The sequence below is a fragment of the Pogoniulus pusillus genome, chromosome 6, assembly GCF_015220805.1.
Source record: "Pogoniulus pusillus isolate bPogPus1 chromosome 6, bPogPus1.pri, whole genome shotgun sequence".
Lineage (NCBI taxonomy): Eukaryota > Metazoa > Chordata > Aves > Piciformes > Lybiidae > Pogoniulus > Pogoniulus pusillus.
The window spans coordinates 27,793,464-27,910,885 of record NC_087269.1 but is presented as its reverse complement, the minus strand read 5'-3'; the positions used below and the strand labels follow the sequence as shown (position 1 = coordinate 27,910,885).

The window sequence follows — 117,422 nt, the reverse complement described above, 5'->3', positions numbered from 1 at the left end:
CTCAATGATAGAGGAAAAGACTACTCATTAACTTTATCTTTAAAGAAGTGGTTTGGCTTTCTTTGGTCTTTTCCTAAAAAAAGAAGGTTTTTTTTTTTGCCAAGAGGTCTCTTGTGGCTTGACCATAAGTTTTCAATGGGAGTTTGCTAGCTTGATGTATTTAAAACAATTAACAGTTGTTTTGTGAAGTGCAGCTGTTAGCAATTCTAGTGCTGGTTGCTGCTTATTGCAGGCAGCTGGGAAGACACAAACAGAATGGCAAGAAAAAGCAATGTTACTAATACAACCATTATTAGCCTTGGATTACATTTCCCAGCCACTTCTTTGGCTTGAAAAAAAAAAAAAAGTAACCAACTGCTAATAGCAGTATTTTACAAACCTGCACTTAGAAAAAACCTTGGCAACACAGGGCTAAAGGTTGGCCTCTTTTGCCACCTTGTCCATATAAGAAGATCACAATATCTGTTCCCACTACTTGTGTCATCCCTCGCTGCTCTTGCACCAGGAAAATCTCAGGGATTCACTTCCTCTGCTGGCCCTGCCACAGCTCAAATTAGCAAGCTACAGGAAGCTGCTAGAGAAGTGTTTGTGTGGCCAGGCCTTTACTTTGCTCACAGATTGCTTCCAGCATGGAGTACGATATCTGTCTGCAGGGAACACACAGGCACAGTTTGCAGGTGCAATTCACACAGCTCAGAGCCCAGCTCAAAAATACTTACAAAGAAACAGCTCAGTGCCAAATTGGCACCTGGTATTTCAGCTCCTTAAACTAAATATTTTCAGGAGTAAATTATGAGAAGGCCTCTTTTACTTTCAAAATCATCTCCCCTGTTTGCTGCAAAACTGAGCTATGTGCAATGAGAAGCAGGTGTAGGACCTTTGGAGAAGGCACAAGGAATCTCTCATAGGCTGCATGGCTTCCCACTGGTCAGACAGGCCACAGAGCTGACTCTAACCTCATTTTCTCTGATTATCTTTGCACAGCACAGAGGCCAGGTATACAGAATTGGGCCAAATCACATTTTCTCTCAGCCTTCCATAGCAATGACAGGCTGCAGCACTGCACTGCTTTCAAAGGAAGCCTTTACTGTGCAACATAGTGTTCTGGCTTTTAATTCTTCAGATGAGTAGGGATGCATTTACCAAATGACTGGTTGCTTTGGGCTGAGGAAGGTTGAGAGTCTGTCCTAAGATTTGAAGTCCAAAGTATCTGCCCCAGCTTGCTTCCTTCTAAAGCCATCTCTTCTTGCAAGGTCCATTTCTGAAGGCAGTTAGGGTCAATAAATCTGTTGGTCTGTTTTAACAGCAGGGTGGATACTTTTCTCAGGGATTATATTTCAGTGTTTCATTTTATTAGGGGAAGATGTGTTTTGTCCCTTAATCCAGTTAGCTTTGGAGATTAATGAGACTGGGCTTGCTCTGTTTGAGGAAGCATACAAATAGCAGTCAAGCATTATTGAACCTCATCTTGTCAGTAACAGTGTTAACAAGAGTTCTACTCCCTTGCCTGTTCTAGTTATTACTTTTTACAAGCTATGCTCTCAAATTACATGACTTGAATTCCTGATTAGAATGCCTCAATTCATGACCAAAAAACAAGAGGCTGCCCTGAAAATGTTGACTTTCCTATGTTTATAAAATCCTCTCAGTGCTAAATATAGGCAGGTAGGTCCCAGCCCAGAATAATGTTTTCAGTACTGGAGAAGAAACTGTTCACTTATAAAGGCATGAAAATTACTCACTTATAAAGGCATGGATATTATTCACTTATAAAGGCATGTCATTATTCTGACTTCTGCCCTGGCAAAGAGGACTTTCTAAGCAGAGATACTCACTAACAAGCTGGGCTGTGGGGCTGCTTGAGCACTCAATAGTTCCATCCCTCTACGCAGCTCTTGGCATGGTTTCCTGTTTGAGGACATCTGGTTCTTACCTTTAAACAACGCTTTTATGTTACTGATACACAAAACAGAGAAGCTTGAGGGGTGGGGGGGGATGGGAAAAACTGGAGGAATAAACTAAGAGGAACAAACTCCTCTGCTAAGAGCAGCTCAGATTACTGCAGTAGCATTGTTCTCTTAACTGCTGCTTGGCAAAACATACCCATTTCTGATGGAATGAAGCAGGTGTGGCAGAAAACAGCGTTCACTCTCAGGCAGCCTCACCGCTCCAGAAGTTAATCCAACTGCAGCGCAGGCAGGCAGTGACGGAGCTCAGCCAAGAGCTTGCGAGCAGCCTGAGCAGAACTACATTTCCCAGCGCTCCACGTGGGGGAAGAGCGACTCAGGCCCAGTCAGACAGCGGCTGCCCCGCTTCTTGCAGGAGCTCTGCTCCTAACTGAGGTCAAGGAGCGACTCTCCAGCTGATCCCTGCTGCTGGAGATAAGCACTCCTTCGGCACAGAGCACAGTAAGTGGGGAACAGTGCGGGGAAGGACAGCTCCAGATCCATCTCTGGCCGGCTGTGCCGTTTACAGGCAGCACAGGGGACTGGGCTGGCCTCCCGAGATCAAGTTTTTACTGCTTCGGAGTTTTCAGTGATCCTACCCACACCTTGGCCGGAAAGGGTTAACCGCCTGCACACACTGCATTTCAGCCTCCCGGGTACTACTCCGCTAGTGCCCCGCCGGTGCCTTGCCGCTGCTGGCTGCAGAGCAAAGCGCAGAGCGGTTAGTGCGCTGCTGCCTGCCGCGCCGCAGCTTCTCTCACGCCGAGGCTGCCGGAGCCGCGGGGGTGGGGGAGCGAGGGACACGTCACCCTCGCACCACCAGGCTGCTTCAGACACACGGGCTGTGCGGCAAGCGACCGTCGCTGTCGCCGTCCCAGCCCCTCGGCAGCGTGCCACGCGTCGAGCACAGGCGCCGAGGCTCTCCCCCAGCAGCTTCCGCAGCAGCCTTGGCTTCCCCTGGGCTCGCCCCAGTGAAGACCACCCTCAGCTGGGATAGTGGGAAGGAGGGGATCGTGGGGCAGAGATGTCAGAAGCCACAAGGCGAAGCCTCCACGTAGGGGCAGGAGCCTCTGCTCAGGCACCGCCCAGCCTCGGGAGCCGTCGCTGACCTTCAGGAAGGGAAGGACTCCCGGGCTCGTCTCTGGCACCCTTCGTGTGTCTGTACATCGAAGCAAAGGCAGCTTCCTCTTTAAAGGGCTGCGAGCGCCAGGGCTGAGAAGTCAGACATTCACAGTAAGGGTGATGAGTAGTCACATTTTCGCTTCTGATCAGTGCTAGAGCTGGTGGCGTTCCCGGTTATTTTCTGACATCCTGAAGCTGAGCTCAAACTGCAGTCTGTGACTGCCTGAACCAAACTGTGTGGTAGGATCCTTTGGCACAGAAAACATTCATAGCTGGAGATGATCCAGCTCAGCTGCAACTGCTGTCTCTCATCTAGCTTGGGGAATTCTTTTCCACAGCTGATATTTTGTCATTCACTCTCTTCTGGCATTGGTGCCTTTCCCACAGGTCTACTGTGTGCTGTGATAGGATGTTCAGTCAGATGGTGGCCATGACAAATGTGCAGGACACAAACAGAGTAGCCACCTTCACTGCTCTTTTCCCCAGGGATACACAGAAGTTTAGGACAGGAATATGTGATCTGGTCTTAACAGCAGTTTCTGCAAGACCTGAGCACACTCACAGTGGAAGCAAACTCAAGTATTTGCTCAGGCTTGGAGAAGAGCATCTGGAAAGCTCAGCAGAGAATGACCTGGGGGTGTTGGCTGTCAGCCAGCTGAAGATGAGCCAGCAGTGTGCCCAGGTGGCCAAGAAGGCTGAGAGCAGCCTGCCTTGAATCAGCAGGAGTAGGGAAGTGACTGTCCCCTTTTTCTCAGTACTGGTGAGGCCACAGCTCACATACTGGGTTCAGTTTGGGGCCCCTCACTCAAAGAAAGACACTGAGGTGCTGAAGTGTGTCCAGAGAAGGGCAATGAAGCTGACGAAGGGTATGGACAACAGGTCTGGTAAGGAGCATCTGAGGAAACTGGAGTTGTTTAACCTGGAGAGAAGGAAGCTGAGGGGAGACCTTCTGCCTCTCTACAACTCCCTAAAAGGAGGTCATAGCAGAGTGAATGTTGGTGTCTTTCTTGACTGAGAAGCATATAGGATGATTGTAAATGGCCCTGAGTTGCACCAGGGGAGGTTTAAAGTGGGTATTAGAAGAAAATTATTCACTGAAAGGGAGAAACCATCAGAACAGCTTCCCCAGGGAGGTGGTTGAACCCCTGGAGATATTTAAAGGATGCAGAGGCTTGTGGTGAAAGAGATGGTTGAGCACCAGACTTGGTAGGGTTAGATAATGGACTCAATGATCTTAAAGGTCTCTTGCAACCAAAACAGTTCTGTGAGTCTATCTTTAAACAGTCTTAAAGACTGCCTGTCACTGGTGTGATGTGTGACTAGAGGCTAAGACCAAGGCAGTAACTGCAGAAAGCAGATGTCAGCATTCTGCAGACTGTGCAAGAGAGAGATGACTGGTAGCAGTGGGCTAGAGCACCTCCTACATCAAACAGCTCTTGCATTCTACTCCCTGCTTTTCTCTTCAGGTAGAGAAAGCTCCCCATAGGTGTTGGTTATGGCTGCCATTTCTCAAGCAGCATACAGAAGAGCTTCCTCTCTTGTCTGCAGGTTACACTCCACCTATGTTAGAAAAATGAGGTAAGACCTCACCTGTTTCTTCTGTACTATGAGAAGACCTGAGCTTGGCATGCTTTATATCCACTCACTTTCAGAAGCAGCCTTATCTAAACCTAATCTGGCATTAATCTTTTAACAGCTCAGCAACAATCTAACATAGTGCTCTGGGAGCTCTGTAAGTGGTAAGTCTCTTCACTGCTGACAAGAACTGGTTCTCTCAGCCTGGAGCTTGGTTAATGAATGCCTGTGCTTGCTTTGCTCACTAACCATCTCTTAAAGCACAAGGCAGGCTTGCAGGGGTGCTGCTCCCACTGCTTTAAATATTCCTTGAGTCTGAAAGAAGCACATCTTAGCACCCTTATCCCAGTGATTGCTTTTCCTAACTCAAGTCCTAGCCTGATGGGCCCAAACACATGAGTTTGGTCTTTACCCTGCATGGTGCCACATCCAGTTGGCAGCTGTCAGTAGTGGTGTTCCCCAAGGATCAGTGCTGGGCCCAATCCTGTTCAATATCTTTATTGATGATCTAGACGAGGGGATTGAGTCCAGCATCAGTAAATTTGCAGATGACACCAAGCTAGGAGCAGGTGTGGAGCTGTTGGAGGGTAGGAGAGCCCTGCAGGAGGACCTAGACAGGCTGGGTGGGTGGGCAGAGGCCAAAGAGATGAGATAGTAGGCTGAAGATGAGCCAGCAGTGTGCCCAGGTGGGCAGGAGAGCCAATGGCATCCTGGCCTGGCTCAGGAAGAGTGTGGCCAGTAGGACAAGGGAGGTTATTCTGCCCCTGTACTCAGCACTGCTCAGGCCACACCTTGAGTGCTGTGTCCAGTCCTGGGCTCCTCAATTCAAGAGAGATGTTGAGGTGCTGGAAGGTGTCCAGAGAAGGGCAACAAAGCTGGTGAGGGGCCTGGAACACAGCCCTGTGAGGAGAGGCTGAGGGAGCTGGGAGTTGTTTAGCCTGGAGAAGAGGAGGCTCAGGGGTGACCTCATTGCTGTCTGGTTGTAGCCAGGTGGGGTTGGTCTCTTCTCCCAGACAACCAACAATAGAACAAGGGGACACAGTCTCAAGTTGTGCCAGGGGAAGTATAGGCTGGATGTTAGGAGGAAGTTCTTCACAGAGAGAGTGATTGGCATTGGAATGGGCTGCCCAGGGCGGTGGTGGAGTCACCATCCCTGGAGGTGTTCAAGAAAAGCCTGGCTGAGGCACTTAGTGCCATGGTCTAGTTGACTGGCTAGGGCTGGGGGATAGGTTGGACTGGATGATCTTGGAGGTCTCTTCCAACCTGGTTGATTCTATGATTCTATGTCAGTTTGACAGGTAGAAGATATCCTGCAGTAATGCATGTAGCCTGATGGGAAGCATATTCAACATTCAAGATAGGAACACAAACTGGGACCCAGGAGGTTCCATCTGAAGATGAGGGAAAAAAATCTTTGCTGTGGGGGTGCTGGAGCTCTGGAGCAGGCTGCCCAGATAGGTTGTGGACCCTCCTTCTTTGGAGAGATTCCAGATCCACCTGGACATTGTGATCCTGGGCAGCCTGCTGTGGGTGACTCAGTTTTAGCAGGGGAATTAGACTGGATGATCCCCAAGAGGTCCTTTCTAACCTCTACCACAGTGGGATTCTGTGATCTGAAGTGCTCAGAGGCCTTGCCAAACAGGACTTGGAGCTGTCCAAATTGGGGAGTTAAAAGAGAAGATCAAAGTTTCCTGCACACAAATGGTCTTCTATGTCTCTAGAGTTAAAAGACTGGGTTAATGATCTTCTTAGATGTCCAAGACTTGAGACTACTTGTGTGGTAGTACAAACTGCAGTATTTTCTGCCACATGGCACCTTGACTAGAGGCTACAGCCCATGAAAGTGTAGAGGCAGCTGCTGAAAACTCTAGAAGCATGTGGAATACATAAAATCTGTACTGCCTGTTTTGCTCTGTGCAACATAACTGTGTTCAGATAAGTGTAATGCAGGTGGTCTCATCCTGATCTTGAATCCATCTTCCCAATTATTTTCTTGTTGCAGATACTTAAATGAGCTAAAGGAAAATGACAGCCTTTGTAGGCAAGCCCAAACCTCAGGAATGTTTTACCTCTTTCACAATCTCTCCCCCTTCCTGCAGGAAGTTGAGAAGAAATATTTGGTACCACAGGTCAATGCAGCAGGTAAGCAGGTGTCTGGAAGGAAACACCTCCTGCATCATAGAGCTGAAGTGATCCAGAGACATTTGCAACAAGCAACCCTTTAAATAGGGGCTGAAAAATCTATCAGGTTGTGCAAGAACAACCAGCTCTGTACAGCACACCAAAGGGTTAAAACCAGGGCATGTGAACACAAGCTCATGCTCTTCACATCAACGTTACTAATACATACCTGGTCTGCTTTTAGAGGATCAGTTTTAAATATCTGAGATCATTCCTTTGGAAAAGAGAGGGCTGACAGGAAAACAAGCAAGGTCTCACCGACAAAGGTTATTTGGAGTAATGGAGGAAAAGTTTTCTCAGAGGGAAAGGTATTGGCTGGTGTAAGATGGAAGCATAACTGACAGCTGTTCCCCAAGCATGACAGTATTTGCATCTTCAGCATGACATGGTAACAGCTTCCAGCAGCTAGGAGGAAAGCCAGACTGTTGGTCTCGGTCTAAGTGGTACCACTTGTCTGATCCTCTCTCACATAAGCACCCTGCCTTGAGCCAAGACTGGTCTGCAGAGAGCCTTGCGGTTGTATGCATTTGCTTTCATCACAGCTTTTTCTTCCCCCTTTCCCCTGCTGTTTAGAGATGAGAAGGATCCTGGAGAAACTCAAAGAGACTGAAGAGTGGATAGAGAAGTCGGTGCTGATCGGTTGTTCAGATGAGCATGTACCGCAGTTTGCCCTGGATTTAGGTTGGGATGACTTCTCTTCCATCCGTGTCAGCATCACCTTAGACGTGCTGCGATGAAGATGCTGCCCAGGCAGCATCCTGGTCCTTTCTTGGGGAACACTTACTTCTACAGAGGACTCAGCTGAGTCCCTGCAGGAGCTGTTGCAAGCATGGTGGGTCAGAGCCACAGAACCACAGTGCCTGTATCAGTAAAGGTGGGCTGCTGGCAAGTCACTTAACATTGGGGAATGTTACCACCCATGTGATGTCACTTCCATGGGGACTTCCAGAAATTGTATACCGGAACAATGCAGGGTGTTGAGAGGGGATAATAGCTGTGATTTATGAGATCAGAGATTTTGCTGTTGTTTTTTAACCAGGAGCCATGGAGAAATCAGTTATCGAGTCTGAACTCAAGGGGTCGTTTACTGACTTACGCAAGGCTCTCTTCGTAGTGGATGGGAAGGACTCTGCTTTACTGGCTTCGGTACTCCACAGGATTTTCTACTTTCAGAAGTTATGATTTCTAACATCAACCCTTCTCTTCATCTCCCATCTTGTTCTGTAGAATCATAAAGGTTGGAAGACACCTCTAAGATCATCAAATCCAACCTCCTACCCAACATCTCCACAACCACATCTCAGAGTGTCACATCTACTCATGTTTTGCACACCTCCAAGGATGGTGACTCCACCTTGGGCAACCTGTCTCAATGCTTTATCACTCTTCCAGTCAAGAAATTTTTCCTAACATCCAACCTAAACCTCCTCTGGTGCAATTTGAGGCCATTACCTCTTAGGCCAACACCAGCCTCACTCCAGCCTCCTCTCAGGTAGCTGTATGAGAGCAGTAATGCTTCCTCTCAGCCTCCTCTTCTTCAGGCTAAGTACGATTTAATACACGCTGTGGAAGTACCTGCTGTGCACTTGCAAAAGCAAGCTGCAACAGACTGGGTTAGAATCAACCTGCTGAATGTCCAGTGTGCAGCATACTGACCAGTGACAGCAGTCCTACTTTGTCCTCAGCAGCTGTCAGGCACTAGTTTTCTGTTACCTTCTAGACAAAGTGAATTTCATGATCTTCTCTTGGAGCTTCTCTTTTAAAACTGCTCACTTCTAAGCTGTTACCCTGCAGATGCTCTGTGTTTGGAAGGAAAAGTCTTTTGTGTGTGAAAATCAGCTGCCCTGACCCAAAAGTAGAAATAGCTCGGGGGATTTTTTTGTGCTCTGTAATGTCTGTGGTGCTTGAGCTCTTTCCTCAGGAAGGTATTCAGAATTGGAAACTCCTTGGAAGAGTTCAGTTCCCATTATTTTTCCCATTAACTCACAATAAAGAACAGCTCTTTGCCACCTCCCCTGAACGTGCTCAAATTTGAGTGCTAAAGCAAGAGGCATGAAACATTGATTGCAGAATCTGCCATTTTTCAAAGCAGGACTGCATGCTGAGGAGAAGACAGCAAAGTACCGTTCAGGGAAACTGCTCTGAATCATCTCTTTGCCAGGTGAAAGGTCTGGAGGAGAAAACAGCCTCAAGTTGTGCCAGGGGAAGTTTAGGTTTGACATCAGGAAGGGGTTGTCAAGCTCTGGAAGAGGCTCCCCAGGGTAGCAATTGAGTCTCTATCCCCAGAGAGATTTCAAAGGTGTGTTGATGTGGTGCTGAGGGGAGCTGTGCTTGATGATTTTGAAGGTCTCTTTCCACCACAACGGTTCTATGATTCTATAACAAAGATTTGTGTTCTTCTCCTGGTGTTGCAGGCCCAGTCCCTTCTCCGGTGGCATGATTCCCACCAGTACTGTAGCAAAACTGGGCAGCCCACTCAGAAGAACGTAGCTGGCAGCAAGCGTGTGTGCCGTGGCAGCAGAGTAGTCTACTACCCACAGGTGAGCACCTCACCAGCAAAGGTTTGCCACACAGGGTCTCTGAGGTGACAAGGCAGTGCTGTGGGGAACCTGTGACAGGCAGCAGGAGTGCTTTGCCTGGAGCTGGGTACTTCAGTGTCCAGCCAGTGACCCTCAACCAGCTAGCAGAGGCAACAGTTTGCACTTACTTGTTTGGTCTGAACTTGCTGTGCTTTTTGATGCATGTAGACATCTCCAGTGGTTATCACCCTGGTGTCTGATGGGAGCCGGTGCCTCCTTGCACGCCAGCCCTCCTTTCCCCAGGGGATGTACAGTGCCCTCTCAGGCTTCTGTGACATAGGTAAGGTGATCTTGCACCCGGAGTGCTGGCCTTGGGCATGCAAGCTGTGGGAGCAGAATGATGGGACATCAAAGAAAAGCTTGTCAACAGAGGAGGATAGAAACATCAGCTGTGAAAACCACACTGGATCTAAATAGTCTGGTGTGGCAGTGCAAGCTGTGTGTACCTGCAGAGAGTAGGAATTGGGGGATGTATCAGTTCATAAAATCATAGAATTAACCACGGTTGGAAGAGACCTCCAAGCTCAGCCAGTCCAACCTAGCACCCAGCCCTAGCCAGTCAACTAGAGCATGGCACTAGGTGCCTCAGCCAGGCTTTGCTTCAACACCTCTAGGCACAACCACTCCACCACCTCCCTGGGCAGCCCATTCCAATGCCAATCACTCTCTCTGCCAACAACTTCCTCCTAACATCCAGCCTAGACCTCCCCTGGCACAACTTGAGACTGTGTCCCCTTGTTCTGTTGCTGCTTGCCTGGCAGAAGAGACCAACCCCACCTGGCTACAGCCTCCCTTCAGGTAGTTGTAGACAGCAATGAGGTCAGCCCTGAGCCTCCTCTTCTCCAGGCTAAGCAACCCCAGCTCCCTCAGCTCTGGTTGCTCTGGTCGAGCTCCCAGTTACTCTAGTCCCTGGTGGCAAAATACAGGGATAAGACTCCCCAGGTTAGAACCCTCCTCCAGGCTTTTTCAATCCATTTTGCAACTCAGAAGGCGACCTACAGATCTCCCATTACAGGAGAGAAAATGGCTTTAAAAGGGAGTTGATGAAGAGGCAGCATTGTTCTGTCCAGCAGCTGTATATAGACAAAGCCAAAAGTGTCTCTGATGCCTCTGTTTAAGCACTGCTGATGAATTTAGGTGAGCATCCTGCTGACAGGTGTGTCAGCACAGTTGGAGCTGCTGTGTGTGTGTGAGCACTCAGGGCTGGAACCCTTCACAAAATGAGTGTGCCTACGTTTTCTTTGCCACGGCTTGCTGCCCTGAGGCCAGGCTGCCCTGAGGCCAGGCTGTCCTTGCCTAACTTTGGTTGCTTCTAGGTGAAAACCTGGAGGAGACAGTCCGGCGAGAGGTGGCAGAAGAGGTGGGCCTGGAGGTGGAGTCGCTGTGGTACTCAGCTTCTCAGCACTGGCCGTTCCCCAGCAGCAGCTTAATGATAGCTTGCCATGCCTTGGTGAGAGCACAGCAGGCTGAGGTGAGCAGGCTCAGGTTCTCCTGAGGCTTTTCACTGCCCGCCTTACCTAGCAAAATCTCTTGCAGTGCACACTTTAGTTTGGAAGGCATCAGAGCCTCTCTAAATGCAGTGAAGAATGACCTCCAAAACTATCCTATCTTTTGTTGCAATGAGCCACATTTTGCACAGGGCACTGCATATATAGAAGCCCAGAGCCCTGCACCACTGTGTTCTTCCCTCTGAGCTTTGCAGCAGAGGCATTCTGAGTATCAATGGTGTATTTGCCAGAGAAGAAGCAGATTCTACCATGTTAGTCGCTCTGCTCAGCCACTGGTGCGTCACAGGCCAGTGCCTGATTTGTGGTGTTCCAAGGGGAACCAAACCAGCAAAGTACTGGTGGAGAGTAACATCCTCTCCTGGCCTAGCATCAGCACTTGAGACAGCACTCTGGGCATTCTAGCATAGGATCTTTGTGAGTGCAACTGGAAGCCAGGTACTGCTGGCCACATTTCAATCTGATTTCAGGAGCTGCTACCCTCTCAATTCTTTCCAGATCAGTGTGGACAGCCTGGAACTAGAGGAAGCCCGTTGGTTTGGCCTGGAAGAAATCGTTGAGGGTCTCAAGAGACAGCCCAGATCTTCAAAGGAAGATGATGGTAGTGTTTTACCCTGGTTCCCTCCGAAGCAGGCCATTGCTCACCAGCTGATTCTGGAGTGGGTAAAGCAGCAGACTTCTCAGCCAGCTTAGGCATGACTTCATCAAGTCTGTGATCCTGCCAGAACTATAAAAGCTTGAGACAAAAGCTTCCAAAGTTACTGAAGGCAAAGGTTGTATTGCAGAGGGGACAGTGCCAGACTGTGGCAGTCTTAGGTACACAGACCCATAAAGCCACTTCTAAACTGATTGTCCCCAGACAATTCCATGTACAGTGGATCATCTTTGAGATCCCGAGACTTGCAGTGAATGCTTAGTTCCAGAGCATCAAACTCAGTGTTACCAGCTGCTGCTGCTGCCCAACAAGCCACAGAATAGTGAGTCCCTGGTACCTATGTCCCACTCTCCTCCACTGTATCCATCTGGAATGGACATCAAGCACATGTTTTTTTCCAGGAACAAAAATATTGCAGGTACAGTCAGTGGTACCTTTCAGTGTTCATATGGATCTAGAAGAACTATCAAAACCCACCAAAACCCTGAAACCCCTCCCACTGCCTGTCTGCTCTGCTCTTCTTCTGTTGCCCTTCCCATTAAATTTCCCAGTTTCATACGAAACATCCTTTCAGTTTTGCTTTTTTTTTTGCAAATGTTTAATGGGCTCTTATTTTGTTGATGTATCTGGGCAACTAAAAATCTGTCTGGAGAGGCAGCGTTTTACTCACCCAGTAAGGTGATATTTCCATCCCAGGGAAGAGAGAACAGAGCTATCTGGTGGTAGAAAGTGGAAGAGGAAAACCTATAGAGCTACAAAGATGGTTAAGGGCATGGAACATCTCTCTTAGAAGGAGAGCCTGAGGGAGCTGGGGCTCTGCTGCTTGGAGAAGAGGAGACTGAGAGGTGACCTCATCAGTGTTTATAAAGATGTAAAGGTGAGTGCCAGGAGGCTGGAGCCAGGCTCTGCTGGGTGATGCCTGATGGCAGGACAAAGGCCAAGGGGTGGAAGCTGAGGCATAGGAAGTTTCATTTAAACATGAGGAGGACTTTTTTCACTGTGAGTGTGACAGAACACTGGAACAGGCTGCCCAAAGGAGTTGTGCAGTCTCCTTCTCTGGAGATATTCAAAACCTGCCTGAATGTGTTCCTATGTGATCTGGTCTAGGTGATCTGTCTCTGGCAGGGGGATTGGACTGAACAAGCTTTTGAGGTCCCTTCCAGTCCCTGACATTCTGTAATATATATTAGAAGAAACCAGGTAGTGCAAAGGTGAAGAGGAACCGCTGCAAGGAAGGACTGCACTTCTAACTGAGAAAATCCTGAAAGGCTCAGTGCCTTCTGCCCTGTGCCAAAGCCTGTGGCTTGCCTGGAGAGCTGGTCTCCTTTTGAGTGATGAAATGGTATCACTTCTCTGGAGGGAGAGCAACAAAGAGACAATCTGGACAATGAAAGCTTAGTAAAAGACACAGCTGAAAGGCTGTTTGATTTGCTGCTGATTTCAGGCAGACAGTCCCTTTGGCCTCCTTGGGCAAAGTTCAAATGCCAGGATTGCAAAGCAGTCAGCACAGATACTTGGAGGGGGGACAGGGGTACATTGCCGGTTGCCACCATTAGGATTCATTGCAGGTGAAAGTCATTTCGGGCAGTTAAAAAGCTGGAGTGAGAACACCTGAGCAGCAAGTAAAAAAGGCAGCTTTCTCACACCAGAGAGACAGGCTTTGTTTCTTCAGATAATTATACTTCAGAAGGCTGGGAGGGGATTATTTCAGGTCATGGTGACATGTGCAAAGTACCTTTCCTACCCTGGCTAACCTTCAAAAAAGCCTGTGTGCCAGAGCATGCCTTTCCTGTCTGCTGACTTGATCTGTCAGTTATGCTGATAAGAATGCTCTCTGGTACAGCCACGGGCATGGCCTCCTTCCCTGCAGCCCACCCAGACACACCACAGGAGCCCACACAGCACTGACCTTCACTACAATGCTCCAGCATCCAGTTCCCTTTGGAACATGTCTCACTGCCTCCCCTCACAGTAGTTCTCCCTGCTTTCTCTTTCTTCACACCAGTGTAGTTTCCCAGCATTGACCTCTTCTCTCAGCTCTGGTATCTGTGATTTTCGTGTTCAGCCTCATTCCTTTCTTCCCCTTCTCTTCAGTAGAAGATAGTGAACAGTTAGATATCCAGTAGCAAGATATTCTTACCCTCTTTCCCACTTCTCTTTAATGTCTTCCCAGCTCACTTCTGTGTGGATCATTACTGTGCCCCAGCTGTCTTCCCAGCAATGTACAGCATCCTGTTCGATGTACTTAGTGTCCACACATGATCTGTTCTCCCAGTGGCTGAGAAAAGGCTCAAGAAGTAAAAAAGCAGCAAAAAGTAGCATCTGTGACTGAAAGTTGGAATGGCTGTGTGACTTCTGCAGCCACCTGAGCTTTGTGGTTTGGTACTTTGACAGTACATATTTGTAGTGCATGCCTTTGCCAAACCATCTGCAGTGAGATCCGATTCAACATTAGGGTAAGTCCATCTGTGTTTGGGCAACACTGGGTTACCCTGCTTACCAAATTGTAGTTTTTAAGGTCAACATGCAGGCTACCAGTGAGCTTTGACTGAAGGAGAGCAAGGACTGACACCAGCTCCTTGAACTGTCCTTCCTGAACTGCTGACACAGACCTGTCTTGGTGGAGCATCCCTTTGGGATGATGCAGGGGCACCTACAGCAGAAGGCAGGCTGGTCACAGGTGTGGTCATTACTGCTGCTCCTTGGCTCCATGCTGGTGGGCCAGGTAATGCCTCAGCTGAAGCTGTGAGATACTGACTTCAGGACAACTCTTAAGAATTGCAGTCTGTCTGATACTCTGAGCAGAGCAGGCTTTTCAGATTTCATCAGTTACTGCCTGCTTTCTAGAAGAAACTGAGAGCAAAAGCCATTTGTTTCCTTCTGTGACCCACAGTTTAAAACATGCATATTTTAATTACTTTATATACAGTATTTTCAATCTACTCAAAGCCTTCTTTTTGGTAGAGCAAGAGCAACTATGTGCAATATTCTATTTACATCTTTTGAAGGGCCTTGAATTGTAATCTGACTTACAAATTCCTTAATCCATGCTCCTTTGACTTTGGAGGTCTTCAAGAAAAGACTGGATGAGGCTCTTGGTGCCATGGTCTGGTTGACTGGATAGGGCTGGGGGATAGGTTGGACTGGATGATCTTGGAGGTCTCTTCCAACCTGGTTGATTCTATGATTCTATGGTACAAAAACACTAATAGTGGCCTCTGTTCCTGTGTAGGGCACTACACAAGAGAAAAATAAGATGAGAGATTGTTCTCACTGCATTTGCCTCAGAAACCTGGCTGAAGTCTGAAAAATATTCACTGCAGTCAAGACAGGACATGCTCCACAGAGGCAGGTGACCTGGAAAAAGAAGCAGGCCATTCCTGACAGATGTTTCTTGTGCAAAACACAGCAGAGCTTTCCCATGTGAAAGATTATCAGGCAGGCATTAGGGACATAGCAACATATTTCTCTCAAAACCACATCCATTACATGAACCCTCTTTGGGGACATTTGGCTTGGTTACATTACAAAGACTTCACTGCCTTCAGAGGCTGCAAGGGTTTGGGACTTCCAGGAATACTTAAAAGCAGTCAACCTGTGGCACTCCAACCCAGCTGTTTACAAGTACTGCCAGTCAGCAGGACACAAGGGCAGCTATCAAGTGATAACATTCATTTGCTTCATTTGAAATAGCTTTTTAGGCAGCTATAAGACAGTAACACTGCTCACACTAATTTCAGATAGCTTTCTGGAGAGCACTGCAGGCAGGTCCAGAGCAGCATTCCACCTACCTACAAAAGTAGCAGGTCATAAAAGGTATGCAAAGGCAGCTCCATTCCTCTGGAAATGTTGCTAAGGGAGCCAAAAGGTTTGCTGGTGTATTAACAGAGGCACAAGAAAATGAAAGGTGAGGTTTGGGATAGGGACAGAAACAAATCCACATGTAATTTTTATTAATAAGCCTAAGAATCTCAACAAGATCTTCTATGAAAATTCATAGATATTAAGGTAGTCAGGGTACTTGAAAGGTATGTGCTGGCCTATGCCAGCTATGTTCCTTAACAGGAACACAGCAAAAGCAAACAGATACTGGACAAAAATCAGTCAGAGTGAGCTGCCTGAACTACAACAACCTGGGAAATAGTTATTAGTGAAAGAAAAATCTGTCTGCAGCCACAAAGGGTATGAAGTCATGATCTGAGGAACAAAGATGGTTAAACAAGGCTGCTGTCAGTATGCAGCATGGAGAATGCCTGGATTCACACAGATTGCATTGGGTTGGAAGGGACTCTCAAAGGTCATCTTGTCCAACATCCCTGCAGTCAGCAGGGACACCTCCAATTAGATCAGGCTGCCCAGGGCCACAGTGAGCCTGACCTTGAATGCCTCCTGGGCAGCCTGTTTCAGTATTTTATCACTCTTATTGTGAAAAGCTTCCTCATGGTGTCCAACCTAAATCTGCCCTGCTCCAGTTTCAAACCATTGCCCCCTGTCCTATAACTCCAAGCCCTTCTAAACAGTCCCTCTCCAGCCTTCCTATAGCTGTAGCTTCCTGTAGCTGAAATGCAGCTATATAGTCTCCTTAGAGCCTTCTCTTCTTCAGGCTCTTTCAGCCTATCTCCACAGGAGAAATGCTCCAGTGCTGTGATCATCTTCATGGCCTGCCCCATGTCTCTCTTCTGTTGGGGGCCCCAAGAGATGGATACAGCACTCCAGGTGAGGTCTCACCTCACCAGATCAGAGGGGCAGAATCACTTCATTAAACTAGATTATATCCAAACACTGCAACTGATAGCTGTAGAAACATAGAATCAGGGTTGGAAAGGACCACAAGCATCGTCTAGTTCCAACCCCACTGCCATTGGCAGGGACACCTCACACTAGATCAGGCTGTATAGAGCCTCATCTAGCCTGGCCTTAAGCACCTCCAGGGATGGAGGTTCCACCACCTCCTTGGGCAACCTGTTCCTGGGTCTCACTACCCTCACGGTGAAGAGCTTCTTCCTAATATCAAGTCTGAATCTACCCATTTCTAGCTTTGTTCCATTCCCCCTAGTCCCATCACTACCTGACATCCTAAAAGTCCCTCCCTAGCTTTCTTGTAGGCCCCTTTAAGATACTGAAAGGCCACAATAAGGTCACCTCAGAGCCCTCTCCTCACCAGACTGAACAGCCCTAACCATTTCAGTCTGTCCTCATAGGAGAGGTGCTCCAGCCCTCTGTTCCTCAGGGGCCTTCTCTGGACACATTCCAGCACATCCATCTCTCTCTTGTAATAGGGGCTCCAGAACTGGATACAGTACTCCAGAAGGGGTCTCAGCAGGTGGGGTCTCTTCTCCAGTGCAGAGTGGAGGGGGAAGATCACTTCCCTTAACCTGATGGCCACATTTCTCTTGATGCAGCCCAGGATCTGGTTAGGTCTCTGGGCTGCAAGAGCACACTGACAGCTCATACTGAGCTTCTTGTCCACCAGCACCCCCAAGGCTGCTCTGCAGCCACTCCCTGCCCAGCCTGCATTTGTCCTTGGCATTGCCTCCACCCAGCTGCAGGACCTTGCCCTTGGTCTTGTTGAAGCTCCTGAGGTTGGCTTGTGCCCACCTCTGCAGCCTGTCCAGGTCCCTCTGGATGGATCCCTGCCCTCCAGCCTGGCTGCTGCACCACACAACTTGGTGTGGGCAGCAAACTTGCTGAGGCTGCACTCAGTGCCTCTGTCCATGGCACCCACAAAGATGTCTGTTGTGGTAGGCCTGATAGGCCAAAAATAGGCTTACACATGTCCTGCCTTGCCTAGGCATGTTTTTCTGCTCCACCAGAGAGGCAAGCGTGGGAAATGGACACAAAACCTGAAGCCATTGAGTCTGGCCTGCCCAGGGTCCTGTGGTGTAAGGTGCACACACTTAGCTTGTGCCTGCGTGGTGCAAGGCCTGTGCTTTTCCCAAATCAGGGAAAAGTGAGCCTGTGGCTTTGCCTAATAGGGTAAGGTTTGGCTAACTGCCATCCTGATTGGCTGTTCTGTGTCCAAAAGGCAATTAATCTCAGCCCACTTTGATAAAAGGAGATGTGCTGATGAACAACCTGCTTTTGCTTGGCTGCTTTGCTCCCCTGCTCTGTGCCTGCTCTCTGCTGTGCCCAGCCCTGCAGCTCTTGCACGCTGCCTTATTGCTGCCTGCTAAACTCCACTGCAGCCAGTTACCAGGAGCAGACCCTGGATGCCTGCACGTGATCAGCCTGTGTGGCCAGTGTGACATGGTGCTGAGACTGCACCACATCTGCCTGCTGCTCCTGAAGGTCCTGCCTAGAATTCCTGGACATAAACACAGATCATCCATAAGAAGCCAGGAGAACAAGGTCAGAGATTGTCTGCATCCTTTCCCCAGAAGCTGGGAAGATTCAAGCCTCATAGACTCATAGAATCATAGAATCAACCAGGTTGGAAGAGACCTCCAAGATCATCCAGTCCAACCCAGCACCCAGCCCTATCCAATCAACTAGACCATGGCACTAAGTGCCTCATCCAGGCTTTTCTTAAAGGCCCCCAGGGACGGTGCCTCCACCACCTCCCTGGGCAGCCCATTCCAATGCCAATCACTCTCTCTGTGAAGAACTTCTTCCTAATATCCAGCCTATACCTACCCTGGCACAACTTGAGACTGTGTCCCCTTGTTCTATTGCTGGTTGCCTGGGAGAAGAGACTAACCCCCACCTGGCTACAATGCCCCTTCAGGTAGTTGTAGACAGTAATAAGGTCACCCCTGAGCCTCCTCTTCTCCAGGCTAAACACCCCCAGCTCCCTCAACCTCTCCTCATAGGATTTGTGCTCCAGGCCCCTCACCTGCTTAGTTGCCCTTCTCTGGACATGTTCCAGCACCTCAACATCTCTCTTGAATTGAGGGGCCCAGAACTGGACACAGCACTCAAGGTGTGGCCTGAGCAGTGCTGAGCACAGGGGCAGAATAACCTCCCTTGTCCTGCTGGCCACACTGTTCCTGATGCAGGCCAGGATGCCATTGGAAGCTAGCTAGGATGTTTTGGTGAGAAGAACTAGATCACAGGCTGTGAAAGCAAAACAATGGTGGTGTCCACTTCCCTCAGAAGTCTCGCTGAGGAGTTTGGGAAGAAGAAATGAAAACATTAGATAACACTCTTGCCATTTTTCACTCACTCTCTGCCTTGGGCTGCTGACTGAGCTGCATCTCCCTAAGCTCACCTTCCATTTGGCCTAACCCACCTTTGCTTCTTAACCTCTTGGCCAAACCTCTACTCTTCCTTAGGACTGGGGTAAGGTTGAGAGGGGCAGGGGGAAGGTGCAGGGGTGGTTGAGAGCCCCTCCTGGGGACTCATATTTCTGGGAGGGGAGTTGTGTTTCTGTATTACCTTTTACCTTGTATATTTCTGTCTATAACTGCATGTACTGTAAATATCTGCTTGTACATTGTGCTAGCTGGAAATAAATAGCTTCATTCATATTTCCAGAGCTGGCTGAGACTAGTCTGGGTATTTCTAAAGTGGGGGGGGGGGGGGGGGGGGGGGGCGGGGAACACCCAAACCATCACACCTCAACATCCCCTGAAAGCATCTGGGCACTGTCTGGACTGTGGCTAGCCCCAGTGAAGGTAATAATAATGATCTGTGAGTAAATGCTTAAATGCCTCTTTGTAATTCTCTACTGCCTTCTGCCAGAGAGCAGAAAGAGCTCCTTGAGCCCAACTGTGTCCAGTTCTGGGCCCCTCAATTCAAGAAGGATGTTGAGGTGCTGGAACATGTCCAGAGAAGGGCAACAAAGCTGGTGAGGGGCCTGGAGCACAAATCCTATGAGGAGAGGTTGAGGGAGCTGGGCCTGTTTAGCCTGGAGAAGAGGAGGCTCAGGGTGATCTTGTTGCTGTCTACAACTACCTGAAGGGGCATTGTAGCCAAGTGGGGGGTGGCCTCTTCTCCCAGGCAACCAGCAATAGAACAAGGGGACACAGTCTCAAGTTGTGCCAGGGGAGGTATAGGCTGGATGTTAGGAAGAAGTTCTTCACAGAGAGAGTGATTGGCATTGGAATGGGCTGCCCAGGGAGGTGGTGGAGGCACCGTCCCTGGGGGTCTTCAAGAAAAGCCTGGCTGAGGCACTTAGTGCCGTGATCTAGTTGACTGGCTAGGGCTGGGTGCTAGGTTGGACTGGATGATCTTGGAGGTCTCTTCCAACCTGGTGGATTCTATGATTCTGTGATCTACTGGGCCAGCAGCGTACTGGCCACAAGCGGTGTTTGACTGGGAGTAGTCTCTTCCAGTTCAAGTCATGGTTATATATTTTTGTCTGTTATGTTAGGTGTAAATTGTATCCATAGAATGTTTCTGTAACTGTGTAAGAACCAAAGTATTATTGAGTGGTGGGGGGTGGCAGAGTTCTGAATAGCAACATTAAGAAACAACATTAATTTTGGAAAATACCATCTGGCATCAATTAATTTCCCCTCCCCAACAGTATTAAACAAGACTGGTCTCAGGACTGATCCCTGAAGGACTCTGCTTGACACTGGCCTCCACTTGGCCATGGAGCCATTGACAGCCACTCTTTGGGTGCAGCCATCAAGCCAGTTCTTTATCCATCTTGTGGTCCACCCATCAGACCCATGTGTCACCAGCTTGGAGACCAGGATGTGGTGCAGGACAGTGTCAAAGGCTGACTGTACACAATCACCTCTTCACTATTCTTCTGTCTCGGTAGAGCCTCCAGAAGGATCTGCTCCATGATCTTAGTGGGCACAGAGGTGAGACTGACTGGCCTGGAGTTCCCTAGTTCTTCCTTCTTACTCTTTCTGTAAATGGGAGTTTTGTTTCCCCTTTTACAGTCAGTGGGGACTGCACCAGACTGCCATGACTTTTGGAATAGAGTAGAGAGGGGTTTAGCAACCTCATCTGTCAGTTCCCTCAGCACCCATGAGTCCTATGGACTTGAACACTTTCAGGTTCTTAGGTGGTCACAAACCTGATCTTCATTTACGATGGGCAACTCTTCCTGTAGATGAAGTCAGTAACCTTCACTAATTAAAAGATTATCACAGTATCACAGTATCATCAGGGTTGGAAGAGACCTCACAGATCATCAAGTCCAACCCTTTACCACAGAGCTCAAGGCTAGACCATGGCACCAAGTGCCACGTCCAACCTTGCCTTGAACAGCCCCAGGGACGGCGACTCCACCACCTCCCCGGGCAGCCCATTCCAGTGTCCAATGACTCTCTCAGTGAAGAACTTTTTAGTCTGAATTAATTTAGATGACTCTGACTGCAGGACTGGATATCCTTTTTCTCATCAATTATGAAGTCTTCTCTGGGAATGTTTTCTGCCTCCTACCTGCAGGAGTGGTCAAGTCACCTATATATATTTTTCTGAATTAATTTACCTTCACATTTTCTTTGCTCTTCACTTCTCATCCCTGTATGCTTGCAAAAATGTGGCTGTCCCTCTGGGACTGCTGACCTACTTAAGTATAGGCTCTGTTGCAATCCCCACTTCACACAGGAGTGAGGCGCAGCCTAATACTCTTCTGCCTCCATTAATTGCTTTGTGTCTTTGCTACCGTTTCACACCAGAGGCTGTCAAGTTGTTCATGACACTCTTGCACTCCACAAGGCCTAGCCTGGAAGCACAGCCAGCAGGTATCCCTACATCTGCCTGTTGTTTCTGTCCTGTTTCAGCAGGCCAGGCTGTCACTGTAGGGATGAGCCAGCAGTGTGCCCAGGTGGCCAAGAGAGCCAATGGCATCCTGGCCTGCATCAGGAACAGTGTGGCCAATAGGTCAAGGGAGGTTATTCTTCCCCTGTACTCAGCACTGGTCAGACCACACCTTGAGTACTGTGTCCAGTTCTGGGCCCCTCAATTCAAGAAAGATGTTGAGGTGCTGGAACATGTCCAGAGAAGGGCAGCAAAGCTGGTGAGGGGCCTGGAACACAAACCCTATGAGGAGAGGCTGAGGGAGCTGGGCCTGTTTAGCCTGGAGAAGAGGAGGCTCAGGGGTGATCTTATTACTGTCTACAACTACCTGAAGGGGCATTGTAGCCAGGTGGGGGGTGGCCTCTTCTCCCAGGCAACCAGCAATAGAACAAGGGGACACAGTCTCAAGTTGTGCCAGGGTAGGTCTAGGCTGGGTATTAGGAAGAAGTTCTTCACAGAGAGAGTGATTTCCCATTGGAATGGGCTGCCCAGGGAGGTGGTGGAGGCACCATCCCTGGGGGTCTTCAGGAAAAGCCTGGATGAGGCACTTAGTGCCATGGTCTAGTTGATTGGATAGGGCTGGGTGCTAGGTTGGACTGGATGATCTTGGAGGTCTCTTCCAACCTGGTTGATTCTATGATTCTATGATTCTAAAGCATTCAAACACAAGATACACTGAATGACAGCCACACATTCCTGAGCAATCCCTCTTCCTCAAGAGCTCTGTTCTGCTGTTTGAGCTGAGAACCCCAACTGCCCTCCACAGCGATGTTTACTTAGAGGAATAAACAAAGCTGGAAACAGAAATGCATTTTGACCTCTGACCTGCCAGAACAGAGGCTCTTCTGTTCTGTTCCAAAGACGTAAATGGCAAGAGGGAGGGCAGCTGTTGCTGCAGCTTTTGCAGCGTCCTGAGAGACCCTGAGGTGGTACTAAGAGCCTGCCACAACTCCTGCTGCTACTAAAACCAAGATCTAGTTTCTCATACGAGCAGGAGCTGTGCAAACATTCATACAAAATGCTTCTCCACCACTGCAGCCAAAACATGCCCTGGAGATATCCACTGTTTCTGTGCTGCAGAGTTAGAAAGGCAAGGCAGGAGGCCAGTGTGCTACAGGGAGGTGGCATGTCGTGGACACCAGTGAGGCTGGCACCCACTCACATGGCAAGGATGCTGAAAACAGTTCATTTCCAGATTGATGTAAGCACAGGGACTTCATAGACTCATCGACTGGTTTGGGTTGGAAGGGACCTAGTTCAACCCCCTACAGAGACCCTTGCAACTAAAGCAGGTAGTTAAGAGCCCCAGACAACCTAGCCTGGAATGGTTGTATGGATGGGGCTTCTACCACTTCTCTGGGCAGCCTGACCCAGGGTCTCATCATCCTCAACATAAAAAATATCTTCCTTGTATCTAGTCTCAATTTCCCCTCTTTCAGTCACAACAGGCTCTCCTGAAAAGTTTGTCTCCAGCTTTCTGATCAGCTCCTTCAATTATTGAAAGGCTACCAGAAGGTCTGTCTGGAACCTTCTCCAGTCAAAACAATCCCATCTCTCTCAGCCTGGCCTCACAGTAGGGATCTTCAAGTCCTTCAAGCATTCCTGTGGCTTCCTCTGGCCCTGCTCCAACAGGTCCATGTTTCTACTATGCTAAGGACTCCAGAGCTGACCCCAGCACTGCAACTGGGGTCTTGGCAGAGCAGAGCAGAGGGGCAGAATCCTCTCCCTTCTCTTGTTGGCCTATTTCAAGTAACCAGTTAGTGTCACTGACACCAAACTGCAGCTGAACAGAGCTAAGGTGTAGTTTAAACCCCATTCCTTCCAAGCTATACCAAGTCACTCTGGAAACCTTACTAGTCTGTGGGCTGCTGACTTCCGAGGTGAGCTGCACACCTTCCATTAACACAAAGAAAAGCATATCCCTCCTTCCCGGGCTCCTCAATATTCCATAAAGCCAGCTGGTGGGAAGAGTGGCAGCAGCCACACTGCCCAGGTGTGCAGAACAGTTCTGACAAACTGTCCCCTGGGATTAGTCCTGAGCTCCTATGTGGAAGATAGAAGATCCCTGATTTGTTTTCTTGTTTGAAATGCACCAGTCAACACCACTACCATTCAGAACAGGGACTTCAGAGGTGAAACCACAACCAACCACGTTTCTGAGATGAGGCAGAAATTCTAGGAGGAACAAGGCTGCACGGAAGGCAGATGCTCAAGTGAGCAAAGTGACTAAATTGTGTTGGAATGCAGATCTAGTTAAACTCATTCAGAATAGAAGGGAAACTTTGATAGCAACCCATTGAAAGGCAACCACGCTTCACTTGTCTTCCCTAATTAATTCCAGCAGGCTTGATTCAATAGAAATTCTCTTTCAAAACTGAAAGAAGAAAGGTCTCAGGTGCTACTTGAAAGCAGTGGAAGAGGCAGCAGGGAAATGCTTATTCTTCGATGGCAAGAGTTCTCTTGTGACCAGTTCCAGAGTCTTGAAGGCCTCCACTGTGAAGCTGCTAAACAAATGTAAATAGTTGGACTAAGTACAGCCCCACAGCGGCCTGATTGAGGGAGAAGATTAGCCAAGGAGCCAGATCAGCTGAAGAGCTTCCAAAAGAGCAGCTTTGTTCTCAGCAATAGCTTAGGAAGCTTTCCTCACATGCTACCTCAGGAGAGTCCTTTGATCTCTTTTCATCTTTTGTATAGTAACAGGCCACAAGAGTTAAAATATGATCACATTCTTTACATGGAACTATTTCTTACAGGGTCTACACTTGATCTCACTACTCATCAGTAGAGCATTTTATGTAGCCTCAGTGTCAATTACCTCTCTTGTTAAAACATAAAACCATTTTAAGGTTCAAGTACAGCTGGTTTCCACCACTGTTAGTAATTCTTGTCTGCTAAATTTAGTAACTCCTGTTACCCCAGTTTTTCCTGGGTAGATTTGGCTAACTCAGTCTCATTCCAATTCATCTCTCTGCAGTCTGAACAACTTGAAATTTAGTAGCATTTTTATACCTCCTAATTCTTGTCACCCATCAATCCCTGCACAACTTGCAAGTACTGTTCCTAAACTGTTGACAAAGAAACTTACGCAGCATCAATGAAGGACAGACGTGGAAGTAGCATGGCCATCACACCCTCCAGCAATCACATTCAGCCCATGCATTCACATGAATGAGCTGGCAGCTCATGGCTTGGACAGGTTCATTCTGATATGGGTCAAGAACTGGCCGAAGGGCTGGGCTCAGAGAGTGGTGGTGAATGGTGCCACATCCAGTTGGCAGCTGTCATTAGTGGTGTTCCCCAAGGATCTGTGCTGGGCCCAGTCCTGTTCAGTATTGGTCAGGCCACACCTTGAGTACTGTGTCCAGTTCTGGGCTCCTCAATTCAAGAGAGATGTTGAGGTACTGGAAGGTGTCCAGAGAAGGGCAAAGAAGCTGGTGAGGGGCCTGGAACACAAACCCTATGAAGAGAGGCTGAGGGAGCTGAGGGTGTGCAGCCTGGAGGAGGCTCAGGGCTGACCTCATTACTGCCTACATCTACCTGAAGGGAGGCTGTAGCCAGGTGGGGCTTGGTCACTTCTGCCAAGCAACCAGCAACAGAACAAGGGGACACAGTCTCAAGTTGTGCCAGGGGAGGTCTAGGCTGGATGTTAGGAGGATGTTCTTCACAGAGAGTGATTGGCATTGGAATGGGCTGCCCAGGGAGGCGGTGGAGACTCCGTGCCTGGAGGTGTTCAAGAAAAGCCTGGCTGAGGCACTTAGTGCCATGGTCTGGTTGACTGGATAGATCTGGGTGCTAGATTGGACTGGATGATCTTGGAGGTCTCTTCCAAGCTGGTTCATCTATGTTTCTATGAAGAATCTCCAATAATTATGATATTGTACTGGATTATTTTACCAGGTATCTGTCATTTGGTCAGACTTGATTGGCAAGGCAGTCAGGTACTGAAATTGATCATTCAGCAAGTGTGCAAGTCCTGCATGGAAACAACTTCTGCCACCTCCTGTTTTGTCAGTTGCAATAGCAACACTTAACGTGCAAAAGAATTAAAGACATCGACTAAATGGATTCCAAACTTTAAGAGTAATAGTAACAATGTCAGTAATAATGACAATAATTATTATAATAAGTCTTTTTTAAATTAATTGGAAATGCCTTGGGGATCTATCAGGTTTTTGTATCCTTGAATACTATTTTTTCCAAGTATATTGAAAAAAATACACAAAGGAAAATGAACAACTCAGTCACTGAGCTTCTATCAGTTAAGACACTTGACTGCTCTGTGCAAGAAAAAGTAAAGACTTGTAGAAACCAATTTTGGCAGGACTAAGTTTTTGCTGTTTGTAAATCAGTAAATCACAAATTTCTACATACTTTATTTCAAGTTTATCTTGTTAAAACTAAACCTTTCACGTTTTTCATTCCCTGTGAAAGCAACACACTGAATGCCTTCTAGCTACATCTGCACTGAAAAAAAACAACCCCAAACTGTTCAGCCTGGGCTCATATACAGCTACTGCTGGCACAATATCAACATTCATCAATAATGGAATGAAAAACATACCCACTGATGAAAAATGCTTTAACTCCAAGAACTTTCAATCCTGCACTGAGGAAGTTACGCATACCTTCAAAGCAAAGAAAACATCTCCAGGAATCAAGCTGCATTTCTGCTTTTTATTTAAACACATTAAAAAAAATACTTAAGAGCCAATATTTACATATTCAGTCCAATTTCTCTTCAATTTCTTCTGCTTAATAAAGAACAGATTCTTACAGGAATTATCAGAAGTTTTTACAATGAAGCACTGTACTTTTGGAAAAGCCATTAAGTGTCTGCAGAGCATTTAACCTGCTTTCCCAGATCCACAGGAGGACACTGTTCCTCCAACTCCCCCTGAAGACAGAGCATTTTCAGATCATGAACTGCCTTCCAAATACTGAAACCACCAAGTCATGGCTAAAGAACTCTTTAGAAACATGTATTTTGCAGGTAAATTCACTCAGCACCTTTAAAGTCACAGAGAACTAATATATAAAAATGCTTTAAAGCCAAACTTTTTGTCTCTTCTTCCAAATACTGCCAAGTCTTTCTGTGCTTCCTTTCTCAAGCAGCCACTGTGTTCTCAGCTAGGACAGTCTCTCATTCTTTTGCTGTCTTATTAGAGCCAATGTGATCTGCATTTTCAGGTAAATACAATCCCATGCTCTGCAAAATGTTAGAGGTGGGTCCTGCCAGACCAGACTGAGCACTGTAGGATTCGAGCAGGTTAGCTACTAGGTTCATATCCACATCAACTGGAGTCAACTCAGGATTTTCAGCTCCAGAATCAGGGCCAGCACTTTGAGATGTAGTTGCTTTAACAGAACCTGTCTGTGGTATACAGAGAAAGTTTTATTGTAATGTATAAATAGGGTTAAACAAACAAACCAACCCACCCAAAACATAAACCATAAAGGAAGCAAGGAAACATTTCTGCAGCCAACGAAGTTCAGCATGTTCCACAATGTCTTGACAGGCAGGAATTTAGTCACCAAATGCTGATGCCAGTTAAAAATCATCACTTTCCATTCTACAGATTAAGTTCCAAGAGAAGAACAGAGAGGGTTACCAAGCCCTGGCTCAGTTTCCTATTAATCTAGTACGGGACTCAAGCTGCAGCTGCCTGCCTTCCTACTGAAATTGCTTTACTTACATTTTGGAAACTAACTGCAAGTCAAAGCTCAGGTACATTCCCGCTTCAAGAAAATCTATTGAGGTGCCACTGCAGCACATTTTGTTTCCACTTGGGATTCGGGGTTTTTAAATAACTAGTTAGTATATGAACAGAAGATAGAATTCAGGGCTGGGTGATAGGTTGGACTAGATGATCTTGGAGGTCTCTTCCAACCTGGTTGACTCTATGAATTTTTTATCTCATTACTCAGAATGACCATTTCTGGCATCTTTTCTCTGTCCTACTCCCTATCATGCTCCAAACTACAACTGAAAGGCTACTTACCCCTTGTTTTTGGGTGGTGAAACTTTTACCAACATTGGTATGTGCCAGTTCACGATCCATCTCTTTCATATATGACTTGAGGCTGCCTATAAGCTCATTCGGTGATACCTTCTGGTCCTGCCCTTGATTTTCTGCATCTAAGTCTTCATCATTCTCATCAGAGAAGTCAAACTCCTGCTCTTCATCCAGATCATCAGAATCCAGCTCTTCTGAGTCTGTCCCTGTGTATCATTTTGTGTCAGTTCAGAGATCAAACAAATCAGCACAGAACCCTTGAGATGAGCAGAAAACCCCAGGAAGCCAACCAACCGTGAGATATTCTGACAAAAGAAACGAACAAGCAATCTCACCTAAAATTCTGTCTAGGGCTTTTGTGAAGGAATCTACATCAAACGTAACCTGGGATTCATCAGAGGACCTGAAATATAAAAGTATTGTTAAATAAGCAAAGCTTTTATGTTTGCATAAGCCTGAAACAGGCACAGAATGATTTCTCTCAAGCTTGAGGCTGGGACATGTGAACTGATGGTCTTGGAGGTGTTCAGAAGTCTGAGGCCTGTAAGAATTAGGAATGAAACATCAAGTGGAGAAATTCCTGGCATGAAAAAGAAAGCCAGACCAACAATTTTAATTGTTTGTCATGGTCAAATAAAAACTGAAGACAACCAAAATAAGCACGCCTGAATCCTTCTGCAACAAAGTGGTGGTGTTATACCCTGGACAAAGACTTAAAAAGCTGAAAATCTGTGAGGTGCCCTGCCTAGAAAGAACAAAAGGGGCTTTGTTCCCCTCTCTTTTAAGGCTCAGTGGCTTTATCTTTTTGTTGTTGTCTTTTGTTTTTTAAATAACTGAAAATACATACAGTGCAAGTCTGACATTGAGACTAAAAGCTAATTAAAAAGGATCAAAACATTACAAGCATAAATTGATTAGACATGACAATTCACACAGCATTATTTTCTCAATATTATAGCTATAAAAAAGAACCTGGATCATATGCTACTACCTCACTATTTGTTAGTTTTGGTTTGTTGTTTTTTTTTTTTTAATTAAAAGCCTGTCCACACAACATTTCCACACTTTCTTAACTCTCATAATTGATCTAGTGGCATTCTGCTGTTGTCTACGTAGCCATCTCCAGCTAGATCTTTTCTTCCACTGCTGGGAGCAATGAGAGTGACCCACAGTGATTCTTTTCTGCTGCCTCTAGGTGTACAGCAAGTACTTCAGTACTGTAAAAACCACTAATCTACAGGAAATCTAAATACAGCTGTACCACAAAGATCAACAGCCTTATCTCATGAAGACAGCTTCCCTTAACTTCAGCTGCAGTTTTATTTCTGCGCAGCCTCATCAGACAAACCTTGGCAGTCTGCATAGTTAGTCTTTCATGGCAGAAACATTTCAGCATAGATGAACTTGATTTGGAACAAGAAGAAGCCTTCAACTTTAAAAGGATTAAAACAATGTTAAAATCCACAAAGTCAAACTATGTAAGGGTGCTGGAAAATAGCACGGCTCTCAGCATTTTTACCTGCACCAGTGACAATGGTCCCTACACAGTCACTAATAACAGATTTGTTTCAGGCCTCTGCTAAACATAACACTTCCATATTTCAATTCTCTGCATTACAGAACGAACTAAAGGGCTGCAACAGGAGGAAAAAACATTTTACACCAAAATTAAAAGGACTATTACCATGGCATTTCTGCTCCTTCATGTGTGGAGACTTTGGATACAAAAGCCTTCATGCTTTCAGCAACTGCTTCCAGGTCGTATATCTGATCTTCCTCATTTGAGGAAGGAAGAGACTCATTTCTTGCCTCCTTCAGCAGCTGATCTAGGTCATCTGGTGTAATGTTCAGCCAACTGTCATCTGAAAGAACATTGGACACGTTTGGTGTTCTGCACAAGTCTGCCAGCTTACAAGGCCAAGTGCAGAGGGTTCACAGCACTGCTATCATTTTGTAGCTTATTACTGCACTACTAAGTTTTCATCCTGCTACTGAATAACACAGGCAGTGAGAAGCTGAAAAGAGTTCCAATTTCATTTTACTACTTTAGAACTCTGCTTTATAGGCAGCTTAAAACTACCAGATACTGTTCTAGTCACAGGCAATCCTTATAAGGCTGGAAGAAAAGGCTTATACTATGAAGGGGTAACTAACCCAACTTTTGACTACAATCAGCAACACCAAATGTTTGATTTGTGCACTACTGCATCATTCAGAGATACAGGTGTGACCTGTACAACACACTGGTAACAACCAACAACAGAGGAGTGGAAGAAACCAATAGCATAAAGTTTATGTTGGTCTTATACTGGCCATCAGAGTAGAGTGATTAATTAACTCTGTATTGTCAGTACTAGAACTGGTTTAGTATTTTGAAAAGTTTAAATACTTTTTGTCTGGTAGAATTTTGACACAAAGTAATTGGTCTGGTGTAAGTGTGCAGACTGTTACTGATCTAGTGGTATCAAATCAGAGACTGAACCGTGCCAATTCACAGCCCCAACCTTGCTGGCTTACACAAATGAACTACCTTAAGTGAGAGCCCATGAGTAACACCCTTGGTAGTCACAGGAGAGAAACAAGCAGACACAAACTGGTAGAGAGCTGGGAATGTTAACCCACTGCCCTGCCAAATAATAGTTTGTGAGAGTAATAATCTGCCCTCCCATCCAGCTCACCATCCTCTGGAGGAAGACAGGCTGCATCTCTCTCCAGTTCCTTCAAATCAATAGTTGTTGTCTCTAGTAATGTCAAGATTTCATCACCTGGGCTCACTTCAGCAGAGCTAGAAGGAAAAAAAAACCAATCAGGCTACTGAAGTGGATTTTTATTACCATTACAATGTCAATGGCATCACACTCTCCTTATGAAGCTTTTCTCTCAAATTCCTCATTATTCCGTCTACGCAAATAGGTCAAAAAGGTATGTGAATGTAGGGGAAGCACCAAAATACCACTGTGAGTATTAGCCAAAGGAAGTCACAGACAATGACTGCAATTCCTTTTTGATGGCTCCAAAGTCCATTTCTCATGGGCTTTTTTCTTCACATTTATTTTGTCTTGGTAAACATTGGGATTGCCAGGCTGGAAATGTGAGCAACTAACAGTCAAGATATGAGCTGGCAAATTATCAGATATTTTTGTAATGATTCAATGTTTTGGATTTGATTTTGAATAGAACTCTACAGCCAGCTGCCTGGCTTGAGCAAAGGAGACAGATTACTCCATATTTACTATTCACTGGGACTGCTTTTCAATGAAACTTTTAAACACTTTGTTTTTCAGTCACCTCTTAACCCTCTTGGAATAGCTTAGTGTTTTATAGAACCAAGATAAATAGTTAGCCAAGCAATAAATTCTACCAGAAGAGAGTATCCTAGAGAAATTAGTAACTCTGTGTTCCAGCCATAGGACCAATGTCAAGTGTACAATGGAGAAAAGAGGTCTGTTGTTGGTTAACAAGTGTTAAAACAGGCAAGTTAGAGTCCTTGTAGGTAGCGTATGAATTTCAAGTAGCTCTTACCTTTCTGCCTTGGTAACAGACTGCTGGAAGTAATCTTCTGCCATATGCAACAGTTCCAGGTACTTAGCAGATCCTTCCAGCTGGCCCTGTTGAATGTAAAGCACATAGTAGTAGGAATTTAAACAGCTCTTCCTTCCCTTCCTTCTCATAGTCAGGCTTCCTAACTGCCTCTTTGCCACAGGTCACCTTGGAGCCTCCTCTTCTCAAGACTGCACAGCCCCAACTCTTTCAGTCTGTCGTCACAGCAGAGCTGCTCCAGCCCTCTGAGCATCCTTGTGGCCCTTCTCTGGACATGCTTCACTTACATGGGCCCGAGTGGGTCCAAGGTGTTACATATAGATCTTTAAGAAGATTTAATTCTAGAGACACACAAATTAAAGGTGTCCTTAATTTGCATAAAAAGCAGTCATACTTACACACCACATTATGGTTTCCTTCTTTAACTGTATTTTCCCTTTCCTTAGATAAAATAATTCATCCCCAAATCCTGCTTTTTTCCTTTCTAATGTCTAAAAGAAATTAATTCATTTCAAAGGGAAACAAACTCCACTTACCTCCTTCAACACAGCAATTTATTTTCATAGACAGAAGCATTAGATTTCTTGCCCTGCTGTGGCTATTTACCTGAGTTCAAGAACTTAAACTGAAATGTTTACAAAACACACACATAACTTCACCTTAAAATATTCTTTTTCCTTCAAGCTGTTGAGGAATCTCTCCCACAGGGGACCATGAGGCACATTTGTCTTGGAATCAGGAGATACTTTACTGCATTTGGAGCACAAAATTTCAAAGCCATGAGCCTGTATGAGAGATGCAAGAACAAGCATTCAAGCTGTGACAAATTTAAGTGCACTTTTAAATAACTCTGTCTAGAACAGACTATCATTAGATAGCAAACCCAGTTACATGCCAGGTAGCAGTATCTTGCTTTGGAAGTTGCAATCTATCCTTCTCCAGCAATGGAGCACTTTGCCTACGTAGAGGAGCTTTGCAAAGTTAGTCTAGAAGACAGATCTGTAGTGCACCAGCTGCTCCTCACATAAGCATGAAGGCTTTATCTGTTTCTATAGCCTGGGAGGTGCAAGACTGCTCTGTTCTACAGAAGAAAACTCCTGTGGCACCGTGTTCCCAGAAAAACGGATTTGCTGACATTTTTCTGTGCAAGCAGACAATTCAGAAGCAGAGTCATTACTCAGACAGACATTGGCAAGCAAATTAAAGACTAAGTACAAAATGCATTAAAAATAATTACCAGTTTCATGCCCAGCTCATAGGCTTTGTATTGAGGGTGAGATGGGGCGGGCAGTGTGTATCCACTGCGTCTATCCGGAACAAACTTCTGCTGCATCAGCTGTGCATACAAACATTTGGTGAAAGTCACCTGGAAAAGCCAGGACAAAAGAACACTCACTGTAGTGTGACTGTGTTGTGTACAGACATTAACTTCCCACCAGTCCCACCTAAATTTTGCTTTGAAGTACCCATATAGCAGACAGTACCTGAGATGGTTTCTTAGATATATTTGCCTAAGATATTTTGCTTTACTGATCTTACAAAGCATATTCCACGTTGACCTCTTTAAATAAACATGAATTTAATTCAGTCTAAAGATGTTAGAGAAAACTCTCAGTATTCACATCACCAAGGTTATTTTGAAAAATGTGAGACCACTTTTCCATTAATAAAAAACAAGTTGAGATCTCAGGAACAGTCTAGAAGTCCAAAACATGACTCCAAATCTTATTGTGCGGAGTCTAGGGGTATAACTGTGATATAAAGATGTATCAGGTACAACACGGCTTGGGCAGTGCTCATAAAATACTTCATAACATCACTTTCACAAAGCTGTGTAAGGACCTATTAGCTGTAGCTCCTGATTTCAGAAATGCTTACCCTAGTGTCAGCCACTTGAAAGTCTAGCCATGTCAATCTGAAGGCAGAAAAGCAACTACCCTAAGGAATTTTTAATCCTTGTCTAGTGACAAAGGGAAAAAATAATCACAAAGCATGCTGTTTTAAGAACTAAATCCACATACTTATATATATAGGGAACTGCTGGAGTCCAGCAGAGGCTACAAAGATGCTGAAGGGACTGGAACGCCTCTGTGAAAAGGAAAGGCTGAGAGACCTCGGGCTGTTTGGTCTGGAGAAGAGCAGACTGACTGGGGACCCAATCAATGCTGAGCAACAGGTAAAGGGTGGAGGGCAAGAGCATGGAGCCAGTGGTGCCCAGTGCCAGGATGAGGGACAACCGGCACAAACTGGAACCCAGATGGTTCCATCTGAATAGGAGGAAAAACTTCCCTGCTATGAGGGTGCTGAAGCCCTGAAGCAGGCTGCCCAGAGAGGCTGTGGAGTCTCCTTTTCTGGAGATTCCAAACCTACCTGGACACTGTGACCCTGGACAATCTGCTCTGGGTGACCCTGCTTTTGCAGTGGGCGATCAACTGGATGATCTCCAGGGGTCTCTTCCTACTCTCACCACGCTAGAATTCTGTGACACCACTTATCATGGAACATCCACCAGTTACAAGTGCCATCAGGAGGCTCACTTACTGTGGTCATCACACGCTGCTCCGGGGAGAAGGTTCGGAAACAACGGCAGGCGCGCAGATCGACGGGATCGCGTAGGTAAAAGGCCTGGACTGCGGCAGCCACCAGGGACGGGCGCTGCCTCAGCACTGCCACAATGCCTGCTGGAAGGTAGCAGTGGGCTCGGTGAAACGAGGCTTGGATCTTCTCAGGATACCTGTATCACGTTAACATAGGGTGTTAAGTGCATTGAGAGCCCCAACTGCTCCTTTCTAATTGCATATTAAGCTGTTTAGGAGGCCAAGTGCCTTAAGATTATTCTAGACTAAAGTAAAAACTCAGCTAATCTAACACCTGAAATGTCTCCTTTTCTCTGTGTTTATGCATGTGTATATATATATATAGGTATAAAAATTACACATTGCTAATAAAAAATTAATCTCTACTTTGGTAAACTGAATCACTTGTGAACTCAATCAACATGTGCAGCTCTACAGCATCCTTCACCACACCCCATGTACAAGTCATGAGGCTGAAGCTGCCAGATCCTTGAAAAAAGTAACGTACAATGCTGACCAAATCAGTTCTGTTCTACATTTCAGCCTGCAGTCCCCTTTCTCCCTGCACAAAGGGCTTACAAAGCCTCAAAGAACTTTGGGATTTTTCAGCAGAAGAAGGATGACTCTTGACATGGTCAGGTGTGGCATCATAGAACTGAACCACTTTCAGAGTGCTCAGATAACACTACAACCTTGAGGACATGAACATCTTTCTTTAGAAGAATGCCACAGAATGATTTGTAGCTGGTGGTTTCTGAAAAGCAAGCAATTTTATCACATCTAACAGGAAAGTGATTGGTTACAGGAAAGCATCCTAGACAGCCCAGACTCCAGTAACAAAATGCCCACATACCCACTGATGCGTCCCACATACCCACTGATGTGTCCCACATACCCACTGATGCGTCTATAGACTGCTGCTCTGATGGGTTCTGCAGCCAGGCACTCCTCAGACCGTGTGGTTAACAGCGTTAACGCCTGCGAGACTGTCGGGCCGGCAGAAGAGAGGTCACATTCCTGTTCATCTATCTCTGACAGCGGGATGATGTGCAGCTCTCCTTTGTAAAAGAACACCTGGCACACAGTTACATGCTCATCAGGCAGGATAAGAACAGTCCCATACCAAGCAATGCACAGTTTAATACACAAATGCATGTATTTAAACACAGAGAATACTGAAATACAAACAGAGAAATATAGGAAACAGAAATTGTATTTTTTAAATAGATGATGAGGTAAGTGCAGATGTCGAGGACTTGAGCATCTCCTCTATGAAGAAAGACTGAGAAACCTAAGGGTGTTTAATCTTGAGAAGACTGAGAGGGGATCTGATCAAGGTCTATAAATATCTGAGGGGTGGGTGTCAAGTGGATGGGGCCAATCTCTTGTCGCTGGTGCAATAAGACAAGTAATAAGACGAGGAACAATGGATACAAACTTGAACACAGGTTCCACTTCAACAAGAGGAGAAACTTCTTTACAGTGCGGGTGATGGAACATGGGAACAGGCTGCCCAACGAGGTTGTGAAGTCTCATTCTCTGGAGACTTTCAAGACCCTCCTGGACGTGTTCCTGTGCAAACTACCCTAGGTAGTCTGCTGGCTTTTAGCAGGGTGGTTGGACTTGATGATCCCTGAAGGTCCCTTCCAACCTCTAACATTCTGTGATTATCCAATCAGTGAATAAACCCCTCTGTTTAATAAACCCCAAATTGCAGCAAGTTTGGTCAAATACATCTCACTTCCTCAGTAACAGTAATACCCAAAGTTTCTCTTCAGCCAGAGATTTGCTTCAGCAGAATCACACACCGTAACTGAAATGCTGCAGAATAAGATAGGGACTAAAAACATTCAGGTGCTACACGATATTTGTTAGTTTCTGATCATAAGAAAAGAACTGGATGTAACATTATCAACACCCTCACTCCACCTGTTCTTTCAAAAAGAAGGAAAATAACTACAAGCAATCATTCCCAGTGAGGTCTTCTGACTGCAAACTCCAGGTGAAGGAATCTGCTCAATGAATTCACCTATGACAAGATCCAGTCTGTCTCCTTGTAGAGTCACCAAAATACATTATGTAGTTCCCATGTCATTCAAGCTTTCTGTGCACTCCAATAGCCTAGAAACTTGGAAGCCTGGCCAAATTTACTGATTTTACAGATCAAACAATAATCCAAAAGCTTCACTGCCTTCACATCTACTGCCACGAGCATCAAGTTTTAAAAAGTTTCATCAGCTCTGCAGTATGGAACAACTCACAAAGAATGGTTTGTGTGCAAGAGTCAGGTCTAGCTGAATGAGTCCCATGACTTTTGCTAAAGGTTCTGTATTTTTGCCACTAGTATAAGAATGCCTAACAACGTTCTCTCTCTTCCTTCTACCAACCACTTGATGTACCACTTCATGTCTGTAATCATTTCCAGATATCCTTACAGAACACACTAACTCAACACTGCATTCTGCAAGGGCACACAGAGTGGAATCGAGTATCAGAGGTGTCCACTCTCACTCAGCATCCACGGCAAGCATGAAGCAGCTCATTAAACCACTATGAAAACTAACTCTGATGAACAAACCATGCAGTTAAACAAGTCTAATTTCTTCGCTACAAAGGACTCTGGATTTTCGGTGACACTCAAAGAGACTTTGGCTACATAGAAGTGCAAGAGGAAAACTCCAGCTGGTAAGTAAAAGGCCGTGGGGAGCCACCTGCTAGTTGGCACAGAAGTTTCACTCACCCTGTTGTTGCTATTCTCAGGATTCAGCCACTTCGGGAGAAAATCAGCTGCCTCTATTAGGAGAAATTCCCCATCGTTGTCATCGATCCTGGACAAGGGGAAATCGGTTTCTTACCAGGGAAAAGGCACACACAGCACAACACCACCTCGTTACTAATAGCAAGCTCCATATCTGTAAGATTTTTAAGACACGACATTCCCTCAGCCCTTCCTCAGAGAAGGCGCTGCCCTTTCAGCCCCTACCCCAAACGACCACCTCAGCGAGGTGGCACTCGCTACCTGGCAGCCAGCCCCGGGAACTCCCTGGTGATCTCCCGGATAAGGTAGACGATGAACCACTCGTCCTCCACATTATCGCCGAACAGCGTGCTGCCGCCGATGTGCGCCGGAGCTTCGCCTGCCCAGGAGCAGAGAAAGGAGAGGAGGCTGAGCGCCCCGCCGCCCCCTCCCTCACACGCCGCCGCCCCCCACTCGCCGGGCGCCTCCCTCCCACGCCGCCGCTTCCAGCCCGCCGCGCCGCGCCTCACAGCCGAGTCCCCGGGGCTCACCCCGCGGCGGCACGTAGCGCAGGCCGAAGGGCTGCCGCTGCCAGATGTAGGAGGCCAGGAGCGGCGCGAACCGCACTATGATCGCTTCAGCGCAGCGGCGCAGCAACGCCTCGCCGCCCGGCCCCGCCGCCGCCGCGGCAAACAGGCGGTAGTACACAGTATCCTCCGCCGCCGCGGGCCGCCGCAGCCCCTCCATAGCGCCAGGGCGAGCGGGGCCGAGCGGCGCGGCCTGAGCCCGCCCCCGGGGGCGGAGCGGCGTCATGGCGGCGGCGGCGGCGCTGCGGCGAGCGGCGGCGGCGCGGCGGGGCTGAGGATGCTCTCGCGATACGCTCGGGTGCCGGTGTCCCTGGGCGCTCCGGAGATGTGAGTCGCAGCTGCCGCCTACCCCTTAGGCTCTCTGTCGCGGTCCCCGCCGCCCCCGTGCCTGCCCCCCCGCGCTGCGCTTTAGAGCGAACACCAGGCCCCTTGCCTGGACGTGGGGGATGGCGGGGCCGAGCTGAGGCCCGCGTTACCGAGTGTCCCCAGGCGGGGCGGGGGCCTGGAATGGACCGAGTCTAACGGAGAGGTGTATGCGCCCGGTGCCGTGAAGGCGGGGCGGGGCTGCGCCCAGGCTGCGGCGGGAATGGGGGCGTGCTGTGCCAAGGTGTTTGCAGCGGTCCTGGCCGAGGGTGCCCCCCTGGCCTGAAGAGCAGCGGGGCGGGAGAGGTCATGATTAAACCCTGGTCCTGCCCTGTTTTCACCCGGGATTGGCGCTTTCGACTGCCGGGCACGCACAGTACGGGGGAGGGCGCAAGAAGTTCAGGCAAATGCGGCGGGTTAGGTAGTTGCCTGCTGTTCATTACTCCCTTGGCACCGCTCTGTCTCCAGCTACACTGAGTTTTCTTGTCCCTCCTTCCCGCATAACTAAACGCCGACAGAAACCTTAGCAAATGATGTTGCTCCAAACTTGCCACCGATTCGTTTGGCCGCTCCTATGTGGTCGGATTATAGCCCTCATACAGGGACAAGGACATTGTCTCTGCTTTGAGGGAGTCCCAGCGTTAAAGGGAGACACTGATTTCTAAGCAAAGGCTTTCAACTCCCTGTTTAGCCTGGGGTTAGTTTCTAGACCTTGATTCTAAAGCTTTGGTAACAAGAACGAATAATAACGGGCAAATGGAAATAAGTGCATTCCTTGGAAGGCATGAAAACCCCTCTGCAAACCTTGGGAATTCTGTAGTGTTTATGTTTGGAAGTAATGTCCAGTTCCACCTCTTGTTTCAGACACGGACTTCCCAGGCATGCCTTGAAGCACCATCCGCTGCCAGAACCACGGGATGAGGTGTGCACAGGCACACCCGGAGCTGAAAACTCTGCCCAGACCTCAAGGTACTTATAAACTCAGTCTTTGGAGACAGTGGTAAAATCAGGCACTTTTGTGTCAAGTTGCTTTACAGAAGTAAAACTTGTGGAGAATCTGTGTTTTGCTTGAGCTCTACTTTGTTAGGAGTTGCCATTACAATTAATTGTCTATTATAGCTTCTGATTAAATGCCTCAGAAGTCAATAGTGGCCCCATGAACATAGTGTCATTGCTAAGACTTCTTCTTTTCCATCTACAGAAAGAAAAATTTGCTTACCTGCTCTCACTGTGCATTGTTGTGTTTTTTTCCTGCCTTTTTGTCCTTGACATGTGCGTTCCAGGGAGTCTGAAATCTGCAAGGAATCACATACTTCAGTTACTCCAGCTGCTCATGGGAACGCATTGTCTGCTAGCCCCACTTATGCTGACATCTCCACTGAAGACAGCTCAGTCTTCTCTTGGGGCTATGATGTGAGTAGAACGTGATCCTCCCAGCCAAATGTAGCACAGTGAGCAGAAAGACACTAGAAATACTATTGCAAATACATCTCAGGATAAAAATGAGGCTTGGATCTGTCAAGAAGTCATGACAGTGTTTCAGAGGGGGCAAAGTACACTGTGCACAAACTGGAACCCAGAGGAGGAAAAACTTCATTGCTTTGAGGGTGCTGGAGCTCTGGAGCAGGCTGCCCGGTAAGGTTGTGGAGTCTCCTTCTCTGGAGAGATCCCAGACCCACCTAGCTGTTGTGACACTGGGCAGCCTGCTCTGGGTGACCTTGCTTTAGTGAGAGGATTGAACTGGTTGATCTTCAAAGGTCTCTTCTCCCACCATGCTGGGATTCTCTGAACATTTTTTGTTACCTTTTCCCCATCTTTCAGATCAAAACGTATTCGGCTCATATTATTCAATTAATATCCTGCATTTTCACCTAAAGCTTTGAAATGCAAAGCATTTAATGTATAAATCTGTCTATTCAACTTAATAAATGCTGTTAGTCTGGAATCTCTGAGAGGAGAAGATGACTTCCAGACACTTGCTGTGACTTTATCTTTTGCATACTTAGGTATTTCTCCAAACATACTAAGCCTCTAAAACATTATTATCATGCAGAAATACTTGGGGTTTCCCTGTCTACCAAAACAAAGTGTGCTGTTGCTTTCTGTAAGGTGAGATGGAACTGTTTAGATTTAAATTACACAAGAACTGACCCTATATTCTAGCTACACAAGAACACTTAACAAAGGTGCTGAATGTCCTTTGCTCCCACAGCTTTTTGTTTTGCTGTTGTCTGTGGACATTGTGAGCAACAGTTCTGCTGCATTCCAGTTACAGGATCACAGAATTATTTTGTTTGGAAAAGACCTTTAAGATTGAGTCCAACCATCATTTAACTCTACCAACTCTGATACTAAACCACTTCCCTCAGCACCACATCTCTGTATCTCTGAAATGCCACCAGGGAAAGGGATTCAACCCACTGCTCTGGGAAGCCTATTCCAGTGTTTAATGGCCCTGTTATCCTTCATGTTGATTTCTTTTATGTGCATTATCATGTCTTTAACTTCAGATATTCAGGTATTTCAAAATGGTTTAATTGTTTTGCTCTTATGTCACTGTGAGATTTTTATCTAACTATCATCAGCCTGTGTCATCCTTGGGGAAAATTATTTAATGTCTTTCAGTGGAGAAGTCCTGCTAAGCTTTAAGCAAATAGTTGCCTTGTTCAATTCTACAATTCATACAAATTGTATGAAATAGGATTTTAAATCCTCTCTGGATGCTATTAACTAGGTATTTATTGGATAACTTTCCTGTCTAGGAGTTTGATAAAGCTGCCACACAGCAAGTTGAGCAAATGTTCAGACAAATTGACGAGCTTCTCTATGAGCAGAAGGAAAATGTATTTGTGGAGGCACTGCGGGAAGAATGCCACCAGTGGACAAGTACCTTTCCTCATCTCAGGTATTTTATTAATAGACTAATGCTAGAGCTAGCCCAGAGTTTAAAAGGGCAGGGATGGAAACAGGAGCTTTCAAAACAATGTAAGCAGCAGGGTTGTTTTATGCGATTATATGGGAGAGATAAAGAAGCTCACTTTGGTAGTCTACCTGCCATTGTCATCAATAAACATTCTGCGCACACTGGGTTCCTTGCCAGAGGGTTATTGCTGTTTGACTTGGCCTTAACAAAGCAAAATTCCCTTAGGAAGGATGTATGGTACAGCTAAGGGTGCTTACAATGACTTCAGAATCCTCCTACTCTAACAAAACAGTTTGTATGGCTACCTGCAAACTTTAGTTTTCAGTCTTTATTATGTTCATAAGCAAGCTTTAAAATTTGAAGAGTATGAACAACAAGGAAGTTATATATATATATAATAAAACTCAAGGAATTTATACATATATTTACCTCACTCAAAACAATTTGATAGGGATTTGAAGGCTGGAACCCTTGTGCTGTGAGGCCAGACTGAGAGAGTTGGGGTTTGACCATCCTGGAGAAGGCTCTGGGGAGATCTTACCGTAGCCTTTCAGTACTTAAAAGGGGTCTATAAGAAAGCTGGAGACAGACTTTGGAACAGGGCCTGTTATAACAGGACAAAGGGTGATAATTTAAACGAGGGAGATTCAGGCTCAGATAGAAGGAAGACATTTTTTAACGTGGAGAGTGATGACACTCTGGCCCAGGTTTGCCCAGGAGATGATAGGTGCCCCATGCCTGGAACCATTCCAGGTCAGGTTGTTTTGGGCTCTGAGCAACCTGCTCTAGTTGTAGATTTCCCTGCTGACTTCAAGGGAGTTGGACTAGATGACCTTTAGAAGCCCCTTCCAACCCAAACCATTCTGCTGGGGAACACAAGTGAAATCATGTTTAACTTTCATCAAGGAAACCACATGGCTTCTCCATGGACTTTTATGATTTGCTGATTTATGTTCTTATACATGTCTATAATCTTAGTTCCAATGTGTTCTGATTCATTGACCCATCGCTTTCGCCACGGCAGGGTTGTGGGGAAGCAGATCATGATCCCCACTGATGAAGGGTATGGATGGTATTCAAGTTCACCTTCTGGCAGCTTAGTTTCCTCAGATGTAGCTTCACCACGAGAAAAAGATTCTAATGAGTAAGTACCAGCAACTGAGCTAGACTGTAGCAAGGTGTCGCGGAGGGGTATTCTGCTGCCTACGCCGATTTTGGCGGAGGGGAGAAATTAATTGGTGTGAGATAATATTCTATGAAAGTATATATTTATTAAACTCAATATTCTGAACTCTTGCCACCCCCAACTACTGTATGTTTAATATTAAAAGAATTCTACATGGTTATGAAAACATTCTAGGATTAATATCTACAGTAACTTATTAATAACTAGCAAACATTCAAAGTATAAACAGAGAGAGGAGTTTTCCCTGTGGCAAATACCGTTTGGGGTCTATATACTATTTGCCCAGCAGAATGGGCTGAAAACTCTTTCTGCTTTATGGCAGAGACAACAGATATTACAGAGGCATTAAAGCATTCACTTACAATTCTTATTAATTATCACTCACCCTCTGGGGCTACGTCACAGCCTACGCCTAGTGTCCAAACTTCAAGGGAGCTTTGCCTGTGGACTTCAAGGCTGGAATCCTCTGGCTTCTGGGGAAAGGAGATTTCTTCCTGGTTTGTGGGGAAATGACAGTCTCTGACCTTGTGCTGCTGGCTTCTTCTGGATGCTCTGTCCAGGGATTCTTAGGCAGGCAGGACCTCAGGTGCAGAAGTAGGATGCTGTGCAGTCTGAGCATGGTTCTCACGCGGCTAGCAGGCCGATTGTGTGCAGACAATCCAGAGTCTGCTTCCTGGTAACTCAGCAGCAGTGGCGCTTACCAGGCAATGATAGGCAGTGGGCATGCAAGGTGTGCACGGCTGCTGGGCGACTATGAGCTCCACATCTATATAGGCAGGCTTAAGTGAGCTCTGCAACTAAGTACGCAGGCAGGCAATCAATGTATGGAGTCCGGGCTATGCAGGTCTGAGCTAGCAAGGTAGCGTGAGCAGGGGTGTCTGAGCACGTTGTTTACCTGTGCCCCCCTATTTATTGAACGTGGGCCGAGATTAATGGCCCTTTGGCCACTAGAATGACCAATCAGGTTGGCAGTTAGCCAAACCTTACCATAATAGGCGAATGCCACAGGCTTGGACTTTCCCCATGTATGGGGATCACATGGGCTTACACCAGAGAAGCACGATCTGGGTGTGTGGGGGCTTACACAACATGTTTACAAACACCTTATACAACATAGACCCTGAGCAGGCCAGACTCCGTGGCACCAGGTCTGTTGTGCCCCTTTTATCCATTTAACGTGTTTACCTCTGGTTTGGGCAGAAAAGCATGTCCAGGCAAGGCATAAATAAGCCTATTTTGGGCCTACAGGCCCTCCACGACGCAAAGCAGTGAAGTGGTTTTATCTTCTGCAAGCTGCAGTGACAGGCTGCTTAAAATGAGAAGCTTGACTCCTTTCTGTTAAGCTGAACTTTGAACATAGCACACATTGTTTTTCTTTTTAACTAGAAGTAATGCAGTCAGAATAGCAAGGGTATGTAGCTGTGCTTATTGGTAACTACAGTGAACTGGTCAGTAAATAGAAATACCTTTGCTGCTGCCAACTTCTTAAGGGTATGTTTGTTTTGTAGCTGGTTTTAGTGTTGATCATCTATTAAATCTGTGCAGACCTTCAAAAATAAAAAGCACTACTTTTATTATTTAATGCTTTAGAATGTGTTTTAATTTGCTTTCATTTTTTCCCTGAAGTTTCACCTTCCTTAGAATTAAGAATATCCAAACTACGAGAGTTTTTCACGTAATGTGTAATTTGTCAGCCTCCCCACTGCTTGGCTTTGACAGTCATGCTGTCTCTCCACCAAATGCTGCTATTAGTAGATCTCATTTTCATTTCTGCTTCCTGAAAACTCTCACCTGTTCAGATTTAGTGTTTTTGGCAAGAAGGTCCCTCTCTGCGTTACTCCTGTTCGCAAAAAGGCTGACCGCTCCAAGTCTCCGACCTTGTGTTCTCCAGAGAGTGAAGAAGGTGAAGATGGAGTGATTGTCTCTGAAGGTGTAATGGAGGAATATTTAGCATTCGACTGCAGAGATGTGTAGGTATTGAATACTAATATAGCAACTAGTCCCAGAGTTCTGGAATTCCTGCTCTTAAGTTATATATATATATAGTATTTGATGGATTTGTATATGTAATTTATCTGCCTATTTTGTATCTTTTACCTACAGAACTTTCAAAGGCCTGATGTTGCTAGGGCCCCTGGGAATTCTCCAGATCCTTTGCCAGTTTAAACATAGAACCACAGAATCATTTAGGTTGCAAAAGACCCATTTTTGTTTCTAATTAAATGATTAATTCTGTTGTAGCTAAGAGCCTGCTGTGTACTGGCATATCTAATAAAACCTGTTTAAGTACCATTTGTTTTTCACCCTAAGTCAAACTCATTGTTTTCTATGCACAAGCAGCATGCTTTTGTATTAGCATTTTTGGGTGGAATTGTACTGTTCCAGAGTTTCAGTAGTAACTTAAAAATTCAAGTGGATTTGACACTGGGCAAGAAATAATAACCACTATTTTTATCTTAAGAAGAAAGGATTAAGAGTGGAATAAAGAGGATTCTTTCTGCCCCCTTACTTGATTGAACACAGCAGTATGAACATGTGGCCTGGGAAAGGACTCTGGATGATACTGTCAATTGCCAGATACTTACTTTGGTTTAATTAATAAAGCCACTTAGCTGCATTGACTGTGAGTCTCAAACGAGTAGGTGGCTTGCTTTGACCAGGCCAGAGAGATGTTGCTGTAGCAAACAGTTTTACTGTCTCTATAAAATAATAGTGGAAGTATTGGAGCTTTTTTGCACTTCTATCTCCTTTTCTTTCCTAAGGTTTGTAGCTTTGTGGTGTTAAGTACTAATTTAGGGAGCAGATGTGAAAGCCATAATAAATGTACTTGTTTGAGTATTACTTTCTCCCTTCTATAAAGTGTTCACTGGAGTTATTACTTGTTTTTAAATGGAACTTTGATCTCCTTTGTAAATGACTTGTTATTCCTGAAGTGTTCATTTATAGTCATTCTGTATGGAGAAAGCAAGGAGTGCAGTAGTAAGGTGATTGTTCAGTCATTTTTCATTTAGTTTAGGTTCTGGAAGAGACAAAAATTCAGGTGTGTACAAAAGCTTGCTCCATTCAGTACTAGATTGTTATTTGATGTTGCTGTTTATTAAACTATCAGCTCACAGAAAATAATATTATGTGATAAATACTTCTCCTGAAGTATTGTTTTCAAACTATCTGGCCAGTTGCCTTGGCCTTCTTCAGTTGAAGAGAATATAGAACAGAAATACAGCCTTAGCTGATGTTTTAATCTTATTAAGTAAATACAACAAAATATAAGAGGCAAACAAAATGAGTTTATAGCACAGATAATTCTTACCTTTTTACAGGGAAGAGGAGTTGCATGAGAGAAAAATGGGATTGTCTTCCGGTAGATGGAAACTAGGGTTTCCTCCTATCTCTCCTTATTCCTGCATGAAGGATTCTGTGCTCACATTTGTGTTTGATGATGTGTGGAGCGAAGTCCTAGGCTGCATGGAAGAATTAATCTGCAGACACTGGGAAGGGTCAGCTTCTGGTAAGGATCACTGGTAAAGTGAAAATTCAAAAGGGGATTTCAGTCACTTAGTTTTGCAAGGTATTATGAGAGATTTGGGAATAATCGGGGGGGGGAAAAAGTTGTTTTGCTAACAATATGAGACATACCTTCAAAAGTTTTAATAGAGCTTGTCACCTAAGAGGATTCTTTACAAAATCTGGATTCCAGCAATGCCAATATTTACAGGAATTCTGTCTTTGCACAGATGATGAGAAAAATATCATAACAGTAGAAACCATCAAAGGAGATGCTGGAAGCCCTTTGCTGGTTGATCCTCTGCCAGCATTGTTACCTCGTGTGCCACAGACTAAAATGCCCTCGGTGACATCCAATCTGGTAAGTATTTTTAGCCAGCTGATTTGTGTAGGGACAAATCAATACAGCCCTACCTAAGCAAACAGTCTGGAGTATGTCAGTGAGCTATTTAGGTACAGAATTCCCTTGGGTTTTGTATGGCCACTGACCTAAGTGCTGTTTTTCCTCAGTTGCATGTTTCATTCCTACTTTTCCTCTTTCAGACTTGATGTTTTATGCATTTATGAGACAGTTGTGTAGGGACTGTTCATTAGTGATGCAGTTTTTTCTACATTGCAATGATGTTTGAACTAAATTTGAGATGGAGGACTGCACGTGTGAGATCCTGGTCTCACTAGCACTGACTCATCAGGCAGTAGAGGACACATCTCAGTGCAGTTGTAAAGCAGAGTTGTTTTTCTCAAACTCTGAACTGGACTGTGTAAGCTGCTTTAGATGACCTGCTCCTAGAGTGGTGCACACCACAGTGTTATCTGTATATTCTATTTTAATCCAACTCTTCTTTCTTCTTTCCTTCTCCTTTGTTTCTACCCCTGCCTCTTCCTCGTGTTCCCCTTACCATGTGTGTAGTGCTCAAAACCCAGATGTGGCCACAAAAGCAAAAAGAGGAGAAAACCACCTCAAGTATGTATGCTGGAGAGATGAGAGCTCTGCTGTTTTCTCTTTGTTGTCGTTCTGGTGGGTGCAATGTGATGCTTTTCCAGATCAGTCTGCATTCCAGGAAAGGAGTTTGCAGTTATATTCTTGACATGAAATGCCATTGCACAGTGAAAATTACTTCTGTAAAGCTGCTGATTGTAGCCACTGTTGGAAGATCATGTAAATGGCAAGCTGAGGTGGAATGGCTTAGCGTGGTAGGATGTATTTTCTAAGCACTACCATTTGCAAGAAAAATGGAATGCTGTGATGGTTTGGGTGTTACCCACCCCACTCACACTTAAGAAAATCACCCAGACTAGACTCAGTGGCTGGAAATTAAAGAATGAAGCTATATTTACAGCTTAGCTCAATATACAAGCAGATATCTACAATATATCCAGCTATAGACAGAAATACACAAGTCAAAAAGCAATACAGAAACACAACAGCCCTCCCAGAAACCAGAGTCCCCAGGAGGGGCTCCCAGCGACCCTTCCACCTTCTTCCCACCCCTCTACCTTGTTCCAGACTTTGCCTTATGGTCAAGGTGACTTTCAAGAATCAGCCAGGGGGGTTAGGGAGCAGTCAGATTAGTCACACAGACAGCAGACTGGAGAGAGAGAGAAGGGAGGCAGCTAAAAAGCCATAGAGCAACTGTGTTATCTATATTTGTGTTCTTGTTCTTATACATCTCAGCAAGCCTATGAGTGCAGTAAACATCACCATTGTTTCCTTTTCACAGCCTATCATCTAATTCCTCTCACTAAAGTATCCCAGCTAGGCTCAAACTAGCACAAATGCTAAGATGCCTAGCTTAGGTGGGGAGATAATTAACTGTTTGGATGGCATGGAAGAATCTAACTTTTTCCCTCCAAAACTGTTTACAGGGACAAAATCTCTAAACATGTTCATGTGTGTCTCTGCAAAACAGTAATTTCCTTACCTGTTTTTCAAATTTTCAGGTAAATCTCTCTCAAGGGTCAAGCAGTGGCTCTCAGCATAACCTAAATGGCTTGATGGTGATACATGGGATGCAGTTACAGCAAAGGAATCTGCCTGCACTAGAGAAAACACTGTAAGAACTATAGATCACCTCTTACCAAGTAGAGCACTGGAGAAAGCAATTCTTGTTTGTCTTCCTGATTGCTTGGTTATTTGTTCTCTGTCAAATAGTTTACTTAGTGCACTGGTTTTCTGGTTGATTCCTGCTGGCTTACCACTTAGTGAACAGCTGTTGGCCCTAACTGACACCCTGGAAAGAGATACAAGCTCCAAATGGGACAGAGAAAGCCATTTGCCTAGTTCCTAGAACTAGATCTAGGCTATGGGTGTGAAGACTGATGTTTACATTGTGGGATTTTTTAATCTGTTCTGTGACTAATTTTTACTTTCATACTGGAATCTTCAATCAGAAAGCTCATAGTTCAGTAAACAAAATAAAAAAGGTTTGGGTTTTTTTTCCATCCCCTGTTCTTTTTTATTTTGGCTGTAAATTATGTTACATAAAAATAGGAAGACACATAATTGTCCACACATGAAAATATTCTTGGGGGCACTGATTGATGAGAAGCTCACCATGAGCTGGCAGTGTGCTCGTGTAGCCTAGAAGGCAAACCGTATTCTGGGCTGCATCAAGAGGAGACTCTGCCCTGTACTCTGCTTTTGTGAGACCACACCATGAATACTGAGTCCAGTACTAGTGTCCCCATCATAAGAAGAACATAGAACTGTTGGAATGAGTTCAGAAGAGGGCCAGAAGGATGATCCAAGGGATGAAGCATCTCTTCTATAAGGACAGGGAGCTGGGGTTATTCAGCCTGGGGAAGACTCCAGGTGTGACCTTAAGAGTTCCCTTCCGATACCTGAAGGGAACCTACAGGGAAGCTGGAAAGAAACTTCATAAGGGTGTCTGTTGACAGGACAAGTGGGAATGGTTTGAAGTTGAGGCCTCAAGAGTAGGTGTAGACTGGATCTTAGGAAGAAGTTCTTCAGTACAACAGTGGTGAGACCCTGGAATGGGTTGCCCAGGGAGGTCATGAATGTGCCCTTCCTGGAGGTGTTTAAGACCAGGCTGGATGGGGCCTTGGCGAACCAAGTCCAGCTGAGACACATCCTTGCCCATGGCAGAGGTGTTGAGGTAGATGATCTCTAAGGTGCCTTCCAAGCTAAGCCATTCCATGATTTTATTCATCTTATGTGTAGAGGAGGACTGTGGTAAGAGTGCAGTTAGCAATCATGCTGACCGTAGCTCCTTTGGTTTTGGAATTCTTTTGTCAGGGACCTGGATGACAAACGGCCAGGCTCCAGTTCCATCCTCTCTGGTAACAGATTGTGGCCAGATCGTCCTCTAGAGCTCAGCACATCATCCCTGTCACGTGCTACCAGAAGGCGAAACCCACCTCCACGTACCCTGCATCCCATCAGCACCAGCCACTCTCGAACTGGGACCCCAGGCTCTGTGGATGATGTTTTCAGGGGAGCTCGATTGTACGTTTCAAAATCAGCTTCTCACTACCAGTTACCCTATTTAGAGAGCCCAGCTTGTACAGAAGGCATTCAGTTGGACAGAAAGAACATGAATTATTTGATTAACTGCCCATTAAAGTGGTGTACCCTAAGAAAGCAGAGTTCCACAAGATGATGCTTCCTGTGCTACAAGCTGTGATTCAGTGAATTACATACACATGTAGGTAGTTTTGCACATGACCTATAGACCTCATTCTCTCCAATATGAGCAAAGCAAATACCACCATCTCTTTATGGATAACCAACTTGCTTTTTCTGTCTTCAGGATGAACTTAAAACTATAGATTTCTGAGGTCAAACTGCCTGTTGCTATCCTAGCCCAAACTGGGCTGTAAGATGCTGACCTTAAATAGGTTGTCTGACTGACCAAGGGACTCTTCATGAGCTCAGTGATCCTTCAATCACATGTAGAGTACCTTGGGTTCATTTGGCACAATCATCTGGCTCAGTGTAGTCATTTACAGGCACTACAAGGTTAAACAATTAAGGATTTAATGTATTTCTATATTCTAGCTGTTGTAAATTGACATACTTTACTTTTAGTTTGGCAGTTTACCTATAAAGTCATCCATCCTGTTACTTGGTCCTATGTTCCTAGTCCCTGATATTTCTAATACCACAATTTCATGCTTCTGTTCCCTTTCCTCAGCCTTTAATCACTCTTAACAATTGTCAGCATCTCCCCTTTATTACTATAAACATTCAAATGGATGTAAAGTAGGAAAGTATTTTTTTAAATGCTCATTACAGTGTGAAGCTTTTCTAATGTGTTCTTACAGAATACAGGCCTCATGTTTTACCAAGGGAGTTTTTAGTTTGGACATTAGGAAATACATCTTCCCTGAAAAGCTTGCCAAGCCCTGGCCTAGCCTGCTCAGGGAAGTGGTTAAAGCATATCCGTAATGGGATTTAAAAGCCATCTAACTGTGGTGCTGAGGGACATGGTTTGTAGTGGACTTGGGAGTGTCACACCACAAGGTCTTAAAAGTCTTTTCCAGGCTAAATGGTTCTGTGAACACCCTTCTCCAGTCAACTTTGGAACATATATCAAGAGCTAAGGCTTCTTGATCATTTCCAATAGGTTTCAAGCACATAATAATGTACAGATACCTCTCCTGTGAAAAGGCTTTCATATGAAAAGGCTGTCTCTTGAAAACAGAATACTTACTCTTTTATATGCATCCTGTGACTAAAGCTTGACTTGTGTTGTATTTTGTGCAGTTAGATTGGTGTAGCTCCCTTTAGAAGGCATCTAAAAGCTTCCCTTCAATGCTCAGACAGAATATGGAGAAGCTAGAAGCCTTGTTTCTCCTCCAGATGTTTTATTGGACACTTGTAGTAAGTGAAAGAGTTACAATACATGTTTGCATTATGCAGCTTTTTCACTTGCTGTGCTTAAAATATGTCCCACTGCTGTTCCACTTCTGTTGCTCCACTGATGTACTTCCTCCTAAGGGATATAAACAAAGAGCAGGAAATAATGGTATGGCTGGGAACAGGCCAGTTCCATTCTTGTGGCACAACTCTGCAGCCTTTGCTCTCAACTTTAACATAACACCAGTCACTATAGTTCATTTACACAACACCAAACATCTCAACCCTGTATTTTTTCTGTTCTGTGCTGCGTTTCAGTCTGACTGCACATGAACAGCTGACCTCACCCTCCCCACTGCTGCTGAACCGCAACAACCTCCTACCACCCATCGCCACCACCAGCAGGACAGAGCACAGCAACACTGCAGGATCCCTGAAGCAAACGGTAAGAGGCACAGCAGTTGCACTGCTGGATACGAGTACAAGGTTGGACTTGGTGATTCACATATTCATAGAATAGTTTGGGTTGGAAGGCACCTTAAAAATCATCTAGTTCCAACCCCACCTGCCAATAGGCAGGGACACCTTCCACTAGCCCAGGTTGCTCAGTGTCCCATCCAACCTGGCTTTGAACACCTCCAGGGAAGGGGCATCCACAACCTCCCTGGGCAACTTATTCCAGTATCTTACCACTTTCACTGTAATTTCTTCCTAGTCTCCAGTCTAAATCTCCCCTCCTCAATCTTAAATCCATTCCCTTCATCCTAATACAACAACCCCTTGTTAAAAGTCCTTCCCAGCTTTCTTGTAGGTCCCCTTCAGTACTGGAAGGCTGCTGCAAGATCTCCCTTGAGCCTGGTCCGGGCTGAACAGCCCCAACTCTCTCCTAGCCCGTACCCATAGGGGAAGTTCTCCAGCCCTCTGGCCCTGATCTGAACCCGCCTCAGCAGTTTGATGTCCTTTTTATGACTCAGAACTGGGCACAGTGTTCCAGGTGGAGTCTCACAAGAGTAGAATAGAGGGGGAGAATTGCATTTGTTGTGGTCACACTTCTGTTGATGCAGCCTGGGATGCAGTTGGCTTTCTGGGTTGCATGACCTTAGAGGTCTTTTCCAGCCTTCATGATTTTACGATTCTGTAAATTGTCATCACTGCTGATCAAATTACTTAAACCCATGAGTTCTAATTCATTTGTTACCTTGTAAATGATGACTGAAATGGAGGCACAAAAAAATGTCCTATCAATTTCAACTGTAACAGCATCACCCACAGTTGAATATTTTAATTAATACCAGATGTTTTCTTCCTGATAGCTAGGTGTAGAATGAATGTTTTGGCAAAAATAGCTTTAATTTTTAGGCTAATTATTTTAAATGTACTTCTGCAATTAAAGAAAGTCCTAAGTGTGTTATTCTTCAATGCAGAAGTCTCGTGGGAAATCAAGCCGAGCACACGGTGTGACAACACATGAAGATACCTACCAGCAGCTACAGGAGAAGCTTTTCTTACCTGATCATCTCTCCAGGCCTAATGCAACCAACACACTCTTGGTAAAGCTAAGAAAGTTATTCCAAACAGTTGTTAGTTACTAAATAGGGTGCTTTGGCAGTTAAACGTTACTGCAGAACCAAATTTCACAGGTTATCAGTGCCAGGGAGCTAAAGAATCACAGAATCCTAGTGTGGTAGGGATTCAAAGGGACCTCTCGAGACCATCTAGTCCAACCCCCCTAGTAAAGCAGGGTCACCCAGAGCAGACTGCCCAGGATCACAATGTCCAGATAGGTTTGGAATCTCTCCAGAAAAGGAGACTCCACAACCTTTCTAGGCAGTCTGCTCCATGGCTCCAGCACCCTTACAGAAAAGTTGGTTACATTTAGGTGGAATTTCCTGTTCCACTTTTGTGCTCATTGCCCCTTGTCCTGTCACTGGGCACCACTGAAAAGAGTCTGATCCCATCTCCTTGCCCCCTACCTTTCAGCTATTGATCATCAGTGAGAAAACTCCATCTCAGTCTGCATTTGTCCAGCTAAACAGCCCCAGGTCTCTCAGTCTTCCCTTCTCAAGAGACACTCCAGTCCCCTCAGCATCTCTGTAGCCTCTGCTGGAGTTCTTGTCTTGAACTGGGTAGCCTAGAACTGCACCTGGTACTCCAGGTATGGCCTCACTGGGGCTGAGGGAGAACAGAACCTCTCTCAACCTGCTTATCACTGTGGTTCATCAAGTTCACCACTTGAATAGAAACATCATTGCTGGGCAGTTCCAAAACAAGTAGGACAAGTCACTTGTTCATGAACTACTATCTCCCTATGCTCCCCACAGCCAGCTCCTAACTACACCTACAAGCAGCTGGTGGTGCCACACCTTTCTTGAAGAACCCAAGTTTGAGATGCTTGTGGAAAGCATCTCAAAAAAAGCTAAACATTACTTGAGGTGTAACATTCAATCTAGAATGTCTTAAAGTCTATTTTAAAACGGAACTATTTCCAGAAGTGGCTAGAATGCCTTTAACTGTCCAAGTAATCATTCAGAGTGTTATAAAAGTGTATTTCCTGCTCCTAAAGTTGATATAGCCCTCCTTAACCTTACAAAAGCTATACTTAGACCTTTACGACACCTTGCAGATTAGGAAATACATCTCTTTGAACAGCTTGTAGCTGTACTAAAATCTTGATGTCTAAATGTTTTTTCATGCAAAGATAACTTGAGTTGCCTTTTCAGCCAGAGCCGCAGCGCCGCCGCTCTTGCACTGTTATTGATTACAGTAATCAGCCTCGGACGAGGAAAGGATCAACAGGTTCAGGTATGCTTATTGGTCAGTCTACTAAGATCAAGCAAGAGGTAGGCTTTGGGGACAGGGATGTATATCCTACATAGGTATTCACCTTAAGGAGGTTTATCCAAGTTCTGTTTCCTGTTGTCAAAAGTCCACCGTACAAGCTTTATACTTGCACATAGAATCTGGGGCTGGCTTTTTATTATCACTTAGTACTTTACGTCACTTTGGAAAGCTTCATGCCTCTTGCAACAAAGTTAAGAGCACGAGTTGCCAATTTAAACAGAAATTAGCAACAATACTTCCTGTCCACGGGTCTTTCCATCTGCTCAACTACAACTAAAAGATACTGCATTTTGTCCAAAAACAACCCTTATGTGCACTGCATCTGGAAGGGGTTCTGCTAGGGCTGCACTAGGTCTTAGAATTGCCTTAAATCAACTTGAAGTTTCTTTTCAAGCTGATGACTGTGCCAGTACAATTCACAGCCATAGCCTGTAAATGCGAGTTGCTTGTACTATTTGTATGAATTAGATGAATTTTGTGGAGATACTTAGCACAACCTAAGAATCAGTTTCATCTGAAATGATTTATTTTTGACTGATTGAAGTATCAAGGCAGTAGGAAGGCAAGAATTCTGCATTACATTGTGAATGTTATGCAGAACTCCTCTTGCTCATTTTTCTTCCTTCACTGCAAAGTCATCTCCTTAAAACTGTTTATGGTTAATATGAAAGTAGTCTTCACATACGCTTTGCAATAGTTAAGACAGTCACAACCAGCACTGCTCTGTGGTTGGTTTTGTTTTTAATAGTAGGAAGCCACAACACTAAGTTGCATGGTAGACCAGTGTGCCTTCCCTTCAGAGGTTTCAATTTTGTCTTTTGCTGCACACACAAGGGCTAGTCAGCTGAAAGAGTTTGTTCAGAGATTATGGTAGAGCAAAAGTGAACTTCTGCGCCCTGAAACACATTTTTGAATGCCACCTTTCACCTTGAGCACTCCCTTTTAGCTTCAATACAAAGCCAAGTATTGCCTGCACCTGGAAAAACTGTGACAGAGCAGGACACTTGCTGAATACCAAGTCTGTCAAGGCAAGTCAGGCTTGATTCCATTCATCACAGTGTTCTGTTATTCCTTATGGAGTTGTTGGAACTTCCCAAATAAAAATACAGCAAGAGGGTAAGATCAAAGCTGCAAAAGTTGATGTCAGCTGCAGTGGTTAAGGTAGTGAGCACATGAATGATTAATTATTAGAGGGCAGGAGCTGTCTTTTATACCTTAATGGACAACTATCACTAATGTAAGTGGTACACGAGGCAGCTGGAGTTTAACAAAGATACTAAACTGAAGTAACTTGGTTCTAAAGAAGCAAGGAATGGGTCCTACTAAAATTAAAACATATGCTCTCCTTCCCTCTCAAAAACTCCTCCAGTGTCTTTACATGCAAGATGAGTTTTATGACTGCTGTTTTAACATAGCAAAAGGTGAAATTGGCACAAGAACTCTGTAGACTTGAATGCTTCAGGAAGGATCAAGGAATAAAAAAGTCCCTGCAATGCAGCAACTATAAAAGCACAAACTGCCCCTTTTGGAAGGCCAAACACTTGTCTCAAACGTGCTGCAGTTATGTATAATGCAGCTGATAGTGACCTATTAGAATAAAAAGCAGAAAAAAGGGATTTTAGTCTGAAGCTGAAGTAGATGTATGTGGTAGATAGCTTCAGTGCCTTCCAGAAGTCTTAAAGTTGTACATGCTTTCTGTTTATTAGGTCTTCAGCTGCATGGTTCTGTGAAAACCCACAGTCGGAGTGGATCAGTCTCAAAAAGCAAGCAGGGCTTCTGACATGCCATGAAGAGGTATCCATCCATCCATCTGCAGAGGGTCACAATTTGCCTCTCATTCTCAGCAGCATCAAATTTGTTTACAGAGTTTTCAAACACCCTTCCTTAGGAATAGTTATTTTTATATAACTCTAAACAGCAGCTGCCAAAGATTAGAAGGGGTATGCTTAAACATTCCATTTTCTACCAGTAGAAGTTATACTCCTGTGGAAGGGTGAATATTCTCCAGTGGACAGTAAAGCCTAACTCCTAGAGTATCTAGCAGATACTCTTGTTGCTGTTCTCCCATTGCTGGCTTGTGACTGGTTCCTGTTGTTACAGGCAGGTGCTGCAGAAGCTGCTAATTCTTCCTTTAGCTCTACAAAAGATTAACCAAGTCTTCCACAGTTGTAGTAATTTCTATTTTTAAAGCTCTATTTATATATTTAAAGCAATACTGTACTATCAAAAAACAAGCACTGCAGATGATACTGCCTCTACAACTCAACTGAGGCAAGTTATAAACCCTATGTAGTAATTGCAACAGATGTTAACAGAGTTGTGTAGAACTAAGGTAGTAAATGCGAACTTGAGTGACAGCTTTAAGCTGACATGTCCTGTGAAACACACCTCTTTCTCAGTCACTTAAGAAGGTTTAAGAGGCAAATAGGAGCCTCCTACTGCAAGTGGTTCCAGACAATATTCAAACATAATCTCCTGATGAGATACTGGTCATTTCACAGAGTAGGTCAGTTTCCCAGTCTAAAAATGCCTGCAATTATGTAAGATTCCTGCATTTCATCCCAAAGTTCTACCACCCATAGATGCAATGCAGCTTTTAGTAGATGTGTTCTGAACTGTGTGGCAGACCTATGAGAGGAATAAGCCTTTGTTGCCCTTGTGCCTCCAGAGGAGACAAAAACAAGAAACAAAAGCTTATCAATGAACGATTAGTTCAAGGTCTCACTCCCTAGCAGTATATGTGGCAGACTAACAGTCTAAGGACAAGGTAAAGATAACTACTTACTGTATTTTAAGACTTAGGACACCACAGGAAAATGGTTGTCCCATTATAACCCAAGTAAAGAGCACCTTTTTTTTCACCCTAAATTTCCTTATTTTCTAAATCACAATTCATAATGGAAAAAACTTGTCAGGTTTCTTCATAAAGTGGTTCTCCTATTTCCCTACTCTAAGCTATGCAACCTGTCAAATATTAATGGCACCTATACAGCAGCTAATGATTTTAAACTAGTACTGAAGTACTTGAGCTCAGCTGATCAAAGCATGCTCTTGATCAAGACGGGAGAAGAAAACAACACAGAACTGTGCAAATATAACTGGGTTAACTTTCCTTTAGATTGCTAGAAGCAAAGAAACTCAAACTAAAGTTTGCCTGGAAATAAACTGATGCTGAAGAGAGGCTGCTATTCACAAAACCTTTTCAAGATACACTTTCTCCTAACAGCTAACACAACTAAATGACACACTGTATATGTTGCAGTAATCTCACACTAACTGGTGGTAGGCATCCTGTTTATCAGTGCCATTCCTCAGGGCTCAAGTTAGTTTTCACTACCCCTACTGCATAGTCACAAAAATACAGAAGAGTTTTCTAGTAATAACCTGATGGGATTGGTACTTTATACCTTAGAGGAGTTGGTGTACTAAAAATTTAAAGCAGCCTCATAATTTTTGTTTTCTATACAAATAATTGACACCAGACTACTCCTGGACTGCTGATCTGTTTTGTATAGTCTAAGTAACATTCAAGGCGTGTGTTAAGCAATGTGATGGTATGCAGTACTCTCTTGCAAACAGGATTGTTTTTGAAAGCCAAGTGAAAAGAAGCAGGGTTTCCATCTACCTCTAGCTTCCCCGTGGAAGTTCCCAAATGCTGTTACTGAAGCAGTGGGGACCTTCCACTCAGATGTATGCGCTCACCTATTGAAAAATGACCCACAAAATAAAGCCAGCCTCATTCCTCTGAGCTACACCAAGCTGAGAACTGCTCTTCAAACTCACAAGTCTCTTCCAACCTTGGTGATACTGTGAAAACAGCTGAAACAAAAACGTTCAAAGTACTTGGAGATCTTAGAGAAGTAATTGCCTTCTGAAGTAACAGAAGTGATGACACAAGCTCCTTGTCACACAGGACATCACAAAGCCTAAAAACATACAGAGCCACCTCTGTTCAGGGTATTTTTATGTTTACTACCTCACCTCAGCACGTTAGAGAATTTCTGTTTAGTCACACACATTCTGCAGTGTGATGCTTCTCAGGCATTTGCCACAAGCAAAGACCAAACTGTAGATGGCTCTTAGTCACCTAAGTAGCATCACCAGCTGTGAGGGCAAAATTAATATAGCCATGTTTTCAGCTGCTCTAGCGATGCAGTATTTAGTTGACTTGGTCAGAAAGAAGTTGCAATATTGAGGTGGGTTTGGAATCCCTACAGAGAAGACTCTACCACCTCTCTGGGCAGTCTGCTCCAGCACTCTCAAAATCACTCTGCAGTCCATCCTGAAATCCCACTGGACTGTAAATACACTATATAAAAATTACTTTTATGGTGAGCACATTTAAATCACTTCTATCTTTTTAACTCTGAATAACTCCAGTACAACAGCAGCTGTACAGAAGGTTTTTAGTATATCTGCTGTAATACTTAGGTAGACTCCAGATCATATATATGTACACACATGTACATGCATGTGCATGATCAGTTTGTTCTGAATAACTACTTAGAATCTGTGGAGAGAGATGGGGAAGCAATACAGAAGAGAACTCTGCAAAAATTTAATTTATTAAGTTTACAGTTTTCTGAAGTAACTTCATAAAAAGCATGGCACTATCTGAACACCACCTTTTGAGCCGAAGTGCAAAGACCTTTAAAAACAGCAGGCTTGGTACAAAAGAAACGTGTGAATAGGGAAAAAGAGGTTTCCAATTGAGAACTCAAAGGAATTGGCATTGAAGACTCTCAGAGGTATGGGAATACATTGGTTTACCACCAGCTGCCACAATACCCACTGAGTGCTGGGAAGTGCTTCAACACAAGTTTAGTAAACACATGTCCGTCCCAAACATCCCACCCTTCCGTTCTGCTATGGAACATTTAGCCAAGAATCTCTCTGATCTTAATTGAAGAGCAGCCAAATGGTTTAGAACAGCAGCACCAAGATGCGTTGTCTTTCTTGTTCAGGATGTGTTCTGGATGGTCCATCCTGGTCAAGCAAGTTGATCCATACACACTCGAAAACAGCTGCCTATGGAAACTCTGAAATGCTCCCAAATCCACATGTTGCCATACCAAATGATACCTGATATTTCAGCCTGCACTCCTTATTTCTTTCTTTTCTTGGCCGCAGGCTTCCTTCCTCCCTTTTTAGCATTACTCCCGTATTTTGCTTCCAGTTGGGCCAAGAAATCATCCATTGCCTTTTCCCGATCTTTATTTCTGCTCTAAAGAAAGGAAAAGCAAAACCAAACAAGTTTTACTATTTCCTAGTATGGATTATTCTACTGGAATAAGATAGTTACATAAAATCTGGGAACAAATTACACAGGCAATACAAGCTACAGGAAACAATGTACCATCAAGCAAAAGCCTACTTGTGTACTCTAGGCTCTAGAATTTCCTGAAGTATCAAAGTGGAGGAAAAGAACACTATAAAAACTGATTACTTAAGGCAATGGAAATGAAGCAATTTCTAGTTTAGACCCCAAAATCTTGTTACAATCTGAGGAATGACTAAGCACAAACATTTCAGTGTAAGAAGGAAAAACATTCCAAAACCCAGAATGTGAACAGTATATTTCTTTCCTCAGTCTCCCAAGATATAAAAGCAAAATAGTAAGACTTGCTAGCTTCTACATTCTCATGGAACGCGTCAGAAAGAATCACTAACACTCCTTAACTGCCTAAAACTAGAAGCTAAATGTTTTGATTGTGTCTGCAAAAAAGGCATTAGGATAACTTTGAAGATGCAGGTAATAAAATCCATACCATGCTCTCACTATTAAAGTACATCTGTAGCTAATGTTTGCATCAGGTTTTAACCTCAGGAATTCAGAAGAGTTACAAGGATCCAAAATACAAAGACACTCAGGGAAAACACAGTTATAAGCCAGGATCATAATTATCACCAACAGACACAAAAAAGCCTTACCTGAATCAGTGCTTTCAAGTCATCTTCTCCACCGAGGCCCAATTCATCTTTAGACTTTTCTGCTTCTTCAGCTTCTTTTTCTGCCTAAACCAGGAAACTAGTTTCATGAAAAGTATTTTGCACATTATTTCACCAAATAGTTACCAAGCACTTTTTTCTCCCCTTCATTTGTATATAAATAGCTGCAGGGAAGCACCAAATGCTAAGTTTGGCCACAGGTAAGAAATCAGTCAAGGAAAGCCCACTCTGGTTCCATAGCTTAGTAGAAGGGGACAGGTTTTTTGCTGTTTCATAATGCTGAACATGGTGTTATCCCCACCCCTGTTCCCTGTTGTCTTAGCAGCTATAACATTAACTTAGAGAAAGGTTACTGTGATGTGTGTATAATATATTCTACAAGGTGACCAACCTCCCCCCAGGTTTAAGAAAAACTGTTTAGTCTAGTATGTTATTTTGCACTTAGCAAAAGACAAGCATTATACATTTCTACCACATAATCTTAACTCCTGCAACTGATAGCTTCGTAAATAAATACGAAGTGCAAAGTGCTAAACTGTAATAAGCCATTGTGTATAATAATGAAATAAAAGAAGGAATAAGCAACAGCCTATTACAACTCAAAAGCCTTTCACAATGATTTGGGGGGGTGGGGGTGTAAAACACAAGTGATCAAATGTGGAAGAGATGCTGAGCAAGATCTGTAACCCCAAAATCTTGTGGCAAACATTTGTCTAAAGAGTTTAATTTATTTCTACTTAGGGAGATTAAAAACTTTTTATGAACAATGTTCTCTGAGCTCCCTCATGGATATAACCTACCCTCCTTTTCCTTGCGGTCATTTTCTGCTTAGACTCTTTGACAAAAGCTTTGTAGGATGGGACTTCTCCAGCGTCAATGGCTTTCTCTATGATCCTCCGTACCCTTGGTTCATCTGTATAGTCCACACACAACACAGACTCCATTATTCTGTCCATGTCACCCTCAAAATCCATGTACGCCGCTTTAATGTCAGCTAGCTCTTCTTCTGAATCTTTGTAGCTCTTTTCAAAGTCTTCAATGTCTTTTACTGTGATCTGAAGCAGAAGTGACATTTTTTAAGTTACAAAATTTATTAACCACAAGGATTTAAGACCGTAAAATGAACCCCTGGGTGGCTCATAAGAGAGATACATATGCAAATCTGAAGCGGTAGGCTTCCCCTTCCAGGCGACCTGCCATCCCGCTGAGCGGAGCCATGCGGCCGGCGCCCAGACGCCGGTTACCGGAGCCAGACTCCAGGCTCACTTTCCAGATCCAGGGCCCAGTTCCCCGATGCCCGTTAGCACAGCCCGTCAGTTAGCAGAGCCCGTCCCTGGTTCCCAGCCCCCAGTCCCAGACTCCGGTTCCCAGCCCCCAGTCTCATTTCCCTGAACCACACTCTAATCCCTACAGCCCGGTCGCGGTTCCCAGCCCCAGGTTCGAGCCAGAGTGCAGCTCCCATACCCCAGTCCCCAAAGGCGAAGCCTGCTTCCCTGATCCTGGTCTCCAGACCCCAGCCACGGTTTCCAGATGCCGGCTCTTACCTTCTTGAAGAGCAGCCGCCAGTACTCCTGCCAGTCCCGCTCGCCCCTAAGCGCCTCGCCTTCCTCGTCCACCGTGCCCTGCTCATCGTACACTGCGCGCTGCTCCGCGTCGCTCAGCACCGCATATGCCTTGCCCAGGATCTGTGGGGACGGCGGACAGGTCAGGCTATCGATCAGTCAGGGGCCGGGGACACCACCGTCCCGCCCGCGCTTACTTGGAATCGCCTTGTCGCCTCTTCCTTGTCCTGGAGCTCGGCGCGGTCCGGGTGTACGCGGAGAGATGCGCGGTGGTAGCCGCGGCGGATCTCCGCGGGCGAGGCCTGCCGGCGGACGCCCAGTACGCGGTAGAGGTCGGGGGAGCCGAAGGCGGCGGCGCACTCCTCCAGCAGCCCCATCCCGCCACACAGAGCAGCGCAGCGCAGCGCCCGCCGCCGCGCGCCGCCTCTCGCGAGAGCTGGGCGGGGACGCGCATGCGCAGGGCGGGCGGCAGCGGAGGGGCGGCAGCGGGAGCGCGCTCGGCGCGGGCGGGAGGACGGCTGGAGGCGTTCGCTCGAACCGCGCCGCTGGCAGGGCAACTGCGCCAGTATGGAGCTAGCTAGAATGTTCTGGTGAGAAGGAACAGATTACCGGCTGTGGAAGGAAAACAGTGGTGATGTCTACTTCACTCACAGGCTTGCTGAGATGTGTAAGAACAGGAACCCAAACAGCGATAAGGGAGTCGTTCTGCCTGGGAGCTCTGAGCTGCATCTCTCTCCAGCCTCCCTGCCGCTTCTCTCATTAATCCACTTTGCTTCCTAACACCCCTGGCCGAACCTCCGTTCTTCCTTGGGACTGGGGTAAGGTTGAGATGGGTGGGAGAAGCTGAAAGGGCGGTTGGGAGCCCCTCCTGGGGACTCAGGTTTCTGGTAGGGCTGTTGTGTTTCTGCATTACCTTTCACCTTGTATATTTCTGCATGTATATGCTGTAAATATCTGCTTGTATATTGCGCTAAGCTGTAAATATAAGCTTCATTCAAAAATTTCCAGAGCCAGCTGAGTCTAGTCTGGGTGATTTCCAAAGTGTGTGTGGGGGGAACGCAACGCCCAAACCATCACAGCAGCTCTCCCGCGCAAGTCATTTGAGCGCACCAGGAGCTGGGGACATTGCCGCAGCAGGGCTCTACCCGGCCTGCTTTCGCCATCACTCCCATAGGCATGGGGAGCAAGGTCCCAGAATCCCAGCATGGTAGAGATTAGAAAGGACCTCTGGAGATAAGCCAGTCCAACCCCCCTTGCTAAAGCACAGTAACATACAGCAGCTTGGCCACTGTCACAATGGTCAGGCAGCTTTGGAATCTCTCCAGAAGAGACTCCACAACCTCCCTGGAGAGCCTGCTCCAGGGCTTCAACATCCTCAGAGGAAAGAAGTTTCTCCTCATGTTCGGATCGAACATTGTGAGTTCGTTTGTGCCCGTCACGGCTTGTCCTGTATCACTGGGCACCACTGAATAGTCATACCCCAGCCTCTCATTCCCCACCCTTCAGCCTTTGATCAGCACTGAGGAGAACTCCTCTCAATCTGCTTTTGTTCAGGCTAAACAGCTCCAGATCCCTCAGCCTTTCCTCCTCACACAGATGCTCCAAGCCCCTAAACACCTTTCTAGTCTCTGCTGGGTTTTCTACAGTAGTTCCCTGTCTTTCTGGAACTGGGGAGCACAGAACTGGACACAGCACTCCAGATGTGGCTCCGCTAGGGACGAGAGACAAGAGAACCTCCCTCGACTTGCTGGCCACACTTCTGAATGCATGCAATTGCTCTCTCTCAGGGACATGCTGAGCAGTCTACTCATGAGCTAAAGCCTCCTGCAAAGGAAAAAAGCCAGGTGCACTCAGAGACAGTAACTATTAGTAAATTAAACATAAAGGAAAAGGCAATGTAATCCTGTTTGGCTTTCCACTTCCTACTGGCTAACAAGCAGCTTTGCTGGCTTTTGTGTGTCACTCAGGACAGATGAAAGCCACCAACTACTGAAAAAGTTTCCCTTCCTTCTAACAAGATACTTCAAAATCTGTGAGATTTTTCATTCAGACACACAGACCCCAGGAAAAAACCAAAACCCAAGTACCTCTTCAAAACACCTATTTATTGCATCAGAACTCAAAGTTCTAACAGTTCACATATTTTCTTCTCTTTCCAGGCTGTCTCCTAAATGTGACAACAGGACTGCCAAAGTGTTTGCACGTATCCAAACAAACCCAAGGAAATAAAGGTCCACTAAAGATACATTCATACAAAACTTATATAGTCTTTAATGAAATGTGGCATCAGTGGTATACACGGATTGGCAGGTACAAAAAGACAGATGCATAAAAGTTCCTATTTTACATTTCTTTTGTTGAACTGCAGAACATTTCACTACTGGTATCATGGAGGGAATAAAACACAACAGCAGTGCCTCAGTTTTCAGCTTATTTACAGAATTTAGGTGGTAACATAGAATATTCTGGCTCCTGTAAAAAATACTTTATAAAAGCTGGCTGTTATCTACCATTATTGGAGAGCTCTGCTGATGTCAGTATCACTTGTTCACAGCTTGATTAACCGGTTATTGTGGAATAGCTCAGGTTACACCTGCAGTAATTATTTCAATCATTTCCAAGAGACACCAAATCCTCTCTTACTTCATCATGCTCCAGTGAGCTAATGCTCACCACAGCACTAACACAGCAGGAGAAAAGACATGACAACCAAAGGACATTAAATATAAAATACGTAACCACTTTATTCTTCTGATTTTTTTAACTTGGCTTTGGTGTCCTGTGGGGAAGCTTTGGCTCTTTGAGCTGTCTTTGCAGTCTCAGCAGTTTTGGGTTTTTGTTTTTGCTTTCCAGAACGTACCAGGTCTTCACGTCCAATTTCGACCATTTTTGCTTCCCATGACTTCATTTCATTTACATACCGAACCTTATCGTCTTCAGCAAGCTGCAGGTATGGCTGGAAGAAAATTTGGTACCAACAGCTAGGGAAGGGCCTTTGATCAGGGTAACTGCCATGTTGCATCCTCCTCTCCAACACAAATAATCATAGAATCAACCAGGTTGAAAGAGACCTCCAAAATCATCCACACCAACCTAGCACCCAGACCTATCCAGTCCACTAGACCATGGCACTAAGTGCCTCATCCAGGCTTTGCTTCAACACCTCCAGGGATGGCAACTCCACCAACTCCCTGGGCAGCCCATTCCAATGCCAATCACTCTCTCTGCCAACAACTTCCTCCTAACATCCAGCCTAGACCTCCCCTGGCACAACTTGAGACTGTGTTCCTTTGTTCTGTTGCTGGTTGCGTGGGAGAAGAGACCAACCCCACCTGGCTACAGCCTCCCTTCAGGCAGTTGTAGACAGCAATGAGGTCTGCCCTGAGCCTCCTCTTCTGCAGGCTGCACACACCCAGCTCCCTCAGCCTCTCCTCATAGGGAATGTGTTCCAAGCGTTTCACCAGCTTCGTTGCCCTTCTCTGGACACCTTCCAGCACCTCAACATCTCTCTTCAATTGAGGAGCTCAAAACTGGACAAAGCACTCAAGGTGTGGCCTCAGCAGTGCTGAGCACAGGGGAAGAATAACCTCCCTCGTCCTACTGGCCACACTCTTCCTGATCCAGGCCAGGATGCCATTGGCTCTCTTGGCCACCTGGGCACACTGCTGGCTCACGTTTAGCCTACTATCTTAGAACAGGCCCTGTGACTCCAGGCACACTTGCACCTCTAGAAATGAAAAAAAAATAATAATCCCACAGAAATAAAAAACCTTAGCATTACATTATGATTACAGGTTATCATTCCTGAATAAGAAACCTATTCACAGAATCACAGAATGCTTTGGGTTAGAAGGGACCTTAAAGGTCAGCTAGTTCCAACCCCCCCTGCCATGGGGCAGGGACATCTCTCACTAAACCAGGTTGCTCAAGGCTCAAGGCCCTGTCCAACCTGGCCTTGAACATCTCCAGGGAGGGGAAATCCAGACTCCCTGGGCAATCTGTTTCAGTGTCTCACCAGCCTCACTGTAAAGTATTTCTTGCTAATATCCAGTCCCTCAAGCTTCAATCCATTCCCTCTCTTCACTACAAGTCCTTTTAAAATGTCCCTCCCCAGTTTTCGATACTGCTACTAACAACTAAAGCTTTTTATTTGAGTATTAGCTTGAGAGAGCTGCCTTGTATGGCACTGGAATAAGTATTTCTGCAGACTTACTTCAAATTATTTTTCTGAAGAACAGGTAGAAACCCACATGTTCATAACAACCTGGAGATAGGCACTCAGGAGGAAGCACAGTGAGACACAGAACATTTGTGAACCCAGAAGGTCAGGCTAGGTTTCAGCATAGGGGTCCTCCAAATATCATTTACCCATCTGCTGGTTCATACTCCAGCACAGTGAGAATGGTGACAGGAAACTACCCCTCAAGACGGGCAAAATTAACAGATGAAATGTACAAATCATGTGCACACAGTCTCTTGCTTTACCTCTCCAAAGCCTTTATACGAGCAGCAAATTACTATGCTGGCAATTAAAAATATGATTTATATTACTAGGAAGAAGAAAAATCTAATTGTTGCCATTTATTCCTCCTTCCTCCCTAGATGCTGCTCAACAATCATTTCCAGGCATAGAGAATTCCCATCCTTTCCTATTGATCCACATCTCATCAGTACAGTAGAAGGAATTGCCACTGCTGGAAAAAAAGTCATGACTACTTCCTCAAGACACATAAACACCACCTCAGAGCATTTTCTTTGGTGTTGCATTTTGAGCAACCAAGTTCAAGATTTTGGATTAATTTAGTAATGTCTGACTCAAGCTGTTCTTTTTCTGATTAGGTCAGAGCCTCACACAAATCATGGGACATACCTGCTTTTGAGAAGTGGACAGTTTAAGCCAGGTGTCATATACGTGCTTCAGTTTTGCCTACAGGACACAGAACACATGAATACATTAGGCCTGATTTAACATCAGCCTGACCACAGAAGGTTACCCATGAAATCACAGAACCACAGAATCAACCAGGTTGGAAGACACCTCCAAGCTCATCCAGTCCAACCTTACACCCAGCCCTAGCCAGTCAACTAGACCATGGCACTAAGTGCCTTACCCAGGCTTTGCTTCAACACCTTCACAGATGGCAACTCCACCACCTCCCTGGGCAGCCCATTCCAATGCCAATCACTCTCTCTGCCAACAACTTCCTCCTAACATTCAGCCTAGACCTCCCCCAGCACAACTTGAGGCTGTGTCCCCTTCTTCTGTTGCTGCTTGCCTGGCAGAAGAGACCAACCCCACCTGGCTAGAGCCTTCCTTCAGGTAGTTGTAGACAGCAATGAGGTGACCATGCTAATGAAAGCGAAGTATAAGCCAACGTGAAACCCACCACAACCACATGAAAAATGAATGTGTGTCTGCACTACAGCAAAGTAGAAAGAAGAGATGAAGTATGTAACAATGATATGCAAAAAACAGCACAAATGCTTTAAGTTTATATAGCCAAAGAGCTGTTTGTTTAGGACAAGCCACCAGCAGTCCAGCCAGGTCACCATATCCTAAGAAGGTAAAACCAAGACAAAAATCTAGAACTGAACTTTGAGCAGCTTCTTTGGAAATGACAGAATCTGGAACAGATTTTCTGTAAGCTTTCCAGACTTACCACAGGTGAAATTCCCTGGCTTTCTTGAAATTTTTCTGACAGAAAGATGTTGAAAGCATTACGAGGTCTTTTAGGTTTTCCAAGTATAGACAATTCCTTTAAAACACAGAAGAAAAAGTAACTCAATTGATGAAGTATGCGTTTTCACAAAACTAAATTTACCATTTCTCTTTATGCAAACCTCATTTTTGGGTGTTCTGTTCTGTAAACTGGGCTGTACATGTCCAGGTGCTCTCACTAAGCACTAAGTTAAGAAAACCTGGCAAATTCAATTTTTATGGACACACAAAAAAACCCACTTTAAAGTGATTCTTAGTTCAGCTAAGTCCTCCAGAAACCAAAGACTGTAGTAAATGGCACTCGGTAAGAAAGTCACGATGACAGGATTTCTACAATCTTCGTATGGCTTTGGTTTCTGGTGTGAAATACACCAGGGCAGCCACCCAGCTTTGAGGGAGGTGAGAAGGTGCAGCAGAGTCATATTTCCAGAGAAACAGAACTAGGTTCCTGCTGTCAGAACACTTTGCGTACAGGGATGATGGTGAGAGAGGGAAAATACAGCAAACTACAGATGTGATCACATCTGATAGAACCCTAAAATCAACCAGGTTGGAAGAGACCTCCAAGATCATCCAGTCCAACCTAGCACCCAGCCCTATCCAGTCAACTAGACCATGGCACTAAGTGCCTCATCCAGGCTTTGCTTCAACACCTTCAGGGACAGCAACTTCACCACCTCCCTGGGCAGCCCATTTCAAGGCCAATCACTCTCTCTGACAACAACTTCCTCCTAACATCCAGCCTAGACCTCCCCCAGCACAACTTGAGACTGTGTCTCCTTGTTCTGTTGCTGCTTACCTGGCAGAAGAGACCAACTCCCACCTTGCTACAACTTCCCTTCAGGGAGTTGTAGACAGCAATGAGGTCAGCCCTGAGCCTCCTCTTCTGCAGGCTGCACACCCCCAGCTCCCTCAGCCTCCCCTCATAGGGATTGTGCTCCAGGCGTTTCACCAGCTTCGCTGCCCTTCTCTGGACATGTTCCAGTATCTCAATATCTCTCTCAAACTGAGTAGCCCAGAACTGGACACAGTACTCAAGGTGTGGCCTGACCAGTGTTGAGTACAAGGGAAGAATAACCTCCCTTGTCCTATCTGCCACACTGTAAAAAGGATCAGCAGAATTGTTTGGATTAAAAGCTTCCTGTAAGGGGTGGTGACATGGTTTGGGAGTTTCCCTCTCCCCACTTGGAATCACCAGGCTAACTCAGACGTCTGGAAGTTAATATGAAGCTATATTTACAGCAGGGCACCTATTTTCAAGCATATATACACAACAGATACAGGTATTTACAATTATATACAAGTTAAAAGCAATACAGAAATTCAAAACCCCTCCCGATCAGCAAGACTGCCCAGGAGGGCTCTTAACTAACCCTTTCTTCCCACCCCTGCCTTATCTCAGAAAGCTTACGTGATGAACCTTTGCAGAGAAAGCAGAGGTGAGATGCAAAAAGTGACAAGAGATTAGAAGGAGAATGATTAGATCTGGTTACACAGATTGAGGCAGAGATAGTTACCCAGCAAACAGCAAGCCACAGGATGAGACACTTGGTTATTATTTTGTGGTTTTCTCTCTCAGCAATCCAATGGGTAGTATAGACAGCACTATTATTTTTCTCTTTCACAGCCAGTGATCTAATTTCACTTATATGCTAGTTTGAAGCTACTGGGATATTTTGGTGAGAAGAATTAGATGATAGGCTGTGAAAAGGAAAACAATGGTGATGTCTGCTGCACTCATAGGCTTGCTGGGATGGATAAGAACAAGAACATAAGCATAGATAAGGCAGTTGAGTCTCTGTCTCTGGAGCTGCATGCACTTCTCTCTAACCTAACCTGCTGTCTGTGTGACTAATCCTTCTGCTCCATAATCCCCCTAGCCGACCCTTCAAACTCACCTTGAGCGTAAAGCAAAGGCTGGGGTAAGGTAGAGGGGTGAGGAGAAGGCGGAAGGGTGGTTGGGAGCCCCTCCTGGGGACTCTGGTTTCTGGGAGGGGAGTTGTGTTTCTGTATTACCTTTTTAACTTGTCTATTTCTGTCTATAGCTGTATATATCGTAAATATCTGCTTGTATATTGTGCTAAGCTGTAAATATAAAGCTTCATTCAATTTCCAGATCGATTGAGCCTAGTCTGGGTGATTTTACTTAAGTGGGGGGGGGCAGGGAACACCCAAACCATCACAACTCATTAAAATATTCCAAGTAGCCTCAAATCAGCACAGGTGGTGGTGGGGTGTCTTTTAAACCAAGTTAATTTCACTTCTGCCAGTAAGTGCAACATCACATCAGCAATTTAATGAACAAGCTCTAAGTAACCACTTCAACTGATGTTGTCACTGGACCTTTACAGGTGGTTCTGTCTCTCAGGATTTATAAACCAGTTAAAAGGGAACAGGGACGGTGATCTGTATAAGTTGATAAAGGATACCAACAGGACGTGCCTCTATACAGCCCTAATTCAACATGTCAGCAGCTGCACAGTCAACAAAGTAGCAGAATCCAAAGAAAGGCAGGAAAAAACCCACTACTTCAAACAGCTACTACCTCACAGGGGCCACTGAAGTGAGAGATACTTACTGAAAAGCCATTTCTGTGTGGCCTTGCAAACAAATACAGTATCACTGGTTCAAATGTCTTTTATTACCTACTGCTCCTAAGGATAAGAAGACAAAAACCATAGAGAAGCACAAAAGTATGTTCCAGTTTTGGTCTTCCATCACAGAAAAGCCACTAAACCCACTGCTGACACCAGGAATTAGTTTAATTCGGGGTGGCTTCTGCATTTTGAGTTTGTGGTGTGTTAGTTCTTATTCTGAGAGCTGCTTCTATATTTCTAAACATGTGTTGCCTCTGCTGGGTATACTAGACAAATAAGACTTCAGATTCCTTGAGACACAGACACCTGGAACTTCAAAACACTTACTCTTTTTACTCTGACTGATCTTCTTTTTGCCAGTCGTCGTCTTCTTTCTTCTTTCAAAGCTGCAGTCTGGGCTGGAGTTAGTTGTGCCTGATAGACAGCCATCTGCTCTTTGTATTTTTGCCAGTCTGTCTTTTGAGCTTCCTCATAAACCTGCATGACAATCACCAGCCTTAGACCTGACAGTTAAGCAAGCTAAAGCACCAAAAAGATGATCAGAGAACTTCCCTGGACTAGATTTTTGAAGCAAAGTAGCAATTCCATGAGCCAAATGGACATCCAGGAACCCAGATTCCAAAACTGGGCTCTTCCATGAATTGTCTCTGTTAATTTTGATATGAGCAGATGAATCACAGAATTGTTTCAGTTGAAAAAGACCTCCAAGATCACTAAGTCCAACTGTCAACCTAAGACCACCATGGCCATAAAGCTATGTCCCAAAGTGCCATGTCCACACATTTTTTGAACATCTCCAGGGATTGCAATTCCACCACTTCCCCTGCTGCCTGTTCCAATGCCTGACCACTCCTTCAGGAAACAAATTGTTCCTAATATCCAACCTAAATAAACCTCCCCTGGTACAATTTCAGGCCAATTCCTCTCTTACATCACCTGACGGTAGGGAGACCAGCCCCCACAGATCTTGAGATGCAGCTCAAAACAATAATAACTTTTCCACAGAAGAAGGAAAAGCTGAAACTTGAAGTGTGTATAGCCACTATATATGCAATCACCAAATGCATTCCTACCCTGGCCAATACCAGTTACAGAAGCATCATAAGATCATGGCCATGGTATGAGGGCACCAAGAAGAGCTGATCCAAGCTACCAAGCACCCAGGTAGATCTAAATAATCACCATCCATCTCTCCATTTCAGACATGCAAATGAAAAGGCCTGGTTTATGCTAAGGCACACAGAGTCAGACATCCATAGGGAATATAAGAACACTTCTGTTCTACTGAACAGAGATATCACAGAAGACTCCTGTTAGTTCTTAACTGGGTTTAATTGCTACTGCAATCAAGGAATAATAATCATTACTTGATTGCAAATGGCACTTATATTCAGCAATGATTGGCACCTCTGGTATGAGGATAGGCTGAGGTAGGTTGTTCAGCCTGGAAAAAAGATTCTGGGGGGGGACCTTAGAGGTGCTTTGCAGTACCTGAAGAGAACCTACTGAAAGGCTGCAGAGGGATTTTTCATAAGGGTGTCTAGAGATAGGACTAGGGGGATTGGTTTTAAGCTGAGGGAGAGTAGGTTTAAGACTGGATCTTAGGAAGAAGTTCCTCAGAACAAGGGTGGTGGGATTCTGGAGTAGGCTGCCTAGAGAAGCTGTGAATGCCCATTCCCTGGAGGTGTTCAAGGCCAGGTTAGATGAGGCCTTGAGCAATCTGGCAGCTGAGAGGCATCTCTGCCCCTGGCAGGATGGTTGGAATAGATGATTTCTGAAGTCTTTTCCAACCTAGGCCATTCTGTGATTCTATAAGTTACTGAGCTGTTTTACACTATTTCTCAAAACTGTCACTTTTAAAGAAACTTCATGAGCTGTAAGTAAATAAACTAGGTGGAACTTTAAAACAGCCACACAGAACCACAGAATACTGGGGGTTGGAAGGGACCTCGAAAGATCATCCAGTCCAAGCCTCCTGCCATAGCATTATCACCTAGCGCAGGTCACACAGGAACACATCCAGGCACATTTTGAATGCCTACAGAAAAGGAGACTCCACAACTTCTCTGGGCAGCCTGTTCCAGTGCTCCAGCACCCTCAAAGGAAAAAAGCTTTTCTTTGTGTTCATGTGGAACCCCTGACACTCCAGCTTGCACTCACTGCCACTTTCCTATCATTGACATCACTGAGCAGAGCCTGGCTCCATCCTCCCAACACTGCCCTTCCCATCTTTATAAATTAATAAGGTCACTCTTCAGTCTCCTCCAGGCTAAGGAGACCCAACTCCTTCAGCCTTTCCTCACAAGGGACATGCTCCACTCCCTTAAAAGGAGGTTACCTGTAATTTAGGTCTCTGACTACTCAAATCACCAGAGCAAAAAGATGGTCCTTGCATCAAAATGAACTGGGATTTCACCTAATATACGCCTATGAAAGCAGAAGAGCTTCACAATACTTATCCTTACATACTAGGCACATTGCTTAAAAACAACTGGAAGCACATTGTCTAAAAACAGAACAGCAGACAAAAAAGCCACAGAGGACATCAGCCCAAGTAAACAACCAGTAAGATTGTAGAGTTCAAAGTGCACCAAGCAAAGGCACAAACTCACTTGTTTCTGTGATGCTGGCAACTCCCTCCAAGCACCTCCTAGTTTTTTCATCAGCTCCAAGTTGCTAATTTCTGTACATTAAAACGAGAAAGCAAGACAAGAAAGATCAATATTGCATCTTTAGTAAGCTTCTTCCATTTTTCCCAAGAAAAGCAGTCTCTAGTATCTTTTTCCTGCACAAATGGACATCCTCCTCTTTCATAAAAATAAGTTACTGTGGTGGCTGAAGGGAACTGTACCACTTGAGGGAAAAATAATCACTGCTCATAGTTCAAACAGATTGTTATGAGCTTCAGCACCATTTCAAGACAAACAGCTATTACCACTCCAGAACAGTTTCTTCTTTTATTTTGAGGTAGAACCTTTTCTGCTACACAATGGAGGAAGCTAAGAAGGAAGGGGGTAGTTAAAAAAAAAAGGGTACTATTTCCAGTTGTCAGTTTTGTGAAAAGATTCTTCAAAGCAAGTGTAATGTGACCTTGCCCATCTGACAAAGTAGATATGCTTAGTCTTTATTAAAGTTACTTACAATATTATTCAACAGAATGAAGGTTGAAAGTAATTTCTTTCTTCCATAAACAAAACTACAACCAAAACTTTCTTTGGGTTTCAGCTAATTGCCTTTTGACTCTGGCCCTTGCACTAGGGGCATTTAATAAGGTTTCCAGACAGACATGAATTTGTAAAGGGAAAAAAAGTCCCCTCCAAAATCTGAGGGTGGTGGAGAAGTGTATGATGTAGGCTTTTCTTTTCTTGGAAAAGACTTCCCAGGCTTTCTCTCTGCTCCATATGAAAATAAAAAAAAATAGAACTTCCTCTCTCCCACCTCAAATGCAAAGTTCAGCCAACTCAACAGTGAAAAAGCAGAACTAAGCTCTTCTCAGTAACCTGACTTCCAAAACTCTGGAAAATACAAGACAGATGTGACATTTTTAGCTCAACTACCCAGCTTAAAACCTCTGAAAACATGATACTTTGACAACAATACAAGAAACAAATCGTTACCTTGTTTTGATTTTGAGCATGAACTCTACTGGAACAAGAAACCCCCAAATCCTCAAGGTACATGTGAGACACAGCGTAACTCCTTTGCAAATGGTTCAACTTTTGGAAATGTGATAACAGTGGTGTGGCACCTAAGGCGAGCTCTACAAGTTCAGTGTCTCAGCCTTTCACTATTGAACTTCTCAACTACCAACCAAAACAGGTTACCAAATGGTTTTCCTTACTTAAATTTACCCTGTGGCTTGACCACTATGACTGTAGATACTCAACGTTAGCATCCAGTAGTATTTTCAAAATCAGCTACTCTCTGACAAGAGGAATGACTGCACTGCCTGTAAATTAATTTCCTGATAATCAATTAAATTTATCCACAGAAAAACAGTTCCTTATAAACACGTTTATGGTTAGACTTGATGATCTTAAAAGTTCTTTTCCAATCTAAACGATTCTATGCTTCACTCCTCCTCCCATGTATACTGGGACGATACAACAGATGTAGTCTTTAAATTACCAGGAATCAAAATAAAATTGTACACAGTTTGTTCCATCATAGAATCAGTCAGGGCTAGAAAGGACCACAAGGACCATCTAGTTCAAACCCCGCCCTGCCATGAGCAGGGACACCCTACCCTAGATCAGGCTGCACACAGCCTCATCCAGTCTGGCCTTAAATAACTCCAGGGACAGGGCCTCAACCACCTCCCTGGGAAACTCATTCCAGCCTCTCACCACTCTCATGCTCAACAACTTCCTCCTCATGGCCAGCCTCAATCTCCCTACCTCCAGCTTTGCCCCATTCCCCCTAGTCCTTGCACTACCTAACAGCCTAAAAAGTCCCTCCCCAGCTTTTTTGGAGGCCCCTTCAGATACTGGAAGGCCACAAGGTCACCTGGGAGCCTCCTCTTCTGCAGACTGAACAGCCCTAACTCTTTCAGTCTGTCCTCACAGCAGAGCTGCTCCAGCCCTTTGATCATCCCTGAGGCCCTTCTCTGAACACGCTCCAGCATCTCCACATCCCTTTTGTCCCAGGGGCTCCAGAACTGAAGTACTCCAGGTGGGATCTCAGCAGAGTGCAGTAGAGGAGGAGAATCACCTCCCTCCACCTGCTGGCCACACTTCTCCTGCTGCAGCACAAGATCTGGTTGGCCTCCTGGGCTGCAAGTGCACACTGCTGGCTCCTGTTGAGCTTCTCCTCCAGCAGCACCCACAAGTCCCTCTCCTCAGGGCTGCCTTCCAGCCACTCACTTCCCAGCCTGGATTTGTGCTTGGCATTGCCTCGACCCAGCTGCAGGACCTTGCACTTAGTCTTGTTGAAGCTCCTGAGGTTGGCTTGTGCCCACCTCTGCAGCCTGTCCAAGTCCCTCTGGATGGCATCCCTGCCCTCCAGCACGTCTGCTGCACCACACAGCTTGGTGTGGTCAGCAAATCAACAATAGTTGTATTTCAAGTATAGAGAGATTTAAAAATAACTAGAAAACACTTAACTGTTAACATATCTTTCCCAGGTGAGCTTTCTTCAAACATGTTTAATGTTATACAGAAATGTTCACTTCTTTCTCAGTGTAGAAGGCTAAACTAATAGATATAGAGCAAGCACGATAATATTGCATTTACCTTTGGCATGCTATGCACAGAATCACAGAGTATTAGTGGTTGGAAGAGACCTCCAGAGATAACTGAGTGCAGTCCCCCTGCCAAAAGCACAATCACGTAGGGTAGTCTGCACAGGAATGCATCCAGGTGGGTTTTCAAAGTCCACAATCATAGAATCGTTTCACTTGGGAGAGATCTTTAAGATCACAGAGTCCAACCCTTAACCATGTTCTTCAGCACCACATCTACACAGTTTTGAAATGCCTCCGTGGATGGGGGCTTCACCACAGCCCAGGACAGCCTGGTCCAGGACTTGACAACTCTTTTGGGGAAAAAATGGTTCCCCATGTCCAACCTAAACCCCCTGGCACAACGTGAGGCTGTTTACTCTTGTCCTATCATTTCTTACTGGGGAGGAAAGACCCTTCTCCCACCTGGCTTAAACTTCCTTTCCGGGGAGTTGACGAGCGCAAGGAGGTCTCCCCTCAGTATCCTCTTCTCCAGGGTAAACAAGCACAGTTCCCTCTGTTGCTCCTCACCAGACCTATTCTCCAAATCCTTCACCAGCTTTGTCGCCTTTCTCTCTGAACCTGCTGCAGCACCTCAATGTCCTTCACTTGCAATGAGTGCAACATTTGGGATGCAATTAACATGAGACACTTTTCATTTCATGAAATGAGGGTAATGCACTTCATAGTGTTTAGCCAGACGAGGCAAAATCTAGTTCTAAACACACTCTTAAACCCCACATTCTGGCAGAAGAACACTATGTGCACCCGAGGTGCCAGCCCGTTCGCTACAAAAGCCCTGTCACCGCCGGGACGCCAGGACTCTGCTCTTCTGAACGCAAAGCCATGCCACACCAACCGGAGCCAACCGCCCGTCCTGCCGCACCCAGCACCCCCCAGACCTCATACCTGGGCTTTTCTGCTTAAAAGCTAAATGATTGTCTTTCACGAAACGAAAGTAGGCGGTGAGAGGTCGCTTCGGGCGCTCATGGGAGCTGATCCCCCTGGAAAGGCACTTCTCCGCTGAGCCGCCAACCCTGCAGACAACAAGCGCGGCCCGTTACCGCCACAGCGCCCGCAACGCTCCACGGGAAGGTCAGCGCAGGCGCCCAGAAGGCCGGCCCAGGGCTCCCGGGACGGCGGAAGAGAGGCACCCCCCAGTCCCGGCGCCCCCGTCCCGCCGCCGCGCCCCCGTGCCGCGCGGCCTTGCTGACCTGAGGACCCGCTGCGCGCCCGCCAGCAAGGCCGCGGCTCTGCCCAGCTGCGCCAGCGCCGCCGCCATGCCTCCGCCCGCCACGCCTGCGCCAGCGCCAGCGCCGCGGGAGCGTGCCCGCCCCCCCGCCGCGGGGCCAGCCCATTGGCTGCCGCCCCCGTGACGCCAGCAAGGCGGGACTTCCGCCCCGCCAAACAGGAAGGCCCCGGCCAAGGTGACCCCAGCGCTGCCCCTCAGCGCAGCCGCACCCGCAGCGCCCCGAGAATGACTCCCTCCGGAGGATGAAGGCCCCGGCCTCCCGCCTCGCCCACCGGGCACCTGCCTACACGGCCCGGAGCCGGGAGAGGCGCCTGTAAAAGAGGGACACAAGATACTTTTACCAGTATTCGTCCGTGTTTATTGTATGAGGCCGCAGGCCGAAACCAACACAGATCAGAAAGAAAGTAAGCAGCAGGTGACAAGTTGTGGCCAAAAATTCACAGTCCGGGGTTACTGGTTTCCTCTTTAAAACAAGCTTCTGGCTGCGGCTGTCTTAGGCAGAGCACAATGGGGTGGTTGCAGCTGTGGAACGGGAGACACCGCAGCAAAAACAGGAACAAAGGGGGAAAGGTGCAGAGACTCTGCCAGGGCTTTTTCCACCAGAGTAAACAAGAGAGGATGAAGTAACCTTAACTGTCATTTCCTCCCTAGAGCTACGCTGCATGCATTAACCGAGGAACTCTGAGGAGGGCTAGAGCTGGTTACCTTAACAGATCAAATCCACCCCAGACCTTGAAAGACTGAAAGCTTACGTAAGGATGTGTTATCTCAAGCAGCCTTCCAGAGGCAAGAAAAGGTGAACAGCTGAGAACAATACGAATCAGATTCATCTTCATGCCTCCAACCAGCATGTTTGTAAGATAGAAATCTGGGGGGGTATGTTTAATCATTGTTGCTGGTCTTCGGTTTCTGATCATCCTGCTGCTCTTGCACTGTGATGGAAAACGACTCTCACGTGTATGGCACACAGCAGAAAAAGCAACAGTTAGTAAATGTCTCAAATACAAACGTTTTCAAGCCATCTCTAATACAAACTGGTAAACCAAAAGAATATGATTATTCTGAGATGCAAATCAAAGTTCCAATTTCACAGTACAGATATTGCAAACATTTAAGTAACTTCAGTACAAACATATTACTACCCAGCTAGAAAAAATAAAAGCTCTGGGAACACATTCTGATGGTCAGAGTTTTCTACCACCGTTTTAGCATTAAGTATAAACAATGGCTTTGCCTTCCTAGCTACATTGTCCTAGTTCAAGTATAATTAAGCACTCATTTTAATAATAAAACACCCCACATTGATTCAGCTTACAATCCAAAGTGAACAAGGATATTTAAAAGATTAATAGAGCCACTCTCCACTGAGCTTTTGGTTTGAAACTCAATCGCATCACAGATAAAACCGTAGCACAGAAGTGACGTTTGCCCATCTGTCACCAACAAAATGCCATTTGGGTGAGGAAGTCAGCAAGCATGAAGACAGCAGTAACCCAAGGGCAGAGATAAAAGTTCCTGTCACACATGCTTTCTGTCCACACCTCAAATTCCAGCTGGCATTTCTTACAGTAAGAAAACCACCCCACAAATATTTTTGTGATCTAAAAACTGTTTACTTATGACAAGTTTCCCAACTCCAAGTCACTATTATTTCATGTGCAAGGTACAGAGAAAAATATTAGTCACATTTTTGTTGTCAGATACCCAAGAACAACAAATGGTAGGAAATCATAGTTTCTTCTGCTTTTTATCTACTTGATCAGAAGTGATTGCCCCTCACCAACACAACTGGCTTTCCACATGCTTAGTCTGCAGCAACTGAAGTGCCAGTGAATGGACCAATTTGGTTTTAAGCACGAGAAGCTAACATTTAACATTCTGATACTGCAAACACACTATCTCAACTGAAGAGTTTGATGCTTAAACACTTGCATTATTTCCACCCTGAAGGAATATAGAAGTAGCATGTTATTAAACTAGTTAAAATCCTTCATAAAACAATGGGCACAACATGCTAAATGAATCAGGCTAAAGCTAGCATCAAAATTAATTGCAACATTAAATAGTATGCGATGCATGGCTTTACCTTCCTTTTTCTCTACAAGACACATGCATGCTGAATATTCTGATTCTCTAATGTTAGAGCAAGCACTTTTAGGATATGCATGATTCAAAAATAAGATAGCCAAGACAAGTAGTAGAAAACACATTTTATTTATATGGAAAAGGCTACATTTAAACTTGTAAAAGGTCTGGGATAGTGTTATGTTGCCCATGTGTCAAAAATCAGTTGTGAACGGTAACATAAACGGTTACACAACTTCCTACATAGCAGTGCAATTAGTTCACATTGCAATAAAATTAAGTCAAGTATGCAACAGAATCAAAACCAAGTGTTTCTCCATAGTCAGCATACAAAGAATTACAGTGCAAAGAGTATTTCATGTTTTAAGGAGTCTGCAGTCAGTCTTCAGACTATCCCAATGGGTGAGATACTCCAATTATTTTCAATACTAGCAGTTGTATCTTGCCAATACTGTGCATGAGCAAGTCAGTCTAAACTGAAATGACTTACATGGTAAATAAAATAGTCTATACAGTAAATAAAATTTTAAAAACCCAACCAAATTATATAAGTGAACTAAAAAAAAAAATTAAACTCAAACACACTTAAGAAACAGACCATGTACTTTAAAGGACACACATACAGTATTCATCACAAAAACAGCTACTTTTTCCAGCAAAAATAATTTGGTTGCTTTACAACTGCATAATGGATCTCGTAGGCTGAAGATGCAGATATCCAACTCTTAAAAACCATAAATGTCTTCTGCAAAGCATACAAAAAGGATAAATATTCTTTCTCACAGTCAGAAGGTTTATTTTTGGAAGTTTGCTCTCATTTGCTCCAGAAACACAAATGGGTGGAAAAAAAAAATTTGAGGGGCATCATGACACACCAAAACAGTAAGCTGTGCTCCACTTCCTTCTAACTTTGAAAAAATCCTAGAATTTACAGTACTCTGTGGTTTATGAAAAAGTCTTCACAAGCTTACATTGCATATTTCTGAGTCCATTCTCTTGCACGTCTGTTGTATCTGTATGTGCAGAAAGAGAGCATTACAGTGAAAAGCTGTTAGTGATACACTGACAATGGCCACATGCTTACTTAACACAGATGTAACTGAGCTTTTCACTTCACAGCATTGATTCTTATAATAGTAAAATAGTCTAAAAGCCCAGAAATGCAACCAGTGCATGTTCAGTTTCTAAGGTTACCCGCCAAAGCTCTTTAGACTCAAAGCCAATCTCACAGGTTTGTCTTAAATGCCTATCACATGCATATTTACTTTGCATTTCCCAACTGACTCCCTTATTTATACTCTAACAGCAATTTGCTTGCAATTATTTCTAAGCATGTATCGATCCTAACAATCTGGAAGTTGATGCATTTTAGCTGCATAAAATTCAGTGCAATTAACTGGTTTTGAAAAGGGAGGGGATAGAAGACACAAGGGATGTTTCTTTTTACCTCCCTTCTACATTGCTATCTGCATTTCAGAATTTGAAAGGAAAACAATTTCTGAAAAGTGCTTTTGAGTGAATTTTAAGTCTTGGCCCCTTTTGTTCTGGTGGAAAGCTGATGAACACTCCCAGAAGATACATGTCCATAGAGAGGCAATAACTTCCCCTCTCATCCTTACATGCTACATTCTAGTCTTCAAACTAGATGTACTTTCTTCTGGGACCTCCAGAGACAGTGCTGACAAGATTTCATATATTTTCTTAAAGTCAGTATAGCAACTCATATAGTAATTGTTTTTTTTTTAAGAATGTACTACAAGTCTTCATTTTCTTCTAAAGAAATACCCAAATGCTTAACCTGCCATATCTTTCATTTCCTAAATCCAAGGTGAGTCTAAAAATACTTTAATAGGTGAACATCATAACAAGATAAAGCTAGAATCAAAACTAAGTGTTCTTTTTCTAGTAATGATTAAATTTTGAGTTTTGGAGATACATATATTCCTTGTTCACTTCTTTCACAGAGAGGCAGCACAATAGCTGAAATCACTATTAAATAAGTGGGTGGACAAGAACTGAGACACAAACAGGGAGAAGCCGAGGCATAACATCCTCAATATTAAGACTACCTGCTATTGTTCAAGCACTTCAGAAGTGGGCACTTGACTGTATCAGACATCAAACTGACATTTTAATAATTCTTACTCTAGGGAGAGAAATACTTCCATAGACTTTGACAAAACATCTACATCACTCCTCTATTCAATTCTCAAGGTAAAACTAATAGTCAAGTTTTCCTGAACCTGTGTTATGTGATAGGCCACAAGCATTAAGTCTTCAGTACTAAAAAAAAAGAAAGAAAAAAAAACGGTAGCCATTTCTCAGTCAAATGATCAGAAAGTCAAAAATCCTTTTGGATGTCACAAACATTCCACAGAATTTGAAGCAGACAGTCTAACAACTGAAATACTTCACAAAAATATTACCAAAAATAAGTCTGCCCCAAACTAAATCCATAACCATTTCCAAGCTTGAAAAAGTCAAAAATAGAGTGATGGTAAGGCAACCTATCAAGATGCTGCATGACTACAACAACATCATCATCTATTGTTAAAGACAGCAGAAATTGTGTCACAGATCAGTCTTGGGGAAAGTTATTCCATTCCTGGCAATTCATGACTTGATGCATTTGGAAAACCTTAGAGATTCCTACTCCTTGTTACTAACCCAAATTGATCTTGTGTTTAAGTCTTAGTACCACACAAACCTAGAAAAATTCACAGGTGCTGAAATGCTCTGAAAGAAGACAGCACAGGCAACACTGACAGGCTGCAGATGACATCCTGGATTCAGCTTTAAGTACATACAGAAGCACAGTTCAACAAATCTCCCAGCAAAAAGCTAAATAGTATTTCCTTCCTGGAGACACACATTCTGTAACCTTTTCCATGCACGACATTCCTAAGCCCAGGAGGACCAGATAGCTGATATTAGCAGTAAGCACCAAAGACAGGGAAAAAAAAAAAAACACAGAGGTAGTAGTTCCTCTATGAAACAATCTGAAAATCAAAGTGGAAGAAAGGGCCCAACCTTCCTGCCATCTACAACTGCAACAAACTCTTAGGAATCTGATGCACCACTTGGCTTGAATATCCACAGATGCCAGTATTCAAAGTCTGAGTGCTCTAAAGAATCACTCTAGAGAGGTGCAAGAGCACCAGGCTTGCTCATGATCTCTGAATCTCATGTGATATCATGAGGGTTCAGTCACCCATGTAGTTGAAAACAGTGTTTCAAAACTGTCCTTAGGAGTGATGCACAAATAAAATTAAGTTCTGGAAATATAGGGGCTTCTGCATTGTAAGTAAAAGATGCCAGAATGAAGTTCTAGTTAGTAAAGTACTATTAAGTTTAGCATAGAAGTAATACTTCAGTTATGTGCTGTCCATGTTACCTTTCCAACATCAGAAACTTCCTGCAAGTTCCACAGCTGTTCCAGAAAGCAAAAAAGTTGTTTTTTCTCTGTAAGATGATGTAAACTGCAACATGACAATGGTTCTTAGTACTAAGAAAAACTGAATGCTGGGCTATCCTACGTTTAACCAAATAGTGTCAAAATCACACATTTGTCTCTCAGACCTAACATCCTAAAGGCTCAATTGGAAGATCACAGTAGAAACAAATCACTCATATTTGGGAAATCATTCTTCATTAACATGAAGATGAAACACAGAAGTGTTAAGGTTTTATGCAGCTAAGTGAGGAGAAAAGGCAAGCACCCATCAGCTGTGTATGCCTACAGTTTTCTACTTCCCAATCCACTGAATGATATCCTCAAGATTTACAAAGCTAATGCTGTGAAAATCTACATGAGTCTTTTTAAAAGTTAAAACAGAAGATGTGTAGCAGAAGTGTCAGCAAGTACCAGAGACATACTTAGACATATGTTATACTCACTTTTCCTTGTCTGACTTGTAGATCTGTGCAATATCCGGTACTAGTGGGTCATCTGGATTAGGATCACAAAGCAAGGAGCATATGGACAATAAAACTAAATGAAAGAGATACTTGATTAAACAAGTTAGTTTGCTTTATTTCTGCAATCCTTTAATATATCCCTAACCTCTGAGGGAGGGTGGTAGAAGGGAGATTAGAAAGCCTACATATTAGTAATATGCTTTCACATCACAGTTCTGCTTAGATATGTTTATACAGCATCATTTTTCTAGGTGCTAAGTACACAACACCTGATACTAGCCTAGAGAACCTGAAACCCATGGACATGTGCCTTTGTAATGATTGCTCTCCCATGTTTTAACCCATGAACATTAAACCAACTGCAGACTACATAGTTACCAATAAATATCTGACCGAACTAAGCTCTTGCATCTACAATTACTTAAGATTATTAAAACTGTTACTACTAGACAGCCATGCAATACTCTATTTCTGCATATCCCTCCTCACTTCTGTGCCAACAGTTTTTCTCTCCTTTGTATCAGCATTTCACTTAATTTGGTATTTCCATTTTCAGAAAATACTTCAGCAGCATTCAGCATTATGTGCAGGTATTCTCTTAGAGTACCACATTCATTTTGAGTTCCATATTCATTTCCTGGTGTTGGACCAAGAATGTTTGATTTTTCTAATGTTTTCAGTCCATATTTTTCAGAAAGTTGCTGGGTTTATACTTGGAGCTACTATAAATACATGACACGAGCACAAACTTAAATGACTCGAAATGTGTTGTGCAAGGGAACTGGATGCTGCCATAAGAATATGCTTTGACTTGCTACCAGAGAGCCTGGACTAATGCCTATGTTCAGCTGTAGCAAGACAGATCACTTCATAAAATTAAACATGTGAGTATGACGTGCCAGAAACACCTGGAACGTTAGACAATTGGCTTAGAATACCTGGTAACTACCTGGTGCTAGCAGTATTTTGTAATCATTGGATTCAGTAAAACAAAACCTTCAAAGGAGAAACTCCCATGAACCACCCAGCTGATTTCCAGCTTATGAAGTATATAATGTGCAAGCACATCAAATCAGAACATAAGGACAGCAGACTATAACTGCAAGATGCTTCAACAACTGAACAGTGGGTAGTGCTGAGAAGCTAAAACCCTTGAGTCTTCAGTTGTAAATGCAGACTCTTAAACACCATATAAATGCCACCTTCTAAATAACTAGATACAAGACAATTTTTTGCTCAGTAATAAACAATCTGGTTCTGTGGAAAGTTGATGCCAACTACACACAAGACTAACTCTTGTCTTCATCAATTATTTGAGGACATGGTGTTAAAATAGATTTTATTCAGCAAGTTCCTCTGACAAAGACTAACACATTATTTTCCTTGCTCATCGGCCAAATACAAGGACTCTGTTCTAAAAAAAGCATGGCGTTGAGAAAGCTGTAGGGCACAGGAGCAAGATTTGATACTGTTTAACCTTTTGAGCCATAAGACCTTTCTGTAATATGACTGAAAGCATGCCTAAGCATTTTGAAGATGGAAGAGAGAAAACGATAACACCCACATTTTCAGCAGCTTTTGAAGCAACAAAATGCCTACAACACAAAGAACTGCTTAATTCTAACCTCAATGTTCCAAAAATCTGCAGTGTTCCATTTGAGATAGTTCAACTTCGGGGCTAGAATATTTTAGTAAGTCTTTTACTGATGTCTTTGAAAGCAGCTAAATGTTAAAAATATTCTTCTGACAGAGAAAAGCAAACCAGAACAATTTATCTCATTTTAAAATAAAGTGTAATTAAGACCTTAGCCCACACAAGGATGCTCAGGAAACCCAAAGAACCTTCAATAAGCAATCAGGTAAAGCCCACGCACATCAGCATCAAGGTTTTCTATTTATATTCTTATTACTTCATTACTTCAATTCTGAAGATCTGCTCATGAGTTTCTCCTCAGTTTTGCATGCAGAGTCAGCTATAATACAGAAGCTGCATTGCAGGCTTATTGGCCATTTATTATCCCACCCATCTTGGTTTAGAACTTTTCACTGCAACACACATTTTATATAATGTGACATCTGTACAAGAATTCCAATGGAATTTGCCACTTCCGTCACATGCAGGGTGAGAGAGTTCCTTCTGCCATCCTTAGTGCACCAAAACACAAAGTAGCACCAAGGAATATCATGAAGACATAAGCAAACCTGTGAGGTTACCTTTAGATACTGTCAGAGCTGGTGACCACTGCGATCTCAGGATGTCAAGGCAAATACTTCCATTGCTGTTTATGTTTGGGTGGTATATTTTTGTTGTAAAAGCAATCTGAAATTAAAAAAAAACAAAACAAACAAGTAACATCCAGTTCTGTTTATTACATGTGGAATCCCTAACTTTGTCCCTTCAGTTCCAGTCATACTAATCTGCCAACACAATTTATTGTAGAGACATACTTGCTCATCCACTATGGACATGCATCCTCTTACTGGTCTTTTCGGTTTTAACTTCTAAAGTTAAGCCTCAGAGAGCTAAAACAGAGATACAAAGCTTTGACCAAAAAAAAACCCCAAAAACAACAGTGTGAGTTTTGAGAGGAAGGACTTACTTTTGGTGGTTTGAAAGGGTAGTCTGTTGGAAAGTGTACTGTGAGAAAAAAAACTCCCCCTTGATATGCACTGTCAGGCTGGGGAAAAAACAAAATAAACGGAACGCATTAATATATTTCAGTTATTTTGCAGCTTCCCTTCTGAATACAGATAACTTCCCAAGGCTGGGAAGTGTCTTAGAAAATCCACTTTTTCCCCAGTACACAGCCCATTACAGGCTGTGTATTGGGAAGGCAGAGAGGGAAGTGAACCCTCCCACTGGCCTGCAGAGCTGCAGTAGAGACAACTGTAACAACTACTGCAGTAGCCCAACAAGGCTATTAAGGTGCTGCCCTTCTTGGGCAGAGCAAAGGAAGGAGCAGTGTTTGAACCGACGATCCATCAGCTCCACCACACCAGAAGGAATACAAAACCCAGAGCAAGTGTTCTGAATCCTGTCTCCGTGCAACACCACAGCTGCTCTGATCCTTCTCCATCCTTAAGCTACAAACGTACTTACCTTAAGAAGTGGTTTCTCTTTGCAGATGCAAAGAGTAGGAATTTCCAACATAACTCAGTTGCTCATGATGACATCAGGGGAGTTTTAAAACACACAACATCTTTGTGACCTGTACAAATCTGTGAACATGCATTTTGTTAGAGAACATGTGCACAGGTTTATGTCCAGGTTGCACATAGTTAATAGATAGAAATCACTTTGTTGTAGTCATCTGTTGAGGAAATCTTTCAGCTTTATTGGCTTAAAAAGTGAGGGTAAAAGTCTCAATGCTAAATGACAAAGAGCAACACTGCCGTTTCTGATTAAAGGCAGAGAAAAAACCCTCACTCATTACTCAGTCTCAACACAGATGAATTTTTTTGGGTTTTCTTATGGAAGAAAAGGCAGACTTCAGAAAGTACATTTACTTCAGAAATGAGCAAAAAATTACAGTTTTAGAGGGGAATGTAAGAGGTAAAGTCATAAACAGTCTACTATGACATGTCATCTTACACATTCAAAATGCAGCGTTGCAACATAAGGCAGGTTATATAAAGTATTGCCAAGAAGTCAGCATTGACATCAGAAGAGATTGCCACTGTATCTCCTACTAGGTTTGAAAGGACTGTTTGCACGTGTATTAAATGGACATGTCAAAGTTAAAACAAGCTGAAGGTGAGACAACTTCAGTGCCAGAGAGAAGGCAAAGTAAGATCACATTACACTTTGAGTGAGGTATATGAAAGACTTTGATGATGCCCATGGACAGAAGAGCTTAGCCTGCATTTTCACGTGGGAAGTGAATTATGAAGGTAAGCTTTATGCCTCTGCTTCTTTCAGGACACCAGGAAACATACAGAACATGCATCCCTATTTCCTGATATTACCAAGATGAAGGGTCACTATCTTGACAGTGGGTTTTTTTGTGTCTCAGCATCTACAGCTGAGAAAGATTGGCAATGGATGTTCTTTCTTATCCTTGACTAGAGAAAATATACAGAATCTGAAGCAAAAATAATGTTTTCCTCTACAGTATACAAAAGTTAAAAGCAAGCTGGAAGGAAAAACCCACGAACTTCAGATGGGATTTATGTGCTAGTATTTCCCCGTCTCAGGTGACAGGGTCATTCAAGAGAGAGACATTATCCGTGGCAATCAGCAAGTAAGCTTTTGTTAACTCTTCTTTGCCGTTTTGTCATTCACCTTTAAGCAGAGCAGGAGGGCAAGGGTCAGAATGACATTGTATGTGAAAGAACGGTTGTTAAAGGAAAAATGGAGAAAGCATTAGTATTCTACAGCAAAACTTGCCACCATCACTTCAGCTGCTGCTGGGCCATTGACAAGTTGGACAACAGACTCCAAATTAGTAACTGATCTTTCATTGCTTCAGAGCAGCTGTGCTAAAAATGCAGAAAGTCTTACTGCAGACAATTTCAGTTTTCATCACCATGTGATGTTGCATCTTAATGGATAAAGGATTTTCTCAAAATTTCAACTCAGTGATTCAGCTCACCATCTGAACCAGGCATTCTTCTTTCCAAAATATTAAGTCCAAAGTGAAAACACCAGGAAAACAAACTCTGTACCGTGATACTAATAAGCACCCCTTCCCTCATGTCATGTTGTTCTTTATTTTTTGTGCTAAAAACACAACCCTTTCCAGATATCCCTTAGAATTCTGTGTGTTTAAGATTTATTGCTTTTTCTTATGTCAATTCCTTGATAAGAGTCAAAAATGGGGTCTTTATAGAGATCTCCCTCATACAGAAGCCAGAAGTACCCACACTTGCTGGTTTACAGTTCACAATAGACAGTGGATTTTGCCAGACCCACATGACAGCTAAATGAGCTCTACCTAAAAGCCCCAAGGCATGGTATACAACTCTTCTCTTGTTTAGAGCTACCAGCTTGAACATTTGATTACAGCCAACCTTTCTCCTTTCAGATCAATGTTCTTCCAGAATTGATCATCTTTGACAGGCAAGATTTTCCCTTTGCAGCCCCCATTATCAGCGATGACATTTCAGTTGACTGACTAAGCACCTCTAACTTCACGAAGAGGACGAATTTTGAAGAGTTACACAGAGGAGCTGGTTTCAGACTACTAAAACCCACAATCCCACCCTAACGCTTTCATCTGTACAGAGTGCAGCTGAATGTGACTGCCGTGTCTACAGAACCCCAAACTAATCCTTCTGTAACAAAACGGGAAACAAGGTCTGTCTTCTAATGGGCAAGAATTATATACTTACAGGTCCCATAATTGTGGCTTGCCAGTGGAACACTGAAAGTCAAAAAGACACAATTAGAAATTTCCCAAGATTTTTGGAAAGAAAAAAAAAACAGTCAGCTGTGGAAATGAACTATGAGGAACTTACAATCATCTCCAACAGGGCCGGCAGAACAGTGGGCTGGTGGGTCTCGTTGCAGGTCACTCAGTTCCTGTAAGAAATACATAAACATCTAAAAGACTATGTAGGTGATGTGGTGAAATACAGACCACTCAGCAGCATCACTTCAAGACTGAAAACACAAACAAGATGTATTAAACTGACTGGTGGTATTTTAATAGATATTAACACTTTAAATGCCCACTTATACTAGAAGGGATTCTTTTTTTGCCAGATGAGTCTGCAGGTAAAAATAGCTCTGTGCTATAAATTGATGTGTCCAAGTATTTAACTTTAGACAAGTTCATTAAATCAAATTCATGCTATACATACTGATGCAGATGCAGGGAAAAAAAAGAACATGAGGAATTTCTGTAAATTCACTGCTTAATTTATAAATTCACATGCTAATCTGACTGATGCTTTACCTTTTGATTTTACAGAAGCTTCCTTCACTGGCTAATCTATGGACACTTGTTGAGTCTACTTAGATGATCTATGAACATAGCAAAAAAGTTCCTAAATAAATTATAAAATGAAGGAAATACAGTAGCTCTATGGCTTTTTTACCATACCACAATTTAATCCTCTGCTAGTTTGAGCCTAGCTAGAATATTTTAGTGAGAAGAATTAGATTACAAACTGTGAAAAGGAAACAATGGTGATGTCTACTGCACTCACAGGCTTGCTGAGATATATAAGAACAAAAATATAGATAACACAGTCGCTGTCTGGGCTTTTGGAGTGAACTTCTCTCTAACCTAACCTGCCATCTGTGTGACTAAATCTATCTGCTTCCTAACCCCTTGGCTGACCCTGCAATCTTCCTTGTGCATAAGGCAAAGTCTTGAGTAAGATGGAGAGGTAGGAGGGAGGTGGAAGGGTGGTTGAGAAACCCTCCTGAGGACTCAAGTTTCTGGGAGGGCTGCTGTGTTTCTGTATTACCTTTTAACTCGCATATTTCTGTACATAACTGTATATATTGTAAATATATGTCCATATATTGTGCTAAGCTGTAAATACAAAGCTTCATTCAATTTCCAGAGCCACTGAGTCCAGTCTGGGTGATTTTCCAAAAGTGGGGGGATAAGGGGGAGGTGGGTAACACCCAAACCATCACAAATCCCCTGCATGGCTTTTCTTCAAAATGATTAATTAAAAAACCCCAAACCCTAAGTTGAAATTTAAAAGAATCACTCAAAGAAGCTTTTCCAAGTGAACTGATTTCTCTTACAGAATTCCACACAATAATTTAAATTTATTATTATTACACAAAACCAGCTCAGCTTTTGACATGAATTGTCACAGCTATAACAAATGCAAAACAAGTCAGTCATTAGTGTTGGTTTATTTTACTTCTCTCATTCAATAAACTACTTTTAGTGTCTGCCTTTTCCAAGTCTAAACTGATAAAAACTGTGCTGCAGCCAGATTCACAATGATTTGCAAATGCTCCTATCAAAATAAGCTAAAAAAGCCTGTGTCACTCTAGTCGTTACTCAAAACATACAAATTTAAATTAAAAGTAGACATAATGAAGTCTGCAAATACCTCTTTGCATTTAGCTTAACAAGTAACAGTGGAAATATTTCTATTTAGAAATCATCAGTCAAGAAAACTACTTCTAAAAATCAAGGTTTAGACTGAAGGTGAATTCAAGTGCACAGTTTGTGTATCTAAACAGACCTTATGTACAATTTGAAGGGTAAAACTCCATACTCCTCAACTGCTGTGATGTATTTATCCATTTATGACATGCAGTAAATATTTCAACTCATTCACAGGTCTGAGGGACCAGATTTACTGTGGTCCTAACACCTAAGTTCAGGTACACCTCTTACAGGGCCAGTCTCTTCCCTGACCTCAAAGAAAGGCATTGCAAATTATCTGCTGCTCTATTAACTGTCTGAAACGTTACTACTGGCTCTGAAGTCGCACTTCACAATCACTGATTTAGAATAGAAGAGACAGTTCTTTCAAATAATGAAATAGCTCAGGTTGCCAGCTAGAGTTACTCATCTGCCCTTGATTCAGTTGGCAAAATTGCACACAGGTCCAGGAACAACGCTCTAGACTAGACTTAGACTATGAAAGGCAACAGCAAAACCCTTTAAAAGTGCAGTTCCTTTTTTAATCAGAGGATTCAGATTTCACTAAGGGAGCAACAGAGAACCAGCAATCTATGTAGAGCCAAGATCACCAGTACATGAAAGGAGTCAACAAGTCTCAAGTTTCCAGGAGTCACAAGAGAGTTGCAAAAGCATTAGCAGCAGCAGAGCTGTTACAGCCACTGTCTACTCTAATTTGCAACTCAAGATCTAGCCCAACATGAGAAGATTAAGTCTCGTACACACACTAAAAAAAGGCCAGCGACGCCAGACCATTAGCCAAAATGGAGAACTCAAAGCCTAAGCATCATGTGGTTGAGGGCAGTCATGGCTGACTACACAACTGAAGGCAATGATGGGAAAAATATGTTGCTTGAACTCTTCAAAAGGTCTCTAAATTATATGCGAACATTTCCTTATGCATGTGCAAACCGCTAGGCAGGCACTTCACTTTAGAGTCACCACTCTATTATAGTACTCTCATTTGCTAGATTCTTTCATCCAGGTCTGTATGTACACACTAACTGGTTTTCTTCTGCGTATACACATGTACTTCAGAATTGGCAAGGACTGGGGATGACTCCTCTTTCTTTTTTTCCAGACTAAAAGCACTGAAGTTTGCCTACTAGGAAACCCCCCCATGTTTTTAGAAACACTTTGATGAGACCCAGAACTATCAACTCCTGTTACCAAGATTTCCTTTAAAAAGATGAAGAAAAAGCTTCCTTCAGCTGATTTCAGTAACAGCAGTGTTACAGATATAGTCAGAGAGCTTCTACTGCTAGGAAACAAAGGCAGACCAAACTTCCTAACAGAGCAAATTCAAGGCATATTTTCCAATCGTAAGAAATAACATACTGAGACTAATGTTACCATTTGTATATTTAAACATCAAACTTTGTAGGAGAGCATGAAAAGTCTGAGCCTTCACATACAGCAGTTTGTATTAAGCTATGAAAAATAACTACGAACTGTTAAACTTTATATTGTTAATTATGCTGTTTAAGTGTCAAAGCAAAATTATCTGGAGATCTTAAGATTGAGATTTAAAGCCTTCCATCATCTTTTGAAATGGTGCAAGGAGATAGTCAGAATGACTTTGATTCACACTGAACTGACACCATCCGGAATCAAACACTGCAGAACAGTTGTGATGATTCTTTGGATTAAGTAGATGTAGAAAAAAATGCCTCATGACTTCACATATTCAGAAAAGAATGGTAAGATGAACACAAGAATTCACTATACAAAGCAATAAAGATGCTCACCACAAGAGGTCCCAAAACTTGTTCAGTCAAAAGTTACAAAGTGTAAGGGCAAGAGAACAGTATGTAAGGCACTCACAGTCAACACTAAAGATTCCCCTGTAATTCTAAGTGGTAATTGGTTCCAGCAGCTTTGTTCATGTTTTATGGATTATCACCATGTAGCTGCATGATGCAGCTCTGTTTACTTCAAGGACTTGTCTTTACCAGTATTTTCAGTCACTGGAATGGAAAGTGCTGGTTCAAAAGCTTGATGTAGATAGGCTAACAAACAGGATCTAGAACTCAAAGCAGTGTAGATTTGGTTTCAAAACAGTAAACTCAACACTACAAATGACAACATACAGTGGTAAGACATCTTTTATGGGAATACATAAAGCCAAGATTTTGTCTGCAAGAGGCAGATGTATGAGTTATTTCAAACACTGGTGAATGTCACAGCATAAAAGCTTATGAAGAGCTTAAACATGTGCCATGCTATCCCAGTACAGCCAGGGTAAACTAGTACAGAGAAAACAGCTAAGATGAGGACAGTGGTAGGAATAAATCTTCTAATCCATTCAAACATGGAAAATACCACAGAATAGGAGAGAATATTGTTAATTCTGTCACTGCTTGCAACAGATAGGTGCTGCAGCAAACTATTTCTCCTGTTTGCAACTACAGACCAGCAGCAGAGCACAAAGGCAAGAAGGAGCCATGACCAGTGAGGACAGCTGATAGAGGAATAAGGAGCATAAGGCTACAACAGCTCATCAGCAATTACTGGAAGTCAGCACAAGCCTCCAAGTCATCACTTCATTTTCACTGAAATATCTGTAGGCAGCCTGAGGCAAAACTGTAAAAATTAAGAGATGTAAAACATCTATGCTATAGGAAACCATAAGTGCTGACAATGGTTCTGCATGTGCAGACTAGTACTCACTGTCGAAGAATACAGGATGTATTCCATACAGGCATGAAGTTAGTAAAGACTGGAAGGCAAATTTAATATTTACATGCTCCATTCCCAGTCAAGATTCTCTCCTAAAAAGCTACTAAAACGGGACTGTAAACGATACATTGACAAGGAAATATTCTCAGCACAGTAATCACAGACCCTCAATAGCTATGAGTTGTAACAAAAACAAACAAAGCATTAAAAACATCCCTTTTTAGTTTGTCAGGAAGAAAAGACTGAAGACTATCAGAAGACCAAAATAAACTGCACAAAGCATCACAGAAAGCTATTTTAATTCCCTAATTGACAGAAACCCCCAGCTAGAGTCCTTTTCCACATGTATTTAAAATACAGAGGTTTATACTTGCAAGCAAGGTTCTTAATTTCTTGAATAAAAGATACTGTAGACCACAGACTCATTTCCCACCAACTCCACACTCATACTGCTATTACATTAATGCTGTTGGAAAACATCTGTCAAAAAAAGCCCCGGTGATTAAACTTACATTAAGGGAGTCTCTGTTCTTTGTAAACTTGGGAAATGTAAAGCAAACACTTATCACAAGAGTTCTTAATAGTCTTAGTAATAAAGGATGTATTTGCATACATTGCTCTAATGAAAAAAAAACAACAGACCAAATTGTTGTGATATCACAGTTGGTATTTTAAGGCTAATTAAAACATTTTACACCAGGGATCCCCAAAATAACTTTACTCATTATGTTTATTACCATCCAAAGACAGCATGTGACTCAATAGTTGAAAGTCAAAACCACAGATACCAGTAACATTTACTTCAATTTACAATAACAGATTTTTTTCAATGCAAATATTTAAGTCCTATGTCCCATTGTCCCATGCATACATGAAAACCATACTGAAAGAGACACAGTTCACTGATATATCTAAATGTCTGAATGCTTCTGTTCTTACTGAGCTGTCAGTGAAAAACAATCAAGCACTATGCATCAACAGAAGCTGTTTTTAACCAGTGGTCAAATGTGTCTCTTCTAACTGGTTTCAAAATTTCTTCTAATTTTTTTTCTAAATCAATTAAAAAAAATTCCTCTAACAAAAGTAAATACCAGGTTTGGATATACTTCAAAACAAGCACAATATTAACACATGTTAGCACTAAAGAAACAACCACAAATGCAGGATTTCTGAACTGCCAGGACAGCAATCTCACAATTAGGTATGTACACAAAGAATTCTGAACAGGTGTGATGGTTTGGGTGTTACCCACCCACCCCCCACCCCACTTAAAAAAAAAAAAAATCACCCAGATTAGACTCAGTGTCTGGAAATAAAAGAATAAAGCTTTATATTTACAGGTTAGCACAATATACAAGCAGGTATTTACTATATATATATATATAAAAATATACAAGTTAAAAAGTAATACAAAAGCACAGCAGTCCTCCCAGAAACCAGAGTCCCCAGGAGGTGCTCCCAACCATCCTTTCACCTCCTTTCCACCCCTCTACTTTATCCCAGACTTTGCCTTATGTTCAGGGTGAATCTGGAGAATCAGCCGGGGAGGTTAGGAAGCAGAGGGATTAGTTACACAGACAGCAAGTTAGGGAGAGAATGGAGGCAGCCAGAAGCCAGAGAGCAACTTTGTTATCTATGTTTGTGGTCTGCTTTTATACATCTCAGCAAGCCTATAAGTAGACATCACTATTGTTTCCTCTTCACAGCCTATATCTAATTCCTCTCACTAAAATATCCCACCTAGGCTCAAACTAGCACAACAGGATCTTAGAAAACTAGTTCCACATAAGGATAGATGGATAGAACCAACCTCTGCACTAACTTTCATAACCTGCCATCCTGAATTATCTTCTGCCTTGCACAGAAGTCAGAGTCTCTGTTTCCGGAAGTGGCAACAACAAAAGCTTTTTGGCTTAATGGCCCTCTCCAACTAAGACCTTCGGTGTTTGTTTTGCTTTCATCATTTGCAACATCTGGAACTGACAACACCCACAAAAACAACTGTTCCTCTTCCACTGGTGCTTCAGATGAGAGAAGCAACTCCTGCCCCAAGGAACACCTATTCCACACCACTCACAAAGTACAGCCAAATTTTGGACAGCACATAAACACAGTACCTCTCTTTCATGCAATGGCAAAGCAAAGCAGTGACAAGGTCAAATAACACAGGCCACTCAGCTTACGAGCAAGAATCCCCTGTGCTTGTGAGATCTGCTGAGAAACTCCGAGATGAATTTGTCATGAGTGCAGCACCCATGGCTGTGTTTGCACATTCAGGGCTTTGTTGCCTCACTGCTCCTCCACCTCACGTTCACCGGTTATTCAGTTGCTCATTTAAAAAGAAAGCTCTCAAGTGCTACAAATCTTTCCATTACCAGTGTGTAGTCTTGAAGTCCACATATTGTCCTCCTTTGAGGATCAGTCCTCAAGGCTCATCAACAAAAGACAGGATGCAGCTACACAGGTCACAACGGCAATGCTATTGTAAATTGGCAAAACTATTTACAAATATTCACAACATAATTGCGAATACTTGAGCTTGCCACCATAATTCCTGAGCTGAGTTAAAGTTCAATTCTCAGCCACCCCCAAACCACCCAAGATTAATTTCAGACAGTATGTCTAGACTGACAAGCTCCCAAGTAATACCATTGTGTTTTCTAACAGTGCTTTGTTCTCCAAAAAGTTCCTCTAGGCACTTTCTGAAATTCCAAAGTCCTTCATTTCCTCTACTCTTCTATTCCTTCTGATACAACACAGCTATTGAACGTCATAGCTAGTCAGAAACATCAAGGAGTTAGATGAGATAAACAAATCATCATGCAAACATTTTTCATGCACATTAAACTTCTGGTTCCATAATTTTCAGGAAAGATCTACATATTACAGTGACATCCACATAGTTTGTCTCTTTGAACTTCTCCACTACATGTCAACTTTCCATTTGAAACTTCCATATCTACTTTTCACCTTCCTCTTCTACTGCTCAGTAGGCAGACTGCTGACCAAATCCCCCTAATAGCTATTTTTCTTACTTTGCAAAAAGCAGTAGATAGTGATGAAGGTAGTTAATTAAGAAAAACAGCAATAACCACCCCTGCAACAAACTAAAAGCAAGATGTGACTACTTCTGAAACTCATCTCAGGCATCGTGACATTTCTTCATGTCTCTTAATAGACAGAAGGTAGTGTGTAATCAGAAAATCTTGTACTACCTCCAAGTCAGCATCCCAGTAAGCACTTCTGAGTGTTCAAAGAGTAGAAATAGAATCTAAGGAGTCTAAAGGGAAGGAATCCGCTCTCTCTCTTAAGTAATCTACCCATAATTTCACATCTACCAAGCACAAACCTTTAAAATACCACATTAAAGACAATCGTGGGTTCCCAATACATATGGAAGTTTGTAAAGCAAAAAGGTACACAAAAAATGTGATAAGAAAAAAATGCAGAGAACAATCCTATCCTAACAGAACCTAATTTGGAAAGCCACAAACTACCACTCCATCTCAAGTGGCAGAAGACTACCACTTTGTTCATGTTAGCAGAATAAAACTGAACAAAAACAAAGAAAGGGTATTCAGAACAATCCTTTTCATAATAATACAAGAATAAAGAGATGTTCAAGAACAGGTGTGAAATAAAAAAGGCAACAAAAGGCAAAACATTCTCACAACATGGAGAAGCAAGGCAGTTATTGCTAGAGGAATATCTCTGTGGTTATTTAGAATCACAGAATCAACCAGGTTGGAAGAGACCTCCAAGATCATCCAGTCCAACCCATCACTCAGCCCTATCTAATCAACTAGACCGTGGCACTAAGTGCCTCATCCAGGCTTTTCTCTAACACCTAATTCACTAGTATTTGATCTAATGTTCAAATCCAGCATTAGGAACAAACATGTGATAATAAGTAACAAAAATCTCCCCTTATCACACTGCCTGTAAAGCATAATATCAATGAGAGAAATAACTTTGCATCTATTGTAGGATATCCCGAATTTGCCTGCTACAATGTTAACTGGCGTTACAGGATGAGAATTCTGTACTGCCCAACGTTCTCCAACAGCACAAGGGAATCCAGAACAAGAAATTACAGCACGGTCACAGAACCAGGATAGCATAAACATCAACTAAACATGGTACGTCAATAGCAACAAAATACCATGGAGTCTGTAACATACCCAAAGCACCAACATGGACTCAACTTTTGTGTTTACCATCCCTAGTGCCTTTGTTGTCTGTACGGTACAATGACCAATACGGTCTTGCCAAACAAAAGAAATCTAAACACTGATTTGTCGCTTAAAATCTACCCTTTTACACATATTACCCCCCCAAAAAATGACATTTGTGATATATTCGAAGGTCATATGAAGCCCTGGGCTGACAGCATTTCCTAACGTGGAAAAAAAAACAACTTCGGCACATAGCTAACCAAGCCGTGCACAACAGGAACAAGGTGTTTTGGCAACAGATCTCTTACTTACACCTCTGCTAAAGATAACCCGTTATCACAACATCGCCTTTCACCCACCACCTCACAGCCACAGCGCCGTGCCCCTGGGAAAGCTCTCCGACGGTTCATAAAGGAAAGTTTAAAGGACTGACACAGGGTGGGGGCCTTTAAGACGGCGAAGAGTCCCGACACCGTGAGGAAACCCACACAAGCTCCTCTCTCTCCACCTCACACCCGCTAAGATCGGGACAGCCGCGCCCCGCGTCGGGCTGGGCCTCTCCGCCCTCAGGAGGCCCCGCGAGGCTCCGACGGGCTCTGGCGGCTGGGGGAGAGCAGCGAAGGAACGACCCAGGAGTACGGAAGGACGAGCCCTAGGCAAGACAACGCGGGGCAAGAGCTCCCGCGACGCCTCCCGCTGAGCCGCGGCCCTGCCCACGATCACCCGCGGGTGGGCGAAGGCCCTTCCAGCCCCGCTCCCGCCGCGGAAGCCCCACTCACCTTTTGTATCCGCTTCAGCGCCATGGGAGCGCGGAGCAGGCGGCGGCACGGACACGACTCGGCGGGGGTCGGTGCAGGCGGTTAACGGCATCGGCGCGCGCCGCGGGAGCGAGCAGGCGGGGCCGGGCTCGCGCTCCGCCGGGCCCTTTGTGACCGCTTGCGCACGCGCAACCTCCGTCACTCTCTGCCCCGGAGCCCTCCCTGGGGCACGCCGGGAAGTGCAGTCCGTGGGGAGAGCGGAGGCGCTGCTGCCCCCTCGCGGCGGGAGGGGGCACTGCTGTGACTCTGAAACGTGTCCTTCCCATTCGGCATTCACCGCACCCGTGCGGCGAGTTGCTTTCAGAGCAGCACAGAACGACCTGGGTTCAGAGGGGATCCAAAGTTCATCCAGTCCAACCCCCTGCAGTCAGCAGGGATATATGCAGTTAGAGTGGGTTGCTCATGCCTCAAACAACCCGACCTGGAATGGTTCCAGGGATGGGGCTTCTACCACCTCCGGGCCACCTAAGCCGGGGTCGTACTACCCTCAATGTGAAATATTTCTTCTGTCTAGTTCCAGCTTCCCTTCTTTCAGTTTAAGCCATGGCTTATTGTGCCACAACAGGGACTGCTCAAACATCTGTCCCTAACTTTTTTCCAATCGCAACGCCGCCGCAACTATTTGCTCGGGAAGAAAGCCTTTAAGAGGCGCGGCTCCGCCGCCATTTCGCGGGCGGGCGGGCGGGCGGGCTGGGAAGGAGGGAGGGAGGGAGGGAGTACAGCGCCTGCGCGGTGCAGCGCGGAGCTGCGCGTGCTCTGTGCGGCGGCAGGAGCGGGAGCCATGGGGCTGGGACAGAACTCCGCCGTGCGGGGTAGGAGCAGCGGCGGGCTCGCGGAGGGGTGCGGGGGGGTGCACCCGAGGTCGTGTCGGGGAGAGGCAGCAGCGATGTCTGGGCTGGGGCCGCGTTTAACCGCCACTGTGGCGGGACCCCCGGGGACAAAATGGCGGCGTGGGCGCCGGTGCCTTCCGAGCGGCCGTCGGGCCTTGTAGCTATGGAAATAAACCGTCCCGCTGCGGCTCATGAAGCGAGGATGAGAATGGGTGGCTCAGCCCGGCAGGCTTTCCCGGGTCGTCGTCGTGAGGACGTCTTGTTTCGCGCCAGGCTCTTGCCTGCGCTTGGGCCCTCGCAGCCGACCCCAGCAACCCGCCAGGTTTTGTGATGGGGGGTGGGAGCCTGCGGTAGGCGTCGCCGTTTCATTTCTGCCTTTCTCTCTGTTATTCCAGCGCCAAGGCTTCGCCTTTGTGCGGCCCCTCCGCTCAAGTGAAGCCTCCGGGCGTGAAGCTAATGAGAAGTTGTAAATTTGTGAGATTGTTGTTTGGCCTCAAATCCCAGTACTGTAGTCCAACAGTGGTATTTGTGTGGTGGGTAGAATCATAGAATCAGCCAGGTTGGAAGAGACCCCCGGGCTCATCCAGCCTTATCCAATCAACTAGACCATAGCACTAAGTGCCTCATCCAGGCTTGGCTTTGACACTTCCAGGGACGGCGACTCCATCACCTCCCTGGCTGACCTAAATCACGCCTATGCTAGCACAGCGCCACTTAAGGCGTGAGTGGGTTGGGATGGAGGAGGGACAGCGAAGAGCTGAATTACCTGATTTCCTTTAAACAAACCAGCCTCACCAGCGTGGCTCTGGTTTCCAGTTGCAAGGCTGCTCACGGTTTATGCCCTTAAATCAGGGTGTATGTTTTTGGGGGGATACCCAGGGAATGTGGGAAAGGCACCATTATAATCTAAAATAGGTTGTAGTAATGGAAGGCTGTTCTTGTTAAAATAATCAAACCCAACCCTGAAGATTACTTGGCAATAACTTGCAGCCAGCTTGGAATTCTCGAAGGTTGCTTAGTGTAGTTTATAAGCTTGTGGGAAATAGAACAATTCCTAGACGCTTGGAATTGAGAAGAGGACCTGGGGGAGGGGGCAGGCAGGGAAAAGATCATTCTCCTAATGAAACTGAAAATATTCTCCTTGTGCAGGAGAGCAGGGGAAGAGCCGATCAGGGCAGTCTGGAGAGTTCTTTGTTTAGGAGCAGGTGGCATATGGTTAATGTGATTTCTGTCAAGATTAAACTGGGATCAGTGCCTGGCAGGTCACAGCTCTTTGTTTGCTGTGTGTGCGTCTCAGGGCAATGAATTTTGGACGTAAATAAAACTCATTTATCTCAACAAAACTAGACATCAGAAACTTTCACTATTTCAGTGGCATCTAACTTCTGGTAGTAACTGGAGGGTGAATTGCTTCTGTATATATTGTTGCTTGTTATGTGCTGAAATACTGCTTTGCAAGGCAGTGACTAGCATAGCTACTACTTCTTGTGGTGCAGGTGTGACCCAACACTGACCACAGATCAGATCATGGTGATTTTTGCTGCATAAGGTTCAGACCCAACTGTCTTCTACCCACAGGTGGCTGTTTTATCATAAGGTTTCAATTATGTATGTCAATAATAATTCTATTTCTTGTGGATGCTGTGAAGTGGTAGAAGTGACTTTATCAACATGACTGGTGAGCTTTCTCTGCACCTAGTTAGATATCCTGGATGACTCCTCAGTAAGTGTTTCTCCAAGTGTGGCCTGCAAAACGATGGCTTTCTGTTGTGGACAGTTACACTGCTGGGCTGTCATGAACAACTCTTGGACAAGAACAGCTTCACTGGCAAAAAAAGGAGGAGAAAAATGCTTAAAGGTTACAAGCACTTCTGAAGAGAGAAAATAAGAGTTTCCATTTGTCACTTGCTCTGTAGCTGCCTTTCAGATAGTGTGGATGTTTTTTAAGCAGCTGTGGTAACCTGAAAATTGCCTCTTAGGGACTGTCTTGGACTACCGTTTGTAGGGGTGCAGCTATCCTCCATGTTGTGCCAATTCCAGGAAAATAAATTGATACAGCTTCTGAGGAGGATTGTGTACTCTTGGTGGAGCCAAGTCCATCTCAGTTTCTTCATGTGCTTGTCAGTGCAGATGGTAAACATGTGCTCTTCCTGCAGATTAGATAAGGTAGATGCTAAAAGTACCTCTGTAGCCTAGAAACATCCAGAGAAATATTCTGTATTTTCAGAGAAGAGAGGAGAAATTTTATGATACAAATCTCTTGTTCATTAGGATATACTCAAAGAGTATAAAAGAAAGCAAATCCCCACAATTGGTTTGTTGCTTTTTTCATCTTCTGGGGTTTTGGTTTTTTTTTAGTATTTACTTCTGTGTATTACCTGCTTTCCTGGGATTGCATTCTTTGGACTTCTGTTTCCAGCTTTCCTTCTCTCTGCCCTCCTCTTCTTTCCTTACTGTGTTAAGTTTTCTGGAGTTTTAGCCAAACCTTTTCCCTTGTTTTTAAGGTGTGAAAACAGTATTTCTGCCCTGTTACACAGCCCTGTAGTGTCTTGTCCTGTAGTGTCTTGTAACATTGTGGTTTGGCATTATACCAGGGTTGAGATTTGTTAAGTAATCATTCAAAAGTTGCTCTTAGTGTTGTTTTTATTGAGAAATAAAGAACCTTGACATTACGCATCAATGTCACTCTGTTGACAGATGCCTCTACATGACCTTAAAAGTTTGGCAGCAAACTATTGAGTTGGCACCTGACGCCTCTTGAAAGGGAGTTTAAAAGTATTATTAAAAACTTCTGAAAAATGTTTCCTCTCCAAGTGCAGTCTTAAGTTAACTTAGTTTGGAAGGTGAAATAGACATTCCAACTCTTACAAACCGCTTTGTGAAATGAAACAGAACAACATTTGACAACAAAACTTACTGCCTGTAAAACCTTGCAGGATGATATCATCTTAAGGGACAAAGGCTGTTTGTTAAATTCAGATGGCTTTCATAACTTTACCTGATGTTCATTAAGGCAGTGCTGGAACTTAAAGAATATACTGCTTTAAATGCTTGGGGCTTGTGCATTACTGGTTAATAGATTTTTTCCATCCTGGCAGAGCTCCAGAGAAGTAATGGGAGAAAAAAGCTAATCGAGTAAAGAAGGCACTATGATGGATTAAAAGGAATGTGTGTCGAACAGATTAATGTGGCCCTCAAAGGAAGTAGACACTCAACTGAAGTACAAGATTCCCTTCCCTAGAAGTGGTCACGGCCAGGTTGCTTTTTCCCAAACCTCCAGTAGAGGCAGTCCCTCTGTTGTGACTGCTGCTGTTGTGGCTGCACTTGATGTATCATCAGGAATCACTTTAACTTGTCAGATCCAGCTTGTCCCAACACTGGCTGAGTGCCTCCTCCCTGCTGCAGCCCTGTTCTGTTGGGAAAAGGTGCTCAAGAATGAAGGGGAAAGGGAGCTGCAGACTTCCCCCATAGTGACTTTGCTTGGAGGAGCCTGCTGCCTTTGATTTTAGCTGTAACTGTTTTGCTAAGTTAAAGCAGGTTTTCACAGAATTCATTTTTTAATTTCACCTCCTCACTTCTTTACCCTGTTAAAATTAATGCATTACTTTGGCTAGTTGGTAATGGAGAGATTAAGGAGGTGCAAATTCGGTACATTTATATGAAACACTATATCCACAATATGCTCTATGGGGCTTTTATTGTCTGTAGGAGTTTGGGAGCAGGAAAACATATCCTAAATTCTTTGATTTTAAAGATTTTGTATCTTAGTATCACCCTGTTGTTACAGGGAGGGATTGTTACTCATGGAGATCTTATCAGTATCTGAAGGGTAGGGGTCAAGAGGATGAGGCCAGACTCCTTCTGAGTGTTGTTCAGCAGTAGGACAAGGGGCAACAGGCACAAACAGGCATACAGGAAGTTCCACCTGAACATAAGGAAAAGCTTCTTTACTGTGAGAGTTTTGGAGCGCTGGAGCAGGCTGCCCAGAGCGGTCATGGAGTCTCCTTCTCTGGAGAGATTCCAAACCTACCCAGACATTGTGATCCGGGGCAACCTGCTGTGGGTGACCCTGCTTCATTGGGAGGGTTGGCCCAGATGATCTCCAGAAGCCCTTTCCAGCCCATACCGTTCTGTGGTTTGCAGGGGAAGTCTCGCTGTATGTTGGCATATTCTGCTTCATTTACTAAGAAAATAAACTCTGAAGGACTGTTGCATCTTTTGCTTCTTTATTAAGACTCTTAACAGCCTTCTCTGATCTTATAGGGCCACAGGCATCATACAAGTATTTGTCCAGTTCTGTGTACTGCTTTATCCAGACCCTTTGGATTAGCATGGTGCATGTGAGCTAACACAGTGTTTTAACTGAGGAAAAGCTTTGGTATGGATTTTAGAAAAGGCTGGAAGAGAAGCAGAACCCCTTCTTGATCCATTTAGTGCAAGCTCACAGTGGCAGTACAGCAAGTGCGTTGGCCATGGGGAGTAGGAAGAACTAACAGAGGCTTTTTGTTTCATCTTAGCCTTTAATGTGGTAATGTTTCTTGTTCCAAAGATGCCATCTGGCTTGGCATCTTTCAAATCTAATGCAGACATGGAAGGGCAAAATAGAAATTCCCAACTGGAGGCTGTTCTAGTTTCAAGTTGTATAAATGTGCTCAAACTACTACAGAACAAAAAAGTTAAGGTGTTGCCACAAGCATAAAAACATCTACTACTGAGTATTTTTTTTTTAATGGAATGTTTTGTTAAAAACTTGAACTCTTCCTGTTTTTCCTTCTCTTTTATGCTAGGTGAATGGATTGCTGCAGTCTCCTTAGCTGCGGGAGCAGCTGCTGTTGGGTATCTAGCTTACAAAAAATTCCTCTCTAAAGACAAGTGCTGCAAAGCAATGGTGAATCCCCACATCCAGAAGGATAACCCCAAGGTAGTCCATGCATTTGATATGGAAGATCTGGGAGATAAGGCTGTGTACTGTCGTTGTTGGAGATCCAAGAAGGTAAGAGAAGAATAAATGGTCCAGTTTCTTTCATGTGCAGACATGTCTCAACAAAATTATTTCAGACTGCTTCATTTAGAGGAAACTAACTTCTCACCTAAACTGTTCTGCAGGAATATGTAGCTGTATTTTAATCCATAAAACTGTGTAGGTTTCTGTTGTTACTCGGAGGAAAGACTGCAGATGAGAGCTAATAATGAACACTGTGTTTCTGGAGCTATGAAGGAGCAGATCCCTTGAAAGGAGAGTTGCTGTATGGAGCAGTCAGTCATGAATGACAGATGCTATTTTGTGTGCTGCCTGTGCTGATACTGAGGCTTGTACAAAACTACTGTCCCGATGGCAGTGGGAGCTCAGGAACCACAGTCCTAGAGGACCTTGAATGCCTTTTACTGGAGGAAGTTTGAAGTTTACTTGGTGAGAAAGTACCCTGCTATTAGTTCATGGTGTTGATAAGTGAAATGGATTAAGAGGTCTCTTGGTATACTAAAGCTGGTGACAAACGGCTGCTTGCACGGTCTGAACCCATTGTTAAATCTTGTAGACAGTGAGAGCAGAATTGTTTCATGGGGAGCCTGACTTGTACAGATGGTGTTGCAGTGGTACTGCTGTTCTGTCCTGAATTTGTTGTTGTAGCACTGCTGTGCTCTCTAGGTAGCTGCATTTTGCCATGTGAGTGAGCACAGTGGTGATTTGTTCCCAGTGGTGATGGAATCTAAAAAGAAGTCATGGTGGTTAAAAGCTTTTGAAGGAGTTTGATAAAGGGACTTCAATGCATTTGTGACTTGGCAATTCAAAATAGGATGTAGGTAATTCTGAAGTGAAGCCAGTGAAATTGGGAAGGCACGCTTTAAGACTATTTTTGAGCAATCACAAGTCTGGCCTAGACACTAGTTCAAAATACTCAGATATGAAATTAGGGTACCTTAATTGCCTAAAGTTAGTGGGACACACAACACCTAAGCCGTTCAACAACACTAAGATCAGAAGTAAACCTGAAGTACAGATGCAGGGGAGATGTGTAGAGTTTATCTGTAGTGATAGTTCTGGGATCTGTAATCGGAGTGAATTGCCTGAGTAGTACTGTCCATTTACCAGTGGCACACACATAAAAGCTGTTTTTGAAGTGCTAATGTATCAAGAGGGAAATAATACAAGAAAATGGTCAAAAATAGATAATTGAGGCCAGCAGCCTCAAAATCTAGCTCCACATTAGTGAACTGAATACTGGACTTCTTAAGCACTGCTCTAATTGGGCCACACTGCAGTTTTTCTGGGTGCTGTAGCTTTCAGCTCTCACTTTTGTCAGATCTGATTTCATTAAGTAGATGGTGAAAATAGCTTAGTAAGTTACACATTTGTAGCTGTATTTGTTCTAACAATAAGTACTACTGAGGATTAAATGGCATCATGACTTCACTCTGTGAGGATGAGGCTGTCGTCTTTGACTTCAGTCTGAGCTGAAAAACAGAATTCTTCACCCTACCCAGGGGGCCACAGTGTGGACTTGGTTACATATGATAGGATTACACAGTGGGGAATTAGGTACATTTACATACAGTGTGGATGGCTCCATAGCATGCAGGTGTCATGTACGTGTGCAGCAGCAGCATTGCCACCTAATCTAAGGCAAATGTCACCTGACAGCCAGAATTCAGCATTGGAAGCTGCTACAGCTTCATGAAGGAAAAACCGGGTCAGGAAAGATTGCTGTAAGTATCTGTACTTGCTTTTAGTGTCTGGATTTTGGTTAGCTTGGGTTGAAATAGTGTAGGTGCCTTCTTCAGTGCTTCTGAAAAAAAAATAACCCTGTCTTGGTGTTTGTACTTTCTGCTTCCTCATTTGTTTTCTAAATAGACATGGAAGATAGCGTCTGGTTTTTACTGGTTGCGTTCCAGTCTCTACTAATATTTTAGCTATTGTTTGATGTTATCTTTTTTGTGTGAAAAAAGAATCTTACAAAGTACGTTTTGGCTTGCTGGAGGGGTGTTGTCACTTCAGGAATGTACTGTCCTATTGGGTTAAGGCCCCGCAGTCACACTGAGAGGAAGTAGATGGGGCTGCCTTTACAATAAATCAGTTCTTGGAACTGTGATCTGAAAGGTCTTGTAAAGGCATTAAAGAGGTCAGTGGAAAATTTTGAAGGCATTTGTTTTCTTTTCCTGATGCTTAATAATGAGTATTTTAATGAGCATCATGTGCCTCCCACAGTACAGTTTGCAGTTTTGCTGCTGCCTTCTTGCCCTGATAAGTTGACCTTGTATGGTGGGGTATAATGATCTTTAAGACGGTGTGTGTGCTGCTTCTTGTGTTCAGTTATTGCCAAGCAGTAATAAAATACAGAGACATCCTTCAGCATTCTTACATGCTTGTCATCTTTGGATACAGCTAGCTGGTATCATCTATGTGTGCTTTCAGAGCAGGCAGTTACAAGTAAGATTTAAGTACCTTTTTGTTAAGTGTACAAGGTATGAACATCTCTATTCCATATGCAGGTTAGAAGAAATGTCCTTTTGTATGATTTTGGGAACACTTCTCATCATGTTTAGCTTTATCTGAGACATGAGGCTGTTGATAGAACCAGAAGCATAGGGACCATGGGGTACTTCTGTGTGCACTGACAGCATGCATGCTACAGCTGGTTTCAAGTGGGGTTCTCCTGTATGAGGAATAACAAAACAGCTGGAGTGTACAAGAGGGTTTTGGAGTGACTGAAAAAAAGGAGCAGCATTATTTGCAGTTGGGTTTTGTTGCTGGGTGTTGTTTTTTGTTTTCCTGAAATAGTTACTTCGAAGGCTTTGTTTGTTTATGTTGGCCAAAGTCTTGTGGAGTGCTTGTCTTTAAAAGAAACACACATGGGATCTTTAGATAAGTCTGTCTTGGGATGTAATTATCTGTTCAATAGGTGGTAGGTAGTTCTTTGGCTCTTGTTCAGTGGTGTGCTCTGCACTTCACAGCCCTGCTGATCAGGGTTTGGGTTTTCAACAAAAAATGGTGTTCAGAATCACCAGGGCAGAGCTTGTCTTGCAACCAAACTACTTAGCCTGAAGATAAATACTCATTTTCTCACTTGTCTACGCTTTCAAGTGTGTAAGCCAGGGGATGGATAGATTTGCTTTCTTTTGTAAAAACTTGCAACCTCTGTGTCTTCTAGAAAGGTATTAGTCCCCAGGCTGAGGGTCAAGGAATACTGCTGCCAAACATCAGAAGAAAGTGATTTGGTATCTAAAACTGTTCAGTGTCAAGGGAAATAAGTTGAGCTGTCCAGACCACTGCACAATTCCCTTGGAGTTTGAGCTTTGGCTGCTTCATCTTAATCAAGGATGAACATGCTGTGTAAGGCCCAGAATCCACTTGTTGAGTATCTGGTCTTCAAGGTGACCAAGCTCTGGAGAGTGGTGAGGTTTTTTTTCCTTCTTTCTGAGAAGCTCAAGTCTGATTCCCCATACTCTGGGAGGCAGTAATTCTGAGACCAGACCCAGAGGATGAGTTCAGAGCAGTTGGAGTTGGTAGCTCTTAGAGCTGTCTCAGTGCTCTCTGAAGTCTACGATTCCTACCATTTTTGTCATTTGCAAACTGGAAATGATGGTGTTGCTGTAGCAGGACCTTGGGCCATGTGTGATTTTTTTTTTTTTTTTTTTAATGTCTGATGGAGGCTGGGTTGATGCTCCTGTGAAGAGCAGGCAACTGTAGTGTTTCATGGAAGAACAACTGACCCAACAACATCTGAGTTGGAAGCTGGTCAGTGTCCCATGAACATAACATTCTTCTTTGCTCAGATCTTTTCCAAGTATCTGTCACTGCCTGCTTACTGAGTCACAAGTGACTGATGTGATGATAAAGTTCCTGCATGAATCAGCTGAGATGAGCATTCACTGAGTTCAGGGTTTCTTTATTCAGAAACATCACCCCCCATTTATAGCACAGCATTTGACATTTTGTAACTTAGAACAGAAAAAAACCACCTCACCTCTTCCCTGTCCCCCAGCACTACCCTACAGAACATCTGGGTTTATTTTTAGAGCTCTGGGGGAAAAAAAGATGTAAGTATATTGTCTTCATTTTACTGTTTTCATGCATTACTTTGCAGCCTTTTATTCTAATTAAGCATGGGTGATAGAGTGTTAATTTTTTCGAGAGCTATGACTGAGGCCTGAACACTGAAGTGTGGAAGACTGTGATGGTACTGCAAGGGAATATTGCATCCTTTAGAAGTGGTGGGATCAAACCTTACTCCTTGTTGCTTCACAGAGTGTCATTTTACTCTTGCATGTGAAAGAGCTGCCCAGGAGCACAGTGGTTGTCACTGGTTTGGGACCTGGGCAGTTAGAGCTGGCTAAAGGAGTCCCCATGGGTCTTGCTCTCCCCAGGCCTTTGATGAATAGCAGTGTCAGCTGGAGGTGCAGTTTATTTCCATTTGTAGGTCAGAACCCTCATGTGGAAGCCAATTTGCACAGAGACATTCGGATGACATAAGCTAGCTGAGTCAGGATGGAGCAAAAGTGGTTTGTTGCTCTGTCTGGAGCCAGGACTGACATGTAGGTATCTCTCTTGAAGAGTTGAGCTAGGGAAGCTCCTTGTTCTCATCATATGTTTTAGAAAATCAGGAAAAAGGTGTAGTTAAGGCTCTCCACTTTCTCTTTCTCACCCCACCTCTGTAACTGCATGCAACTCTGGCTGTTGCCCAGGAGGACAGAGTCAGAGGGACAAGGTTGAGAGCAAGATACTCCAGTTACAGGTCAGCTTGGGCTGCGTTTTCCTCCTACTGGTCTGAGACAGGAACACCAAAAAGAGTGGAGCTGAGTTGCTGTTTTTTCGTAACATGCTTTTCAAGTCTGCAGTCGTGTGGACAGAACTAGAATTCAGCCAAAACTTGGGTAGATCTGGGATGCTGGCAGAGAAGTTGTGTGGCCTGTGGTCACAGTGAGTTTGCTGAGAAGATGTTCTAATGAACTTCCACCCTAGGTTATTAATTCTAACTGGATGTGCTTGAGACGTGTGTTTTCTCTCTTCATTTCAGTTCCCGCTGTGTGATGGGTCTCACACAAAGCACAACGAGGAAACTGGCGACAACGTTGGGCCTCTGATCATCAAGAGGAAGGAGGCATAGAGTGGACAGTAGAAGCTACAAAATGAATGTCTGACAAATCCTCTGCTCACTTGTAACTGGGGGGAAAACCCACAAATTCTCTGTCTTGTCACTGAAGACTTTCCAGTGTAGTATCTATACAACAGGCTTTAGCATGTGTATTTTCTCTGGTGCTTGTCTTCTTGTTTTAATCACTACAATGCATAATTTACTAAGTAGTCATGGTTTCAATTTTTGTCCCCTAAAGTGTGTGTACTCTCTTATTGAGTATGAAACTGAAATGACACACAGAATGTACTTCATTAGAAAATGGATATTAAATTATTTTCAAATATGTGTGTACTACTCTGAGGCTATTCAGTAGAAAATGTGTTCAGAAGGTAGATCCAGAAACTCTCCAGCATTTTTGAAGTCACAGGTCTGGACAGATATTTATATAAAAGGCAGCAGCCTGGAAGAAATCATGGTGCCAAAAAGCAGTTTAACCTCTGATGATGCTACATGTTCTATAGGTGCCATGTGTGACCTACTACAGCAGTGGCCTATGCTACTGTCTGCCTTCTGTAAAAGAACAAATTCAAAGCTGCTATGAACAGACAAGAATAAAGGCTTACAGCAAGATGGGGCTAGAGAGCAACTTTACCTTTGCTTTTACATCGGTGTTGAAACTCGACCCTACTACCCTGTGCTATCACGAACACACTACCAGACTGCAGCCCCGTATTTAGAATAGGATTAGGAAGGTGGTCTCTCTCAGAGCTTTCTTAATGGACAAGTGAAATGACAGGAAGCACTCAAAGCGTGATGGGCAGGAGGTGGCAGGATTGTCTGCTGCTAGAAAGCCTTAGTGTCCCTTGCAGTCTAGCGATGAAGCTCAGTTCCCCAGACCACAGGACACTGCTGTGGAAGAGGCAATGGCAGCAGATTCCAGTAGCTGAAACAAAACCTGAACCACTCCCATCATTGCTGCCTGCTTCATCATTGCTCTGGCTGGTTCCGGAGGACTTTTCCCACTGTGGAGGGAGGAGGCACGCCTTTTTTACTAAGTGGCCTTAGGCTCTATGTGTCTTAAGTAACTCCTGCCTCCCTGGGCTAACTGCTAGCATGGTTCAGCTAATTTTACCAAAAGAAATTATGTGGATGAGGAAAGGCTTTGGTGACAGAAAAAAGGGGAAGGGAAGGAGGAGACAAGGATAGCTCTTAACTCTTCATTCCTATTGCACTTTGACACAGTTGCAAACATAGCTGTCGTGTTGATTTCCTTAAATTAAATAGCTTTGACTTTTTCAGATGCAAGTGTCTACAAAGCAAAACCCAGAGTGGGGTGACAGAGGGCAGTTTGGGATACCCAGTCCTAGCACAGCTGCCATCTGTAAGCTCTCAAGGTCCTAGCTCAGAGAGCGCTTCCAAGTTAGGAGAAAGGCCTTTCAAGAAACTGACATTTTAACTTGGACCCTTAAGGGTTCTGCCAGATTATAGGGGCCATTGAAGTTTTACTTAATTTTTCTTTAAGAGTGTGATTGGTCTGAGTGGTTAAGAGTGAAGACATTTTTTTGTATGTTCTCTGTGTGAGACATGCAGAGGCTGAGTTCTTAGCTGACTGCTCTGAACTTTGGCAGAAGGCATAAAAAGTGGCAGAGAGATAGAGTTTGCAGGTGGAGTATTAGAGTAGGGGCAACTGCTGCATGTGAGAGACTTCTGCTTATAGAAAGTCACATTCAGATACATTTCTTACTAATTGACTGTAAAGGTATTTGACTTTTTTGTTGTTTTTTATGTTGCTGATGCATATAGGAAGTTGTTTTAACTTGACATTATCAAACAAATGGCTTTTATCCAGAACAACTGTTTGTTTGTTACTAGGCCATGACACTGGATATTTCTGTATTACTGTTAAATACACATTTGAGCTCATCTTTAATCTCGAGGGTGTAATGTCTGTGTTATCTCATGGGTGTGCCATTTCTGTTAGAGGAGTGTTATACCATGAGTAGCTCTCTGCTATGCCAGTGCTGTTGTAATCATCAACCTGCATCTGTGCTAGGTTGTCTTGAGACTTCTTTTTCTGCTAGCAGCAGAGCCTGGCTGCTTTGAAGGAATGAAACTTCACTGAAAGCTGTAGTAATGTTCTGAAAGATGAAGTCATGAAGTTTCATATGAGTCTCCAGAGTCATAATTGATTTCCTGGAGTTTGCCGATAAAACATTTCCTGGAGTTTGGGCATCAGAGTTCCATGAGAAGTTTTTCTTCCTGGTAAGCAAAGATGCAGGAGCAGACTCTTGTTGAATTATATCTTTGGCAAGTTATGTTTTGGACAAGTGTCACATGTAAATGTTGACCCAAAATAGTTATACCTTATGTTGTTGTATGTACAATTTACTGTACCTGAAAGTTCCTGTTACTTGAGTTTTTAGAACAGGCTAATGAGAGACTGGGATTTGAGTAAACAAACTCCCCATCAGTCTTCATGAGCATCATGGAGAACACTTAATTTGTTTTCTGTAGTATCACAATAGGTTATCATGTTCTGATGGTTTGAGTGTTTGCCTGCTCCAGTGTTTTCTGAAGTCTCCATTCTTTAGCGCTTTCCCTCAGTCTTTACAATATGAAATTAATTGGTTACATCTTAGCCATGTTCCTAACCATAAAGAAATTCTTTTGCAAATGTGCAATTTTTTTTACCTCACGTTGAAATTCACCTGTGAAACTGTGGTACAGATCCTTCCTGTTAAAGCAGTGAAGGATTCCTATCCCAAAGTAAAAAAATATTTTTGTTCTGCATTGTTAATTTTCAACTTGTGTTCGTGAGAGGAAGGTGAATAAATTAAAGTTCTGATTCTCCAGCAATTGAGTGTGACTCATCAAATTAGTCTGAATGTCAAATATTCCAGTGCTTCTGGAATCAGCATTACTGAAGAGGCGATGGCTGCAAAGTACAGGTATTTTCTCTACTTTTAATTCCAGCATTGTTCACCTGCTGACTAATTGGAGCCACCTCTGCATTCACATGTGGTTCCACTAAGAGGAAACAAATGCTGGGTGCTTGATGCTCATTGATGTGGGCAGTGCAGGTTTTAAGGACGTTTTACATACATGCATGTATTTATGTTTAGGTGTTTTTCAGCAGCATTGCTGTCTGAGGCCAGGCACTCAGAGGTGCTGCACGGACACGCTTGGGACTAAGCAGCTTTCCATGCTGTTCCCCCAACGGCCACCTGCTGAGCTGACCACAGGCCCTACTGAAGTTTTCACCGTAACAGTGCGGTTCAGGCCTTGTTCTGGCACTGCTGAGGTCTGTAAAATGTTGTTTTGCTCAAGAGCTGGAGCGGGATTTTCCTTTCAGTGTCCTACAGCTAGATAAAGGCATGGAAACTTGAGTCACTGCTGTATCACAGTTGCTCGCTCCAGTAGCGGAAGAACATTTTATAATGGCAGGAAGGATAAGAACGTAAGCCTGAAGCTAAACAATGGTGTTCCAAAGAAACCTTGTCAGCTGGCTTCTCTGTAGCCAGCCTGAGTGTGGAACCTCATACTAAATTTGGCTTTTGTTTCATCTCCTGAAGCTCCCAAGACTGACAAACCCCCTGGCTGGGTTAGGCAGGAGATCATGATGTCCGCACAGCATGCAGCCAGAGGAAATGCCCCAACGCTGCTGCCAACAGGCTGAGTTTGTCAGAGCTCAGCGTCTATTTCAGCTTGGTCAGAACATTTCACATGGACCTGCTGAGAAGGCCAAATGCTTTTTCCATTGTCACTGGTAAACATTAAGCCTAGCAGTGTCAGATACCCATTCCCCCAGTTGCTTTCTGCACCTAGGCTTGTTCTGTCCTGGTTCTCTTGCACTGATGAGTGGTTTCTCTCTACTGGCAGGAAAATGATTATTTTTCAAGTGGCGTCATTAATTTAGGATAGGTACTAGGGGCTGCCGCCTGAAGCTCTCTGCTGCTTCTTCTGTAGCAGTGGTGTAGCTGTGCTGTCTGCAGTGTATTGTGTGTTTTTCAGACAGGATGATTTTCAGGCCGTGTAATCATGAGGCTAATGCAGAGAGATGCTGAATAAAACCTAAAATATCATACAAATAAAGAGGTGTGTGTGTAAAAACAAAAAGGGGGGGAAAAGAAAAAATGAAGTGGCAGATGGGAGAAAGCATAAGCTAGAAGAGAAGACTGCTAGGTGGTAACATTGCTAGGTGGTAGCAAGAAGGGATAAATTGAATTACAGCGAATGACGTGTGGCATTTCATTGTGCCTCTTTAACAGAGCGAAGCAGAGGATGTATAAAGTGGCTGTTCATTAGCTTCTGGGACTGAGTGCTTCTGTTAGCCAAAAACTCACTCCTTTGAGCCAAAGGGGTTATGTGCCTCTAGTAGACATCTGTTCCTGTGTTTTTCCTTCCTCAGCTGTGAAATCCTGCAGTACTGGACAGAAAGCCTTGTACACACTCATGCTGTGGGTACCCTGTTAGCAGTGGAGTGTTCCTCCACACCCACCTTTGTGAAGTGTTTAATTAAACGTGCGATTATAATAGATGGAGCAGTTGCTGGTATTATCCCTGAAGTCAGTAAAATCACAGTGGGTTTAGGTGCCTTCAGCAAAGCAGAATTCAGTCCACCTTTTTCTTGTCCAGCTTGGACTGCTAAGGAAGGATTTATTTGGGTTCTCAAGCAACTTCTGATTGCTTTGATACACAGAAGTTGGATACGTCTCACTTAAGCACAAAGAGATCATTTCTCTTGTAGCTTTGTTTTCCTGGCTGAAGACTGAACCACTCCATCTCTCCTATTTGACATTGCACTGCCCTTAATCTGCTCTGCATCCTTTTTGTCATGCAGACTGCAGTTTGCCTTTGGTGTTTTTGAATGCATGGCACATTTATACAAAGAAAGTGCCTTCTGCTCTCCCAGAGAAGCCTGTGCAGAAAAGAGGAGCTTCCTGAGCCTGCCAGAAATTACAGCTTTAATGTGTGAAGCATTCAAACTAGAGCACGCTGTAAGGATCTGCTCAGTAGCTGTAATGTCTGTGCTGTTCACTCAAGTCAGCTGACAACAGAAACACAGCAAAATGAATGATAAGGTCAATGAGTGCATAACTTTTCTCAAATACTTCTCTGCAGTTGGCAAATATAGCCTTAAATGGCTAAGATATGGTCAAGAGGCACTGTCTGTTCACTGCTGGGACTCTTGCTCAAGACTCTGGTACCAAAACAACAGCCAGGAGAGACTTTTACTTCAGCAATTATTAAATGGGTTGCTCTTCCCAAACAGTGTCATCTTGCACTTTCAATCTCATTGTTGCTTCCAACATCTGCATGCAATAAATTATTTTGTAAGGGTTGAAATTCTGTGGCTTTGCAGAGAGCGTTTTGGAGTAGAGCACTGCTTAATAGGAGAGACTTAATGCCAGTTGGCAGTGGGGTTAGTCACAAATAGCTGTTGGATTCTACTGCAGGTGGAGGCAATGCAAGTAGCCTCTAGGGAAATAGACATTTTAAGTAAGCTTCCTGGCATGTTAATAAGTACTGAGGTTCTCCTAAAGCATTAGGATGTGACTGGTAAACCGCTGTCATGCATTTGTAAACCCTGAGCAACCCCCCGACAGAGATACAAAGCCACAACTTGAAAAGTTTTATTTAGGAAGACCAAAGGAATACTGTTTACCTGTAAGCTGAAGGTACCTGTACTCTGCAGCTGCCAGGAGATGGTACTAAAGACTTTGCTCTAATGTCTCAGCCGTAGAAAGCACAATTTTTCACCTAAGGTTGCCAAAGCATACACATCTCATTGCCATTTTCTAAGGATAATAAATGTTCCATCAATGTAGACCCTTCACAAATTATGGTTTAATTCCACCTTCCACCAGTTGATTAATGGTGTATTCCTATTCTCAATGAGAGACCAGGAGTGGAAGTTGGACCCGGTCTGTGGCAGGCTTAGGCTACATAGCAGGAAAATGATGCCTTTTGTCTTTCAATGCTCTTACTGATGTTGCCCAATATTTTGTTGGCTTTTTTGGGGTACAGATGTATTACCAGGCTGATGATCTCAGTCAACTGTCAACAGTGACTTCAGGATCTCCTTCCTGGGCAGTGAAAAAGCTGGTTCCAGGATCGGAATTACAGTATCACAGTATCACAGTATCACCAAGGTTGGAAGAGACCTCACAGATCATCAAGTCCAACCCTTTACCACAGTGCCCAAGGCTAGACCATGGCACCAAGTGCCACATCCAACCTTGCCTTGAACTGCCCCAGGGACGACGACTCCACCACCTCCCCAGGCAGCCCATTCCAGTGCCCAATGACTCTCTCAGTGAAGAACTTTCTCCTCACCTCGAGCCGAAATTTCCCCTGGCGCAGCCTGAGGCTGTGTCCTCTCGTTCTGGAGCTGGCCACCTGAGAGAAGAGAGCAACCTCCCCCTGGTCACAACCACCCTTCAGGTAGTTGTAGACAGCAATAAGGTCACCCCTGAGCCTCCTCTTCTCCAGGCTAAACAACCCCAGCTCCCTCAGCCTCTCCTCATAGGGCTTGTGCTCGAGGCCTCTCACCAGCCTTGTTGCCCTTCTCTGGACACGCTCGAGCATCTCAGTGTCCTTCCTAAACTGGGGGGCCCAGAACTGGACGCAGTACTCGAGATGTGGTCTGACCAGTGCAGAGTACAGGGGCAGAATGACCTCCCTGCTCCTGCTGACCACACCATTCCTGATGCAGGCCAGAATGCCACTGGCTCTCTTGGCCACCTGGGCACACTGCTGGCTCAGTGGAATTGAATAGCTTTGGTTTGGATTACTTTCATCTACATGCATTACTCTATGGTTATCCACACTGAAGCTCCTGTGTCAACATAGTGGCTTTTGTTCAGTTGTGTGAGAACCTGCAGGACTTCTCTGCCATCAGTGTGGCATTTGACTGCCTTAAGGAGATAAGAAGTATCCACAGACTTAGAGATTTCATGCACAATCTCTTCTATGGGTCACAAATAAAAATGTTTAATAAGAGCAGTCTCAGCAAACACCCACTGCTGCCTCTTCACCATGAAAGCCCTTCTATTTGCTTCCTACCCCTTCTTCTCTGAGGCAAAAAAAATGAACCTTACCTTCAAATTCTGTGCTTACTTGCTTTAATGATCACCATCACCAACAAAATAAGTCCATCTCTGGAGTCACTCAGAGCCTTTCTGGGCACTGCTATGTGCAATCTGCTCTAGGTAAACCTGCTCTGGTGGGGAGGGTTGGACTAGACGATCTTCATAAGTCCTTCCCAACCTCTATCATTCCATGATTCTGTGACTCTACGACAGAAAGGAACTGCTGAAATGAGCTTCTGATCTTTATAGTCCTTTTAGCTTTCTAATACAAAAGAAACCTCTCTAAATTCACATCTGCATTTGTTTGTAGAAAAGGTGATCCAGAAAATACATAACTGCAGTATGTACCAAAAGGTACTGTATCACCTCCGAAGAGTATAGGTTGCCTTTTGGCACTCTTTTATTTTCACCCTGGAAAACCCTAGAGGTGCCAAATTGCCAGGGAGGAGAGTAGTGTCAAAGAGTTTGCAACAGTCAGAGCCAAGTAAAATATGAATCATTGTAGGACCTGATATCTAAGGGAGACAAGAGAATAGCCAAGAAAGTGGGGTGGCAGCACTGTTGAATTTTACAGCTACATCAGAAAATAGTTTAGATTTTCCATCACTTGACAAGAGCACAGTTTTGGTGACTTTCACAAACGATTAAAAACCCTGAGCTATTTTAACAGGGCATGATACAGTGGCCCTTCTGCTGGAACAGGGTGTCAACAAAAGAACTGAAACACAGCGAAGGCTTCCACACCACTGCAGTCACATCTGCTCTGCACCCAAGGAGGAGGACAGTCCTTCCTGCCCACAGAAACACTGCTGCAGATGCTCTCACCCCTCTAGCAAATTCTTTTCCCCGATTGGTGTTTCTCATCAGGACCACAAGTACGGCCCAGGTCGGGTCTGTTGCAATCTGTCCATCTGGCAGGAGCTACGCAAGTGCAGCTGCCTGCAGCAGGAAGTGGCTCTGTGGGCAGAAGGATCCACATCTTTTGCACAGACCTCATGCAGAAAACACAGCGATGGCAGTGGAGCAATGGTTTTGGTGAGATGGGGAAGAGGTGGCTCTGAAAAATCCAGTGGTGCTAGTTGTCAGCATAGCTCTAGAGTGCCAATACTGGCCAGATCTCAGCCCCACTAATGTGTTTATCTAATACTCTCCTCCACTTCCACTGAAGTACAAGCCTATTTCCTGTACTGAACTACCATGCATCTTGCAGTTAGCTATTAACTAGCTGTTGCATTTGGGAAAGGGCTTTATTTCAGCAGCACACAATTCTTTATAATCCTTGCTTAGTTCAGGGGAGCTTTGCAATCTGCTGATGAGACAACCTCTTGCAGCGCAAAGCACTTCGGGGAAAACTACATGCCTGTTAGTCTTTACATTTTCACCAGATGGAGTGAGGTAAGACTGATTTCCAGCAACAGAGAGAAAGAATAATTCAGAATTAAGCATAATTTCACCAAATGCATTTTGCTGAGGGAACAAGGGGGATTCCCAACTACCTGTCCTTTCTTTAAGAGCTGTCTGCAGCAGCCTCCTTTGCTGTCTCTTTGAGTGCTATTCCACAGCCTGGAGACAAGAAGTCTCCTTGAGGATCTTTCTGGTAGGCTCAGCTTTCAGCACAAACTGTTAGAGTATCACACTCCATGGAGGAATCAATTATTTGTCATTCTTGGTATTTTGTCAGTTCTGCTTGTTTTAATTTAGGAGATAAGACGAGTGAACTCCATGTGCTGAAGCGTGAGTGTGGAATGAGTGAGCGGAAGATGGAGTCTGGCGTCACTTGATTTCTATATGCATAAATCTGACTAAAGCAAATAGCAGGGAAAAGAAAACAGTCAGTGTTTATTTATTCCAATTACTCATGCTGTCGTGTTTCTTTTCATCCCCTCTAGGCCCACTTCTGCTCACTCTAAGCATATCTAGAAGCTATTTGTTCAGGACTAGGTGCTTGGATAGTCTTTAAATTCCATGTTTTTGCCTTTTCATTTCATTTTTCCATTGAGACTTCAAGCTCAGGTAGATCAGCTTTATGTGCATTCATGTGCACTCATGCAAAGCTGAAATGCCATCTATGGTTTTCGCTCTGCATTTAGATCCAGATCAGCCAAAGTGCCTCTCTTCTCTGCAGGGGGAAATATCGGCAAGGCTCAGGTTGGCATCCAAACCTTGCAGCAGCTGCTGCTGCTGAGACTCGGAGCCTTCTCTCTGCCAGATACATACCACTTGTGAATTTTTTTCACTCCTCAGTACTTTTTTTGTGTGCAAGGGTTGGCCAATCTGTGGTATTTCTCTCCAGCCTGAGCACCCCTCTGGGAAAATTCAGTGCTGGGGAACTGAAGAGAGGAGCTTCTGCTTGCAACCATCTGACTCCTAATCTTTAGGGCTGGATGATAGTGACTGATGAGAAGGGGATATTCGTAAAGGAGGAACCTTGGTTTTCTCACTACTTCACAAAGGATCTTGCCGAGTTGTTACCACAGTCTTTCCTGTCTCACCCAATTGAGAAGGAAACAAATTGTTCCATGAACAATGATTTAAAGAAGCTCAGCTTTGATAGATCTGTATGTGATATTCCTCCCTCTCACTTTTCAATACTCTTCGTTTTCCCTGTGTCCTTCCTGTTCCTTTGATACTTCAATTTCCCATGTAAATCCCCCAAACTGTCATCCAGTTCTTCCAGCTATGGGATGGGGAAGACTCAGCAAGTAATAGCTGAGTTTACTACATTGTTGTTTCTCTAATGTCAATGCTGATTCCTTACAGACATACCCCCTTTTTTTGTAAAATCCAGGGGAATGTCATATATCTGCTAAAGCTTATATTCCTGTTTCTGGCCTTGTTTTCCTGCTCCTCTGTCTTACTAATGCTAAACACAACGATACTAGTTCATACTGTGGCAAAAGTGCAGTTCGACTATTCAGAGCTGAACCGATTCTATAAAAGAAATGGTGAAAAGTACAGTAATGACAGACCCATACATAGAATCATAGGATCGTTTTGATTGGTAAAGACCTTTAAGATCATCAAGTCCAATCCAGCATTGCTGGGTCACCACTAAAGCATGTCCTTCAGCACCACATCTAGACAGTTTTGAAACCACTCTGAGGTTAGGCAATACATCACTGCCCTGGGCAGTCTCTCCCAGGGCTTGACAACACTTTCAGGAATGAAATTTCTTCTGATGTCCAACCTTACCCACCTGGTGCAGCTTGGAAGTTGCTACAACAGAGCCTATAAATGCCCTAGTGAAAAAATTAAGTCTCTGAGGCAGGCAGTGGGCTCTGGGGTCCGGTATCATAGAATCATAGAATGAACCAGGTTGGAAGAGACCTCCAAGATCATCCAGTCCAACCTAGCACCCAGCCCTATCCAGTCAACTAGACCATGGCACCGAGTGCCTCATCCAGGCTTTTCTTGAACACCTCCAGGGACGGTGCCTCCACCACCTCCCTGGGCAGCCCATTCCGATAACAATCACTCTCTCTGCCAACAACTTCCTCCTAACATCCAGCCTAGACCTCCCCTGGCATAACTTGAGACTGTGTTCCCTTGTTCTATTGCTGTTTGCCTGGGAGAAGAGACCAACCCCACCTGGCTACGGTCTCCCTTCAGGTAGTTGTAGAGAGCAATGAGGTCTGCCCTGAGCCTCCTCTTCTGCAGGCTAAACAACCCCACCTCCCTCAGCCTCTCCTCATAGCGTTTGTGTTCCAGGCCTCTCACCAGCTTTGTTGCCCTTCTCTGGACGTGTTCCAGCACCTCAACATCTCTCTTGAATTGAGTGGCTCAGAACTGGACACAGCACTCAAGGTGTGGCCTGAGCAGTGCTGAGTACAGGGGCAGAAGAACCTCCCTCGCCCTAATGACCATGCTGTTCCTGATCCAGGGCAGGATGCCATTGGCTCTCTTGGCCACCTGGGCACACTTCTGACTATTCCCTGGTGCGGGAATGCAGGGGTTGTGCACACCTTCCTCTATTCACAGAGAGTTAAAAATTCACAGTACTCAGTTTG

General features: G+C 44.3%; 7 protein-coding genes across 15 annotated transcripts; 3 read left to right on the top strand and 4 right to left on the bottom strand.

The window, feature by feature from the left end:
- The first annotated feature begins 2,147 nt into the window (after positions 1 to 2,147).
- On the top strand, positions 2,148 to 12,126 carry NUDT13 (nudix hydrolase 13). Of its 6 annotated transcripts, none has more exons than XM_064145651.1 (9): positions 2,148 to 2,408; positions 4,535 to 4,646; positions 6,646 to 6,785; positions 7,398 to 7,505; positions 7,864 to 7,970; positions 9,239 to 9,364; positions 9,572 to 9,683; positions 10,720 to 10,874; positions 11,407 to 12,126. In XM_064145651.1, exons 2-9 carry the CDS (start codon positions 4,564 to 4,566, stop codon positions 11,599 to 11,601), a joined length of 1,026 nt encoding a protein of 341 aa, XP_064001721.1. In that variant the 5' UTR covers positions 2,148 to 2,408; positions 4,535 to 4,563; the 3' UTR covers positions 11,602 to 12,126. The 6 variants fall into 6 exon arrangements, with proteins under 6 accessions (XP_064001721.1, XP_064001724.1, XP_064001722.1 ...); XM_064145652.1 differs by having other exon boundaries at positions 2,149 to 2,408; positions 4,617 to 4,646; XM_064145654.1 differs by lacking the exon at positions 7,398 to 7,505.
- Positions 12,127 to 25,916: 13,790 nt separating this feature from the next.
- ECD (ecdysoneless cell cycle regulator) lies at positions 25,917 to 36,917 on the bottom strand. Its single transcript, XM_064145024.1, has 13 exons — positions 36,681 to 36,917; positions 36,412 to 36,529; positions 36,133 to 36,220; positions 34,288 to 34,466; positions 33,358 to 33,550; positions 32,054 to 32,182; positions 31,476 to 31,601; positions 30,799 to 30,884; positions 29,955 to 30,061; positions 28,961 to 29,138; positions 27,612 to 27,679; positions 27,262 to 27,482; positions 25,917 to 26,633 (listed from the first exon to the last, which is right to left on the bottom strand). Exons 1-13 carry the CDS (start codon positions 36,874 to 36,876, stop codon positions 26,403 to 26,405), a joined length of 1,920 nt encoding a protein of 639 aa, XP_064001094.1. The 5' UTR covers positions 36,877 to 36,917; the 3' UTR covers positions 25,917 to 26,402.
- Positions 36,918 to 36,963: 46 nt separating this feature from the next.
- Positions 36,964 to 55,549, top strand: FAM149B1 (family with sequence similarity 149 member B1). Of its 2 annotated transcripts, XM_064145020.1 has the most exons (15): positions 36,964 to 37,043; positions 37,944 to 38,048; positions 38,363 to 38,492; positions 39,842 to 39,984; positions 41,027 to 41,146; positions 42,988 to 43,158; positions 44,509 to 44,696; positions 44,923 to 45,053; positions 45,603 to 45,656; positions 46,634 to 46,746; positions 47,949 to 48,158; positions 49,830 to 49,956; positions 50,936 to 51,061; positions 52,232 to 52,313; positions 54,059 to 55,549. In XM_064145020.1, the coding sequence occupies exons 1-15, from the start codon at positions 36,994 to 36,996 to the stop codon at positions 54,130 to 54,132; spliced, it is 1,824 nt and encodes a 607-aa protein (XP_064001090.1). In that variant the 5' UTR covers positions 36,964 to 36,993; the 3' UTR covers positions 54,133 to 55,549. The 2 variants fall into 2 exon arrangements, with proteins under 2 accessions (XP_064001090.1, XP_064001089.1); XM_064145019.1 differs by lacking the exons at positions 45,603 to 45,656; positions 50,936 to 51,061; positions 52,232 to 52,313; positions 54,059 to 55,549 and having other exon boundaries at positions 49,830 to 50,254.
- On the bottom strand, positions 46,002 to 60,254 carry DNAJC9 (DnaJ heat shock protein family (Hsp40) member C9). 2 transcript variants are annotated; one of them, XM_064145023.1, is made up of 6 exons: positions 60,061 to 60,254; positions 59,846 to 59,986; positions 59,102 to 59,356; positions 58,284 to 58,367; positions 57,435 to 57,576; positions 46,002 to 49,647 (listed from the first exon to the last, which is right to left on the bottom strand). In XM_064145023.1, the coding sequence occupies exons 1-5, from the start codon at positions 60,238 to 60,240 to the stop codon at positions 57,457 to 57,459; spliced, it is 780 nt and encodes a 259-aa protein (XP_064001093.1). In that variant the 5' UTR covers positions 60,241 to 60,254; the 3' UTR covers positions 46,002 to 49,647; positions 57,435 to 57,456. The 2 variants fall into 2 exon arrangements, with proteins under 2 accessions (XP_064001093.1, XP_064001091.1); XM_064145021.1 differs by lacking the exon at positions 46,002 to 49,647 and having other exon boundaries at positions 56,897 to 57,576.
- Positions 60,255 to 61,947: 1,693 nt separating this feature from the next.
- On the bottom strand, positions 61,948 to 74,709 carry TFAM (transcription factor A, mitochondrial). The gene is made up of 7 exons (XM_064145018.1): positions 74,612 to 74,709; positions 74,307 to 74,434; positions 70,792 to 70,862; positions 68,507 to 68,656; positions 65,524 to 65,619; positions 64,734 to 64,790; positions 61,948 to 62,819 (listed from the first exon to the last, which is right to left on the bottom strand). The coding sequence occupies exons 1-7, from the start codon at positions 74,677 to 74,679 to the stop codon at positions 62,607 to 62,609; spliced, it is 783 nt and encodes a 260-aa protein (XP_064001088.1). The 5' UTR covers positions 74,680 to 74,709; the 3' UTR covers positions 61,948 to 62,606.
- Positions 74,710 to 74,984: 275 nt separating this feature from the next.
- On the bottom strand, positions 74,985 to 95,559 carry UBE2D1 (ubiquitin conjugating enzyme E2 D1). 2 transcript variants are annotated; one of them, XM_064145016.1, is made up of 7 exons: positions 95,383 to 95,559; positions 86,110 to 86,173; positions 85,984 to 86,015; positions 83,253 to 83,330; positions 82,867 to 82,972; positions 80,632 to 80,725; positions 74,985 to 77,747 (listed from the first exon to the last, which is right to left on the bottom strand). In XM_064145016.1, exons 1-7 carry the CDS (start codon positions 95,404 to 95,406, stop codon positions 77,702 to 77,704), a joined length of 444 nt encoding a protein of 147 aa, XP_064001086.1. In that variant the 5' UTR covers positions 95,407 to 95,559; the 3' UTR covers positions 74,985 to 77,701. The 2 variants fall into 2 exon arrangements, with proteins under 2 accessions (XP_064001086.1, XP_064001087.1); XM_064145017.1 differs by lacking the exon at positions 95,383 to 95,559 and adding an exon at positions 83,753 to 83,871.
- Positions 95,560 to 96,134: 575 nt separating this feature from the next.
- Positions 96,135 to 109,176, top strand: CISD1 (CDGSH iron sulfur domain 1). Its single transcript, XM_064145015.1, has 3 exons — positions 96,135 to 96,233; positions 101,039 to 101,244; positions 106,265 to 109,176. Exons 1-3 carry the CDS (start codon positions 96,203 to 96,205, stop codon positions 106,352 to 106,354), a joined length of 327 nt encoding a protein of 108 aa, XP_064001085.1. The 5' UTR covers positions 96,135 to 96,202; the 3' UTR covers positions 106,355 to 109,176.
- Positions 109,177 to 117,422: the final 8,246 nt, after the last annotated feature.

Bases quoted from the DNA above. Each gene is read 5' to 3' on its own strand.
- DNAJC9 (XM_064145023.1), bottom strand. From the start codon at position 60,240: ATGGGGCTGCTGGAGGAGTGCGCCGCCGCCTTCGGCTCCCCCGACCTC. The intron at 59,987-60,060 runs GTAAGCGCGGGC...CCGTCCCCACAG, and splicing joins AGGCGACAAGGCGATTCCAA to ATCCTGGGCAAGGCATATGC. The intron at 59,357-59,845 runs GTAAGAGCCGGC...CTTCTGCTTCAG, and splicing joins GGCGGCTGCTCTTCAAGAAG to ATCACAGTAAAAGACATTGA.
- CISD1 (XM_064145015.1), top strand. From the start codon at position 96,203: ATGGGGCTGGGACAGAACTCCGCCGTGCGGG. The intron at 96,234-101,038 runs GTAGGAGCAGCG...CTTTTATGCTAG, and splicing joins ACAGAACTCCGCCGTGCGGG to GTGAATGGATTGCTGCAGTC. The intron at 101,245-106,264 runs GTAAGAGAAGAA...TCTTCATTTCAG, and splicing joins GTTGTTGGAGATCCAAGAAG to TTCCCGCTGTGTGATGGGTC.
- UBE2D1 (XM_064145016.1), bottom strand. From the start codon at position 95,406: ATGGCGCTGAAGCGGATACAAAAG. The intron at 82,973-83,252 runs GTAAGTCCTTCC...TTTTAATTTCAG, and splicing joins ACCCTTTCAAACCACCAAAA to ATTGCTTTTACAACAAAAAT. The intron at 77,748-80,631 runs GTGAGTATAACA...CTGCACATACAG, and splicing joins TACAAGTCAGACAAGGAAAA to ATACAACAGACGTGCAAGAG.
- TFAM (XM_064145018.1), bottom strand. From the start codon at position 74,679: ATGGCGGCGGCGCTGGCGCAGCTGGGCAGAGCCGCGGCCTTGCTGGCG. The intron at 68,657-70,791 runs GTGAGTTTGTGC...ATTGTCATGCAG, and splicing joins TGCCAGCATCACAGAAACAA to GTTTATGAGGAAGCTCAAAA. The intron at 62,820-64,733 runs GTATGTCCCATG...ATTTTCTTCCAG, and splicing joins TGTCCACTTCTCAAAAGCAG to CCATACCTGCAGCTTGCTGA.
- ECD (XM_064145024.1), bottom strand. From the start codon at position 36,876: ATGGAGGGGCTGCGGCGGCCCGCGGCGGCGGAGGATACTGTGTACTAC. The intron at 36,530-36,680 runs GTGAGCCCCGGG...GCTCCTGGGCAG, and splicing joins GCGCTACGTGCCGCCGCGGG to GCGAAGCTCCGGCGCACATC. The intron at 26,634-27,261 runs GTAAGTAGCCTT...TGTATACCACAG, and splicing joins TCACCACCCAAAAACAAGGG to ACAGGTTCTGTTAAAGCAAC.
- FAM149B1 (XM_064145020.1), top strand. From the start codon at position 36,994: ATGCTCTCGCGATACGCTCGGGTGCCGGTGTCCCTGGGCGCTCCGGAG. The intron at 39,985-41,026 runs GTATTTTATTAA...TCGCCACGGCAG, and splicing joins AGTACCTTTCCTCATCTCAG to GGTTGTGGGGAAGCAGATCA. The intron at 43,159-44,508 runs GTAGGTATTGAA...ACCTTTTTACAG, and splicing joins GCATTCGACTGCAGAGATGT to GGAAGAGGAGTTGCATGAGA.
- NUDT13 (XM_064145651.1), top strand. From the start codon at position 4,564: ATGGCTGCCATTTCTCAAGCAGCATACAGAAGAGCTTCCTCTCTTGTC. The intron at 4,647-6,645 runs GTAAGACCTCAC...TTCTTGTTGCAG, and splicing joins ACCTATGTTAGAAAAATGAG to ATACTTAAATGAGCTAAAGG. The intron at 9,365-9,571 runs GTGAGCACCTCA...TGATGCATGTAG, and splicing joins GAGTAGTCTACTACCCACAG to ACATCTCCAGTGGTTATCAC.